This window comes from Dendrobates tinctorius, unplaced genomic scaffold, assembly GCF_039654945.1.
Source record: "Dendrobates tinctorius isolate UK_male_01 unplaced genomic scaffold, ASM3965494v1 ptg000091l, whole genome shotgun sequence".
Taxonomy (NCBI): domain Eukaryota; kingdom Metazoa; phylum Chordata; class Amphibia; order Anura; family Dendrobatidae; genus Dendrobates; species Dendrobates tinctorius.
The window spans coordinates 1,610,493-1,754,671 of NW_027361759.1; the positions used below are offsets into that span (position 1 = coordinate 1,610,493).

The window sequence follows — 144,179 nt, forward strand, 5'->3', positions numbered from 1 at the left end:
CCTGGGGACACGCAAAGGCATCAACAACCCACTAGAGCGAGAACAAGATTTAGACCGGGAGCAAGTCCCACAGGACTGCACAAAATTCCTGACATCATGAGACAAGGTGGGCCACCAAAAAGAGCGACTCACCAGATCTCTAGTACCAAAAATACCTGGATGACCAGCCAATGCAGAGCAATGAACTTCAGACATCACTCTCTTTTTCCACTGGTCAGGAACATACAACTTTCCACTGGGACAACGCTCAGGTTTGTCCTCCTGGAACTCTTGCAGAGCAAGTCTCAAATCGGGCGAGATGGCAGAAAGAACTACCCCTTCGCCTAAGATGGTAGCAGGCTTGGTCACCACAGGAGAATCAGCAAAGAAACTCCTAGAGAGGGCGTCTGCCTTGACATTCTTAGTTCCAGGAAGAAAAGAGACCACAAAATCAAAACGTGTAAAAAACAAGGCCCACCTAGCCTGTCTAGGGTTCAAGCGTTTAGCCGACTCTAGGTAAATCAAATTCTTGTGGTCAGTGAGGACCACAACTTGATGTTTAGCTCCCTCCAACCAATGTCTCCACTCCTCAAATGCCCATTTCATGGCCAACAGTTCCCGATTCCCCACATCATAGTTACGTTCAGATGGAGAGAACTTTCGGGAAAAGAAAGCACAGGGATTCATTTTAGCTGTTACAGGATCCTTTTGGGACAAAACAGCTCCTGCACCAATCTCTGATGCATCCACCTCTACCTGGAACGGGAGTGAGACATCAGGTTGCCGCAAAACCGGGGCGGAGGTAAATCTTCGCTTCAGCTCCTGAAAGGAAGCAACAGCCTCCGGAGACCAATTCAACACATCAGCACCCTTCTTAGTCAGATCAGTCAATGGCTTGGCAATACTAGAAAATTTTGCTATAAATTTCCGATAGAAATTAGCAAAACCAAAAAACTTCTGGAGGGCCTTCAAAGAAGTGGGCTGAACTAAATCATAAATGGCCTGTACCATGGCCGGGTCCATTTCAGTAGTTGACGGACACAAAATAAATCCCAAAAATGAAATCCTCTGTACTCCAAAAAGGCATTTCGATCCTTTGACATACAGGGAATTCTCCCTCAAGATCCGGAACACAGTCCGAATATGTTCCACATGTGAATCCCAATCCTTAGAGAAGATGAAAATATCATCCAGATAGATAATCAAAAATTTATCGACAAAGTCTCGGAAAATATCGTTCATGAAGCACTGGAAGACAGAAGGGGCATTAGTGAGCCCAAAAGGCATCACCAGGTACTCAAAATGTCCCTCCGGAGTATTAAACACCGTCTTCCATTCATCCCCCTGCTTAATGCGGATAAGATTATACGCCCCCCTGAGGTCAAGCTTGGTAAACCAGCAAGCACCTATAACTCTAGAGAATAGATCCGAAATCAGGGGTAACGGATACTGATATTTAATAGTAATTTTATTGAGGGCACGATAATCAATACAAGGCCTTAAAGAACCATCCTTTTTGGCCACAAAAAAAAACCCGGCACCTAAGGGTGAAGAGGATGGTCTAATATGACCCTTCTCCAACGCCTCCTTAATATAGGACCGCATAGCCTCGTGCTCGGGTACAGATAAATTGAAGAGCCGACCCTTGGGAAATTTACACCCCGGGCTTAGTTCAATTGCACAGTCATAACTCCTATGAGGAGGCAAGGACGCAGACTCATTCTCACTAAATACATCATAAAAGTCCGCCAAATAGTCAGGAACATCATGCGACTGAGGAGAGGTGGAAAAAAATGGAGCCTCACTAAAGGTACACCGACAACCCCAACTCACCACACACACAGATTTCCAATCCAAAACTGGATTATGAATTTGCAACCAGGGAAACCCCAGAACAACGGCATCATGCAGACCATGCAACACCAAAAATCTGCAGTTTTCTTGATGGTCTGGGGCGACCCGCATGACCACCTGGGTCCAAAACTGAGGTTTATTTTTAGCCAAAGGAGTAGCATCAATCCCCCTCAAAGGGATAGGCGTCTGCAGAGGTGTCATCGGAAATCCACAACGTTTAGCAAAATCCAAGTCCATTAGGTTTAGAGCTGCTCCCGAATCCACAAAAGCCTTGGCGGAAAATGTGGACAGGGAGCAGATCAGAGTAATTGCCAGAAGAAACTTAGGTTGAACACCACCAACAGAAAACGTGTGTGCAAAGCGTTTCCCTCGTTTAGGACAAACAGAAATAATATGCGAGGCATCTCCACAGAAAAAACACAACTTATTACGCCTTGTGAACTCCTGACGTTGCGCCTTAGGCAAAACTCTATCACATTGCATAGGTTCAGACGTCTGTTCAACCAGTGGCAACACCTCTCGTGCAATCCTGCGTTCACGTAAATGCCGATCAACCTGAATGGCTAATGACATAGAATCATCCAGACCAGAGGGAACAGGAAATCCCACCATAGTATCTTTACGGCTTCTGACAAACCCTTCCGAAAGAGAGCAGCCAAGGCATTATCATTCCAGGTAGTAAGGACCGCCCACTTTCGGAACTTTTGACAGTACAACTCTGCAGAATCTCGACCCTGGTTCAATGCCAACAGGATCTTTTCAGCCTGATCAATAGCATTAGGTTCGTCATACAACAACCCCAAAGCTTGAAAGATGCATTCACATTAGTCAGAATAGGATCATCTGGTTTCAAAGAAAACGCCCAATCCTGGGGATCGCCACGCAGCAAAGAGATGACAATTTTAACCTGCTGCGCGGAGCTCCTTGACGAGTTAGGCTTCAAGGCAAAAAATAATTTACAATTATTTTTGAAACTCAAAAATTTAGATCGATCCCCAAAAAATACATCAGGTGTAGGGATCTTTGGTTCAACAGCATGCGAACGAGCAAGGTAGGCGGTAATTCTCCGCACTTCCGCAGCGAGCTGCTCCACACGATCAGACAATTGCTTTATCTCCATTGAGAGAAAAAAAAAATTCCCCTACGGCCTCAGAGATATAGAGGAAAGAATATACACCACTTTTTTTTTTTTTTTTTTTAAACACAATTCTTTCCTGCTATTGAGTACCCTAGGATCTGCAGTATGGCGGGTGATTCTGTTATGATTGATTCACCGTAGGAGACAAAAACAGAAATGCTAGCTAAGTCCAGAAAACCAGAGAAGTTGGCAGCTATCGGATTGCAGACCCCGGAACCTATCAACACAACTAGCAGTAGCCGTGGGGGGTTCCTACGATGCCCTAGACCCCTCGATCACAGCCGGAGAAATAGCTAGGCCTAAAGAAAGAAAGGGGAAAACTAAACTGCCCCAGAGCAGACCCCAAAGCAATAGGCAGTCCCCAACATATAATGACGGTGAAGCAAGATGAAAACACTAACACAGGCAGAAAGATAGACTGAGCAAAGACGGGGCCCAATCTAGCTAGATAGAAAAGGACAGGAAGGCTGCTGTCTGCAATCCGTGAAAAACCCAATGAAAATAAGAGCCAACAGACTGACAATGAAAAAGGCCCTGAAGACGCTAGGCTTCAAAAAAGCTATGTCAGTACTCAGGAATATTCTGAAGACAGAGCTACAGGCAAAAGGAGATTCAGCTCACCCCAGCAGGGAATGGCAGAATCCAGAAAAGCAAGGAAAACAAAAACAAAACACTAATGCAAACAGGCAAAGCAGAAAAACTTAGCTTAGAGGAGCAGGAATCAGACTGGTGTCCTAGAAGTCCACAGAGAAATCACCCGCAGGGCAGAAGGGCGTCGGCAGCCTTATATCCAGTCCGTGACTCCACTCAGCCAGTCACCCTCATCAGGTTCAGGTGCCTGATAATCTGGCTCATTACCTTCCTTCACCAGAATAGGGAGTTCACCAGACCTCAGTGACGAAGGGGAAAATGAACTCACAACAGATGCCCTATCGGTTGGTGGAAAGCGCAGCTTTCCGCGAACTCATGGCCTATGCAGTACCATGCTATGACCTACCCAGTCGCCACTTCTTCTCTCGCAAAGCCATCCCAGCCCTCCACCATCATGTAAAAGACCGCATTGTCCATGCACTCAAGCAGTCAGTGAGTGGAAAGGTGCACCTCACAAATGATGCATGGTCCAGTCGGCATGGCCAGGGCCGTTACGTGTCCATCACTGCGCACTGAGTTAATGTGGTGGATGCAGGGTCCACAGGGGACAGCGGTGGTGGGACAGTGCTGAATAGCCCACGGTATAGGAAACAGTTGGCTGTAGGCGTTCGACCCTCCTCCTCCTCCTCCAGAAGCGAAAGCTTGTCCACAGAGCGCAGTCGTATGAGCACTCCATCTGCAGCTGCCACTGTTGCACACGAGGTGTCCCCCTATCGAGCAGCTAGTGGAAAGCGTTAGCAGGCTGTGTTGCAGATGATGTGTTTGGGCGACAGACACACCGCCGAGGTGCTGGCCGAGTACTTGAAGCGACAAACTGAGTCATGGCTGGGCAGTGTACATCTTGAGGCAGGCAAGGTAGTTAGTGATAACGGCCGTAATTTTGTGGCAGCCATAGCCCTTTCAAAACTCAGCCACATACCTTGCTTGGCTCAAACCTTGAACCTGGTGGTGCAGTGCTTCCTCAAAAATTATCCGGAGTTAACAGCCCTGCTCCAGAAGGTGCGAAGACTGTGCGCGCACATCCGCCGGTCGCCTGTACATTCCGTTCGTATGCAGAAGCTGCAGCGATTGCTCCACCTTCCCAACCACCGCCTCATTATCGACATTGCAACAAGGTGGAACTCCACCCTGCACATGGTGGAGCGGCTGTGCGAGCAGAGGCAGGCCATAATGCATTTGTGGGAGGATACACGGCCAGGCACTTTGAGAGCAGATATGGAGTTGACAGGTGTGCAATGGTCGAAGCTGAAAGACCTCTGTAAAGTCCTTCAGTGTTTTGAGGAATGCACACGGCTGGTAAGCGCAGACGACGCCATCCTAAGCATGAGCATCCCACTTATGCGTCTGCTCATGCAAACTTTGACGCACCTTAAGGAGCAGGCTTCTGCAGCCAATGTTGATGAGGAGGAAGAGGAGGAGGGAATCCTTGATGACATTCAGCCATTGTCTGCTCAGGGACCTCTCCTGGACGAGGTGGAGGAAGAAGAGGAGGAGGAGGGGGAGGATGATGGGGATGATTACTTAGGGGAGGAGGATGCATCTCGTGGGGCAAGTGAAAATGTTGGCGTGGCAAGGTCTGGTACAGGGTTTGTGCGTGACTGGAGGGATGTGGATGTGCCAGAAAGTGCTCCTCCAACCAGAACTCGCAGTGCATCATTGACACCGGGAACATTGGCCCACATGTCAGATTATGCCTTGCGGATCCTAAGAAGGAACCCCCGCATTGCCAAAATGATGAACGATGACGACTACTGGTTGGCCAGCATCCTGGATCCACGCTATAAAGGCAAATTACAAAACATCATGCCACAGGAGAACCTTGACCTAATATTGGCTAATAAACAAGCAACTCTGGTAAATCGGTTGCTTGAGGCATTCCCAGCACACAGCAGCGGTGATGGTTCTCACACGAGCCGTTCGGGCCGGGGGCAGCTTGGCAGAGGTGTTCATGGTGCACACAGCAGAAGTGGCGTTGGAGACAGGGGTTTCATGACAATGCTGTGGACTGATTTTTCAAGTACCGCTCACACAACTGGTAATACAGCATCGATGGAAAGTGACAGGAGACAGCAGTTGTCAACTATGGTTACAAACTACTTTTCCTCCCATATCGATGTTCTCCCACACAGGTCATTCCCCTTTGACTATTGGGCTGCTAAACTGGACACCTGGCCTGAATTGGCACAATATGCCTTACAGAAGCTCGCTTGTCCAGCTGCAAGTGTGCTATCGGAAAGAGTCTTCAGTGCAGCTGGATCAATCCTGACAGAAAAAAGGACCCGTCTGTCAACCCAAAATGTGGATGATCTAACCTTCATTAAAATGAACCACGCATGGGTTTCCAAGGATTTTGTCCCACCTTCCCCTGATGACACATAGGGTGACAGAAAAATGGCTTGCTTTGGTCCACCTCTTCCTGGGACTTGACCTATTTCGCCTTTTGCATCAGCTGAATGTCCAACATCAACATATGCCACTTTCTAAAACTCCCTAACTGTGCTGCCTCCCCCCCCCCATGGCCGGGGTCACCACCTAGCGCACTACACTGTGCGAGTGCCATTGCCCTGGACAGGTGGGTAGGCCGACTCTCTGGGCGCGGGCACTGGCACAGGGTCCCTCATAGTGCAATCAAGTGTCTCTGATGGTGGTGCTGCACACCCGCCGTCAGACACACCGCCGTACTATGAGGGGCCCAGTGCCAGTACCGACGCCCACGAGTGGGCCCCCCTTGCTTGGGCAGGGCCCCAGCATTTGCAATCTTTACCTCTCCCTGCTCCTCCGCTGTGTAGTCTGGGCCGTCAAATCCATACTGTGCCTGACACCGTCTGAGCCTGCCTCCTGATGTATAGACATATATTTTGAATGTGTACGCTATCCATACATGTTATCCGGGGATACGGTACCCTTTCTCACCTTTGTGCAATCACGTGCAATCCATACTGGGCCTAACACCGTCTGAGCCTGCCTCCTGATGTATAGACATATATTTTGAATGTGTACGCTATCCATACATGTTATCCTGGGATACGGTACCCTTTCTCACCTTTGTGCAATCACGTGCAATCCATACTGGGCCTGACACCGTCTGAGCCTGCCTCCTGATGTATAGACATATATTTTGAATGTGTACGCTATCCATACATGTTATCCTGGGATACGGTACCCTTTCTCACCTTTGTGTCATCACGTGCAATCCATACTGGGCCTAACACCGTCTGAGCCTGCCTCCTGATGTATAGACATATATTTTGAATGTGTACACTATCCATACATGTTATCCGGGGATACGGTACCCTTTCTCACCTTTGTGCAATCACGTGCAAGCCATACTGGGCCTAACACCGTCTGAGCCTGCCTCCTGATGTATAGACATATATTTTGAATGTGTACGCTATCCATACATGTTATCCTGGGATACGGTACCCTTTCTCACCTTTGTGCAATCACGTGCAATCCATACTGGGCCTAACACCGTCTGAGCCTGCCTCCTGATGTATAGACATATATTTTGAATGTGTACGCTATCCATACATGTTATCCGGGGATACGGTACCCTTTCTCACCTTTGTGCAATCACGTGCAAGCCATACTGGGCCTAACACCGTCTGAGCCTGCCTCCTGATGTATAGACATATTTTGAATGTGTACGCTATCCATACATGTTATCCGGGGATACGGTACCCTTTCTCACCTTTGTGCAATCACGTGCAATCCATACTGGGCCTAACACCGTCTGAGCCTGCCTCCTGATGTATAGACATATATTTTGAATGTGTACGCTATCCATACATGTTATCCGGGGATACGGTACCCTTTATCACCTTTGTGCAATCACGTGTAATCCATACTGGGCGTGAGAATGGCTGGCGAGCTGTTAAGCAAGCTACAGCACCTGTGGTTTGCACACGTAAGTTTTTCATTTTTTCAGGAATGACGGTTAGGCCTAATTCCGGAACTGCGGTTGACCTGCACTTACTGGGAAATCATCATTCGCGGGTAATAATTGTAATCAGTGATCCCCATCACTAACGTTGTTCAGCGGGTTATCTGCACCTGTAAGCGACAAACGCTGGCCTTTTCAGTGTAGCGCACATGAGGCCACGGACATGTAAGGGCATGACACACCAGTTATTGGCCAATCTCATGTGCCAGAGCCTCACGTGTCCCTCTAGTAAGCCGGACTCGGACCGCGGGGCATGACGGAGTCTCGTTCGTTAATGGAATTAAGCTTGCAATGTGTGCATCTGTTCTGTAGCTGGCATGGTTGAGGTTTCCCAGGCGGAGTCGAATTTAACCGTAGGCTCCACTCCTGGTGGTGCCCTTCTGGACATTCCTTTAAGGTTCAGCTTTGCAACCATATTGCCCACGTAAAACAAACATTTTGCCTTCATGAACGCTGTTTGGAGGGTCATGACTCGTGGGAATAACGCCGCCCAATCAGTTAACCTGTTAGAGAGATCCTTCGTTGCTCCCAAGCATGACATCACACTCCCTAGGAGGAAGGTAATGCCACTGTGGCGACCGTACTCCTGGGGGCGACACAAGTGCACTGATGCCCAGCCACTGCTCGATGAATCTGCTGGTACATTGCCCCAGACCACTACATTCCCCTCGCACGCTACACGGCCTGAAACTGACCCTGATGAAACTCAGGTTACCCTTCCCATATACAGTTCCATCTTACACGGTGACAAAGAGGAAGCTGCAGATGAAAGTGCAGGTTCGGCCCACCCGCCATCAGACACACCACCGTACTATCAGGGGCCCTGTGCCAGTGCCGTCGCCAACGAGTGGGCCCCCCCTGCTTGCTCAGGATCACAGCACTTGCAAGGTTGAAATACTGTGCAGTGAGATGGAAGATGGGGACGACGAGGAGTCCAGACTAGTAAAGGGATTCCCTAGCGAGGAGACTTATTTGATTGTTTTCAATGTTGGGACAGCAATTTTTGGGGAGCACTATACTCTGGAGAATGATAGGTGGGGCCCACCATACACTGGAACATTCCAAAGGTGGACATCAGACACTGGAGCAGCATTTACAGGGCCCATTATACACTAGAGCATTAGAAATGGGGCCCATTATGTTTGGAGCATTATTTGGGCCCATAAGACAGTGGAGCTTCATCCATGGGGACCAACATATACTGTAGCATTATGTGGAGCTCATCATATACTGTTTCAAACATTATATGGGACCAATGATTCTGTATGGAGAAATAGATGGGCCTCGTCATGAGATGTAAAAAGTGAAGTATTTTTCATTGTACTATACCGCTATTTCTCTGCCGTATCGGAGCATGATGAGTTGTGGTATGTGTTAAAGGGGCGCTCTTTCGCCCAGGGCACATGAAAACCTGGAGCCAGCCCTACCCCCCCACAACTTTAGCCAAATAACCCCCATTTTTCAGTGCGTAACTTGTATTATGAAGTTAATTAAGGTTGACAAGCTTAAGTAAGAAGAATTGATGCTTTTGGCATTCAAATGAGCACTGTAGGTGTGTTTCCTGTCCTCCTCTCACTGCCGACTTTTATTCCCCATTGACTTACATTGGGTTTCGTGTTTCGGGACGACCCCGACTTTTCCCTATAATCGGCCGATCTTGCTCGACCCGACTTTTGGAAAAGTCGGGTTTCACGAAACGAAACTCGACCCTAAAAAAACCAAAAGTCGCTCAACTCTAGTGTTTATCATTTAAACCTGTACCATGTAATTAGGGCAAGGTGATAAGTGATCTTTGTGAAAATTTCACCTTGTAATATGGTTCCCCTACTTTCTTGTCATTTATTGACAGGGAAAGAAGTGTTGGCTATAACCAAGCACAAAGAATGTGTTCTGTGTAAGAACTTGTTATTCCTGTCAGAAGTGACTCTGTCAATCCTGTATAGAGCAGACAGTAACGGAAGACACGCTCAATTTCATCACCGGCTTAAGGGCCATCATAAGAGCAGAAGTTAGAGAGTCCCTTAGATCCCTCTCCCAGAATGAAGTACAGAAAGAGAAGAAGGCTAAAAGGCTTAGGAGGGCCTTCCTGACTTCTGACATTTCTTCTAAATCAGACTATGGGGATGACTCTGGTGCCTCCTCATATTCCTCCTCATCAGATAGTGAGTCAGGGTGCCATTGTTTTCCTCTTGAGAAAGTGGGTAGGCTAGGGAAATCAGTCAAATCCACTATGGGAATTGTGCCCTTGTTTTTACAACAGGTGGTTTGTTTGCACGGTATTCCTGAGAACATTGTGCCGGACCGAGGAGTTCAGTTTGTTTCCCGATTTTGGAGAGCTTTTTGTTCTAAACTGGAAATTCAGTTGTCTTTCTCCTCTGTATTTCATCCTCAGACCAATGGGCAAACTGAGAGAACAAACCAGACTTTGGAAACCTATTTGAGATGTTTTATATCTGCTGATCAAGATGACTTGGTCTCATTTTTGCCCTTGGCCAAATTTGCTCTAAATAATAGGGCTAGTTCTGGCATTTTGATGTCTCCATTTTTCTGCAACTTTGGGTTTCATCCTCGTTTTTCTTCAGGGCAGGTGGAGGCTTTGGCCTGCCCAGGTGTGGATTCTGTGGTAGAGAGAATGAAGCAGATTTGGGATCAAGTAGTGGATAAGTTGTCTCATTCTCAGGAGAAGGCCCAACGGTTTGCCAACTGGCATAGGACCATTGATCCCCGGTTTAAAGTGGGTGACATGGTTTGGTTGTCCTCAAAAAATATTCCTATGAAAGTTGCATCTCCAAAATTCAAGCCAAGGTTCATCGGACCTTATAAAATTTTGGAAGTCCTTAATCCTGTTTCTTACCGTTTGGCTCTTCCAGGAATGTTTAAGATTCACAACGTCTTTCATAAATCTTTGTTGAAAAGGTTTGTGGAGCCAGTGGTTCCCATGGCTGCACCCCCTGATCCTGTATTGGTTAAGGGTAATCTGGAGTATGAGGTAGAGAAGATATTGGATTCTCATATGGCTAGATGGAGACTTCAGTACTTGGTCAAGTGGAAAGTTTATGGCCAGGAGGATAATTCTTTGGTCTCTGCTTCTGACATTCATGCCGAGAGATTGGTTCATGCTTTTCACTGGGCCCATCCTGATCAGCCTGGTGGCGTGGATGAAGGTTCGGTGACCCCTCCTCAAGGGGGGGTACTGTTGTGAACTCTCTTGATCTGACTTCTGAGTCGGGGCTCCCTCTGGTGGTTGCTGCGGGAAGTGGAGGTGGTCGTGTTGACAGAAGTCTATCACCTGAAGACGATGATTGGAAGTCAGGGGTTACAGACTGGGAGGATTTAAGTGAGCAAGCTTTCTTCAGTTGCAGCTGGTGATTTGGTTTCTCTTCCTGTGCATTGTGAAGTCTGCTTTTTCCCCTCTTTGGTCTTGTATCATTCAGATAAGTTGTTTGTTTGCTGGAATCTTTTGCCTTTGATATAGTTTTTGCCTTTCTCTGCTTTCTGCTTTGCTGTGTGGGTTCAGTATTATTCCCTGCTGGGATTTGTGCTGGACCCCGCACATATGTCACAGCTTATGTCATTCTGTTCAGTATTGCTAATTCCCTGTTATATTACTATCTTTTGCTTTGCTTCCAGTTCACACCAGAATGCTGATCTAGTGGGGGAGAGGTTGTGTGGCCTCAGTGTTTTTGTATATCAGACGTGTTGGATTTTTTAGGGTTTTTGCGTGATTGCAGACAGTATCTTTTCTGTCCTGTCCTATCTAGACAGTTTGGGCCCCATCATTTGCTCACTCTGTTTTCTGCCTGCGTTTGTGCCTCATCTTGTCTCACCGACAATATATGTTTGGGGGCTATCTATTCCTTTGGGGTTCTGCTCCGGGGCAGTTTAGCTTTCCCCTTTCTTGCGTTAGGCTTAGTTAACACTTTGGCTGTGCCGAGGCGTCTAGGGCATCGTATGCACGTCCCACGGCTAATGCTAGTTGTGTTGTTAGGTTTAGGGGTCTGCAATCCGCTCAGTTACCAACCTTTCTGGTTTCCTGGTTGCTTAGCTAATTCCCCGGTAATCCTCCTCGGTGACCGAATCATAACACGTTTTGCTTTGAACTGTGCTGGGTCACTGCCTGTCTGTCACACTGTACCAACTCCACTGCACCAAAATATATATATATCTATGTTAAAATCGCATTACAGTCGGATAGCAATCACACTGCATTTGTATGTAAATCGGATGCTAGATGTGAAAAATCGGATTTAACTCACATGAAAAATGCATGACACTCGCATGACACTTGAATTATACTCATGCAACTTTTCAGGAACAAAATCGGACCAATTTTACAATCGCTAGTGTGACACCAGCATAAAACTGAAAATACATCAGATTTGTTTCAGTGGGTTGTTTCTCCATTTTATCCATTCTGAGAAGCCAAGGAAATAAGACTGCACTCAGATGTTATTCAAGTGCAGTCCGATGTTTCTCATGCACTCATTGACTTGCATGGCCAAGTGAGAACTGAATATCGACTCAAACTCACAAAATGCAGTGGTATTTTCCTTGGATCGTTTCGGTCCGAGGAAAAAAATCAGACGTGTGCATTACCCCATAGTCTAACATTTGTCTGAGTGCGATCCGATGTTTTGTCAGACAGCATACAGCAAATATGCTTGTCTACACCTTCCCTATCTCTTACTAATGGATGCCCAATTTCTGCTAAGCCACGCCAACATTTTTGAGCGCAATGCAAAATGTGTCTAAAACATACTGTATAATAATGGTGGCGGAGGGCACATATTTTTGCATCAAGTTGCACAGATTACTATTTTTTGCTTTTATTAACCAATAACCGCACAGAATTAATTTCTTATTGTGCTTTTGAGAAATGAAATCGGATATGGGCAATAAAAACAGCTTTTCTTTTTCATAGTCTCATAAATCTGCCCCATTGTGCCTGATTTACAGTGTTTTAATTATATCTAATATAGGTTGTCACTAAAAGGTATGAGTTAGTAAACTTCCTTTTTCAAACAAATGAAATGTTCAGCAAGTACATAACATCTGTCAGACACGCTACAACTTCCTGTTAAAGTGCAAAGTCGTGAACATGCGATGCTGTTGTTAAACCTTTTTGAGGAAGTATTCATAGTTCCTTCCACCAATGCATGTCATTGTACAGTAGACAGCGCAGAAGTCTTCTTTCTTGAGGCATTCGAAATATTGGTTTGGACTCTACTGCAGCCCAGAGGAGCCTCGGTTATGGTAAGAATGACGTTTCCCTGCTAACCCCTTATACAACTGTGACTATTCTAATTAATGCAAGGAATAATTAATTATGTGTTATATGAGATCTTAAAAATGTTCAATTGTCTGTTAAATGTTACATGAAAGCTCTTCACATACTGTTGTTTCTTATAAATAATAGATTTTTTTTAAGTAATAGCATTTGTTCATTACGCAAAACCCCCCAAGACATTGCCCTTGATTCATCATTGTTTTTTTCCCAGCTTTCTATAGTAATATTCTCCCTTTTCTTGGATTTAACATGTGTACTAGTGATGAGCGAGTAGACTCGTTGCTCGGGTTTTTCCGAGTATGCTAGGGTGTTCTCCGAGTATTTTGGCGTGCTCGGAGATTTAGTTTTAGTCGTCTCATCTGCATGATTTGCGACTTGTAGACAGGCTGAATACATGTGGGAATTCCCTAACAAACAGGCATCCCACACGTGTACTCAGCCTGTCAAGCAGTTGCAAATCATGCAGCTGAGGCGATGAAAACTAAATCTCCGAGCACGCCAAAATACTTGGAGGACACCCGAGCATGCTCAGGAAAACATCAGCAACGAGTATACTCGCTCATCACTAATGTGTTCCTTATTCTGTATACTTTTTAAGCTGTTTTATCTGTCCTTATCCAGACAATAATAATAATAATAATCATCATAATAAAATGTCACAAAATGAAATTTTTACCAAATGTTGCATCTTTTTGGTGCTTCTCATTCCAGAATTACCCCTTGAGTTAGGTTGCTGAAGGAGTTTATAACTTAGTGCATTTTTTACAATTTTTTTTTTAAAGAATTTGCAACTTTTAGTGCTTAAAAGTAGAAAAAACAGGTTAAAGACACAAATAAAGAGCATTTTTGATTTTGGGGCCAATTCATGGACCCTGTGCACTATTTTGGTTAAAATCATCAGCAAATACCAAAATGCAAAAAAAAGAAAGAAGTGTCTTCAAAAAATCACAAATGATTTGGGACCATTTTTTCTTACATAGTTCAGAATATTTTAACATAAAATAATAATGATCTGTCTATTTTTATCAAACTATGATTGCCATAAAAGCAAATCACAAACAGCAATGGCAGATTGGCATTTTGGCATTTTTTTTCACTATCCATTTCAACCTATATGAATTATTAGTTTTCAGTACATTGTATAGTAAAATGAATGGTGACAATGTAAACTACGACTCATTGTGCAAAAAACAAGCTCTCATACATCTATATTTATGGAATAATAAAAAGTTAGAAACACAGCAAGGGTTATAAATAAGCACGCAATAAAAAAGGAATAACGATTGTGCTGCACTGTGTTCTAGTGTCTATTCATCAAAGTTGATCCAAGCCAGCTGTGTTCTGCTCATGCAAATTTAGAGTATGCATAATGGAAAGAACTGTTAGCTAGTGCATGACTTTTAAATATGGGATGGACCCTATTTTATTAGCACATAACCCAAACTTCATAACCCAATAAAATAAAATACACAACAAATTATTTCGGTGTCAAATAGGCTACAGCTTTTATTAAAGATCACAAGAGTATAGTAAGACTATTAAAATGCTAGTCAAGTATATTCTGACATCCACAGACACCATGAGCTGCCTGCCATACTGCAATCGGAAGGCAGCAATCCAGGGGCGGCACCCTCTGACTTTCCACCAGTCCACTTCAAGAGCTCCAATGACCCAACCAAAGATCCTCATTCCTTTGCTTAACAGCTAAGCCGCCCCTGGATGAAAATACCACTATCACATCCTTCAGGCCGGCCATCAAAGCTCAAACTCTTCACCACCATTGTGTAACAGCGTCTATTAATTTAAAAATAATCCACCATAACTTGCCGCTCACTTCCATCTGACTGCCCAACAGCTGTGACAATAATATACCAATCTGATTTGATTTAAATTGTCTTTCATTCTGACTTTTATTTTATTGATTTTTTTTATTTATTAATAAAACCAAGCTGAAATCTATAAAAAGACACTCAACCTCCAACTCACTAAAAGATGTCCTTCAGCACTCACAAGAGAAAAAAAAAAGCACTGTGGAGAAAACTGTAACAGCATGTCCCTCCCTCGAACTGTGTTCCTGGACTGCAATGTAATCAGGCCGGAGTCAACAACCAGTGCGGGAGTCTGTTTTTTTTCTCCTCAGCATAGGAGTTATCTAATACAAGCGTGTAGCTTCTGGAAACTTCTTAAGTTAGCCACATAGTCAAAAGTAGGTGGGTCCCCTTCCCCATGGAGGGGTAGATCCAAGGACACAGAACACTAGACACATGTATGGCCCAGGCAGTTGGTTGTTGACGTGCCAGGGGCTAGGACCTTATGCTGAGGCGAGATCCTAGTGTCCGTGTGTGGATGGTTAAAAGCTGACACATGGAATGGTGTTCTTTCTCTAATCTGTTGGATCTAGTGAACTCATCCCAGGATTATTTTGTCTTCCCTGGCTTTGGATTACCGGGTGGCGCCCCTGTAACTGTTACCCTCTTGGTGTGGACTCATTGTGGTCTCTAAGAGACGCTATTGATATTTTATGTTCTATGCTCCTGGTCTCAATAAATCCCATTGGATTGATCTTGGGCTTGGTGTCCCTTCCTGCTCTGTCACGCACACCGTCACAAACTGGTTGGTAGCAGCAGGATCAGAGCAGAAGGAATGGAGGCCAGCGGCCCATTAACATCTGGAACCAGAACTTGAGGATACAGGAACTGGACTGTGTTGAGCTTACAAACAAAGGCCCGTGACTTAGGAGTCAGCTACAAAGGGCTGTCCAAGAAGCAACTGATTGAGGCTCTGAAAGAAGCTTGCCTGCAAGATGGCATAGAGGAAGGATTTCCACAGCAAGGGGAGGATAGATGGGATCTGGAGGTAAATACCCAAAAAAGTCAGTGGGTTGTGTGGTATGAGGAGGAATCATAGAATCATAGAATCATAGAATCATAGAATCGTAGAGTTGGAAGGGACCTCCTGGGCCATCTGGTCCAACCCCCTGCTCAAAGCAGGATTCGCTAAATCATCCCAGTCAGATGTCTGTCCAGCCTCTGTTTGAAGGCTTCCATTGAAGGAGAACTCACCACTTCTCGTGGCAGCCTGTTCCACTCATTGATCACTCTAACTGTCAAAAAGTTTTTTCTAATATCTAATCTGTGTCTCCTCCCATTCAGTTTCATCCCATTGCTTCTAGTCTTTCCTTGTGCAAATGAGAATAAAATTGATCCTTCTACAATGTGACAGCCCTTTAGATATTTGTAGACAGCTATTAAGTCTCCTCTCAGTCTTCTCTTTTGCAAACTAAACATTCCCAAATCCTGCAACCTTTCCTCATAAGACAGGGTTTGCAGACCGGTCACCATTCTGGTCGCTCTTTTCTGAACTTGCTTCAGTTTGTTGATGTCTTTTTTAAAATGTGGTGCCCAAAACTGGACACAATATTCCAGATGAGGTCTGACCAAAGAGGAGTAGAGGGAAATAATGACTTCACGTGATCTAGACTGTATGCTTCTGTTAATACATCCTAGAATTGCATTTGCCTTTTTTGCTGCTGCATCACACTGTTGACTCATATTCAGTCTGTGATCTATTAGTATACCCAAGTCTTTTTCACATGTGCTGTCACTTAGCCCTATTCCTCCCATTCTATATATGCTTTTTTCATTTTTATTGCCCAGATGTAGTACTTTGCATTTCTCCCTGTTAAAAACCATTCTGTTAGTTGCTGCCCACTTCTCCAGTTTATTTAAATCTTTTTGAATCCTCTCTCTCTCTTCTCTAGTATTAGCTATCCCTCCTAGCTTTGTGTCATCAGCAAATTTAATCAGTTTACCCTCAATTCCTTCATCTAAATCGTTGATAAAGATGTTGAACAATACAGGGCCCAGGACAGAGCCCTGTGGTACCCCACTTGAGACATTCTTCCAACTGGATGTGCAGCCATTTACGACCACTCTTTGGGTCCGATCACTAAGCCAGTTATGAATCCACCTAACAGTTGCCTTGTCCATTCCATACTTAGTCATTTTTTCAATAAGGATTGTATGAGAGACTTTGTCAAATGCTTTGCTGAAGTCAAGATATACTATATCTACAGCATTTCCTTGATCCACCCAATCAGTGATACCGTCATAGAAGGAAATTAAGTTAGTCTGACATGACTTATTAGTTACAAACCCATGCTGACTCTGTTTGATCACTTCATTCTTATCCAGGTATTGACATACATGTTGTTTAATAATTTGTTCAAAGATCTTTCCTGGTATAGAAGTCAGACTCACCGGCCTATAGTTGCCTGGGTCCACCTTCTTCCCCTTTTTGAAGATAGGAACAACATTTGCTCTTCTCCAGTCTTCTGGCACTTCTCCTGTTCTCCAAGAATTTTCAAAGATTGTGGAGAGGGGTTCAAAAATTTCTTCTGCTATCTCCTTCAGTACTCTGGGGTGTAATTCATCTGGACCTGGAGACTTGAATTCATTTAGGTTAGCTAAGTGTTTCCTCACTATCTTTCTGTTTATAGATATCCTGGATTCTTCTATTCCCTTAATAGGACAGTGAATAACAGTTGGTGTTACATTTCCTTTCTGAGAGAAAACAGATGCAAAATAGGAATTTAAAAGTTCAGCCTTCTCAACATCCTGTCTTACCATTTCATCATTTTCATCCTGTAAAAATCCTATAGCATCTTTGACTTTTCTTTTACTTTTGACATATCCCCAAAATCCTTTATTATTGCTTTTGACATCTCTTGCAAGCCTCAATTCATTTTCAGCTTTAGCTAATCTGATTTGTGCCCTGCAGGTTCTGCAGACAGCATTATATTCTTCTTTAGATATGCCTCCCTCTTTCCATTTTATAAACATTTTTTTCTTCCTTTTTAGCATGTGCTTAAGTTCTGTGTTCACCCATCCTGGTTTCCTTAAATGCTTCCTATTCTTCCCTCTTTTCGGAATTGTTAACAACTGTGCTTTGAGAATTTCATTTTTCAAGATTTCCCATCCTTCCTGGACATTTTTGTCTTTAAGGATATCCAGCCATTGGATCCCTCCAATTATCTTTCTGAATCCCTTAAAATCTGCCTTTCTGAAATCTAACCTTGACGTCTGAGTCTTCACAGGTCTTCCGCCTCTAGTTATCCAAAATTCTAAAATAGCATGGTCGCTACCTCCTAGGGTTCCAGCCACTTTTACCTCCTCAACCATTTCCTCCCTGTTTATAAGGATTAGATCCAAGGTAGCAGTTCCCCTTGTTTTCTCCCCTACCTTTTGGAAGATAAAGTTGTCAGCTAGAGAGGATAAGAATTTCCTTGACCTGTTAGTTTTGCCTGAGAGAGATTCCCAACAAATGTCTGGATAGTTGAAATCTCCCATGACAACTATGTCATATTTTTTGGAGAACTTGGCCATTTGATGCATAAAGAGTTCATCCATATCTTCAGCTTGCACAGGCGGCCTGTAGTAAATGACTACAATGGTGTCCTTTCCATTGTTCTGTCCTTGTAATCTTACCCAAACAGTTTCCACAGAACTCCCAGTCTCTGAAGCTTCAATCTCTGTGCAGATATACGCGTTTCTAACATACAATGCAACACCCCCTCCTCGTTTATCAAGTCTGTTTCTTGCAAATAAGTTGTATCCTTCTAGTCTTGTATTCCAATCATGTGTATTGTCCCACCAAGTTTCAGTGATTCCAATGACATCATATTTCTTTTCCTGTGTTAGTAGTTCCAATTCTCCTTGTTTGTTGCCCATGCTTTGTGCATTAGTATAGAAACATTTTAGTTTGTGATTGGTTTCTCTTTCTCCAATATTTTTATTAATTAGATTCTTTCGTCTTTGTTCTTCCTTTCCACTTCTAATAGCAGAGTTCTCAATAGCATTTGTCAGGTGTATGGCTTTTTCTGGTCTTTTGCTTCCCTTCCCATGTTGTTCTAGTTTAAAGCTCTCCTTACAAGTGTAGCAAGGCGACTTCCAAATACATGCTTTCCAGTCTTCGTAAGGTGCACCCCATCTCTAGCAAGTAGTCCATCGTATAAGTAGTTCACTCCGTGATCCAGAAATCCAAATCGTTGCTGACGGCCCATCGACGTAGCCAGTTGTTCACCTGCAGAATCTTATTCCACCTCCTTGTTCCATGGCCATCCACTGGGAGGATGGAAGAGAAGACCACCTGCGCTCCCATTTCTTTCACTTTCTTGCCTAAGTCTTCAAAGTCTCTGCAGATGGTTTCCAGGTCGTTTCTTGCGGTGTCATTTGTCCCCACATGTAGTAGCAGGAATGGGTAGTCATCTGTAGGTCTGAAGAGTCCTGATATCCTGTCAGACACATCTTTAATTTTTGCACCTGGAAGACAGCACATTTCTCTTGAAGTTATATCCGGTCTGCAGATAGCGGCCTCTGTTCCTCTCAACAGGGAATCCCCCATGACCACCACTCTCCGTTTCTTCTTCACAACATTTTTCTTTCTCCATCCAGGAGGACTCTGAAGGCATACAAGGTTGCTGTTTGTTGGCAAAGTCTTATCCTGATGTATTTCTTCATCGTTTTCCTGCGTGAGAGCCTGGTACTGGTTCCTGAGCAGTATGGGTGCTGACTGCCTCCTGATCCTCCTGCTTCTCTGGGTCACATGTCTCCATTCCTCTGTTTCTTCAGGTGCACTTCGAATTTCTTCTCTTTCTGTAACATGAAGAGATAATTCTGCTCTGTCCAAGAACTCTTCACCTTCCTTAATGATCTTCAACGTAGCTAACCTCTCTTCGAGATTTTGCAACTTTTCCTCCAACAGGGACACAAGCTTGCATTTGTGGCATGTGAAGTTTGGCTTTTCCACTGGTAAATCTGTGAACATGTAGCAAGAAATGCAGCTCACCAAATGGCTCCTGGCCTCTTCCATCTTGAGATTTCTTAAAAACGATGAAAGATGAGCCAAAATTCGCGCGCCTATAGGCGCGCGGTTTTTCCGATTTCCTCTTTTCAGCTGCAACGGCCAAACCCCAGTGATCGTTGAGCTCGCGGAGACTCTTCACTTATCCCAGAAGGCACTGGGAATATGCAAATGATCTCCTCAAGATTCTTCCCCTGGTTTTCCGATTTCCTCTTTTCAGCTGCAACGGCCAAACCCCAGTGATCGTTGAGCTCGCGGAGACTCTTCACTTATCCCAGAAGGCACTGGGAATATGCAAATGATCTCCTCAAGATTCTTCCCCTGGTTTTCCGATTTCCTCTTTTCAGCTGCAACGGCCAAACCCCAGTGATCGTTGAGCTCGCGGAGACTCTTCACTTATCCCAGAAGGCACTGGGAATATGCAAATGATCTCCTCAAGATTCTTCCCCTGGTTTTCCGATTTCCTCTTTTCAGCTGCAACGGCCAAACCCCAGTGATCGTTGAGCTCGCGGAGACTCTTCACTTATCCCAGAAGGCACTGGGAATATGCAAATGATCTCCTCAAGATTCTTCCCCTGGATGGCATTGCTTGGGGATGAGGCCACCATAGAGGATAAGAGGGAGGCCATTCGTAGAGCTCAAGAGAGGGCATTGCTGGAGAGACAGCTCACTATGGAAGCAGCTAAAAGCTCCAGACAGACTGTATCCACAGCATCCACCATGAGAGAGGTCCCCAGAGTGACCCGCAAGGACTTCAAGCCATTTAATGAGGCTGCAGGTGACATTGAGGGCTTCTTCCAGGACTTCGAACATCAATATCGATTAATGGAAGACCCGGAAAGGGAGCGAGTCAGACATCTGGTGGGACTCTTAGAGGGTGGAGCTGCTGAAGCCTATAGAGCTATGGACCCTCGGTGGAACTGCGATTATGGGAATATTAAAGAGACCATCTTGCAACATTATGCTGTAACTCCAGACACTTACAGAGCGCAGTTCCGCTCCGTAGCCTGTGGGCGGAAGTGTCTTTCAAGATACATGCCCACAGGCTCAAAAAAGTATGTCACCGCTGGCTGGAGGGAGAGGGGGCCTTAACTTGGGATACTTTCCTCCAGGTCATCCTAAAAGAACAGTTGTACGCTAAATGCCCTGCTGAGATCCGGGAATGGGTGCCTGAGAGGAAACCAGCGACATTGGAATGAGCTGCTGCTCTAGCTGATGAGCCACCTCACCATCAAGCCTCAGTGGAAAAAACTACTAGTTGGTGAGAAAAAAACCTACCAGCTTCCCAATACTGGCGGCCCCTTGTCCTTCGGCCTCTAATGTTCACCATCCCACTAGATTACAAACTCATAGTGAAAGCTGTGTGAATGTGCCTCTCATTACTACTGCCTCATCTTTGGGAATACGATGTGGAGAAAAAAATTGTAGAACGCAGGTGTTATGGATGTGGGCATCCCGGGCATCTGCAAGCCACATGCCCAGCTATCAAGTGGAGAAATCGTTCTCAAACCCAACAACCACCTCCTGCACCTTCACATGGATATCTGCCTCCAGGTTCCCTTACCTTCGTCAGCAGAGTACAAGTGGGAAGTAGTGTGATACAACGCAGATGTTACCGATGTGGGTAGCCTGGGCATCTGCAAGATACCTGTCCTCGGGGACAATTGAGGAGTGACCCTACACTAAATTGGTCTATCAATTATTTACAGCCAAATACAATGCAGGAAGAGGTGCCACCCCTGCAAATTGACTTGCCTAATAGCTCAGAAACCAATGTTCCACCATTAGGGGTTTATGGGGTGTGGGCCACAGCCATCAGTTCCTTTAATCCTCAAAGAAAGCACTTCCAGGAGGTCATGCTGGATGGGCGGAGAGTTCTTGGTTTTTGTGACTCTGGGGAATTTCTCACTATAGCTGATCCCAGAGTGGTTCGGCCAGAGGCAATACAGCATGGACCTGGGATTACCATTGAATTAGCTGGAGGCCAATGGCAGAATATCCCAAAAGCAAGTGTAGAACTGAACTTTGGCCTGCCTTTAGATAATGTCTTAGGAAATGATGTGGGAAAGCTGCAATGTCGATTTGTGGGTGCAGGAAGCAGAGTTTAAGTTAAGTCAAAAAGGATGTAAAATGGGGCTTGGCCTTCAACCCTACAACTTCCCCATACAATAAAGATGAGGCAGTCAACACAAATGCTGATGAATTTTCCAGACAGGAGTCATGAGTCAGGGCAGCCATGACTACCTGTACTTGACAAGAGACATGTAGAGGTCCCTAATATGTACACAATTTGAGGGGGGAAGGGGTTGTGACAGCCTGTCCCTCCCCCGGCCTGTGTCCCTGGACTGCAATGTAATCAGGCCTAAGTCAACAACCAGTGGGGGATTCTGTCTTTGTTCTCCTCAGCATAGGACTTATCCAATACAAGCTTGTAGCTTCTGGAACCTTCTTATGTTAGCCACATAGTCAAAAGTAGGTGGGAGCCCTTCTGCATGGAGGGGTGGATCCCAGGACACAGAACAATAGACACATGTTTGGCCCAGGCAGTTGGATGTTGACATGCCAGGGGCTAGGATCTTATGCTGAGGCGAGATCTTAGTGCCCGTGTGTGGAGGGTTAAAAGCTGACACGGGGAATGATGTTCTTTCTCTAATCTGTTGGATCCAGTGAACTCAATCCAGGATTATTTTGTATTCCCTGGTGTTGGATTACCAGGTGGCGCCCCCGTAACTGTTTCCCTCTTGGTGTGGACTCATTATGGACTCTAAGAAACGCTATTGATATTTTATATTCTATGCTCCCTGTCTCAATAAATCCCATTGGATTGATCTTTGGCCTGGTGTCCCTTCCTGCTCTGTCACACACACCGCCACAAAAACCTCTAGGAAATCATGGCTGAAGGATTGCCCTCCCCTGGACTTAGAAGGTTAATGCCAAAAAGACAATCAACATGTTTTTTTTAATTATATGATAACATGTGCAAAGGACGGTTACAGATCATGAACGCAATAGCACATAAATTAACATAAACAGGGTAAGCAGTCAAGTAATACATAAAATTTACAATTGCATAGTAAAACAAGAAAAAGGGAGCGGGTGGGCAGGAAATGCTTTTGCCATATCTTCTGGTAGGAGAACGAGAAAGAGACAGTGAGAAAGGAAGTTGTTCTTTCATTATCACCTCCCAATAGTAATACAAAACCAGGCACATAAATGTACTGCTGCTTCTAAAATGCAAATGACCCAGCCTAATACTATCAATATCAATATAGATGATAAAAACTCCAGGATTGGAAGGCTCCCCCTTCCTACAATCATATGTCCCCTTTGAGTAGAACTCCAGGGAGGTCAGCACAGAATCATTAGTGCAATTCTTAGGCTTGGGTCACACGGCGGTCTATTCTCTCATGCGAGAGAATCAGGCCAATTACGTATGCTAATGTCTCTTTGATGTCACTCACGTGATAATATTGTATCACAGGTGGGGAGAAGATGGAGAACTTTATTTCTCCATTCTCTGTGTCCACGGTCATCAGACTGCACTAAGGTGACATTCGAATGCAGTCCGATGTTTCACATGCAACCATACAGATGTATTGGGTGCGCTTGATCTGATCATCGGATGCAATTGCAGATCTCCACTGCCCCATAATTTAACATTGGACCAAGTACTATCCAATAAAACATTAGACAGCACTTGGTTATGTTATACAGCAGTGTGAGCGTAAGGAGGTGGCGGGGACCCTCACTTGCTCTCCCCCTTCTTCACATGGAGCCCATGCGACCTCCAACATGTTCCTTTGCATTTACCTGTATGTTAATGTCATGTTTCCTCTGTATAGTGTCTATTGTCCTATGTAATGTGTTGTACATTGTACATTTCCTGTGTATTGCATATGATGACTGTGCAATGTTAGATTAGGGTCAGTAAATGGGTTAATGGAAGGAGGTTGGGCTAATAGCTCCAAAAAGGAACAGGAAGTTCCTGTCTGGAGTCAGTGCTTGGGCAGGCTTGCCCAGGGCAGGTGCTCAGCAGCGTCTGGAGCCAAAACTCCCCTGAAGGGGAGAGGGTGCTGCTCAGACCCCAAGTCAGTGAAGTAAGCACCAGGACTGCGTAAGTGCCCCGCCAAGGACTATAAGCGTCCAGATACTGACTTGTGAGCTACCATTACTACTGCTGCTGTCACTGACACTGCAGTGAGTGTTGTTACGGAAAGTGCAGGAAGTTTATCCAGTTTATTCCCTTTTCTACAATAAAACGTTTTCCCTGTTGGATTACAACTGTGCCTGAGCTGTGTCCCTGGACCCTGGGTGCCCGTGCTGCAGTGACTGGGGGGAAAAGGTAAATTGCCTGGGATTGCATCTGTCCTGTCTGTTTTATGCACAAGGGGCCGGGGTGTTCGTGGACTGTTGCTTTAAATGGACTCGGTCATGATTACCACCCCGTGCCACCTTGTTACATGAGCGTACCCTTAGGCATACAATTGTAATAGAAAAGGTGTGATAGAATACTAATACTCAGAGGTTAGTGAGGACAGGAATTCTATGGAGATCCTTATGGGATGTTTTGTGACTCTGTTTCAATTTTTCTAAGAAAACATGTATAATACAGCTTGATTGTTTGTCCAAGCACCTGCATGTGCTCATGTGAAAAAGTAATAGATTAGGCAGTCAACAATTTGTCCTAATTTAATTTCATCTTGGCATATCTATGTCTGGGATCACTAATGGCACAGTTTCATTTAGGAAATTAGGTTTAAATATGATTTCTGTTGTATAAAGGTACTGTCACACTTAGCAATGCACCAGCGATCCCGACCAGCGATATGACGCGGTCAGGATCGCTGGTGCATCGCTAAGTGGTCGCTAGTGAGCTGCCACACAGGCAGATCTCACCAGCGACATCGCTGGGGACAGGGGTCGCTACTTACCTGTCACACTAGGCGATCCTGCATCCTCCCGCCTGGCTCCACGCTCCTCGCTCGTCTCTCCACAGGAAGCGCCGCAGGACGTCCTGGATGTTCTCGCGCAATCAGCGATATCCAGCGGGGGAACGGGTCGTAGGTAAGTATCAGACACAGCGATATTGCTAGAAATATCGCTATAACGTCACAAGTTGTAGTGATATTGCTAGAGATATCGCTTAGTGTGACAGGCCCTTAAGAGAGGGGTCTTCTCTCAGAGGTGGTCTTATGGAGATATTTCACTTTATAACATTCCCTGCAGAATAAAACAATTTAATGTTACTAAATATGGCAGATACTTTTCATAGAATCATAGAATGGTAGAGTTGGAAGGTACCTCCTGGGCCATCTGGTCCAACCCCCTGCTCAAAGCAGGATTCGCTAAATCATCCCAGACAGATGTCAGTCCAGCCTCTGTTTGAAGACTTCTATTGAAGGAGAACTCACCACCTCTCGTGGCAGCCTGTTCCACTCATTGATTACTCTAGCTGTAAAAAAAAAATTTCTAATATCTAATCTGTGTCTCCTCCCATTCAGTTTCATCCCATTGCTTCTAGTCTTTCCTTGTGCAAATCAGAATAAAGATGATCCTTCTACAAAGTGACAGGCCTTGAGATATTTGTAGACAGCTATTAAGTCTCCTCTCAGTCTTCTCTTCTGCAAGCTAAACATTCCCAAATCCTGCAACCTTTCCTCATAAGACAGGGTTTGCAGACCGGTAACCATTCTGGTCGCTCTTTTCTGAACGTGCTCCAGTTTGTTGATGTCTTTTTTAAAGTGTGGAGCCCAAAACTTGACACAGTATTCCAAATGAGGTCTGACCAAAGAGGAGTAGCGGGCAATAATGACTTCACGTGATCTAGACTGAATGCTTCTTTTTATACATCCTAGAATTGCATTTGCCTTTTTTGCTGCTGCATCACACAGTTGACTCATATTCAGTCTGTGATCAATTAGTATACCCAAGTCTTTTTCACATGTGCTGTTGCTTAGCCTTATTCCTCCCATTTTGTATATGCTTTTTTCATTTTTATTGCCAAGATGTAGTACTTTGCATTTTTCCTTGTTAAAAAACATTCTGTTAGTTGCTGCCCACTGCTCCACTTTATTTATATCTTTTTGAATCCTCTCTCTCTTCTCTAGTATTAGCTATCCCTCCTAGCTTTGTGTCATCAGCAAATTTAATCAGTTTACCCTCAATTCCTTCATCTAAATCATTGATAAAGATGTTGAACAATACAGGGCCCAGGACAGAACCCTGTGGTACCCCACTTTAGACATTCTTCCAACTGGATGTGCAGCCATTTACGACCACTCTTTGGGTCCAATCACTAAGCTAGTTATGAATCCACCTAACAGTTGCCTTGTCCATTCCATACATTTTTTCAATAAGGATTGTGTGGGATATTTTGTCAAATGCTTTGCTGAAGTCAAGATATACTATATCTACAGCATTTCCCTGATCAGTGATTCTGTCATAGAAGGAAATTAAGTTAGTCTCACATGACTTATTAGTTACAAACCCATGCTGACTCTGTTTAATCACTTAATTCTTGTCCAGGTACTTACATACATGTTGTTTAAGAATTTGTTCAAAGATCTTTCCTGGTATAGAAGTCAGACTCACCGGCCTATAGTTGCCTGGGTTCACCTTCTTCCCCTTTTTGAAGATAGGAACAACATTTGCTCTTCTCCAGTCTTCTGGGACTTCTCCTGTTCTCCAAGAATTTTCAAAGATTATGGAGAGGGGTTCAAAAATTTCTTCTGCTAGCTCCTTCATAACTCTGGGGTGTAATTCATCTGGACCTGGAGACTTGAATTCATTTAGGTTAGCTAAGTGTTTCCTCACTAACTTTCTGTTTATAGATATCCTGGATTCTTCTATTCCCTTAATAGGACAGTGAAGAACCATTGATGTTACATTTCCTTTCTGAGAGAAAACAGATGCAAAATAGGAATTTAAAAGTACGGCCTTCTCAACATCCTGTCTTACCATTTCACTGTCATGTATTCTTCATATCAGCTAATATTTTTGTGGAGGGTATTAAAAGGATCATTCACTGCCAGCCACAACTTGATACTCGTAATTCTCTTCTGCCTCGGGTGATGAGTGATGTGACATGTGTATGTGTGCACAAACGTATGTACAGTATGTGTGTGTGTCTGGAATGCAATCAATGTGTGATTTATTATGGTTTATTACTAGTGTGGGAAAATGTGCAATGAAGATATAAGATTCAAGATTTTACAATGTGCAGGAAGAGAACACATCATATGATAGCCGAATAATCAATTTTTCAAACCTTTATTATTATTTAAGATCAATCAAATAAAAATGTAAGGAAAGGTAAAGACATGCAAAGATGATGCTACTGCTTCTAGTAAGTGTTCTCTCTCACCGAAATACTGTCCTCTATAATGTCCTGCTGCTTCAACCTGTGTATTTTAAATCCACGATATGGTTCTAAACGATATGGCCTTTTTATTTAATGCTAATTTTGATGGTCTTTATCCAGGGGTTTTGCTCACAGGGTAATTCTGCACAGCAGCCAAAAGATACACCTCCAGAAAATTCTGTGAGCCATGCCACCTTAAAGACCATTGGAATTAGTACTAAATAAAAAGGTACTAAATAAAAAGGTCCATATCTCTAGTGGATACTCAGGAGGAGCTGGAATAAAATAAGACACAAAACTGGCCACTTTTGAGCTGATGTCAAGTCCTCTTTAACAGGCATTTTCCTTTAGCAGAGAGAGAGCTTGTGATTAAAGTGTTAACATTGGATTCCTATTTTGGTAAAAATGTCTAAAAAAAAAATCTTACTCTTACCCACATTACTTATGGCCTAGAAACCATAAACATTTTTTTTTTATTTCCATGTAGTCCCTTTGAATACCTGCTTATTACATCCTATTCCAACATGGATGGGGCATTTTACTCTTTTAGCAGAATGCTCAGTACCCACCCCCTTCCAACTATCCTTTTATTTTGTAGTTTATAATCTTTTGCTTTCTTGCCTATGGATAAAGGTAGGGCTGGTTTCAGACAAAGTGGGGCCCCAGGCAAAAGTTTCAAGCGGTGCGCCAAATGCTAACATATTGCACCATCACACAGAAACATTTTGGTTGTATTAACATGCACTGAGTTCAGGCCACTAAATGAGCGTGATCAAAAAAATTGAAGTCGCCCGATGCTTGTTTCCCAGCCTCTTTTCACCAGCTAAGGAAGAATGATGGGGACAGAACAATCACTAATAGTTCAATCTGTTCCCATTCAGTATTGTGATATCAGCAGCATATTTTCAGTTTTCACTGAGCGATGTGCTGCTGAGATCAGTGATTTATGTTCTGGCATAAACAATTCAATCACTCGATGAATAGGCATCACATAGTCATCCACATAGTACAGGGTGGACCATTTATATGGATACACCTAAATAAAATGGGAATGGTTGGTGATATTAACTTCCTATTTGTGGCACATAAGTATATGGGAGGGGGGAAACTTTTCAAGATGGGTGGTGACCATGACGGCCATTTTGAAATCGGCCATTTTGGATCCAACTTTATTTTTTCCAATGGGAACAGGGTCATATGACACATCAAACCTATTGAGAATTTCACAAGAAAAACAATGGTGTGCTTGGTTTTAACGTAACTTTATTCTTTCATGAGTTATTTACAAGTTTATGACCATTTATAAAATATGTTCAAAGTGCTGCCCATTGTGTTGGATTGTCAATGCAACCCTCTTCTCCCACTCGTGACACACTGATAGCCCATTCCCCAGACCTGAATCCGATTGAGCACATCTGGGACATCATGTCTCGCTCCATCCACCAAAGTCACATTGCACCACATACTGTCCAGGAGTTGGCGGATGCTTTAGTCTAGGACTGGGAGGAGATCCCTCAGGACACCATCTGCCGCCTCATCAGGAGCATGCCCAGGCGTTGTACAGTAGGGAGGTCATACAGGCACGTGGAGGCCACACACAATACTGAGCCTCATTTTGACTTGTTTTAAGGACATTACATTCCTCTTTAATTTTGTGTGTGACTCCAAATCCAGGCCGCCATTGGTTTCAAATTTGATTTGCATTGATGAATTTTGTGTTATTTTGTTGTCAGCACATTCAACTTTGTACAGAACAAAGTATTCAATGACAATATTTCATTTGTTCAGATCTAGGATGTGTTATTTGATTGTTCCCTTTATTTTTTTGAGCAGGGTGTAATACAGCCCCATAGAGTATAATGCCACCCCATATAGTGCACATAGTATAATGCACTTTCCATAGTCCTCAATAGAGTATAATGAAGCCCACATGAAGTATAATGCAGCCCCCATAGCATATATGCAGCCACAATATAGTATAATGCAGCTCCCATAGAGTACAATGCAGCCCCATAGAGCATAATGCAGGACCACAGAGTACAATGCAGCCCCATCCAGTATTATGGCCACCACATACTAATTTAAAAAACAAAAAAAAACATACTCACCTCTCTTCCTCATTCCCCTCTACTCCAGTCTCTACAGCGCATCTACTCAGCATCTCCACTGCTCGGCACAGGGTGGAGAGCGATAGAGTGATGTAATTGTGCCTGCTGTGTCAAATTCAGAGTGGGAATGATGGAAGAGGGAGCATCACCTGACACTCTCTCCTCCATCATTAATTTGAACTGTTTCGGCATCTCTGGTGCATATTTGTAAATGTAAGGAGATAGAAAGAGCAGTGAGCTAAACATGCTGCACACTGCACAGTACTCAAAAACCTAAAATTTGTTATTAGCTAAACTTTAGAAATGTGTTCTAACCCAGGAGGTTTACCTCTTAGCATATATCTTGTCAGCTAAAAGTTTCCATATGGATTTCTCTAAGGTCCTAGATTTTAAGGACTAGGTGTAACCCAACACTCTGAAGGCCTTACAACATTGTCTTGGGTATGCAGATTATTGAAGATGCATTGCAAAATTTTCCAAGGTCGCTAAACCTTCAACTGATTTGACTAAGTAGGGGGCTAATGTGGTCAACTGGACACCTGAGATTGTTCAAGCCTTCTTGGAGATAAACAAATGGTTTTCATCTGATCCACCATTAGTCCAGCCTGACCTAGAATGTCCTTTTGTGGTAGAGGTAGATGTCTCTGAAACAGTAGCTGGAGCAATGTTGTCACAGTGTACACCATCTCTTACTCTTCTTCGACCATGTGCCTTCTTTTAAAAAAACATTTTCTTCTGCCCCAAAAAATTATGATATTGGCAATTGTGAATTGTTTGCAATCAAAAGGGCCTTTGAGGAATGGTACCATTTCCTTGATGGAGCCAAACATAAAGTGACTGCTATTACAGACCACAAAAACTTTTATATATCTCAAATAAAACACAAGACTATATCCTAGACAAGCTAGGAGGGCCTTATTCTTCTCTAGGTTTGATTTTATAGTTACTTTTTGACTCGGTACTAAAAACATTAAAGTTGATGCTCTGTCCATTTTTTCTGTCCATCCTAAACTGAAGACTCTGAAACCGTTCCTATACTACATGAGGGTAAAGTCATGTCTTCTGTCTTTCTTTTTTTAGTGGAGGAGATTTGTAAATTTAAATAGATAGCCCCAGTCAATACTCCTTCCCAAAGATTATTTGTTCCTCTCCATTTTGTCCTCGAGTCCTACAGGAATTCCACTATTCAGTACTCACAGGCCACTCTGGGATTAAAAGTACCATCTGCTTAATAACCAGGAATTTTTGATGGTCTACCATTGTTAAGGATTGCAAGAAACATGCTGTCACGATCCAGTTTTGGATTCGTGGCAGCTCTGGTTCCACTATGATTTAAATATTGCTTTTGTCATGAGGACCCGTCCTGTGAGACACGACCCGCAGGCTGGCAACTGAAACAACAAGACACGGCACGTGTAACTGTCCTGTGTGACACAACCCGCAGGCCGGTAACTGAAACAACAAGACACGGAGGAAGGGAAAACAGTTACAACGGTGGGCCCTGCGATAGGGAACGGGAACGTGGAGACCTCCTGCACTCCCCTGAGTCAGTGTCCCTCACACTCCTAACGTTCCCTATACAGGCTCCTCACCTGTCGCCGAGCCGGAACCTGTCACCCTAGTACACCCTACACCCATCCCTTGCTAGGGAGCTGGGTGGTACAGGCACTGGCCCCACCGCTGTACTAATACACACCAAGGAAAAATACAAACAGGGAAACACCACTTAGCTTTGCTCTGTTGCTCTTGCTCCCAGCAACAGAGTCCACCACCAGAATGCAGCTTTCCTCCAGAATCGCTGCCACGAAGCTCTGTCAGAGCTGCAAGGAAATCCTCTCTGACTCCTTCCACACCAGGACTCTGACTGAGCTGCCAGGAACTCTCTATCTCTTTCCTTCACCAGTCTTGGTTGAAAATAACCAATATCACCAACAGTGATTGTAACACCTGACACTCTTTTATAGCAGAGCCAGAGCAATCACACCTGCTTTATAATCACATGCAGTAAACAAAAGAAACCAGAGTGCAATGACCCTAATGGCCACCGGGGGCAAAACTAGAGCTGAAACCACCACAGTGCAATGACCCTAATGGCCACCGGGGGCAAAACTATCTTTAAGCACCACAGTTTAAGGAAAAAAAGGTTACTAGTGCATTTTATCTGTCATAATCCAGCATGGATCATGACAGCTTTTTCCTTTCAGAACAGCGGGGAGTTAAAGTCAGTTTACCTTTCTGGTAGCTTGCTGAAACTGCTGAGTTGCTAGGTTAGCTGATGTGAGTAGTTTACCACTTCCACCTTCATCATCAGCATCAGCTGACTGTCGGTGATAGAGCAATCTATATTGACCAAGCCTGGAGTAAGGAGCTCTCTGGCTACTTTGGTGTATCAGCTGGTTTCATGGAGTCCGTGGTCACAGTGCATTACTTCTGTTGTTTATCAAGCTAAGTTTGATGTTTTTTTTCTTGTCTGTCTCGTGTTTGTCACTGTCCCCTGTGTTGTTCCATCTGTAGTAGTGATGCTAGCGCCCTTGACGGCCAGTGTACTAGCTAGGGCAGTGCTCGGTGACAGAGAGGGATGAGTTTCCTGACGGCGGTGGGGGGAAGGACCCACTTAGGGCTTTAGGGTCACACTCAGGGTTGAGCAAGAGGTGTCCACTCCTCATTTCCCTATCAGTAGGGCCTTCCTCTCCCCATTTCTAACCCATTTGTGTTTCATGCCGACCGCCGACCGACCCCCCCGTTGGGTTATTACATATGTGACACATGCTTTATCATGCGAAATCTATGCTTTCCTGAAAATATTCTCACCAACCGTGGAGCACAGTTTGTGTACCAATTCTGAATAGCATTCTGTGAAAAGGTTAAGATACAATTATCCTTTTCTTTGGCTTACCACCCAGAGATCATTGTTCAGACTGAACGTTGCAACCAAATACTCGAACAGTATATTTAGTGTTTTGTGACTGACCATCAGTCTGACTGGGTGAAATATCTCCCTTTAGTCAAATTTACTACCAAATCAGTACCAAGATTCTATTTAGACTTTTTCATTCTTTTGTAACCTTGGGACCGCCCTGATTTTGGTTCTTTCTCATCCTCTGAAGGAAATACTCTAGTAGCTGGTAAATCTATGTATAAGTTGAAACTTTGTCTGAGGTTACTCGTAACCTGCAAAGAGTACAGATGAGACAGATCTCTTCCGCTAATAAATGGATGCAGGGATGGACCACGTTTTAAGGTGGAGGATAAGGTTTGGCTATCCACAAAGGACATCAAGCTCAAGGTCCCATGCACTAAGTTGGGTCCAAAATTTATTGATCCATATAAGGTCACTGAGCGCATTAACGACTTAACCTTTCTTCTAAACCTGTCGCTTTCATTCAGGATACCTAATATGTTCCACAAGTCCCTTCTAAAAAATTATCATTCTCCCGTTCACTCTGTCACACATCTTCCTCCTCCTATTATAATCAATCCTGACAGGCGAGCAGCGCAGTCTGATGCCCCATTCTCTTCACCTAGCAAAGGGGCTTGCAGCAGCCGCCAATGCTAAGTGCAGTGGTTGTGTCTCACACAACCATAATAGGTGAGTGAATTTGATTATCGCTCACGAATATTCTTTTTATCTCGGATAAGACCCTATGTGCGCTGTATTTTCCTTCTAGGTACATTCTTTCTCTCAATGAAGCAGGAGCTGTAGTTTTCACTCAACATTGATAGTATTAAGAAAAGCATATAGCTGACGTGAATAGCAATTATGTAAATCACATATTAGCGGTCACATGGTGACTACTCAGGTTGCTTAAGCTGTGAATAGGTGGGGGAACCAAATTGAATTTTTCACCCTGGTGCAGGAATACCTAGATTTGCCTTTGCATAACTTGCATCTGTCACTAACAGCAGCTGCCAGAGCTGAGCTCTGATCGGTACCGTTAGCCGTCAATCTCTGACACCGGTATTTAAATGACATAATTACCTTTGGAAGTGTGAAAGAGTGCTGAAAGCCAATATCTTGGTCCTCCTGTGAACCTCAGCCACAGGCAAAACTTTATAGGATATTGTGATTTTCACTATATATTGCAATACCGCAGTATCGCAGTATAGAATATAAGCGATCAAATGATCTTAGGTTCAACGAATTCCTGACATATGATGTACGTTTATGTCATATGTCATGCCCCTGACCTTGATGTAGGACCACACTCTGAGCCTGCACTTTTCCAGCTGATGATAACTGATTTAATCAGCCATCATCTGCTTCTAGTGGCTGATAACCTTTTAAATGCTGTTATGAATCTCAGACAGCAGCATTTAACACATGCCGGAAAGGGTCGAGTAATTTCATGTGCCCATCAGCATGCACATAACGTGATCTTGGGGTGCCAATGGGTTGCCATGACATCCAGTGGTCTTCTGAAAGCCTCGATGAGTTTTGCTATACATATAATTTCTAATGCACTACTATGTAGAGTATAAACGATGAGATGACAGCAGCTTCAGGTCCCTTAAGGGGACTAACAAATACATAAAAAAATAACAATATGAAAAAAATACAAAGTTGAAATCACACTCATTTTGTCCCATTAACCCCTTTCTGCCGTCAGACGTAATATTCCGTCCATGTGACCTGGGCCTATTTGACCATGGACAGAATATTCCATCATTTTTTTAATGTGACACTGTGACCGAAGTCCCAGTGATCGCATTAAAATTCCGGCGCCATCTTACCTCTGGGTAGATGGTGCCTTCATCCTGTGAGGTGTCGCCACCCTCCCGCAACCACGATCGCTGTGATTGGCTGTTCAATTCTGAACAGCCAATCACAGCATTTCTCAGTGTTTTAGGCAATCAAATTGCCTGAAATACTGATGTCCCAGCCTAGGATCAGTGCTCCAGGAGCATCGATCCTAGGCTGGTGCCTGGCAATGGCAGGCATCGCCTGAACCAACTCTGGGGCAATCGACGATTACATCGAGCCCTGCTTGTGACCTGCCTATGATTGGATCTGTAAGAGCACTCATCCTAGGCTGGTGCCTATCATAGCCACACATGGAATGGATTTGCTGATTGGCGTGATTGACTATTACATCGATTGCACCAATCACAGGGCACATCCACGCTGTGACTTGACTGTGCCCTTGCCCTGGATGTACTGTGAGTACCGATCCTAGGCTGTTGCCTGGCAATGCCAGGGTCCCCAGGGCCAACTCTGATTGGTGCGATCGATGTCATCATCAATCACACCAATAACGGCACAGCAGCTGTATGACAGCTCTGTGACCTGTCTGTGACTGTGCTGCAGGTCCTCACAATAGCTGAGGATTTCTGCAGAGCAGTCATGCTACAGGATCTGCTACTGTGCTGGGCCTTGTGGTGCCATAGAAGCCTGTGACTCCACAATCCCTGCTGAAGAAAGAAGAACAAAGAACAGAGAAGATAAGACAGAAGAAAGAAGAGAGACAACAAGTGTGTTTTAATTCCTGATCCCTGCCCAATCTCTCCTCATCCACCTCAATCCCCCTCTTCCCCCTTCCTCATCCCCCTCCACCCCTATTTGCACCACCCCCAGCAGCTGCCGGGCATTGATTGGTGACACAGTTCACCGATCAGCACTCGTGCTCACTGTTAACCACTTTTCTTTTTCATCCCCTTTGCACCACCACCACCCCGTGCGCACATTCAGCAGCTGCTGAGCGTTTATTGGAGACACAGTTCACTGGAAAGCACTTGTGCCTGCTTTTTTCCACTTTTATTTTTCACCCCACTTTGCGCCCTCCCCATGCGCACATCCAGCAGCCGCCGAGCTTTGATTAGTGATGCTGTTCATTCATCAGAGCTCGTGCCTGCAGTTATCCGCTTTTTTTCACGCTCCTTTTGTGCCACCCCTGTGCGCACATCCAGCAGCCACCAAGCTTTGATGAGTGATGCATTTCACTCATAAGAGCTCGTGTCTGCTGTTTTAGACACATTTCTTGTTCCCCACCTATGTGCGCACATCCAGCAGCCGCCGAGCTTTAATTAGTGATGCAGTTCACTCATCAGAGCTAGTGCCTGCTGTTTTACACTTTTCTTTTTACTGACATTTTTTCTTCCTGGTTGTTGCTTTTTTCTTTTAGCTTTTTCTTTTCAGACAAGTAAGTTTACACCAAACACTATTTCACACACACACAAACAGTTAAATAAAGTACTGACACAATCACCGTATTCATAAAAATAATGTCTTCCCACTCGTCCCGTTCATCCCAACAATGCTATTCAGTGGCGGAAGCATATGCTTTCTTTGCCGTTGACACTGATAGCGAGGTAGAGGATCCCACATTTCATTATTTTTCAGATTCATCCTCCTCGTCCTCATCCTCATTTTCTTCCTCAGGTCCTGCTGAACTGCCACACAGATGTCCCAGGACAGAAGATGAACCAGTGCCTCCATTCCTGACCCTGTATGGACCTCACCCCCCGAACATTATGAGCCACTGATTCCAGATTTTGTGGCAGAATCAAGAATCAAGTTTGACATCAACGGCCTCACAGAACTAGACTTTTTCAAAGTTTTTTACTCTGAGGATTTTGATAACCTCATGGTGGACCAAACTAATTTGTATGCTCATCAATTTTTGGCACAAAACCTCGGTTCATCATTTTCTTACTGGTCTCCTGTAGATGCAGTTGAAATGATGCAGTTTTGGGGCCTGATCTTTCACATGAGGATCCTGAAGAAGTCAGAATTTCGGCAATATTGGAGTGTTGATGTTTTACACAACACTACAGTGATCCGAATGGTCATGGCTAGTGTTGAGCATTCCGATACTGCAATATCGGGTATCGGCCAATATTCGCTGTATTGGAGTTCCGATACTGAGTTCCGATACTTTTAGAATATTGAATACCGGAATCGGAAGTTCCCATAATGCAATGAGCCAGTTTGATCTTATTCAGCATGCAGTATGCAGTGATGCGCAACAGCTTTGTCTCTCTGAATCTGAAGAGGCGGGTGGGCCAGTGCCTATGGTCAGCACACCTCAGTACGCATCTGATGATGAGACTCAGGTGCCACTTTCTGGTGCGTACTGTGCTGTCGAGACAACCCAGGAGAAGCAGTCATTTGAAGGGGGTAGTGTAGATAATGAGGTCCTTGACCCATCATGGCGTGAGGTACAGGAAGGTGGTGGGAGCAGCTCTGAGGAAGAGATTCCCCAAACGGCCAAAAAAGGAGGGAGAGGGAGGGGGCAGACTCGGTTGCCTGTAGCATCCACTTCGGCACCCATTAGGAGCATGCCTCTTCCAAAACCCAAAACGGGCGCTCCCAAGACTTGCAGTGCCTGGTCATTTTTGACACAGTTGCAGATGACATTTGCTTTGTCAAATGCAAGCTGTGTAATCAGAAAGTGAAAAGAGGGAAAAGTGTCAGCAACCTCAATACCACAAATACTGTATGTGGAAACATGTGCGGACCAAGCACGTGGTGGAGTTACAAAGACGCACTGAAGACCTAGGCCAACCTACAGCGTAACCTACCACCTCTTCAGCTCGTGTTGTAGCCTCTTCCTCCAGCTCACACACAGCTGGTTCGGCTTCCTCACAGGATCGCCATGGAAGAACCTCTGGCACTGTTGTACAGAGACACAGTGTCATTCCACCCACAGCACCACGTTCCCTGTCATCCTCACACTCCCAGGCCAGTCTACAGCAAGCGGTAGCACAGGCATGGGAGAAAAGGCGCCCATACTCGGCAAACCACCCCCGAGCACAGGCTCTGAATGCTGGCATTGCAAAACTACTGTCCCTTGAAATGGTCTCATTCAGGCTGGTGGAGACTGACACTTTCCGTAACTTCATGGCATTGGCAGTCCCACAATACAATGTGCCCAGCCGCTTTTATTTCAGCAGGCAAGCCGTCCCTGCCCTGCAAAAGCATGTGGAGGGAAAAATTAAACATGTGCTACTAAACGCTGTCAGTAGCAAGGTCCACCTGATCACCGATGTGTGGACCAGTAACCATGGACAGGGACGATATCTTTCCCTCACTGCCCATTGGGTAAATGTTGTGGAGCCGGGTACAGATCTTGAGAGTGGCGCTGTACTTGTTCTGCCAGCTCCAAGGATTGCAGGAATCCAGTCTGTACACATTGACGCCTCCTCATACTCCAGTTCCTCTGATTCAGCGCTGCAGGAGCTGTCACAGTCTACCTCCACATGGACCCGTGAAAGCTTACCTGTTACGACCGATATGAGCACAGCCGTGGCCAAACATCAACAGGCCGTATTGAAATTAATTTCTTTGGGGAATCGAAGCCACATAGCGCAGGAGCTATGGAATGTCATCAAGCAGGAGAGCGACGTGTGGTTTGTGCCAGCGAATCTCCAGCCAGACATGGTAGTGTGTGACAATGGCCAAAATCTGGTGGCAGCTCTGGGCCTAGGCAACCTCACTCACGTCCCATGTCTGGCACATGTGCTCAACTTGGTCGTGCAGAGTTTTTTGAGGGACTATCCGGATCTTGATGCTGCACAAGGTCCGCATAGAGTGCGCTCACTTGCGGCGTTCCAGCATGGCAAGATCACGCATTGCAGCTCTGCATTGCCGATTCCGCCTTCCGGAACATCGCATTATATGTGACCTACCCACCAGGTGGAATTCAAGGTTACATATGTTGGAGAGGTTGTGTGAGCAGCAGGCAGCAGTAATGGAGTACCAGCTGCATCAGGCGCAAACAAGTCGCACTGCACGCCGTTCACACTTCACCACCACTGACTGGGCCTATATGAAGGACATCTGCCACGTTTTGCGTGCCTTCGATGATTCCACGCGGATGGCGAGTACAGATGATGCACTAGTCAGCATGACTATCCCTCTTATCTGCCTGCTTGAAAAAACACTGCAAGCACTAAGGGAGGAGGTTGTGGAAGAGGTGGAGGATGAGGAGTCACAAATGCCATCTGCTTCTAGACAGTCTGCGCAACATGGTTCCTCACAAAGGCCTAGGCAGGGGACACTTTGTGAGGAGGATGAGGAGGAGTCAATGGAGGAGGGAGACATCTGTCCAGAGGAGGAAGGTACACAATGCTCTAGTAGTCAGTATGTAGAGCGAGGGTGGAGTGATGCAGAGCAGGCAGAGATGCGTTTCTTGGCCAGTTGGCAGTCTGCAGCACATGGTTGATTTCATGCTGCAGTGCCTGAGAAACGACCGCCGCATTGCCCACATTCTCTACACAGCTGATTATTGGGTGTACACCCTCCTAGATCCTCGCTACCGGGACAACTTGCAAAGCCTCATAACACCGTTGAACCGGGAGCGTAAAATGTGGGAGTATCAAGACACACTGGTGCATTCCATCATGTTCTCCATTCCGCCCGAGAGCAGTGCTGCTAGTGCTTTACAAAGCAGCTCAGTGCGTCGAGGCAATGGAGGAAGCAGAAGCAGCACCTCAGCACAAGGCAAGACCAAATGTGGCAAAGTTTTGTGTCCCCGCCACAAATGTCTACACCATCACAGACGGCCCCAGTCAGCAGGAGGCAATGTTTCCGTCAGATGGTGACAGACTACATGTCTTGCCCTCTCAGTGTTCTCCCACACGGCTCTTGCCCCTTCAAATTTTGGGTCTCTAAGCTAGATACATGGCCAGAGCTTAGCCAGTATGCATTGGAGGTGCTGGCTTGCCCTGCTGCTAGTGTATTATCGGAACGCGTCTTTAGTGCCACAGGTGGTGTACTAACAGACCGTCGCATGCGACTATCCTCCAATAACGTTGACCGGCTTTCTTTTCTGAAAATGAACAAGGCCTGGATCTCGCAGGAATTTGCCAGTTCTCTTCCAGATTAAATAATTGGTTGGCAACAGTATCCAGGTCTCCTGTTGTATTCATGTTTCTACCACCTGAACTGTACTCCCTGGGCTCCAACACCGCCAGTTGCTGCTCAGAAGTGCCGTCTGCACAGTCAACACTTGCTCCTGTGTTATTGGGGTTCAGTAACGTCAGCTGATCCCCTGCTGTGTGTCCGGCAATTTCGCCTACTCTGTCCACATTCACACTACTACAGATATTAAACTTGCTCCAATTAGGCCTCTAGCTACACTCTGTTTCTACTGTAATCCCTGGGCTCCAACACCACCAGTTGCTGCTCAGAAGTGTCTTTGGCACGTGTACTCCCTCCTGCCCATCCTGGTTCCAGCACGCCAGCTGTTTCCGGCTAGTGTCAACGTCACTTTGCCTCCAATACGTTGACCTGTCGTGTTGCGGTCAGGTTAGCCGACTCTATGATGCCTGCAGTTTAAGTGCTTCCTATGTGGGCTGCAGGATCTGGCAATGAAGGCTGGTTCTGTAGTGCCAATAGGACAAGCTCCCCCTGTAGGACTGTGGGTTTCGGTAACTCCGGCCGGCTCGCGGCCTTGCAACTTTTTTTTTCATGTGTACTTTCTGCTGCCTATCTGAGTTCCAGTACCATTAGCTGGCTCTTTGGAAGTCAATCTTGAATAAATGGTTTTTGGTAATGACTCTGGATCTCCCTGACGATGACCCTGAAGACCACCCCAAAGAAGACGACGACCCCGAAAACGACGACCCTGAAGACCACCCCGAAGAATTAAAAAAATTAAAAAAAAAAATTCCTGCTATTCCATTTGATTGGGCTAAACCTCTATGCCTTTAATGTGTCCTCCACCTCCCCCAATACATTCTACATTAGATTAGATTAGATTAGATTAGATAAACTTTATTGATCCCGGAGGAAATTACAGTATTACAGCAGCAGAACAAAGATCAAGAACATTACAAGAACAATACACACTTTACAAAATAAGTCTATATGGACAGCAGATGCGGATAGACTGGTACTTGTAACTCACCAATTCCCCCCCATACACTTTGAACTTCATTTAGTCTTGGGATGCTTTACACTTATACATTTGTTAAACATCCCCACAGCTGTCGGAACAAACGATTTTCTATATCTTTCCTTTTTACACATTAGTTGGAGTAGACGCTTGCTGAATGTGCTCTTTTGCTTCGCAAACAGTTCATAGAGCGGGTGTGTATTGTTGCTCATTATAGCCTTGCATTTCTTAGTAATTCTATCCTCTAATACCTCCTCGAAAGTCCTGAGTTGTAGACCCACCGCCGCACTAGCCTTCTTGATAAGTTTATTCAGCTTATTCGCGTCAGCTGTGCGCACACTACTACCCCAGCATATAATTGCATCAAAGATTGCACTCGCCACAATGGATTGGTAGAACATTTCAAGCATTTTGCTACACACATTAAACGACCTTAACTTCCTTAGGAAGTAAAGTCTACTCATCCCTTTCTTGCAAACCTTCTCCATATGGCACCTCCAATCAAGCTTGCTGTCCAGGTGAACCCCCAAATATTTGAAATTCTCCACCATCTCCACATCCTGACCATCAATAGTGATAGGTAAGCAATCCTTCATGCACCTTCCATAACTCAACACCAGCTCCCTGGTTTTCTTTACGTTGAGTTCTAAATGGTTAGCCTGGCACCAGTCAACAAAGTCCAAAACCACCCTTCTGTATTCCTCCTCCCCCCGGTCTCTCTCAATACCTCCGACTATCACTGAGTCATCAGAGTACTTCTGAAGGTGACAAAGGTCTGATTTATACTGAAAATCAGCTGTGTATAACGTAAAAAGGAATGGCGACAGCACCGTTCCCTGAGGGGCTCCAACACTACTCCGCACACTATCCGATACGGCCGCCCCCAACCTCACAAACTGTGGCCTGTCCGACAGATAATCAATGATCCAATTCACTAGTCCCTCATCAACCGCCATTTCAACCAGCTTTTTACGTAATAATAGTGGCTGTAAGGTGTTGAATGCACTGGAGAAATCGAAGAACATGGCACGCACAGTGGTTCTATCATTGTCCAAAAAGGAATGTACTGTTTGTAGTAGATACGCTACAGCATCGTCCACCCCCAGACTCTGCCGATACGCAAACTGAAGGGGGTCCGTAAAAGCAGACACCCTCGGACACAAGTAGGCAAGTACAATTCTCTCCAAGGACTTCATCACATGCGATGTTAAGGCCACCGGTCTATAGTCATTATGGGAGCTCGGGAAGGTAGTCTTGGGAACCGGCACCAGGCAAGAAGTCTTCCATAGAACTGGTACTCTCTGTGATTGTAACCTCCAGTTAAACAGGTGCTGGAAGACAGTGCACAACTGTTATTATTTGTTTTCCTTCATGTAGAATTAACCTACAAGGAAAGTAAGGTTTTTTTTTCATTCCGATATTTGTGTCCCATTGACTTGCATTGGTTTCCGGTATCGGAATCGGCGATATCCGATATTTTTGGGGTATCGGTCCGATCCAATCCGATATTTCCCGATATCGGAAGGTATCGCTCAACACTAGTCATGGCCCTGACTCGTTTTGGGGCTATCCACAAATTCCTGCATTGTAAAGCCCCCGTTACACATAGCGATATCGCTAGCAATATCGCTGTAAACGTCACCGATTTTGTGACGTAGCAGCGATATTGCTAGCGATATCGCTATGTCTGATACTTACCTACGACCGGCTCCCCCGCTGCTCATCGCTGGTCGCGCGAGAAGGTCCTGGATCATTTCTCGTCGGGCGTTTCCTGTGGCGCCAACGAGCGCGGACGCGGGCGGGAGGACGTCAGGATCGCCGCGTCTGACAGGTAAGTAGCGACCCCCGACCCCTGCGATGTCACTGGTGAGATCGGCCTGTGTGGCAGCTCACTAGCGACCACTTAGCGATGCACCAGCGATCCATATCGTTGTCGGGATCGCTGGTGCATCGCTAAGTGTAATGGTACCCTAATGTTAATGCACAGTGGGTTCCGAGATTACCCCAACTTTGACCGTATGATCAAAGTTCGTCCGGTCATCGAACACTTCAGCAAAAAGTTTACTGAAGTGTTTGTGCCCCAAAGGGACATCTGCGTTGATGAGTCCTTAATTCATTTCAAGGGGAGGCTCAAACTCTGTCAGCACCAGCCCAGTAAGAGGGCCAGGCATGGAAATAAACTCTATAAGCTATGTGGGAGTACCTCAGGGGACACCTACAGGTTTAGAGTTTATGAATGGAATGACATCGGGATTGAACCAACTGAATGCCCCCCTGTCCTGGGAGTCAGTGGGAAAATTGTGTGGGATTTGGTGCACCAACTGCTGGATAAAGGTTATCACCTCTACACAGATAACTTTTTCCACCAGCATCCCACTCTTCACAACCCTCTCTGTGCGAGGTACCAAAGCCTGTGGTACTGTCCGCAAATATCAGAGAGGCCTCCTGAAAATGCTAATTGGGCAGATGCTCAGAAGGGGTGACAGTAGAGCCCAAAGTAGTGACCACCTGAGAGGGATGTCTTTTTCTTGACCACCATTCATGGTGATGGCAGCGCCCTAGGCACTGCACGAGGTACCCCTGCACAAGTGAGCAAACTGGACTGTGTACTGGGGTACAACAAAAACATGGGGAGCGTTGATCTCTCTGATCCACTCCTCCAGCTGTACAGTGCTTTGAGAAAGGCCAAGGTATGGTACAAGAAGCTGGCCATGCACATCGTACAGATGGTAATGCTCAACGCTTTCCTGCTGTCACGAAGTGCAAGCCACACCAATTTGATGCACCTTCAGTTCCAGGAGGTAGTGATCAAGGCTCTGATATTTGGCAGGCAGGAAGGAGCGAGCCCCAGTACTTCCAGAACTGAAGGCGCTCGTATCGTATCAGGTCAATATTTCCCGGGGGAGGTCCGTCAAAGTGGAAAAAAAGGTAAGTCACAAAAAAGGTGCCGAGTGTGTTACAAAAGGGGAATATGCAAGGAAACCATTTATCAATGCGACACCTGCCCCAATTAACCTGGCCTGTGTATGAAAGAATGTTTCAGACTGTACCGCACCTCCATGCACTACTAAATTAATTTCTGATTTACACAACTGATGTAAGACAACCTGACAAACACTACACAACTCACATATGTCACTACATTATAAAATTTACACTCACTGGCCACTTTATTAGGTACACCATGCTAGTAAGGGGTTGGACCCCCTTTTGCCTTCAGAACTGCCTCAATTCTTCGTGGCAGAGATTCAACAAGGTGCTGGAAGCATTCCTCAGAGATTTTGGACCATATTGACATGATGGCATCACACAGTTGGCGCAGATTTGTCGGCTGCACATCCCTGATGCGAATCTCCCGTTCCACCTCATCCCAAAGATGCTCTATTGGATTGAGATCTGGTGACTGAGGAGGCCATTTGAGTACAGTGAACTCATTGTCATGTTCAAGAAACCAATCTGAGATGATTCGAGCTTTATGACATGGCGCATTATCCTGCTGAAAGTAGCCATCAGATGTTGGGTACATTGTGGTCATAAAGGGATGGACATGGTCAGCAACAATACTCAGGTAGGCTGTGGCGTTGCAACGATGCTCAATTGGTACCAAGGGGCCCAAAGAGTGCAAAGAAAAAATTCCCCACACCATGACACCACCACCACCAGCCTGAACCGTTGATACAAGGCAGGATGGATCCATGCTTTCATGTTGTTTACGCCAAATTCTGACCCTACCATCCGAATGTCGCAGCAGAAATCGAGACTCATCAGACCAGGCAACGTTTTTCCCAATCTTCTACTGTCCAATTTCGATGAGCTTGTGCAAATTGTAGCCTCAGTTTCCTGTTCTTAGCTGAGAGGAGTGGTACCCAGTGTGGTCTTCTGCTGCTTTAGCCCATCTGCCTCAAAGTTCGACGCACTGTGCGTTCAGAGATGCTCTTCTGCCTACCTTGGTTGTAACGGGTGGCAATTTGAGTCACTGTTGCCTTTCTATCAGCTCGAACCAGTCTGCCCATTCTCCTCTGACCTCTGGCATCAACAAGGCATTTCCGGCCACAGAACTGCCGCTCACTGGTTTTTTTTTCTTTTTCGGACCATTCTCTGTAAACCCTAGAGATGGTTGTGCGTGAAAATCCCAGTAGATCAGCAGTTTCTGAAATTCTCAGACCAGCCCTTCTGGCACCAACAATCATGCCACGTTCAAAGGCACTCAAATCACCTTTCTTCCCCATACTGATGCTCGGTTTGAACTGCAGGAGATTGTCTTGACCATGTCTACATGCCTAAATGCACTGAGTTGCCGCCATGTGATTGGCTGATTAGAAATTAAGTCTTAACACACAGTTGGACAGGTGTACCTAATAAAGTGGCCAGTGAGTGTATATAACTGGAAACAGTAGATTAGTTCCAAAAAGGGGGCACTTGTTGGGCATTGTCACTGTTTAGGCACATCTAGATAAGTTCCTTGGGGTCTAGTTTCCAAAATGGGGTCACTTGTGTGGGGTTTCCACTGTTTAGGCACATTAGGGGCTCTCCAAATGGCGTCTGATCTCAATTTCAGCCAATTTTGGTTTGAAAAAGTCAAACGGCACTCCATCTTTTCTGAGCTCTGCCGTGCACCCAAACAGTGTTTTTTTCCCCATATATTGGGTATCGGCATGTTCAGGAGATATTGCGTTATAAATTTTGTGGCTCATTTTTTCCTGTTACCTTTGCAAAAATAAAAAAAAATTAGTCTAATGTTACGTTTTAGTGAAAAAAAGTTAAATGTTCATTTTTTCCTTTCACTTTCCATTAATTCCTGTGAAGCACCAGAAGGGTTAATAAACTTCTTGGATGTGGTTTAATAAACTTATTGGATGTGGTTTTGATCAGTTTTAGGAATCCAGTTTTTAGAATGGTGTCACTTTTGGGTATTTTCTGCCATTTAGACTCCTCAAAGTGACTTCAAATGTGAGGTTTTCCTTAAAAAAACAATTTTGTAAATGGTGTTATAAAAATGAGAAATTGCAACTTTTAACCCTTATAGCTTCCTAACGAAAATAATCTTTTTTCAAAAATTGTGTAAAGTAGACATGTGGGAATTGTTATTTAGGAACTATTTTGTGTGACATATTACTCTGATTTAAGGGCATAAAAATTCAAAGTTTGAAAATTGCAAAATTTTCCAATTTTTCGCCAAATTTACATTTTTTACCTAAATAAACGCAAGCTACATTGAAAATTTTTTACCACTAACGTGAAGTACAATATGTCCCAAAAAAACTTTCTAATAATTGCAAAGATCTGTTGAAGTGTTCCAGAGTTATTACCTCATAAATGGACAGTGGTCAGAATTGTAAAGATTGGCCCGGTCATTAACATGCAAACCACCCTCCGGGTAAAGGGGTTAAAATAAAAGCAATTAAAAAATACACATTTTTGGTATCACGGCATTCGTGATCAAAATATAACATAAATTAATCTGATTGGTAAATGGCATAGTGAGGAAATAAAAGTGAAACACCAGAATTGTGTTTTTTCAGCCACTGCAACACTGCAATAACATGCAATAAGAGGTGATCAAAACATCAAATCTACCCCAAAATTGTATCAGCAAAAATGTTTGCTCAGAATGCAAAGAGTATGTGCACACGTTGCGGATTCGTGTGTAGATTTTTCCACCCGGAATCTACAGAATCCGCAGGTCAAAATGCCTGCGTTTTACCTGCAGATTTACTGCGGCTTTCTAGTGGATTTAGTGCAGATTTTGCCTGCGTTTTTACACCTGCAGATTCCTATAATGGTATAGGTGTAAAAACGCTGCGGAATCCGCACAAAGAATTGACATACTGCGGAAAATAAACCGTTGCATTTCCGCAGCATGCACACAGTGGTGTTTGTTTTCCATAGGATAACATGGTACTGTACATCCCTTGGAAAACTGCTGCAGATCCGCAGGGCCAAATCCACTGCGTGTGCACCTACCCAAAAAGTAAGTCCTCACACAGCCTCATATCTTGAAAATTAAAAATGTTATGTGAAATCGTGACAGAGGCAAAATTTTTTTAAACAAATTTCCCAATTTTTTTTCACCACTTAAATAAAAAATATATCTGTACATGTTTGGCATCTGCATAATTGTACTGATCTGGAGAGTCATATTGCTAGGTCAGTTTTATCATATAGTAAATAAAAGACCCAAGAAACGATTATGGAATTGCACTTTTTTTGCAAATTCAATGCAATTATGTTGTTTTCCAGGCCGTCAGTTATGTGGATGGAAAAAGAAAAAAGTTATGACTCTTGGAAGTAGAGAAGGACAAAATGAAAACACAGAAATTGGCTGTGGTGGGAAGGGGTTAAGTCACTTAAGGTGACAAAAAATATAAAGTAAACTTTAAAAAAAGTTTTAAATATTAAAAATTATACAAAAATTATCATCACCTACCTTTACCGCATTAAAAATAAAGAATTAAAATAGTCAGCATGTTTGATCTCAGCATGTCTATAAAAGTTCAGGATATGAAAATATAAAATTGATTTACCTGTGCCATAAGCACTGTACAATTATAACAACCTGTGTTTTTTGGTCACCACACCTTCACAAAAAATAAAATAAAATCAATTATAATGTTAAATGTACCCTAAAATGGTATAAATGATAACGACATCTCATCATTCAAATAAGAAGCCCACACACAGCTTCATTGATGGAATGGTGTTATGCAAACCTACAACTTATTTCATAGAAAACTCTCATATGGCTACATTTGGTTGACATAAAAATAAAAAGTTCTTGAAAGAAGAGGAAAAAAACAAAGGCACAAAAAAATATTTTGGTCTTGAAGAAGTTAAAGGGTGTATATTATTAAAAACATATGTTTTATTTAGGCCACATGCTTGTGTTATACTCTTATAGGAGCAGAGAAGATGGATTGTTTAGGACATTCATGCTGATGGTTGAGTTTTTAATCGTATGAACATATATTTCAACATCATATAACAATAAACAACAAACAATAAACAGTGAACAAAGAACAAATGAGCAAAAATCAGAGTCGAATATCAAGGTTTTCTATATATGCAATAACATTGTCATTTCCAGTGTAGAAATCATTCTTATCACCAGTATAAGATCTGAGGGGACTCTCCTCAACAATGTGCTGAACTGTTTGACAATCAGCTCCACAGTCACAGGCAGGAGAGTCAGATTTTCCCCACTTATGCATAAGGTCTGCGCAGACACCAAAGTTTGTTCTGATTTGATTCAGAGTAACCCAGGTTTTCCTTGGTAAATTGAAGCCTGGTGGTGGATTTTGTAAGTAAGAAAACATTTGAAGCTCACCATCTACTACACTGACCCAAAGTTCTTGCTATTTCTCTTCTAAATTGAAATCATGTTCATACAGGGCAATTGTGGTTCGGATGGGTGGTTGTCTTGATTTCAGTTGCTGTATTTGAACATCTTGGAAATTTTGATGTATTGGGAGATTTTCATTATTCAGTACTTTAGTGTATTCTTTAAGTATGAGCTTTTGTCTTCTCAGGTTTGCAGGTGCAATATGGCTCAAGGCGGGTAACCAGTTGACAGGCGTAGGTATGATGGCACCAGATATTATGCGCATAGAATTGTTCAGCTGGGTGTCGATTGCATTCGCATGACAACTATTCAACCATACTGGAGCACAATATTCTGTGGCAGATTACACCAAGGCAAGGGTAGACGTTCTCACAACAGGTGTTGAAGAACCCCAGGAGGATCTCTAGAGTTTCTGAATAATATTATTCTGTGGTTTCAGTTTCTGTGCTGTCTTATCCAAGTGAGATTTGAAGGTTAGGGTTCTATCTAGGAGTACACCTAAATACTTAGGATTGAAATTATGTTTGACAAGTTGACCTTCAAAATGTACTTTGAGTTCAGTCTTAGCACTTGCGTTGTGTTAATGAAAGCAGCATACTTCCGTTTTTGATGGATTGGGCTTTAGCCTCCATTGTCGAAAATACTTTCCCATTACACTAAGATCTTCTGTTAGATCTTAGATGCTTCCACCATTATTTTGCTCACTCTAGCAAGTGCCCAGTCATCGGCGTATCCAAATTTCCATGATATTGTATCTGGAAGGTCAGATAGGTATAAAGCAAGCAAGAGAGGTGCCAAACCATTGTTTAAGGTTTTCTTACAACTGGTTGAATCATCCAAGTGTAGGGTTCAGCAGGTTCGCAGGATGCAGTGAAGAGACACAAGACTGAGTGTGGTTTGTGGAATAAACTTTTATAAAACTGTAGCCGCTGGGGCTATATTGAGCAAACCAAAAGTGTTAACAACAAACTAGTCCATGCAGGGACTCAACAATCCTAACAACACTTCCTTATTGTAATGCGATTAACCCGGTTTGCCCCGGTGCTATAAGCCATGTATGACAAAACTACGGGTCCTTATCTCCTATATTAAACTTATCCTTCCAGGGGGTCTGTTAGGATCACAAGCGTGGCCGCGTAGGGGTCGCTGATGCGGCTGCCTTGACGCCTCGATATTCCGGGACGGAACTGGGCTCGACAGGGCCCTAAAGAGACGATACCGGTGGGGCGCAACAGGCCCTGAAGAAACAATGCCGGTGGGGCGCAACAGGCCCTGAAGGAATGGTGCCGGTGGGGCGCAACAGGCCCTGAAGAGACGATGCCGGTAGGGCACACCAGGCCCTGAAGAAACTGGGCCGGTGGAGCGCAACAGGCCCTGAAGAGACAATGCCGGTGGGGCGCAACAGGCCCTGAAGAAACGATGCCGGTGGGGCGCAACAGGCCCCGAAGAAACGATGCCGGTGGGGCACAACAGACCCTGAAGAAATGATGCCGGTGGGGCACAACAGGCCCTGAAGAAACTATGCCGGTGGGGCGCAACAGGCCCTGAAGAAACGATGCCGGTGGGGCACAACAGGCCCTGAAGACACGATGCCGGTGGGGCACAACAGGCCCTGAAGAAACAATGCCGGTGGGGCGCAACAGGCGTCTCCTTGCCGCTCTCGTCCCACCGCGGAGTTATGACGCAGTCTCTAAATATAACCGTTCACCAACCTCTGCTTGGGGCCCCTTAGCAAACCGGACGGGGCCTCTCCTGCCACCTGTAGTGAGGCGGCGCCTCCTGGGCCCGGTGATGACAGGGCCGCAGCTGAGGGAGAAGGCAGGGGGGCAGTGTCCTGACCGCTGTAAAGGAATGATCTGTTGTCGCAGCGGTCAGTAGAGGTCGTGGACTTGCCACAACAGGGTGGGAAACAGCGGGGGCGGCTGTATGCGACCTATGAGGGGAGCGACCGCCGGTGACCGGCTCTCAGGTCTCATGTGTCGGTGAGTCCGCAGCTTTCCTTTCACAGGCCCCTGTCAGTCTCTCCACAACACACCGTCCGCTCCCTCGGTTCTCTCTGTCTCACACGTCTCCCAGTCTGTTGTCCAGCTCTCTGTCAACTCCCAGTATCGTTCCCTCAGGAACCCTGATGGTGGTCCCCTGGGTACCTGCCCATTCACTGTCTGGGAGTCCTCCTCCCCACACATGATAAGTTGAAAGGTTCGATTTGCAATCATATTATTCAAGAGGTACATCATTTTCTTACATGGAATCACCTTCAGAAACTTGTGTAGAAGTCCTTCCCTCCACACAGTGTCATATGCAGCAGAAAGATCAATGAATGCCACTGAAACCTTCTTGTTCTTTTGAAATTCAGCCTCAATGAGAGTTGTCAAGGCTAAAATTTGGTCACTGCAGTTTCGAGCATGTCTAAAGCCAGCTTGCTCTATGGGTATTGAGTCAAAAATCTTTGAATTGATCTTATTATAGATTAAGCGTTCTAAAAGCTTATATAGGCAACTCAATAAAGCAATGGGTCTATAGCTTGATGGATTATCTTCAGGCTTCCCAGGTTCTAACATTGCAATGATCTTGGAGTGTTTTAATTTACCAGGGAATTGAGCATTCTCCATGATATCTGAGAAGAACTTTGCCAGCAATTTTTTCACGTAAGGTCCACAGTTTTTAAGAAACAAAGCGCTCCTGCTTTGTTACTTTCAGTATCAACAAGGGCAATTTCAATGTCACAAGTTGTAAAGGGACGGGAGTATTCTTCAGTTCAGATGATTTTAGTAGCTTAAACTTATTTTTAACTTCTATAGTATGAGCTCGGTCTTTAACCCCTTCACCCCCAAGGGTGGTTTGCACGTTCATGACCAGGCCAATTTTTACAATTCTGACCACTGTCCATTTATGAGGTAATCACTCTGAAACGCTTCCATGGATCCTGGTGATTCTGACATTGTTTTCTCAAGACATATTGTACTTCATGTTAGTGGTAAAATTTAATTCATATAACACGTTTATTTGTGAAAACACGGAAATTTGGCGAAAATTTCGCAATTTTCCAACTTTGAATTTTTATGCCCTTAAATCACAGCGATACGGCACACAAAAAACTTAATACGTAACATTTCTCACATTTTTACTTTACATCAGCACAATTTTGGAACCAAAATTTTTTTTGTTAGGAAGTTATAAGGGTTAAAAGTTGACCAGCGATTTCTCATTTTTACAACACCATTTTATTTTTACGGACCACATCACATTTGAAGCCACTTTGAGGAGTCTATATGACAGAAAATACCCAAAAGTGACACCATTCTAAAAACTGCACCCCTCAAGTTGCTCAAAACCACATTCAAGAAGTTAATTAACCATTCAGGTGCTTCACAGGAATTTTTTGAATATTTAAAAAAAAAATGAACATTTAACTTTTTTTCACAAAAAAAATAATTCAGGTTCAATTTTTTTTATTTTACCAAGGGTAAAAATAGAAATTGGACTGGAAAAATTATTGTGCAATTTGTCCTGAGTATGCTGATACCTGATATGTGGGGGGAACCACTGTTTCGGCGCATGGCAGAGCTCAGAAGGGAAGGAGCGCCGTTTGACTTTTAAAATGCAAAATTGGCTGACGCCATGTCACGTTTGGAGAGCCCCTGATGGACCTAAACAGTGGAAATCCCCCACAAGTGACCCCATTTTGGAAACTAGACCCCCCAAGGAACTTATCTAGATATGTGTTGAGAACTTTGAACCCACAAGGGCTTCACAGAAGTTTATAACGTACAGCGGTACAATTAAAAAATCATATTTTTTCCACAAAAATGATCTTTTCACCCCCAATTTTTATTTTACCAAGGGTAACAGGACCCTAAAAGGTATTGTGCAATTTGTCCTGAGTACGCTGATACCCCACATGTGGGGGTAAACCACTATTTGGGTGCATGGCAGAGTTCGGAAGGGAAACAGCGCCATTTGACTTTTTTGGCTGGAATTGAGATCGGACACCATGTTGCGTTTGGAAAGCCCCTGATGTACCTAAACAGTAGAAATCCCCCACAAGTGACCCCGTTTTGGAAACTAGACCCCCCAAGGACCTTATCTAGATATGTGTTGAGAACTTTGAACCCACAAGGTCTTCACAGAAGTTTATAACGTACAGCGGTACAATTAAAAAATCATATTTTTTCCACAAAAATGATCTTTTCACCCCCAATTTTTATTTTCCCAAGGGTAACAGGACCCTAAAAGTTATTGTGCAATTTGTCCTGAGTACGCTGATACCCCACATGAGGGGGTAAACCACTATTTGGGCACATGGCAGAGCTCGGAAGGGAAGCAGCGCCATTTGACTTTTTTGGCTGGAATTGAGATCGGACACCATGTCGCATTTGGAAAGCCCCTGATGTACCTAAACAGTGGAAACCCCCAACAAATGACACCATTTTGGAAACTAGACCCCCCAAGGAACTTATCTAGATGTGTGGTGAGAACTTTGAACCCCCAAGGGCTTCACAGAAGTTTATAACGAACAGACGTACAATTAAAAAATCATATTTTTTCCACAAACATGATCTTTTCACCCTCAATTTTTATTTTTCCAAGGGTAACAGGAGAAATTGGACCCCAAAAGTTGTTGTCCAATTTGTCCTAAGTACGCTGATATCCCATATGTGGGAGATGTGGGAGAAAACTACTGTATGGGCACACGTCGGGGCTCGGAAGGGAAGTAGTGACGTTTTTGAATGCAGACTTTGATGAGATGGTCTGCGGGTGTCATGTTGCCTTTGGAGAGCCCCTAACGTATCTAAACAGTGGAAACCCCCCACAAATGACACCATTTTGGAAACTAGACCCCCTAAGGAACTTATCTAGGTGTGTGGTGAGCACTTTGAACTCCCCCAGTGCTTCACAGAAGTTTATAACGCCCGGGCGTGAAAATAAAAAAATCGTATTTTTTCCACAAACATGATCATTTAGTCCCCATTTTTTTATTTTCCCAAGGGTACCAGGAGAAAATGGACCCCAAAAGTTGTTGTCCAATTTGTCCTGAGTACCCTGATACCCCATATGTGGGAGAAAACTACTGTATGGGCCCACGTCGGGGCTCGGAAGGGAAGTAGTGACGTTTTGGAATGCAGACTTTGATGGAATGCTCTGCGGGTGTCATGTTGCCTTTGGAGAGCCCCTAATGTACCTAAACAGTGGAAACTCCCCACAAATGACATCCTGTTTGAAACTAGACCCCCCATGGAACTTATCTAGATGTGTGGTGAGCACTTTGAACCCCCAAGGGCTTCACAGTAGTTTATAACGCCCGGGCGTGAAAATAAAAAAATCATTTTTTTCCCACAAAAATGATATATTTGCCCCCAATTTTTTATTTTCCTAAGGGCAACAGGAGAAATAGGACCCCAAAAGTTGTTTTGCAATTTGTCCTGAGTAGGCTGATACCCCATATGTGGGGGTAAAACACTGTTTGGGCGCATGGCAGAGTGTTGTGAGTTCATTTTCCCCTTCGTCACTGAGGTCTGGTGAACTCCCTATTCTGGTAAAGGAAGGTAATGAGCCTGATTATCAGGCACCTGAGCCTAATGAGGATGACTGGCTGAGTGGAGTCACGGACTGGATATAAGGCTGCCGACGCCCTTCTGCCCTGCGGGTGATTTCTCTGTGGACTTCTAGGACACCAGTCTGATTCCTGCTCCTCTAAAGCTAAGTTTTCTGCTTTGCCTGTTAGCATTTGTGTTTTGTTTTTGTTTTCCTTGCTTTTCTGTATTCTGCCATTCCCTGCTGGGGTGAGCTGAATCTCCTTTTGCCTGTAGCTCTGTCTTCAGAATATTCCTGAGTACTGACATAGCTTTTTTGAAGCCTAGCGTCTTCAGGGCCTTTTTCACTGTCAGTCTGTTGGCTCTTATTTTCATAGGGTTTTTCACGGATTGCAGACAGCAGCCTTCCTCTCCTTTCCTATCTAGTTAGCTTGGGCCCCGTCTTTGCTCAGTCTATCTTTCTGTCTGTGTTAGTGTTTTCATCTTGCTTCACCGTCATTATATGTTGGGGGCTGCCTATTGCTTTGGGGTCTGCTCTGGGGCAGTTTAGATTTCCCCTTTCTTTCTTTAGGCCTATTTAATTCTCCGGCTGTGATCGAGGGGTCTAGGGCATCGTAGGAACCCCCCACGGCTACTGCTAGTTGTGTTGATAGGTTCAGGGGTCTGCAATCCGATAGCTGCCAACTTCTCTGGTTTTCTGGACTTAGCTTGCATTTCTGTTTTTGCCTCCTACGGTGACTCAATCATAACAGCAGAGCTTGGAAGGGAAGGAACCCCATTTGACTTTTTCAACGCAGAATTGGCTGGAATTGAGATCAGACGCCATGTTGCGTTTGGAGAGCACCTGATGTGCCCAAACAGTGGAAACCCCCCCCCCCAATTTTTACTCCAACCCTAACCTCAACACACCCCTAACCCTAATCTCAGCCCTAACCCTAGACCCAGCCCTAACCCTAGCCCTAGCCCTAGCCCTAACCCTAACCCTAGCCCTAGTCCTAGTCCTAACCCTAATGGGAAAATGGAAATAAATACATTTTTTTAAATTTTATCATTTTTCCCTAACTAAGGGGGTGATAACGGGGGGTTTGATTTACTATTTATGGCGGTTTTTATTTTTGGCAGCTATCACACGCTAAAAGACGCTTTTTTATTGTACAAATAGTTTTCGCATCACCACATATTGAGAGCTATAATTTTTCCTTATTTTGACCCACTGAGTCATGTGAGGTCTTATTTTTTGCGGGACGAGTTAACGTTTTTATTGGTATCATGTTTGGGCACGTGACATTTTTTGATTGCTTTTTATTCCGATTTTTGGGACGCAGAATGAACAAAAACCAGCGTTTCATGAATTTCTTTTGGGGGGGTGCGTTTACACCGTTCCGTGTGCGGTTAAATTGATAAAGCAGTTTTATTCTTCGGGTCAGTACGGTTACAGCGATACCTCATTTATGTCATTTTTTTATGTTTTGGCGCTTTTATGCAATAAAAACAATTTTATATAAAAAATAATTATTTTTGCATCGCTTTATTCTGCGAGCTATAACATTTTATTTTTTCTCTGACGATGCTGTGTGGCAGCTCGTTTTTTGCGGGACAAGATGACGTTTTCAGCGGTACCATGGATATCTATATGCGTCTTTTTGATCGTGCGTTATTCCACTTTTTGTTTGGTGGTATGATAATAAATCATTATTTTTTGCTTCGTTTTTTATTTTTATTTTTTAAGGGGTTTGCTAAAGGTTTAACTAATGGAACAGTTTCATAGGGCAGGTCGTTACGGACGTGGCGATACCAAATATGTGTACTTTTATTGCTTTTTTTTTATTTCCAAAAAATGAATTTATTAGGGAATATTTTTTTTTTTTAATTTATTTAGCGAATTTTTAAAATTATTTTTACACCCTTTTTTTTTCTTTTTTTTTAAGGTTAAGGTTTTAAGGTTTTTTTAGGTTGTTCCAGGGGGGACATCATTGTCCTGTGACAGATCGCTGATCTGTCACATCACAGATCACTGTGAAAGATCATCGATCTGTCACAGGCACTGCTGCAGACTTCCTCATGCATGCGCTTTGCAGCCACTGAGGAAGTCAGCTCCCTGCAGGCCCCTGAAGGTCCCCGTCGCCATCTTGGATTCGGGGACCTGCAGGGAAAGAGCCCCACTGCAGCAGCGCTGCACATTGCGCTGCCGTGGGGGGCTCAGGGAAGCACGGAGGGAGCCCCCTCCCTGCCGATGCTTCCCTTTAACCCCCGGTACACCGCGATCGTGTTTGATCACAGTGTGCAAGGGGTTAATGTGTCGGGGGCGGTCCGTGACTGCCCCCCTGACACATAGTGCCCGGTGTCAGCTGTGATAATCAGCTGACACCCGGCCGCGATTAGCGGCGCTCACCAAGTGGGCGCCGCTGATCGCGCTAGACGTACTATCCCGTCCATGGGCATAGGGGCCCGGGTCCCATGGACGGGATAGTACGTCTGATGTCAGAAAGGGGTTAAGGGCTCTTTAGGTTTTCACAATATGTGCTGCGATTTGGTTTGAAGTTACAGCATTCATTTTCTGCTTTGATTTACTGCTTCCTTCTAGTTTTCCTAAAAGAGTCCACAGTTTTCTACTGGACCTTTTAAAGTCCAAGTTCTCAACTGTTTCCATCCATTTGGCCCGACGTGCTGCATTCAGTTTGTTCAGCAACTCATCACCGATTTCACCATCTCCACTCTCAAGGAATTGTCTGTACAGTTGTTCACATTCAACAGTCCAACCTGGAATGTGTTCTTTGTGAAAGCCATGTGGTATTGATTTCTTTGCAGCTTTGATAACAGCTTTACAGAACCGCTTATAGTTTTTACTGATTGGGGGTATCGAGCCAATACACTCATCAAGATGATCAGCAAAATTTTTCCAGTTGGCTTTGACAAAATTTCATCGAGGCCGTAGGTACGAAATTACAAGAGGAACGGATACTCCAACGGTGATAATGACAGGACGATGCTGACTACGAGGAAAATGTTTAACAACACACCGAGATGTAGATAAAGGTTGATTGTTTCTATTGCATGATACAAAACATAAATCAGGGTTTTATCCTCTCTGCCAAGCTGCAGATTGGAAGGCTGGAAAATTCTTTGCATCAAAAACCAGGATTATGTTGTGCACGTCAGACTAGTTTATCAAGTGCTCACCATTGTCGTCATTGCTAGCATATTGCCAAAGCTCGTGGTGACTGTTGAAATCTCCTATGTACACGGTAGGATGTGTATGGATATGAATAACTTCAGTGGGCCATTGTACTGCAGGAGAATTGTAAATGTTAACAATTGTGATATCACCAACTTTAATCACAGCTTCATGGATCTCATTTTCAACAGCTGTAGATACAAGTATTGCATTTTCAATGTTACCTTTCACATAGTGCGGGTCATATGTAAAACTAATTAAATCAAAACCAGAAATGGAGCCATGAGCTAGAAGTTGGTGTTCAATTTCAACATGAGTTTCCTGAAGAACAAGAACGTCTATTTTTGTTATCAGTGAGAAACTTGTGGAGGATATCACATTTTGAGCGGCTGATACCTTCAATATTGAGTTGGAAGATTTTCACAGTATGTCCAAGATCTTTCATTTGAGGAGTGCCATTTGTGACGGTAACATTATTATTTGTAGACATTAGCAAATTTGATCCTTTGTTGATTATTAAATATGATGTAAAATATATTGGCCCAGAGATCTAGATGTAGTTTGATTGTTAGGTCATCGAGTGTTAGTACTTTAGCGTTACCCACAGTGCACCACGTGGCGGCGGACTAACGTTGAGTTTAATGAGTTTTCCCCTCAGTATTTTTAAGCCAAAACCAGGAGTGGAACATTCCAGGAAGAAAAGTATAGTATTATTATAGAAGGATAGGGAAAATGAAGGGAGGTCAGCTCACCAGTCTCGGTTGCGATCCATAATCCTCCTGCGCACGGAGTCACCTTGATCAGGGGTGTTGACTGAAGCAAAATAAAGGATGGAATCTCCAGCGCTGGACTTCAGTTAAAAATACATCATTTATTGTAAATTCTTAAAATCGAACAGAAAAAATGTGGATAAGGACATACAGGCAGATGGGGTCTCTGGTGGTCTCCAACCAACGCGTTTCGACCTAGAGGGTCTTACTCATGGTTCACACTAGACCAATACTGACGACTACAAATAGTACAAAAACTAGTAAATCACAGGTGTTGGACAAAAGAATTAATGAAATAGGGAGTATCCCTACCAGTTAACTCTTGCAAACACTCAGCCTAATGTGGAGCTGAAACAAAAACTAGTCGGAAAAACAGGAAAAAAAAAAAAAAAAAAAAAAAAAAACCTAATAAAAAGATATCATAAGAATATAATAACAATCACAAAAATTATCAGAATAACCAGAATTGAATAGGACTAAGTAGAATGTAAATATACAGAAGAAAATATCAATCTAATTGCAATATTAAATCAAGTCGTTTGTTCAGACCTAATGGTACTCTTGTATTTAATTTAAAAATCCAAAAGGATTCACGATTTAATAATTTTCTCCTGAAATCACCTCCCCTAGTAGATCTATAGACTTTCTCTATTGCTATAATTTTGAGACTATCAGTTTTACCTCCATGAACAGTTTTACAATGATAAGAAACTGCTGAAATATTATAATTGCTACTAGTAGCTTCTGACAAGTGTTTCCTAATTCTCTTTTTAAGAGGTCCTATTGTGCAGCCTACATATTGTAGGTTACAAAAAACGCATTCAATAACATATATTACTCCTTCTGAATTACAATTTATGTGAGACTGAATAGGGTATGATATGCCAGTAACACTAGAAGTAAATCTGCTGGTTTTAACCACATAGTTGCAGACTTTACAGGGATGATGTCCACATTTGGAAAAGCCTTTATATGACAACCAAGTATTATTTTTAGTTCTCCTATTGCTGATAAAAAGACTGGGGGATAAGATATCGCTCAAAGCAGGAGCTTTCCTGGCTATGTATCGTATCTGGGTATTGTCCAGAATTTGACCAAGTTTATTATCATTGTGTAAAATAGGTAAATATTTTTTGACAATGTCCGTTATCTTATTGAATTGTGGACTGTACATGGTAGAAAAACTAACTATAGGACGGTCATAATTATTACAGGGGGCCCGTGTGCGATTCTTTTTCTTGCTAGCAGTAACTCCAGTGTGTACAAGGCTCAAAGGAGATTCATTCAGCAGGGTGTGTCTATCGATCCTGCTGACAATATTATCAGCTTTCCTTAGCATCCAATTAGCATATCCTCTGTCCTTAAGTCTAGAGAGGGTTTTGTTTGATTCTTTAGCAAATGTTATAGGTGAACTGCAATTTCTTTTTAACCTAATTAATTCTCCCACTGGAATGTTTTTAACCACATGCTTGGGGTGACAAGAATAAGCTTGTAAAATTGAATTTGTATCTGTGGGTTTTCTGAAAGGAAAAACGCAGACCTTTTGGCTGTCAGAATTCACAGACAAAGTCACATCCAGATAACTGATAGAAAAATCCGACACTGTAAATGTAAATGAAAGATTGAAATCATTCATATTAATATAGCTAATGAAATCACTAATCCCTGAGATGTCTCCCTTCCAAATCAAAATCAGGTCATCTATAAAGCGGCCATATAGTTGTATATTTTGTGAAAAGGGATTATTGTTACATAAGATATATTTCTCTTCCCAAACAGCTACTGTAATATTAGCTAAAGCTGGGGAACATTTACCCCCCATACTTACTCCTTGTTTTTGTAAGAAAAAAATTTCATCAAATGAAAAATAATTATGTGAGAGAAGAAAGGAAACTGCATCCACAATGAAGGATTGAATTTCTATCACATATGTGCTATATTTGTCCAAAAAGAATGTGAGACTAGAGATAATCACATTATGTGGTATGGACGGAAGAAAAGTATAGTAGAAACACGTCACCATTTCTAAAATTTTTACCTATTAATCAAATAATGACATATGATAGTGGACTTACTTATAAATGGGCTTCTTCCAACATATTCTGTACTGCTTTATATGCATTATCATCAGTCACTGTCATCAGTGGGACTCCCTATTGGTAAGTTTTTAGACTGTGGGGTAAGTGACAAATCAAATCAGAAGATCTATACTATATTTCTTTTTGGAGGTATTTGCTATTATTATTATTATTATTATTATCATTATTACACCTGCTACATGTTAGAATAGGATCTTGGAGATGGGAATACCCCTTTAAGCGTTACAGCAGCAGAAGAGATGGGTTATTTAGAAACGTCAAGCTTATTGGTGTCGCTGTTAGGCTATGTGCACACGATGCGTTTTTGATGCGTTTTCCCAACATTTTTCAAGTGCGGAAATGCTCCACAAACGCAATGGAATACTAAAGCAAGGTAATTCAATGACATTTCGGAAGTGTTGTGCACATGATCAGTACATTTACGTATGTATTTGCAACATTTTATTTTCTGTAGCATGTCAATTCTTTTTGCGTTTTTGCTGCGTTTTTGACTAATTAACTTCAATTGAGTCAGTCAAATCTACAGCAAAAACTCAGATGTGAAAAGGTCTGCGTATTTGCTGCGTATTTACTGCAGATTTGCAGCCAATACTGCTGCAAATTGTCAAAGGAAATGATGTCAGAAGGAGGAAAAGTGTATGGGTGGAGAATATGTGTATAAGCGGAGAATATGCAGACAGACATGCACACATGTGTCTGTGTCTGTTTGCGGGAGTCTGCGTCTGTCTGTGGGAGTCTGCATCTGTTTGTGGGAGTCTGCATCTGTCTGTGGGAGTCTGCATCTGTCTGTGGGAGTCTGCTTCTGTCTGTGGGTGTCTGTGTCTGTCTGCAGGTGTCTGTGTGTGTACCCATGCAACGAACAGCCCATAGTGATTGTGCTTAGGTGTCGTCTAATGGGACTACTGATATGAATGGGTCACCGAGGAGGAGAGCGCAATAGGCTATGCCACTAGAACACCAGAGAGGTTGGTCGCTCAGTGGATTGCAGACCCCTGCTCTTAACAACACAACTAGCAGTAGCCGTGGAGCGTTCCTACGTTGCCCTAGACGCCTCATCACAGCCGGAGGACTAACTAAGCCTAAAGACAGAAAGGTGAAATCTAAACTGCCCCGGAGCAGATCCCCAAAGGAATAGAGAGCACCCAAACATATATTGTCGGTGAGACAAGATGAAGCACAAACACAGACAGAAAATAGACTGAGCAAATGATGGGACTCACACTGACTAGATAGGACAGGACTTAAAAGGCACTGTCTTCAATCACGCAAAAACCCTAATAATTCCAACATGACTGATGTACAAAAATACTGAGGTTTAAACAACCTCGCCCCCACTATATCAGCACTCAGGTGTGAACTGGCGGCTAGCAATAGGCTAATACAGCAGGGGATTGAGCAAACAAACACAAGATACAAAAATACAGGGCAGGAGCCAGCAGCCCCAGGGGGTGCAAGATGATCCCTGACAGCAAGGCAAGAACAGATGCAAAGGGTTTAGCAAATGATACATAGCTGAAAAAATGCAGGATCAGGCAGGAGACAGAAATCCTCAGCAAGCAAAGAAAGGAGTATCACTGGCAGTCACTGAGAGAAGTCTGCCCGCTTATTTAGTCCCAGTCACTACCACCACTCCTCCAATTATCTTCTGCAGCTGTTGGGTTAACATCATGTTGACTAGCACTACTACCAGCAGTATCCACCAGAGGGAGCCTTACCTCAAAAATTGGATCAAGAGAGCTCACAACAGACTACTACTTCCATCCGGCTATGTCTGCTGTCACATATAAAAGAGACAGCATGAGCAGATGATGGGAGAATAGTCTCATCATCCAGCACCTGTGTTTAATTGTAAAAAAATCAAAAGATTTACATAATTACATACATATTCACATACAAAATACATACTCACCGAACACCTAATCCTGATGCCTGTGTCTCCTACAAATAATCAAAAATAATAAACCAACATATACGCTTTGTCTACCATAGTCCATTTTAATACTGCGTGTTTGATGGTAAGTACTTCCACCAGCTCAGGGGCACTGCGATGGGCAGCCCTTGTGCAATTTTGTGAGAGGTCTCAACAGGAACGACATTGGCCAAAATTTCACTTTTGAGGCTAGTGCACACAGATTATCTTTCCTAGATTTTGTGATCAAACGAGGAGAGAATGGTCAGTTGGTAACAAAGACCTACAGAAAACCTACCTCCTCTAATTCCCTTTTGAGATGGGAAGCTAGCCATCCAGTCCCCCTCAAAAACGGCATTCCCAAAGGACAATACCTACGGATGAAAAGGAATTGCTCTAATCAGAGCGATTTCAAAAAGCAAGCCGATGACTTGAGATCCCGGTTCCAAGAACATGGGTACCTGGACGACATCCTAAAAACAGCCTATAAAGACTCTGTAGCTAGGGACAGAAAGGAACTGTTAATCCCATCACGGAAAGCTACAGATGAAGGGACCATAAGGTTCATAAAAAAATACTCCAATGGAGCCAATGACCTAAGGGAGATCATTAAACGGCACTGGCCCATTTTGTGTATGGACCGTGATATGATGGGGGTCATACCCAGAAGCCCACAAATAACCTACAAGAAAGGCCATTCCATCAAAGATAGATTAGTCCGCAGCCATTTTGTCCCGCATATCACAAGCAATTCAACATGGCTGGGCACCCAACCGAAATGGTGCTTAAAATGTGGTAATTGTAAATACTGTGGATCGATTTTACAAGACAAAGTATTCCAGAGTAATGTCACAGGGAAGATTTATTCCATCCACCAGTTCATCAATTGCAGGTCGGTAGGGGTGGTATACAAGATGACTTGCAGATGTGGTCTAGAATAGATTGGCAAAACAAAGAGAGAGCTTAGAGTAAGAATAGGGGAACACAACAGAGATATCTTGAACAAATGGGACACCCAACGGGAACCATATTAACCAGATCCACAATGGAGATGATAAGGCTGTCAGTTTCATGGGCATTGAAAGAGTCCCTAAGAATCAAAGGGGACGTGATTGGGATAAACAAATTCTTCAAAGAGAAACGTTTTGGATTTTTTCCCTACAAACAGTGCACCCCAAGGGACTCAATGAACTACTTACCTTTTCTTCCTTCTTGTAGGGAGAAATTTAATAGGGTCATTTAACCTAGGGAGAAACACCGTTTAGTGGGGCGCCACTTGCGCAGGATCTTAGGGTGCCAACCTCCGCGTTAGGTAGGTGACAGAGAGAGAGGGGGTAACAGGAAAAGATTTAGTGAGCACCCTTTTCTATTTTTCCACTGATATATTTATGGAAGGTCCTCGGTGTTCAATCATATCATGCAAACATTTTCATCCCAAATGATATCAAATATAAGCATCCTGATTTTTTCTGCATAACCTGTTATTAATACGTCCAAATATCCACCTTTTCCCATTGATATAGTGTATAACGTAGTTGGTACAGGAAATCACTAGAAATGTCCCATACATGGGTTAATCAGCAAGAGATAGAATATCTGTGAGCTGATTTTTTCTTTACTCATATATGCCCCCACACTATTTGGACATGACCGATAGACTTATATATGGGGTGTCTTATTTGATTCTCCTGTGGTACATATACTCTGAGATTGCGCAGATTATGGTGGCGCTTAAATACTTGGGGTAGTAGTAAGGTATCACGGGCACCGTCACACACGTGAGCGCTGTGTATACAACGCTGCGCTGCAGGGACCGGATGTGACGTCACTGGATCAAAGCTGAACCCAGGAAGTGGGGCATACGATTCAGTGATGATTCACATAACGGATGTGACATTATAGGTCCCAGGACAAGCCCAGGAAGTGGGGCAAAGGATGCATCTAGGGACCTAATGCGCTCTGGTAAACCGGAAGTGTCATACCGGTCATCCGGAAATGATGACAGGCCACAGGCTGCTTAAACATATATAAGGCAAGTAAAAGGGGGAATCTGTGCGCTATGTCTCAAGAGAAAATGTCACTACTCCCCTGACGAATCGGTATTATGATGAAACGCGTTGGGAGACATTACCAGGGATGAAGGCCACTAAGTTATACATGAATATCAGGCTATGCTGAGGTTCAAAGCCCCTGATTGTGAGCGCACTACAGGCATCGCTATAGAGACCCACGATACCTAAGATAAGTAGAGTGTAACATTTTGATTATGCACCATGAGAGTATTATGAATGCAGCAATAGTGGAGGAATCTCAGACTCCTTTATACTGCGCTCCATAGGTGCTGTACATGCGACACTGGCTCATTGAGAGACATTTATATAAATGTTTTCGGGCATTTACTAATGTTAGAAAAGTCTGTCCTAAGGACATAATATCTCGCTGAAATTTTGTATCATATTGTGGAGCTTTGTGGTTTATAATTATTCCGTCCTAAGCTAAATGCACAGGGTTCATATAGCTTATACAGGTAGCTAAACTGTTATACCGAGGGTCCAATAAGAAGACTGTAGGTTGAATCTGTTTATTGAACGCGATAGTATATAGATGCACGGTGAAACTACAAATAAGCACATAATAAAAACAATCAGTATAGCTACATAAAAATACATATATACATTACAGATTACCTGCGCTAACAGCTAACCAGGGGAGGGCTGACTAAGGGGGGTGATCTAGGACAGCAATTAGAGGAAAGAAGAGTGATTATGTACCGACGATGCTGACACAAGGGGAGGTAGAGAAATGAGATGTCCACATGAAGCAGGCTTGGTAGAAAATGGCAGACTGGACAGAGAAAGGGGGCAGTCTTAGACCATGATGCCTTGGAACTTACCCAGGATACATTGGGAATTGGAGGTAATGAATCAGGAAGTACAATGTATGACACCATGCAGTTATATCTTTTGGCCACTAGATGGAGCTAAGGAAACAATGAACATTAACTAAGGAAAAACTGAATATCCTGGACATACAGCAATATGGCATGTTTTCAAAACAGGTAATTAAGAGTCATTTCTTTTGTCGGAGACAGAACACTCCCTGTCTGGCATTGAACGGATGCCACATTACTATCCTCTGAAGACAACTATAGGACCTGCTCAGTCACCGGTCTGGAGAATGTTTTAGGTCCATCTCCTTTGGCCATCCTGACTTCAACTTTGCGGACATGGCCATCTTTACTCGGAAATGTAGTAGTCACTAGTCCAAGTGGCAACTGGTTCCGATGGGCCTGACAGTCTTTAACAAGGATGAGGTCACTAATCTGAAGATTAGGCCTGGTAGATTGCCACTTTGTCCGTGGCTGCAAGGTAGACAAATATTGTTTGCGCCGCCTGTCCCAGAATGTATTGGCAAGACTTTGTACCTGCCTCCATTGGCGCTTGTAGAGATCCTTAGCATCGAATCCTCCTGAAGGGGCACTGGATAGTCCTGTTTCTGGGTGAGGAGAGTAGCTGGAGTCTTTGTATGAAGTGTAGACACCTGAGGGCAGATTTCAGCACCTGAGTCCTCTCTCACAAGTTCAAAGGTGTCTGGACAACGTTCCTCAGTGTACATTAGTTTTGGTCCTGAGAGCGTTGTGCTCTGTAGTCAACTTGCTCTAGTTGCATGATCTGCAGGGTTTTGGTCCATGGGGACATAATGCCACTGTTTTGGATGAACTGATCTTCTAATTCGTAGCACTCTGCTGTTGACATAAACGTAGAATCGCCTGGTTTCATTGTGGATGTATCCCAGGACTACCTTGCTGTCTGAGTAGAACTTGGCTTGTGTCAGGTCGATATCCATCTCAGATGTGATGAACTCTGCTAACTCGACGGCTAAGACTGCAGCACAAAGTTCTAACCTTGGTATGGTGTGCTCTGGTTGTGGAGCAAGTTTGGCTTTCCCCATGCTGAATCCAAAGTGGCTTTAACATTTGGAGTCCACAGTTTTGAGATTAGCAAAAGCAGCAATTGCTTTGACAGAAGCATCTGCAAATACATACAGTCTTTGGCTCTGTATCTCTGTAGATGGCACAGGGGTGTATGACCTTGGCACATTTAGGTTGGAGAGAGCTGCTAAAGAGTTCTTCCATACTTCCCACTAGGTTCTCTTATCAGGTGGCAGAGGTGCATCCCAGTCAGAAGTCTCCTTGGTTAAGTCTCTTAGTATGGCTTTGCCTTGTATGGTAACAGGAGCTGCAAAACCTAAGGGATCGTACAGGCTGTTGATGGTAGACAGGACACCTCTGCATGTGAAAGGCTTTTCTTCCTGGCTGACCTGAAAGGTAAAAGTGTCTGACTGTAGATTCCAGAGAAGTCCGAGGCTGCGTTGCATTGGTGTGGGGTCTGACCCCAGGTCCAGGTCTCTGAGACTGTTACACAAGTCTTGTGATGGGAATGCTTTCATGAGTTCTTGGCTGTTTGAGGCTATTTTGTGAATCCTGAGGTTAGAGCAAGCAAGCATCTCTTGGGCTCTCTTGAGAAGACTGATAGCAGTCTCATTTGAAGGCATGGCTTTCAGACAGTCATCAACATAAAAGTCTTTCTCTATGAATTGTCTGACATCTGACCCGTATTCTGTTTCTCCTTCTAGAGCTGACCTTTTGAGTCCATAGATGGCGACTGCAGGAGGGCTATTGCCAAAGATTTGCACTCTCATGCGGTACTCAGTGACTTCTTTAGTAGGATGATTGTCTCTGTACCAGAAGAATCTTAGGAAGTTCCTGTCTCTCTCTCTCACAAGGAAAAAATGGAACATTTGCTGGATGTCATTGATGAAGGCAATGCAATCCTTACAGAAGCGCATAAGTACTCCCAGTAGTTTGTTATTGAGATCTGGTCCTGTCAGTAGAACATCGTTCAGGGAGACATCATCAAACTTAGCACTGGAGTCGAACACCACTCTAATCTGGCCTAGTTTCTTAGGGTGGTATACTCCAAACATGGGTAGGAACCAGCATTCTTCAGAGTCTTTGAGAGTGGGAGCTAGTTCTGCATGGCAGTTCTCAAATATCTTTGACATGAAGGAGAAGAAGTGATCTCTCATCTCTGGCTTCTTTTGCAGATTATGTTTGAAAGAGGAGAAACGTTTGAATGCCTGATCTCTGTTGTTTGGTAGACGTGGTCTGTAGGTTCTGAATGAAAGAGATGAGACCCAGCTGTTGGTCTCATCTTTTATGAGCCCTTTGTCCATTACCTCTAAGAACAGCTTATCCTCTACTGACATTGCTACTTGGTTGTCTTGATAAGTTCTCTGGAAGACTGTGCACCCCAGCTGATCCTCATAGCTTCCTGACAGCATACTGCTGTCATGAGTAAAGTCTATTAAGTGATTGGGTAGTTGGATGCTGTGTGGTAGTTCCTTGACATGAAAATCGTTGTTGCAAGGTTGAAACAGAGATGTATTGTATTTGTATGTATTTGCTAGCATGCTTGTCACAGAAGATGGGGCGTGCAAGCAGGGGCGGACTGGGACTAAAATTCAGCCCTGGCATTTGAAGTTACACAGGCCCACTAGTCACATGGTGACTATATAATATCTTTGTACAGTTGTAGTTTACAAGAAGTGAGAGGAGATTAACACGACTATATAACATGTAGTCACAGCTGTGCCCAGTATTTCAGCTCAGTCCTATTTATTGCTTTTAGGTACAGTACTCCTCCCAAAGCTCTGTCCCCTTTTGTATGCACGGTGACAGAATTCCTGGCAGAACTGCTATCCATTGGGCAACCAGACCCCCTGGTCATAGCCGCCCCTATCATACCTCCCAACTTTTGAAGAAGGGAAAGATGGACAAAGACTGCGGCGCACGTAGCGCGCCGCTGCAAATTTTGGCCACGCCCAGCCACACCCATTTCACAACTAGTCACACCCATGTCCACACCTAATCGCACCCATTTAGCACTGCTGATCACACTGACTGGTACTGAGGGCACAGTGGCTGGCATTATGGGCACACTGACTGGCACCAAGGAAGAGAGAAAACAGAGAGAGAGAGAAAAAAGAAAACAGAGAGAGCGAGAAAGAAAGGGGAAAGAAAGAACAGTGAGAGACAAAGAAAGAACAGTGAGAGACAGAGAAAGAACAGAGAGAGAAAGAAAGAGGGGAAAGAAAGAAAGAACAGAGAGAGACAGAGAAAGAACAGAGAGAGAAAGAAAGAAGTAAAGAAAAGAAAGAAAGAACAGAGAGAAAGAGAGGAAAGAAAAAGAAAGAAAGAGGGGAAGAAAGAACAGAGAGAGAAAAAAGAAAGATTAGAGAGAGAAAGAAAGAACAGAGAGAGAAAGAAAGAACAGAGAGAGAAAGAAAATGAGGGAAAGACAGAACAGAGAATGAAAGAACAGAGAAAGAAAGAAAAAGAGAGAAAGAAATAAAGATTCTACAAAGATACTATTGCAGCCCGGCTCCCATTGTAGTGCCCACCTGAGCCTCCCGATGCAGGACCTATCATGATCCGCTCACATGGCCGGCATCCCCGATTCCAAGGCGATCCTGTTGTCTGCTCTGTCGGAGGAGGACACGGTGATGGATCTGAAGCATTCCTGGTTCCGACACAATCTCTTCAAGACATTCTCATTTCCGGTCAGCTTCCAGCACATCACTTCAGGTGGAACGTCATGTGTGTGTTTTAAAATGCTCCTCGGGGCTCCGCCGTGTACTCCTGTGTCCGTGGGAAAAGCCCGCTTTGTATGTTTCGTACACACTTGGCTCTGCTCCGTACATCCCGTACACATATGGCTCCACTCCATACACACAGCTCCACTCCGTCCACGCGTGACTCCTCTCCGTACACCTCGTACATGCGCGGCTCCGCTCCGTACACCTCGTACACGCACGGCTCCGCTCCGTACACCTCGTACACACGGCTCCTCTCCGTACACCTCGTACACACACGAGACTCCGCTCCGTACATCTCGTACACACGGCTCCTCTCCGTACACCTCGTACACACGGCTCCGCTCCGTACATCTCGTACACACGGCTCCGCTCCGTACACCTCGTACACACGGCTCCGCTCCGTACACCTCGTACACACGGCTCCTCTCCGTACACCTCGTACACACGGCTCCTCTCCGTACACCTCGTGCACGCGCGGCTCCTCTCCGTACACCTCGTGCACGCGCGGCTCCTCTCCGTACACCTCGTGCACGCGCGGCTCCTCTCCGTACACCTCGTGCACGCGCGGCTCCTCTCCGTACACCTCGTGCACGCGCGGCTCCTCTCCGTACACCTCGTGCACGCGCGGCTCCTCTCCGTACACTTCGTGCACGCGCGGCTCCTCTCCGTACACCTCGTGCACGCGCGGCTCCTCTCCGTACACCTCGTGCACGCGCGGCTCCTCTCCGTACACCTTGTGCACGCGCGGCTCCTCTCCGTACACCTCATACACACGGCTCCTCTCCGTACACCTCGTACACACGGCTCCTCTCCGTACACCTCGTACACACGGCTCCTCTCCGTACACCTCGTACACGCGCGGCTCCTCTCCGTACACCTCGAACACGCGCGGCTCCGCTCCGTACACCTCATACACACGGCTCCGCTCCGTACACACACACGGCTCTGCTCCGTACACCTCGTACACACACGGCTCCACCTCGTACACGCGCGGCTCCGCTCCGTACATCTCGTACACGCGGCTCCTCTCTGTACACCTCGTACACACGGCTCCTCTCCGTACACCTCGTACACGCGCGGCTCCTCTCCGTACACCTCGTACACGCGCGGCTCCTCTCCGTACACCTCATGCACACGGCTCCGCTCCGTACACCTCGTACACACGGCTCCGCTCCGTACACCTCGTACACTCACGGCTCCGATCTGTACACCTCGTACACACACAGCTCTGCTTCATCCACACTGTAAATCCTGACCCCACACATACATACCTCAACCAGCACCATGACAACAGCAAAGTAGAGTCTTGCAGACGGTAGAGGCAAGGCTGAGCGCACAGGACCTGTGATGAGGTCACAGGAGGGGCGGAGTCAGGGGTGACATGATCGGGGGTCTGGACAAAGGCTCCTGCTGATCATGTGACCCCCTGACTCCTCCCCTCCTGTGACCTCATCACAGGTCCTGCGAACAGAGCGAGCAGGCAAGCGAGTGCGACGCTGTGAGTGGCTGGGGGGAGGGGGTCTCATGCTAAGGCGAGGATGGGGTGTGTGGGGGGGGCGTGGAAGCTTATCTCCCTGCAGTGCGGGAGGAACTTGAAACTATCACCGCCGTGCCCGCAGAGGGCCGGCGGCAGGAGCAACAGTGGCCGCAGCCGCTGGCAAGCGGCCAGATGATTGGGCGCTGCCGCCCGCGGCCCACGTGACAGCGGCCCAGCGGGAAAATGCCCGGTTAGTAATATTGCCAATCCGGGCCTGCGTGCAAGTGTCCCAAGCATACGTTTCCTATTATGACCCATCCTAGGTCTAGCTTTTGTTCATAGGGAGCATTGTTGAGTCCATTGATATGACTTCTCACTTTATGAACCTGCAGGATGTCTCTTCCCAACAGCAGTATTATCTGTGCCTGAGGGTCGAGTTCCAGTATGAGGTGTGCTATGTGTTTTAAGTGAGCATGGTGGATTGCCACGTCTGGTGTAGGGATTTCAGACCTGTTGTCTGGGATCTGATTACACTCGATGATTGTAGGTAGTGGTAGGCAGAATTGTCTGTCTAAGGACTCAGTTTGGTAGTCAGTGGCTTTCCTGCCCACTGTTGTCACAGTACCTGCACATGTCTTTAATGAGTAAGGAGTGCTTGGTCCTTTAATGTTGAATAGGTCAAAGAATGTTGATCTGGCCAGGGATCGATTACTTTGATCATCCAAGATAGCATACAGTCTCACAGCTTTGTCTCTATGGCCCTTTGGGTACACTCTGACGAGGCATATTTTTGAACAAGACCGACTGTCTATTGTTTCTTTACAGACTTCAGTACATTGTGAAGTGATCTCTGGCGTAGCTGCATCGGTGCTGTTTTCCTCCCCGCCATGCTCACTGTCAGCTGGCGTATTTTACGCACTCCATGGAGCTGGGCCAGGGTGCAGGGCAGTGTTATGATCTGTGGTGCCACATTCTGTGCATTTTACACTGACCTTACAATCCTTGTCGAGATGAGTGATGGATGAGCAGCACTTTTAGCAGATACCGTTCTCTTTCAGGAAGCTTCTGCGATCCGGCAGAGATTTTCTTCTGAAGGCTCTGCATTTCAGGAGAGGATGAGGCTTCTGATGAAGCGGGCACTGCTTGTCAGGTTCTTGTACCTTTGTCTCTGATTGAGAGCAGCCAGCAGACCTGTATTTGGAACTTGGAGAAGAAACATTAAACTTGTGCACTGCTACAGATGTTCTGCGTGGGTTTGCAGCTGGTGGTGATGCGGCATATGACATTGCAAAGTCAAAGCTGGGATCATTTCTGATTGCCGCTTGTTCGTGTATAAAGTCTACCAAAACGGAGAAGGGAGGGAATGAAACACTGTGTTTGTATTTGTACGTGGAGCCATGTGTGAGTCACCTCTCCTGTAGATTGTAGGGCAACTTTTGGACTATAGGGTTAACACCTTTGGCTGTGTCGAGGTATGCAAGTCCCAGTAGGTCACCTTCACATTTGGCAACTAGGACCTCTTGTAGCAGGTCACCTAGCTCTCTAAGTTTTGGGAGACCTTTGTTAGATATTTTAGGAAAGTCATCAACTCTTTTGAAGAAGGCTCTCTTTACTACCTCTGCAGAGCCGTAACACTCATCTAGCCTCTTCCAGATCTCTTTAAGGCCTATTTGAGGGTGGTTTATATTAATGCTTCTGATCCTTACTGTGTGTTTGACTGACTCTTCTCCCAGGTATTTGACTAAGAGGTCTATCTCCTCCCTGTTTTTTAGCCCCAAGTATCTACAGTAGTAACATTTTGGAAGGAAGCATTCCAAGCTCTGTAACCTTCAGCGTGGTCAGTGAATTTCATGAGTCCCTTGGCAACTAGATCACATTGTGTGAAGATCCTAGCAAGTTCTGATGTGAACCGGTTGTCAGCAGAGTATACTGGTGATGGGTCACCCTGATAGTGATGTGAGGTGTGTTCATACCTGTTAGTATCCTCAGGGTGGCGCCAGCCGGTGTCATATTGCTTTGGTCTGACATGTGGTGTGTCAGCAAGGTGATTCACGTTGGTTACCTGGTGAGGGGCAAGGAAGACAGGAGAGTTGCTTTGCTTCACGTATTCCTGGAGCAGCGCCTCATGATTACTCTCACTCGTTTCACTGGATGTGTCGTTATCTTGGTTATAGTTTGGATCAGGAAGTTCATTAACATATTGAGATGTGCGTTGTGGTGAATCTTGCAGCGGCAACTTTAGACTTGACGTACTGCTGCGACTATGCAGCTCAGGGTTGTGTGCGGCTTCCAGTGCTTCTGCCTCGGCCAATGTTGCAGCAGCCTCTTTTTACTGCTAGGCTCTCTAAGGCGGCATCCACACGTGCCTTCTCTAACTGCATCTTTCTCTCTTGTTCATCTCTTTCTAAGCATAACCTTCTCTCTTGCTCCTCTCTTTCTATGCGTGACCTTCTCTCTCGGTCTTCTTTATCTATGCGTGACTTTCTCTCTTGATCTTCTAGGCGCGCTTTCTTTAATTTAAGTTCCATCTGTTCTGCAACAAAGCTTGGTCATATTTTGGCGGCTTCAGAGTTTGCGCCCGCAATGGCAACTGCGCTGCTGATAGATACAGTCTTTGAGGAGACGGATGTAGCAGATTTTGTCCTGTGTGATTTGTGGGACATGGTGTCTTGGAGGGATGCTTGGCTGTGCAGAGATTGCTGTAGCTGTGTTAGTCTCTGTGTAGCCGGTGACTTGAATCTCACTAGATGGATTTCTGCAGCATCACTAGTTCCTGCAAACTGGATGAAAGCTCTTCTCTCTGTACTCCCACTAGCTGGAGAGCCGTCGTTTCACAAGGGTCCTGCAAGATGGAAAGCTCCTCTCTGCATTCCCACTAGCTGGACAGTCGTCGTTTCACTAGGGTCCTGCAAGATGGAAAGCTCCTCTCTGTATTCCCACTAGCTGGAGAGCCATCGCTTCACTAGGGTCCTGCAAGATGGAAAGCTCCTCTCTGTATTCCCACTAGCTGGACAGTCGTCGTTTCACTATTCCGTCCTCAGCTAAATGCACGGGGCTCATATAGCTTATAAGGGTAGCTAAACCGCTATACCGGGGGTCCAGTAAGAAGACTGTAGGTTGAATCTGTGTTTATTGAACGCGATGGTATATAGATGCACGTGAAACTACAAATAAGCACATAAAACAAACAATCAGTATAGCTACATAAAAATACATATATACATTACAGATTACCTGCGATAACAGCTAACCAGGGGAGAGCTGACTAAGGGGGGTGATCTAGGACAGGAATTAGATGAAAGAAGAGTGATTACGTACCGACGATGCTGACACAAGGGGAGGTAGAGAAATGAGATGTCCACATGAAGCAGGCTTGGTAGAAAATGGCAGACTGGGCAGAGAAAGGGGGCAGTCTTAGACCATGATGCCTTGGAACTTACCCAGGATACATTGGGAATTGGAGGGAATGAATCAGGACGTACAATATATGACATCATGCAGTTATATCTTTTGGCCACTAGATGGAGCTAAGGAAACAATAAACATTAGCTAAGGAAAACTGAACATTCTGGACATACAGCAATATGGTATATTTTCAAAACGGTAATTAAGAGTCATTTTTTATGTCGGAGACATAACAATAATATATATAAGCTCACTATGAATGGTATTTAAAGAGGAATGTCCAAGGAAAAGCTGAAACAATTGTATCTGGTGTACTTGGAGGTGAATACCAGGGTGCAGCAATATAGAATCGGATTATTTGCTTGCCATCTGTTGTCCTGTATTAAGGGAAGCAAAGGCGACTTAGCACAGGTTGTTGTTTTTATTTGCACAATGCACGAGCACTTTTGAATGGCACTTTAATGGCACTTTTAATTGTTTTTAAATAATTGATTAAAAGTTAAGTTTTAAATAACCATTATATACCAATTTGTTGCTTAGGGTAATACTGAGTGTGCCACTGCTATCTCACGTTTAGAACAGTCACATCGGGAGATGTGACTGCTCTACCCGGCCTCCGGCGCTACACTGACTTGAGGCGATTTCTCCCGCAATGTATCACTGCGCCGCCTTAAGAGTTCACTGGAGTTAATCACCTGATCAGTTCCGATTCTCACGCAGCGGTGCCGATGTGACTGTTCAACAAGTGAGATCACTGTGGGACACTCGGTATTAAATGGACTACATTGGACAGGATAGTATTATATGTTGGTTTATTATTTTTTGATTGTTTGCAAGAGATGAGGGCCTCGGGGATTAGGCATTCAGTAAGTATGGTAAATTTTGATTCAATAAAGGAGTTTGTGTGATTATTTCAAATAAAGGACTTTATTCTGGCTGTGTCTTTATTTACCATATATGTTATGATTGAGTCACCGTAGGAGGCAAAAACAGAAAAGCTAGCTAAGTCCAGAAAACCAGAGAAGTTGGCAGCTATCGGATTGCAGACCCCTGAACCTATCAACACAACTAGCAGTAGCCGTGGGGGGTTCCTACGATGCCCTAGACCCCTCGATCACAGCCGGAGAATTAAATAGGCCTAAAGAAAGAAAGGGGAAATCTAAACTGCCCCAGAGCAGACCCCAAAGCAATAGGCAGCCCCCAACATATAATGACGGTGAAGCAAGATGAAAATACTAACACAGACAGAAAGATAGACTGAGCAAAGACGGGGCCCAAGCTAACTAGATAGAAAAGGACAGGAAGGCTGCTGTCTGCAATCCGTGAAAAACCCTATGAAAATAAGAGCCAACAGACTGACAGTGAAAAAGGCCCTGAAGACGCTAGGCTTCAAAAAAGCTATGTCAGTACTCAGGAATATTCTGAAGACAGAGCTACAGGCAAAAGGAGATTCAGCTCACCCCAGCAGGGAATGGCAGAATACAGAAAAGCAAGGAAAACAAAAAACAAAACAAAAATGCTAACGGGCAAAACAGAAAACTTAGCTTTAGAGGAAAAGGAATCAGACTGGTGTCCTAGAAGTCCACAGAGAAATCACCCGCTGGGCAGAAGGGCGTCGGCAGCCTTATATCCAGTCCGTAACTCCACTCAGCCAGTCATCCTCATTAGGCTCAGGTGCCTGATAATCAGGCTCATTACCTTCCTTTACCAGAATAAGGAGTTCACCAGACCTCAGTGACGAAGAGGAAAATGAACTCACAACAGTACCTCCCCCTTGAGGAGGGGTCACCGAACCCTCAACCACGCCACCAGGGCGATCAGGGTGAGCCCGATGAAATGCATGCACCAATCTTTTGGCATGAATATCAGAGGCAGAGACCCAGGAATTATCCTCCTGACCATAACCCTTCCACTTAACCAAATACTGGAGTCTCCGTCTAGCCAGACGGGAATCCAGTATTTTCTCTACCTCATATTCCATGTTACCTTCAACCAATACAGGGTCTGGAGGTGCCACCCCAGGAACAACTGGTTCAACAAACCTCTTCAACAAGGACTTATGGAACACATTATGGATTTTAAATGTGACAGGAAGAGCCAAACGAAAAGAGACCGGATTAATAATCTCCAAAATCTTGTAAGGTCCAATAAATCTAGGCTTAAACTTAGGAGAAGCCACCTTCATAGCAATACTTTTTGATGATAACCACACCATATCACCAATCTTAAACAGGGGACCAATGGTCCTATGTCGATTGGAAAACCGCTGGGCCTTTTCCTGGGAGAGAGATAACTTATCCACCACTTGGTCCCAGATCTGGTTCATTCTCTCCACCACAGTGTCAACACCTGGGCAGGCAGAAGGCTCCACCTGCCCTGAAGAAAATCGAGGATGAAACCCAAAGTTACAAAAAAAAGGTGACATCAAAGTGGCAGAACTAGCTCTATTATTTAAAGCAAATTCGGCCAAGGGCAAAAATGAAACCCAATCATCCTGATCAGCGGAAATAAAACATCTCAAATACGACTCCAAGGTCTGGTTTGTTCTCTCTGTCTGCCCATTGGTCTGAGGGTGAAGAGCAGAGGAGAAGGACAACTGAATTCCCAGCTTGGAACAGAAAGTCCTCCAAAATCTAGACACAAACTGAACTCCTCTGTCAGATACAATGTTCTCAGAAATCCCGTGTAAGCGAACCACCTGTTGCAAAAACAGGGGCACCAACTCAGAGGAAGATGGCAACTTAGGGAGTGGTACAAGATGAACCATCTTAGAGAACCTATCACAAATCACCCAAATAACAGTCATTCTTTGAGAGACCGGCATATCAGAGATGAAATCCATTGAAATATGGGTCCATGGCCTCCTGGGCACCGGCAAAGGCATCAACAACCCACTAGAGCGAGAACAAGATTTAGACCGGGAGCAAGTCCCACAGGACTGCACAAAATTCCTGACATCATGAGACAAGGTGGGCCACCAAAAAGAGCGACTCACCAGATCTCTAGTACCAAAAATACCTGGATGACCAGCCAATGCAGAGCAATGAACTTCAGACATCACTCTCTTCTTCCACTGGTCAGGAACATTCAACTTTCCGCTGGGACTACGGTCAGGTTTGTCCTCCTGGAACTCTTGCAGAGCAAATCTCAAATTGGGCGAGATGGCAGAAAGAACTACCCCTTCTCCTAAGATGGTAGCAGGCTAGGTCACCACAGGAGAATCAGCAAAGAAACTCCTAGAGAGGGCGTCTGCCTTGACATTCTTAGTTCCAGGAAGAAAAGAGACCACAAAATCAAAACGTGTAAAAAACAAGGCCCACCTAGCCTGTCTAGGGTTCAAGCGTTTAGCCGACTCTAGGTAAATCAAATTCTTGTGGTCAGTGAGGACCACAACTTGATGTTTAGCTCCCTCCAACCAATGTCTCCACTCCTCAAATGCCCATTTCATGGCCAACAGTTCCCAATTCCCCACATCATAGTTACGTTCAGATGGAGAGAACTTTTGGGAAAAGAAAGCACAGGGATTCATTTTAGATGTTACAGGATCCTTTTGGGACAAAACATCTCCTGCACCAATCTCAGAAGCATCCACCTCTACCTGGAACGGGAGTGAGACATCAGGTTGCCGCAAAATCGGGGCGGAGGTAAATCTTTGCTTCAGCTCCTGAAAGGAAGCAACAGCCTCCGGAGACCAATTCAACACATCAGCACCCTTCTTAGTCAGATCAGTCAATGGCTTGGCAATACTAGAAAATTTTGCTATAAATTTCCGATAAAAATTAGCAAAACCCAAAAACTTCTGGAGGGCCTTCACAGAAGTGGGCTGAACCCAATCATAAATGGCCTGTACCTTGGCCGGGTCCATTTCAATAGTTGACGGAGACAAAATAAATCCCAAAAATGAAATCCTCTGTACTCCAAAAAGGCATTTCGATCCTTTGACATACAGGGAATTCTCCTTCAAGATCCGGAGCACAGTCCGAATATGTTCCACATGAGAACCCCAATCCTTGGAGAAGATCAAAATATCATCCAGATAGATAATCAAAAATTTATCGACAAAGTCTCGGAAAATATCGTTCATGATGCACTGGAAGACAGAAGGGGCATTAGTGAGCCCAAAAGGCATCACCAGGTACTCAAAATGTCCCTCCAGAGTATTAAACGCCGTCTTCCATTCATCCCCCTGCTTAATGCGGATAAGATTATACGCCCCCCTGAGGTCAAGCTTGGTAAACCAGCAAGCACCTCTAACTCTAGAGAATAGATCCGAAATCAGGGGTAACGGATACTGATATTTAATAGTAATTTTATTGAGGGCACGATAATCAATACAAGGCCTTAAAGAACCATCCTTTTTGGCCACAAAAAAAACCCGGCACCTAAGGGTGAAGAGGATGGTCTAATATGACCCTTCTCCAACGCCTCCTTAATATAGGACCGCATAGCCTCGTGCTCGGGTACAAATAAATTGAAGAGCCTTGGCGGAAAATGTGGACAGGGAGCAGATCAGAGTAATTGCCAGAAGAAACTTAGGTTGAACACCACCAACAGAAAATGTGTGTGCAAAGCGTTTCTCTCATTTAGGACAAACAGAAATAATATGCGAGGCATCTCCACAGAAAAAACACAGCTTATTACGCCTTCTGAACTCCTGATGTTGCGCCTTAGACAAAACTCTATCACATTGCATAGGTTCAGACGTCTGTTCAACCGGTGGCAACACCTCTCGTGCAATCCTGCGTTCACGTAAACGCCGATCAACCTGAATGGCTAATGACATAGAATCGTCCAGACCAGAGGGAACAGGAAATCCCACCATAGTATCTTTTATGGCTTCTGACAAACCCTTCCGAAAGAGAGCAGCCAAGGCATTATCATTCCAGGTAGTAAGGACCGCCCACTTTCGGAACTTTTGACAGTACAACTCTGCAGAATCTCGACCCTGGTTCAATGCCAACAGGGTCTTTTCAGCCTGATCAATAGCATTAGGTTCGTCATATAACAACCCCAAAGCTTGAAAGAATGCGTTCACATTAGTCAGAATAGGATCATCTGGTTTCAAAGAAAACCCCCAATCCTGGGGATCGCCATGCAGCAAAGAGATGACAATTTTAACCTGCTGCGCGGAGCTCTCTGACGAGTTAGGCTTCACGGCAAAAAATAATTTACAATTATTTTTGAAACTCAAAAATTTAGATCGATCCCCAAAAAATACATCAGGTGTAGGGATCTTTGGTTCAACAGCATGCGAACGAGCAAGGTAGGCGGAAATTCCCCGCACTTCCGCAGCGAGCTGCTCCACACGATCAGACAATTGCTTTATCTCCATTGAGAGAGAAAAAAAAATTCCCCCTACGGCCTCAGAGATATAGAGGAAAGAATATACACACACCTTTTTTTTTTTTAAACACAATTCTTTCCTGCTATTGAGTACTGTAGGATCTGCGGTATGGTGGGTGATTCTGTTATGATTGAGTCACCGTAGGAGGCAAAAACAGAAATGCTAGCTAAGTCCAGAAAACCAGAGAAGTTGGCAGCTATCGGATTGCAGACCCCTGAACCTATCAACACAACTAGCAGTAGCCGTGGGGGGTTCCTACGATGCCCTAGACCCCTCGATCACAGCCGGAGAATTAAATAGGACTAAAGAAAGAAAGGGGAAATCTAAACTGCCCCAGAGCAGACCCCAAAGCAATAGGCAGCCCCCAACATATAATGACGGTGAAGCAAGATGAAAATACTAACACAGACAGAAAGATAGACTGAGCAAAGACGGGGCCCAAGCTAACTAGATAGAAAAGGACAGGAAGGCTGCTGTCTGCAATCCATGAAAAACCCTATGAAAATAAGAGCCAACAGACTGACGTGAAAAAGGCCCTGAAGACGCTAGGCTTCAAAAAAGCTATGTCAGTACTCAGGAATATTCTGAAGACAGAGCTACAGGCAAAAGGAGATTCAGCTCACCCCAGCAGGGAATGGCAGAATACAGAAAAGCAAGGAAAACAAAAAACAAAACAAAGATGCTAATGGGCAAAACAGAAAACTTAGCTTTAGAGGAGAAGGAATCAGACTGGTGTCCTAGAAGTCCACAGAGAAATCACCCGCAGGGCAGAAGGGCGTCGGCAGCCTTATATCCAGTCCGTGACTCCACTCATCCAGTCATCCTCATTAGGCTCAGGTGCCTGATAATCAGGCTCATTACCTTCCTTTACCAGAATAAGGAGTTCACCAGACCTCAGTGACGAAGGGGAAAATGAACTCACAACACATGTAACTATAGGATTAGTAATGGATAGATGTCTTATAGATGCCTCTCCATTACTAACCTGGGGGCTTGATGTCACCTGACAATACAAAGGTGGCATCAACCAAACACATTTGAACCCCTCTTGCTACCGCTACAGGACAAGTGGGAAGAGTGACGCTAAGTGCAAGAATCTATAACATGCGCCATTTCTGGGACAGATGAGAGCTGATGTCTTTAGCTTTAAGGGGTGCCAATATCCATGGTCCCCTCCCAGGCTATTAATATCAGCCCTCAGCTGTCTGCCTGGCCTTTGCTGGTTTGATTTTTTTAGGGGGACCCCATGTCAACTTTTTTCTGGGGCTCGTCTGTAAACTAGCCAGTAAAGGCTAAGCAAACAGCTGTGAGCTGATATTAATAGCCTGGGAACCTTTTGGCTCCTTACCAGAATATTAATATCAGCCCTCAGCCATCAGCTTTGGCTCTGCTGGTTATGAAAATTATGCGGGAACCCAAGCAATTTTTTAAAAAAGTTTTTGAAATATAAACAGATATTGCGTTTCACATAGATTTCTGACAGTTGCTGTTTTGTTACAGCATATGTAGGTTAATTATGTTAATGCTCCTACATAATCTGGTGAGTGTGTGTGTCTTTATTTAACTCTTTATGTACCGTTTTATTAATGAGAGTATCTGACTGACACCTGTTCATTACTAAACCTCGGGCTTGGTATTACATACATATATAAATATTTGTTTTGTCTGTGTAAACATTATACATTTGAACATGGTATGTAATGATGCTATAGTCTTCAATGGAGAATGAAAAAGAGGTTGAACAAGGAAATGACATCACAATTTATTTTAAAATAAGATATCTTTATTTAGCTCTATGGATTTACAACAACGAATGAAAAAAACATCAAAAACGCACTTGTTTTCCACTGCATTTTTCTGCCAAGAGATACAGAAACCTTGCACAAATTTCTGCAGGCAAATTAGCAACTTGCGCACATAGCCTTAGAGGTAATCTCGAGCTGCTGGGATTGAGTCTAGTGATGTGACATATATTCCTTACCTTCACACTAATACTCTTGCCATAGGTAATGGAAGGGCATGCGCAAAAGAAGGATGCTGACACTGCTCATAAAAGGGTGAATAAGGTAGGAATAATAGCGAGAGTGCAGGGTGAAGGCACGGGATTATGGCACTACAGCTGCACATCACAAGGCAGTGTGACATGTCTGGCAAGGGATGGTATAATAATGAAAACAGGAGGCAGAGATTTGTTCTAGGCACTGCACGCCCCAGAGCCTGGAAGAGATCATTAACATAAAAGATTAAAGCTCAATTTCTCAACAACTAGATCGCAGCAATGATGCATACAGGTAAAGCCCCCGTTACACACTGCGATATCGCTAGCAATGTCGCTGTAAAGTCACCGATTTTGTGACGTAGCAGCGATATTGCTAGCGACATCGCTACATGTGATACTTACCTCTGACCGGCTCCCCCGCTGGTTATCGCTGGTCGCGCGAGAAGGTCCTGGACCATTTCTCGTCGTCAGCTTCCTGCTGTGACGACGAGCGACGCGTGGACGTGGGCGGGAGGATGTCAGGATCGCCGCGTCTGACAGGTAAGTAGTGACCCCCGACCCCTGCGATGTCGCTGGTGAGATCAGCCTATGTGGCAGCTCACTAGCGACCACTTAGCGATGCACCAGCGATCCATATCATTGTCGGGATCGCTGGTGCATCGCTATGTGTAACGGTACCCTAAGACTATTTTAACCATTCTTTTACCTGTATACCAGGGGGGCTACCTGATTGATCCTGCCAGGAGCATATGCTTGTCTCAAAGATTAAGCTATGCACGTGTAAGTACACATGAACAATACAGTGAAACCTCAAATGGCTCATTAAATCAGCTTAAAAGCATCTCAGGGGGAGACAGTGTTCCAAAGCGGACCTGTACAGTTAAATGTCTTGATTTGGTGTAATATGTTTTTAAAGCTTTTTGGTTAAGCAAATTAATTCCTCCTTGCCCAAAAAAGACATCATAACAACAAATGCCAGAAGTTAGGTACACAAATTACAAATGTGGCAGCAGACCACAGAATACTTCTAGGATGTATTGCTGCCAAGTAAAAGAAATATGCAACAAAAACCTTTTTTGTATCTACATATACAGTCATGGCAAAAAGTGTTTATTTCCTTTGTGTGTATTGGAACAACACAAAAAACAGAAAATAGGCAAATTGGACATAATTTAACAAAGAAAAACAAATGGGCTGGATAAAATTATTGGCACCCTCAACTTAATATTTGGTTGCACACACTTTGGACTAAATAACTGCAATCCATCTTTCCTCTGACCATCAGCAAGCTTCTTACACCTCTTAACCCTCAGAAATTTGAAACCCTCTTCCTACACCATTGTTCTTTTGCAAATTTCTCCAGGTCTCTCATATTTGAAGGGTGCCTTCTCCCAACAGCAATTTTAAGATCTCTCTACAGGTGTTCAATGGGATTTATATCCAGATTCATTTCTGGCCACTTCAGAACTCTCCAGCACTTTGTTTCCATCCATTTCTGAGTGCTTCTTAAAGTATGTTTGGGGTCATTGTTCTGCTGGAAGACCCATGACCTAAGACGCAAACATTAAGACACTGAGCACTACCGCTGAACGTAGATGCCGGAGCCTGTTTAGCTCACAGAGCCCGGCCAAAAGAGCGCACAGTGTACGGCCACAGAACTCTACCCCAAGGATACGTGGTTAGAGTCCCTCTAGGCCCACTGAGCACGCGGCATCGCTGCCGTGAGCGCCGCTATAGACGCTGGCCATGGAGTGTGGAGCACGTGCACTGAGGCGTGCCGAGTCCCTGGTGAGGACAGATGCCTGACTCAACCTCGGCCATGCGAACCTTTTATAGCCGTGAGCGTCCAGGACCTTCCTGGCTTCTCGGATGGGCCAATCCAAACAGGAGCAGGACCTGAGCACGTGACCTTCGATCTCCAATGGGAGATCACTCCACGGGCATGCTCAGTAGCCCGACATGGGGACTTAGTCCCTGGAGAATCTCACTGCTGAGCAGCATGAATTGCCATAGCTGTGCTGGGCAGAGCGCCTGGACTGACGAGTTTGCTGAGCAAACTCCTCTGCGGCTGTAGAGGAATGGGAGACCGCTGGAAGTAGGGCTTCGGATTCTCGCTGTGCAGCGACAGAAATCCGACGCCTAACATTACTCCCCCTCCTAGGGCCCCCCCTCTCTGGGCCTCACTCTGCTCAAATTCTGCAATGAGAAGAGGAGTGTGGATGTTCTCCACCGGCTCCCATGTCCGAGCCTCTGGACCATGACCCTTCCAATACACCAAGTAAAACTTTTTGCCCCGCATCACCTTGCATCCCACGATGGCATTGACCTCAAACTCGTCAGATGACAGGTCTGATGTCCCGGCAGATGGCTCAGAAAACCGGGACATGTGAACTGGCTTAAGGAGAGACACATGAAACGTGTCCGAGATAGCCAAGTGTGGTGGAAGGGCCAGGCGGTAGACCACAGGGTTAATCTGCTTGAGGACTTTGAAAGGGCAAATATAGCATGGTGCGAACTTAGCGGATTCCACCCGCAGCCTGATGTTTTGAGCGGAAAGCCACACTAAGTCACCAGGGGCGAAGGTCAGAGCAGGGCGCCGGCGAGTATCAGCGGAGGACCTCATTCTCTCCTTGGAGGCCCGGATAGCATCCTGCATGCGATCCCCAATGTCCAGTCTGCCACCCTAGATTCGGTGGATGACACGGGCATGGGCACGGGGATGCGCGGATGTTGACCATAATTTAAGAGGAATGGGGTCTGACCGGTGGAGTCGGCCACAGCGTTTTTCAAGGCGAACTCCGCCCACGGTAGCAAGGATGCCCAATCATCCTGCCTGGCCGAGACAAAATGTCGCAGGTATGTCACCAGGGTCTGGTTGGCTCTCTCAACCAACCCATTCATCTTGGGATGATAGGCCGAGGAGAGATTTAGCTCAATGCTGAGCAGAGAACAGAGCTCTCTCCAGAACCGAGAAACAAACTGAGGACCCCGGTCACTGACAATCTTATCCGGCATGCCGTGTAGGCAGAAAACATGTTTAATAAACAACGCTGCCAGGCCCCGTGCCGAAGGTAGCCGAGACAATGGTACCAGATGCAGCATCTTGGAGAAATGTTCGGTGACCACCCAAATGACGGTGCTGCCACTGGACTTGGGCAGACCCACCACAAAGTCCATACCGACCATCTCCCAGGGCCTGTCCTCAACCGGCAGAGGGTAGAGTAACCCAGCGGGCATCTGCTGAGAGGACCGATTCTGGGCACAAGAGACGCACGGCTGAATATAGTATAGTCCCTGACGTCACGGGCCATATGCGGCCACCAGTACGTCCTCGCCAGGAGTTCAGAGGTCCGTTTGATCCCGAAATAGCCACCCACTCTGGATGAATGGGCCCAAGAGAGGACCTCCGGTCGCAGATGGGCAGGGACAAAAGTCTTGCCCGGAGGTACAGACTCGAGAGCAACCGGTGCCACGGTTCTCAGGCTCTCCGATGGGACTATCAGTCGAGGCTCCTCCTCCTCCGATGACACCACAGAGCGAGAAAGAGCATCGGCCCGGACGTTCTTCTCCCCGGAGAGAAAATTCAGTGTGAAATGGAATCGGAAGAACAAGGACCATCTGGCCTGGCGAGAATTCAGCCGCTGGGCTGTCAGTAAATAGACCAAATTTTTGTGGTCGGTGAACACCTGGAATGGGTGGCGAGCCCCCTCCAGGAGGTGTCTCCACTCTGAGAAGGCCAGCTTCATTGCTAGCAACTCCCTGTCCCCGATGGAATATTTCCTCTCCGCCGGTGTGAAGGTCTTAGAGAAGAATGAAGGGCTTATCTACATCTGGGCGATGTAGAATGGGAGCGCTAGCGAAGTGGGATTTAATGGAGGCGAAGGCCTTGGAGACAGTCTCCGACCACAGTTTGGGATTTGCACCCTTCTTGGTGAGGGCTACCAAGGGCGCTACCAAAGTTGAGAAATGGGGGATGAATTGGCAATAGTAATTTATGAACCCCATAAAGCGCTGCACCGCTTTGAGAGAATGGGGTTCCTGCCAATCCATCACCGCCTGTAGCTTGGCAGGATCCATGGCCAAACCCTGGGCTGAGATGATGTAGCCCAGGAATGGCAAGGACTCCTGCTCAAACACACATTTCTCCAATCTGGCATAAAGAGAGTTGGCCCGCAGGAGATCGAAAACTTTGCGAACATCTCTCTGGTGGGAGTCAATGTCTGGAGAGTAAATGAGAATATTGTCCAGATAGACTACTACCGAGGTGGTAAGCATATCCCGGAAGATATCGTTCACAAAGTCTTGGAAGACGGCTGGGGTGTTACATAGCCCGAAGGGCATCAACAGGTACTCATAGTGCCCGTCTCTGGTGTTAAAAGCCGTCTTCCATTCATCCCCCTCACAGATGCGAATCAGGTTATAGGCTCCCCGCAGATCAAGCTTAGTAAACACTCTCGCTCCCCGTAGCCTATCAAACAGTTCCGATATCAGGGGCAGAGGATACTTGTAATCAATGCACGGACATAATTCTCCATTCTTCTTTTGGACAAAGAAGAATCCCGCTCCTGCCGGAGACACCGACTTCCTAATGAATCCTCTTGCCAGATATACTGAGACATGGCCTCTGTCTCTGGGAGAGATAGGGGATATACTCAACCCCGGGGAGGCTCAGCACCGGGCAAGAGGTCAATAGGACAGTCGTAAGGGCGGTGCGGCGGAAGGGTCTCTGCCGCCTTCTTGGAGAAAACGTCTGCATACTGCTGATATGGCTTGGGAAGCGAGGAGAAATCTGCAGGAACCTCAGAAGTAGCGACCTGTACGCAGTCCCTCAGACACCTTCCCTTGCAGGATTTGCTCCAACCGAGGATTTTTACCGAAGACCACTCTATGTGGGGAGAGTGGGATCATAACCAGGGAACCCCTAGGAGGACCTGGTCGATACCTTCGGGCATCACAAGGAGAGACAGCATCTCCTGATGAGAAGGAGACAGTGAGAGTCTCAGTGGAGCCGTCTGGTGGGTGATTTGGGACGGAAGTGTCGCCCCATTCACCACCCTGATGGTGACTGGTTGAGGTAGCAAGACCAGGGGGATTGTGTGTTGTTGGGCGAAGGCAGATGACATGAAATTGCCCTCCACCCCAGAGTCCACACAAACCTCCACAATCAGAGTGGAAGAATTGAACTCTAACGCCCCTTTAAACAGGAGCTTGGAGGAGAAAGTCGCGGTGTCTAGTAGGCCCCCTCTGATAACCACTAGACGGGAGCGTTTCCCGACCGCTGTGGGCACTGGTTAGCAAGGTGCCCAGTCTGCCGACAGCGGAAGCAGACTGGAGGTACCCGCGTGGACCGGACCCTGGACCCCGTGCGGGACACCTCCATGGCCTCTGGAGGCTCGGGTGGCTGACCGGGCGGGTTCCAGCGTTCCAGCAAAATTCGGCGCCAACTTATATCGTTGGCGGGACCTGAAGCACTCCAACCCTCGCTCAATGAAGCGAATGTCAATTAGGGTGGAAACCGTAATGAGCTCCTCTAAAGTGATGGGCACCTCCCTGGTGGCCAGGGTGTCTATGACATGACCAGCCAGGCCTCTCCAGAATATAGGTATGAGAACCTTATCTGGCCAGTCCAGCTCTGAGGCCAGAGTTCTGAAGCGGATGGCATACTGGCTGACTAGAGAAGAACCCTGGGTTAGGGCCAGCAACTGAAGTGCGGTATCGTGCGTGACCCGAGGTCCCAGGAACACCTGCTTCAGAGTGACCAGAAAATGGGTGGCATTCTGTACCAGGGGATCCCCGCGCTCCCACTGCGGGGTGGCCCACTCCAAGGCCCTGCCTGACAGGAGGGAGATGATAAATCCCCTTGGCCCGCTCAGAGGGAAATCGTGTAGCCAGCAACTCCAGGTGAATGGAGCACTGACTCACAAAACCCCTGCAAGAAGCACTATCACCCGAGAACTTCTCGGGCAGTGGGAGGTGGGACAAGGTCGGGGCAGGACTGGCCGTGGAGACACGGGCAACAGCCTCTGTAGCTGCTTGAACAGCGATCAAGGTAACATCCGCAGCTGAGGTGGAACGCTCTAGCGCTGCCAACCTACCCTCCAGCTGCTGGATGTACCTATGCAATCGTTGTTCGTCCACCATTACTAGCCAGACCCTGGCGCTAGGATAATGATAGGGCTGGCGGAACGCACCAGATTATAAAATAGTAGTAGGTGCGTTCGCAGCCCGGGATCCTCCGTGCAGAGGTGGTACACTGCTCCTAGATAATGGCGGAAGAATTAAGTGGTGTGAAAACAGTCACACGTGGGTTACGTCACCCAATGTGAACAGGAGCGAACTCTGTTAATGCACAGAGCCGCACAACCGCTGAACGTAGATGCCGGAGCCTGTTTAGCTCACAGAGCCTGGCCAAAAGAGCGCACAGTGTACGGCCACAGAACTCTACCCCAAGGACATGGGTTAGAGTCCCTCTAGGCCCACTGAGCGCACGGCGTTGCTGCCGTGAGCGCTGCTATAGACGCTGGCTATGGAGTGTGGAGCACGTGCACTGAGGCATGCCGAGTCCCTGGTGAGGACAGATGCCTGACTCAACCTCTGACCTACCTACGCCTAAGCCTGGGCGCTAGCATGCTAGGCTGCACAACACATGCGTACCAAGGGTAGGGGTTTCTTAATGAGTCATTCACCAGAGACATTCATACGTGCATACATCACTCACTCCACATAGTCTGCAAATACAGTCTATCCTAGTGCATGGCCGAGTGGCCATGCGAACCTTTTATAGCCGCGAGTGTCCGGGACCTTCCTGGCTTCTCCGATGGGCCAATACGAACAGGAGCAGGACCTGAGCACGTGACCTTCGATCTCCAATGGGAGATCACTCCACGGGCATGCTCATTGGCCCGACATGGGGACTTAGTCCCTGGAGAATCTCGCTGAATGAATGAAATAAAAATGGTGTTATTAAGGTGTGGAATTGAAGCGTGTCATGGATTAATCAATTCCCATTCCCATAGATTCTGCAGGTACAGCACCTTCCTAGCATTTGAACTTCACTACTTTTATTTGGGGACTGAAATTACTAGTTCCATTTTCTAAGTTCTTTAATCCTTGAATTATTACACTACACTTGAAATTAGACCTTACTAACATTATCTTGAATAAGGATATGTGCTCCCAGACCTTCTATCCCTAGGCTTGAAAATGGCCCCTGCTTTCTCTGACTACATCTGTTCTAATGTCTATGACAGTCCCACCTGATTGTCTGTGCTTGACCGTAGATGTGATGGCTGAAAGGCATTATGAGGAAGCCCACATGGCTGCTTCTGAAGTCATGTGAGCCTGCAATCTTCAGCAATGTGTGAAATGGTTCAGGGCATTTTTTTTTGCCGTCAATGCAAAATCAAACATTTTTTGAATATGCTGGGGCCTGAAAGTTTCAAGTAATTTGAATCTAAGTCAATTTGCAAAAGATTTATTCAGTCATCTCTAGCTACTAATGTAAAACCAAAGTCTTAAATATACTATTAGTTTTTGCAAAGCTATTTTGAAAGTAACAACACACATGACTATTATCGCTTTTACAAATGTGCTATTGCTAGCGGGTACAGGGATGCAGTAATGCAGGGAAAGCAAGGGTTAACAAAAATGCGATTTAATTTATAACAATAATGAACTCCTCGCAGGGAGGTAACCGGTGATTAACAATAGAATTATGGTATAACACAACAGTCTTGCTATTAAACTCCACTTATTGTGGCTTCTCTGTTCCTCAATAACATGCAGTCTGATGAGATTGTAATGCCAGACGTAACCCGCCAACACACTATCTAGAGTCTAGCGGCAACGGGCGGTCACCGGTTTTGCCCGTTGAGCCCCCAGTCCATTTTTATGTAAATCCAAAGTGGGTAATGCCGTAGAAATCTCTACCTGTTGTGTGCTCCACCTCACATCTGTCAGCAAGGGGGAATACACCTCACGATCCTGGACCTCACACTAGCTTCTCGATGTGAGCACCACACACTATCTGTCCGAGCGCTCGAAGCTTTGCGCGCTCACTGGTTCTGCAGGGTCCTCAAGTAACCTCTGCCAGGTCTCAGCTTTTCTCTATCTCTCTCTCACATAGGCTATCACTCGTTCTTTCCCTTCCTGCATTTGTGATATAAAAGTCCCCAGACCATGTAGGCTTCCATCAGTATGAAGGATGAAGGGCTGTGAGAAATCCGCATAAGTGAGTACTGGGGCCTCTGTCAAGGTAATTTTCAAGGCTCTGAAGGCATATTCCTGGCTGCTTCCCCATTGGATAGCTCAAGTCTTTGAACCAGATGGCACTCCCTTTTGTAGTTCCAGCAGCGGAATAGTGAGATGGGTGAAATTCTTTACAAACCTTTGGTAGTACCCGGTAAGTCCCAGAAAGGCCTGAACGTCTTTCACTGTTTTCAGGGTGGGACATTTTTGCACAACTGCTATCTTTTCAATCAAAACAGAATCACAGGGTCCCATCTTTCTTCCAAACTAGAACAATAAGAGCTGCCCCGGGCTCTGACTCTCCCTTATGACTCCGCTTTGCAACATGTGAGCCAGCATCTCCTTCACTTCCTTGTACATCTGAGGTGGTATCTGTCGATATCTTTCCTGGACTGGTGCAGCATTTCCTGTGGAAATCTCGTGAGCAATAGCCTGGGTGCACCCGAAGTCATCTTCATGGCGAGTGAAGACCTGGTAGTGCTCCAGTACAGCATCCACCTGTTGTACCTGCTGTGGTAACAGTCCCGTAAATTCAGCCCGCATCTGCTCCAAGATTCGATGACCCTCCTTCAAGCTCCCAGGCGGATGCTCCAGTGTCATTGTAACAGCTAGGGTCCATGGATCTCCTTGCGTTACTGCCAACTGTACGGCCTCTGGTTGCATCAATTCCTGCAGCATCCCCAGTATCTGCGTCACTTCACGCTTCAGTGTGAGGGTGAGATTATCTTCTCCCAAGTTGACGCACCGCACTACAACATTACCATCATGGACTGTGGCTAATGTTCGAGCGACAAGGAGTCCTGGGGGTACCTGATCCACCAAAGTTGGCTATACCTGGACTTCAGTAGAATGAGTTTAGCAGCTGCAGGAACCATGACCTATCCTAGAACTTTCCTTTCCTGGGCATAAGCAGCCCGTATCAGTTGCTGAAATACCTTTCTCTGGGGGATTCGCGGGCTCTAACGGTCCAGAAAGGCCTCTTGCGGCTCACTGAATCATAGAATCATAGAATCGTAGAGTTGGAAGGGACCTCCTGGGCCATCTGGTCCAACCCCCTGCTCAAAGCAGGATTCGCTAAATCATCCCAGTCAGATGTCTGTCCAGCCTCTGTTTGAAGACTTCCATTGAAGGAGAACTCACCACTTCTCGTGGCAGCCTGTTCCACTCATTGATCACTCTAACTGTCAAAAAGTTTTTTCTAATATCTAATCTGTGTCTCCTCCCATTCAGTTTCATCCCATTGCTTCTAGTCTTTCCTTGTGCAAATGAACTGGAACTGATCTGGAACTGGAACTGGAACTGATCAGGAGAGTTCCAATTTCTTTCAGTACATTCACCATTAGAGTCACCACAGGACCATTGCCAGCCTCTCCAGCGACCAATATGACTCACTTTTGGCCCACATCTTTGCTGCACACTTTAATCTCCATCCAGACCCCCCTGTGACCGGGATGGGCAGCTGATTGGCTGCCGTCAGCCTGATCACCAGGCCCCACTCTGGCCACGTCACTTTGGGAAAATAACATCTAAAATACGCTTCTGGCATGGTGGTCACTTGTGATCCAGTATCGATCAAGCAGCGGACAGCTCGCCCATTCACCTCAGCCCAGACAGGAGGACTCATAGAAACTAAACTTATGGGACTACCCTGTCTCCTCCTTGAACTCTCAGGCTCCGGGTGGCATCCCCCAGCCATGGAGCCCACTAGTTTAATAGCTGCCTTAGGTAGGGACTGCCCCATCTCGCACACCCTTGGGCATAGTGTCTGGGATTACCATACTTGAAGCAAGTCGGATTCCATTCTATGTGGGATTGTCCCATTCCCTGGCAATATTCAATGAGCAAGCGGGACTTGTAGTCACTCAAGTCTCTGTGCATAGTTTGAGCTACAGTGGGAGCTCTTCTGAGGCTGGACCACTCTTCCCGCATTTCCCTTATTTCCTTCCGGTTCTCTCAGGCCCATTCTGGTTTAGCCATGGGCAAGGTGGGTGCCTCATTGCTCCTAACCAACCTTGCCAAGGCTGCTGTCTCCTGTTGTCTCGTGCGTGCTTCCACCCCAATTTTTAAGAAGGTCATACGCAGTTTGGCATGCAGGTGCTTCTGCAAGGCTTGGTAAAGCGTCCCTGAGGCCCGATACAAACTGATCCCTCAATATCACATCAGGAGGTCCCAGTCCTATTGCCCCCACATCATCCTGTTTGGCGATATGAGCGTGTACCTCTTGCAGCTCATTAACGTATTGAGTCACTGACTCCCCCTCTCACTGACACGGCGAGACAATTGCAGCCGCAATTCCCTGACATTGGTAGGATCCCCATGCATCTCTTCCAAAATCAGGAACACCTTGCTCAGAGTGTCCCGGTCATGAAGGGGGGCGAAACATCTAGCCTGCTTGTCCAGGGCCATCACAGCAATCTCTGCTTGCATAGTAGGGGCCATAAGATCCATCCTCAAAATGCTTATAACCAGCTCAGTCCAGTCCCACAGTATTAAATTAGTCCTCGTGAATTTTGGGAGATTGCTGAGAATGGCCCCCAGTGGCAAGCTGGACCTCGGGGCACTCTAGACCGATTGGTCTGCTGCCTCTGCATTCGTAGACTGCATCCTGCTGACTACACCAAATGTAAGCAGGTACAGGGATGTAGTAATGTGGGGAATGCAGAGCAAGGGTTAACAACAATGCAGTTTACTTTATAACAATAATGAACTCCTGGCAGGGAGGCAACAGGTGATTAACAAAAGAATTTTGGTATAACACAACAGTCTTGTTATTAAACTCCACTTGTTGTGACTTCTCTTTTCCTCCATTGCATGCAGTCTGATGAGAGTTGTAATACCAGCTACGGCTGGCACGGCGTCTTCAGGTGTAACCCGCCAACACACGATCTAGCTCCTGGTGGCAACGGACGGTCACCAGTTTTGTCCATTGAGCCCCTAGATGCAGCACGCTTGTCAGCAAGGGGGAATAGACTTCACGGTCGTGCACCTAGCACTCGCTTCTCGATGTGAGCACCGCACTCTGTCTTCCAGAGCACCTGAAGCTCTGCGCGCTCACTTATTCTGCGGGACCCTCACGTAACCTCTACCAGGTCTCAGCTCCACTCTCTCTCCCCACAGAGCACGGCACACACCTGCTTCCTCTCCCTGCTCTTTTCCCACGCTTCCTGCTCTCTCCTGGGTCTCGCCACGCCCCCTCTCACCAGGTCATGGGTCCTGTCGGGTTCCCCATTCTTTCCCCCTGGCAATACTGGATGCAGCCCTGACAGTTCCAGACCTGGCTTTGCGCAGGTACCCGCTGTCCGGTCTTCCTCCTTACACTATCAAAACTAAATGAAAATATATCAATAATCATCTCAAAAATTTGTATTATTGTTAAACCACCACTAATCATGATTGGATTTTGAAAGTGCAATAATGTGCCTGACTAAAATAAAGGTGTACTTGTTATTACTGACAATTGATGGCACTATATGACTACCAATAAACAACTTGTTTTCTGATCGGTAGTTTGTAATTGCCTGTTCACTTAGGCAGGCCATACTTGATCCATATGGAATGATATGTAATAAATTGTTCAGTGTGCACAGGTTCTTGGCACTGCAAGTCCTGTTTACACAGGACAATGAGCAGCCAAGAATGATGATCATTTTTGCAGCTTACGAGATAATTTTACCCAATGAACACAAGTTTTTCTTGGTCACCTTGAAATCAGCGATGTGTTTAGACTACATGGATATTGTAAAATAATGCTTCTTAGGAACTCTCATTCATGATAATCCTGCAGTGTAAGTGGACCTTAAGTCTCATCTTCTTTGCTTATGTAAACTGTTTTAGGGGTCCTGAGACCTTTGTATAATAAGATTACTCACAAAAATCTTATTGTAATTTATGTAATTAACATGATTAATGAAGACTTTAACAACAATAATAATAATAATATTTATTTGTTACCCAGGTTTTAATGCAGATTACTCATGACTAAATCAACAATGCCACTGCCATAAAGTCTTGTAATGGAAGATTAAACTCAATGTGATCATTCACTGAAGACTAACTTCTTGCGTGGAATTCTAAAGCACAAGCACTGGACACAGGAGCTTTATCACCTTAATTTGGACTTTTCTCTATGTATAGTGAAAGATTTTAGTGATATATTTCATTGTAAGTATTTTTTGTCCTTTTGAACCATAAAATAATTCACATACCAATCATCACCAATAGTCCTCCATCCTAATATTGTGCAGTCACCCTTGTTTCTCCAAAACAGCTTTAATTCATTGTTAAATAGAAGACGTCCACAACACCACTGAAGGTGTTCTCTGGTATCTAGCATTAACACTTAGCAGCACATCTTTCAATTCCTGGAATTTATGAGGTGGGACATTCATGTATCAGAGCATCCCACATATGCTGTTAGATTAAAATCTGGGACTTAATTTTGAGCTGTTTGGAAGTTCTATAATGCCACATAAAAGCATACAGAACCTCTCTACAAGCATGAAAACATAAAATGGTACAGTAGTTAGTAGCGATGAGCAGATAAGGTAAAATTTGAATTTACCAGATGCAGCATATTTTCCTGGGAACTGTAATTTGTATCAAAGTTATTCTCTGTGAATTGAATGTTACTTACTATGCTCTGGGTTTTCTGAAGATTCCAGAGCATAATAAACATATGTCAAAAAAAAAAAATTAAAGTTCTTATACTCATCTTAACGTTCAACTCTCCCATCCCAGCGCTTGTCACCACCCCCCATCTCAACATCATCACATCTTCTTATCATTTCCGTCAGCGCTGAAATTCCAGGCCACTGGGCTGGAACTTCCAGATTTGATGTGGCCAAGGTAGCACATACGCTATTTACAGTAATGTGCTGCTGATAATAATGAGTTATAGGCCTACATATACCGCGTAATTGCTGGCATGTGTAAGCCGATGAGTGCTCATTTGCTGATTGTTGGCTAATTTGAATTCATTTTTTGTAAATGAAAAGAATCATTAAGTTTCGGTTTACACTAACCAATGATGACTGTCCATCAGCTACATGTTTGTCAACTGGCAAAAGCCTATCTAGACAGGCTGACATCACTTTCCATAGACACAGAATGATTGGTAATCATTCTGTGGGCATAGTCTCACATTGTTATCGGACACCTGTCCTGTTAATACCAGACAATATGCTGCCAAGATCGATATTTTTAAGCAAACTTAAAATCACTTCACCTGACGAAGAAGCATTTTGCTTGTTTCTCAGATGATAGCAGCCTGCTTTCATAAGGACACTCATTCATAGTAATCATCATATCTGAATGGATTATAAGAAGTACTATAATTAGCAGATAGAAATTAAGACCCTTGTTATAGATTTTGCATTGGGATGTAGGTGGTAAAAAATAATCTTGCTAATCTTTTTTCATATGTTTGATTTTTGTCTTTTAAGTACCGTAATCTAAACATTTTATGTTTAACTATTTTTACTACCTTAGTCTAACATAAATCAATGATTTTTTTTTCAGGATAAAATGTTAAGCCATCTGTCTAATGCATGCTTCATATTGGGGATAATGTCCTTTTTCCTTGGATTCTCAAATGCAATGGTAACCAACAAGACCATTCCATGTTCCATTACAGAACAGAACAACAGTGTTGTCTTTGACTGCAGTGCACGTAGTCTGAAAACAGTGCCATCTCCTAGTGACTATGCATCATTTTCTGTTGAATTTTTATTGAAACAAAACCTAATACAGACCATAGATAAATCATCTTTTCAACAATGGCAGAATCTTACAATAATAGACATGAGCTTCAATCACTATCCAAAGTCAAGACTTGACAATCCAAATATCTGCAAAAGAGGCCTTGAAATAAGGGAGGGGACATTTTCCAACCTGACAAAACTGGAGAAGTTAATCATAGACCATAATTACTTGTGCGAAATTCCCCCTGGATTGCCAGACAGTATAACAATCTTGAGTTTTCAGTATAATAGCATTTTCTCAGTCAACAGGACAAGTTTCTCCAGCATCAAGTATCTGAGAAAACTATTTTTGGGACATAACTGCTATTATGGTAATAAGTGTACTGGTGCATTGGAGATTAAAAATGGATCATTTTTGGACTTGACAGAACTGAATGTGCTTAATCTGTCATTTAATAATTTAACCACTGTGCCACCAGATTTGCCTTCATCTCTGAAGCAACTTTACTTAAGCAATAATAGGATAAAAGTAATTAACAAAGATGACTTTAAAAATCTAGTTAACTTGGAAATTCTTTTTCTGAGTGGGAACTGCCCACGATGTTATAATGCTGCATATCCATGTGAACCATGCCCCGGAAAATCTTCTATTGAAATACATGAGCTTGCTTTTCAACATCTTGCAAACCTTAGTATGCTTCATTTAGGTAGCACATCTCTGAGCTCCATTCCAAAAGCATGGTTTCAGAACACAACCAAGTTGAAAGTCTTAGACCTTGCGTTAAATTACTTAGTGACTGAAATTTCAACAGGGCAATTCTTTAGTTATTTACCTTCTTTAGAAATACTTGACTTATCCTTTAATTACAACTTCAGATCTTATCCAAATAATATTAACATTTCTGAGAACTTTTCAAAATTAGTATCTCTTAGAGAATTGTATATAAGAGGTTATGTATTTAAAGATATTACTGCTAAGAACATTGCCCCACTCACACAGCTAAAAAACTTGATCATCCTAGACTTTGGAGTGAATTTCATTAGGAATGTTTATTTTAAAGTATTTACGAAGCTCTCCAATCTATCAATCATTTATTTATCTGAGAATCGAATATCTCCGTTTTCTGAAACCAGTAACAGAAGCAATGTCCAGGAGAAATTTTCCAATAGTCTGTCCAAACCAATACAGTCACAATTGTCTCTTAGTTTAGGATATGACACCAGAATTTCTCCAGAATTTCTTACTCCATTATATAGACTTGTTAAACCCCAGTGTAGTGAATATGGTAAAGCATTAGATTTAAGCTTAAATAGCATTTTCTTCATTGACCCGGAAGAATTTAATTCATTTTCAGATATTGCTTGTTTAAATTTGTCTTCCAATGGAATTGGCCAGGATTTAAATGGAACAGAATTTATTTATTTTCCAAACCTAGCATATTTAGATTTGTCATACAATAAGCTAGATTTTGCTTCCTACAATGCTTTTAAAGAACTAGAACAGTTGGAAGTCTTGGATGTGAGTTACAACAGGCACTATTTTATTGTAGAAGGTGTAACTCATCATCTGAATTTCATTGAAAATCTTCACAAGCTTACAATTCTAAACTTAAGCTGGAATGAGATCTCTACTTTGACTGAGGGTGAAATTAAAAGCAATTCTTTGAAAGAATTGAGGTTTGCAGGAAATCGCTTGGATGTCTTATGGAAACAGGGAGATTTACGCTACTTGGATATTTTTAAGCAATTTACCAATCTATCATTGCTTGACATTTCTTACAATAGACTTCGGGTAATGCCTAATGACGCCCTTCTAAGCCTACCTACAAACCTTTCAGAGCTGTATTTACACCATAATGGCTTAGAGTTTTTTCCTTGGAAGAAATTGAGGTATTTTAATAACTTGAAGTTTCTTGACCTAAGTTACAATAAGCTAACAATGATAATGGGACATTTAAATAATTATACAAATTCCTTACAAATGCTTATAATCAATCACAACTCAATCCAAACTCTAGCAGAAAGCTTTCTTGTCAAAGCGATAAGTCTTACTCATCTCGATTTGGGTTTCAATCTTATTCAGTCCATTAATAAGTCAATATTTTTGTCTGGAAATGATAATTATCTGAAGGTTTTAAATCTGAAAGGCAACCCGTTTGATTGTACTTGTGAAATAATTGACCTTGTGCAGTGGATCATTAAAAATAACGTCACCATCCCACGGCTGGCCACTGATGTTACTTGTGCCACACCTAATAACTGGAAGAAAAGGGGAATAGTATATTTTGACATGCATACCTGTAATCTGGACTTGCTAGAAATGCTACTCTTTTTAATGTCATCACTGTTAATTATTCCAATAACTACATTACCAATTATGAAACATTTGTTTTATTGGGATGTGTGGCATATATTCCTCTGGTGCAAGGCAAGGCTCAAACTTTCCAAAGTCTGCTCTCCAGAAAACGTGTATGATGCTTTCATCACATATGATGAGACTGATTCAGCTGTTACTGACTGGGTTTATAATGAATTATGTGAAGAGATTGAGGAGAAGGGAAGCAAGAACATACTTCTCTGCCTAGAAGAAAGAGACTGGGAGCCAGGAAAGGCCGTCATTGACAACATTGCTCAAAGTATTAACCAAAGTAAAAAGACAATATTTGTTCTCACAAAAAAATATGTAAGAAGTGGAAAGTTCCGGACAGCTTTTTATTTGGCCATGCAAAAGCTGATGGATGAGAATATGGATGTAATTATCCTTGTGCTTTTACAGCCTGTTCTACAAAACTCTCAGTACCTGAGACTCAGAAAGAAAATCTGTAAGAGTTCCATCTTGGAATGGCCCAAAAATCCTAAAGCAAAACCTTTATTTTGGCAAAAAATGAAAAGTGTATTATTGACAGAAAACTATACCAGATACAATAATATGTATACTGAATATATTGCTATGTAAGCTTTAAATATCAATAAAATGTGCTATGTTGGAGTATGAAATGTCCTGGCCATATGAAATATCAGCTGATATTGGAGGAGACAGACCTGCACTGAACAACTGAAAGACAGAAATGGTTATTTTAGTGAAAGAATGCTCTTAATTTAACCAAATCTATTGATTTCCTTTTCAAATACTAATTTAATGAGACACTATTAATATTTTTGTATATGTTTGCTGTTAAGCCTGATAATATTGGATGGTTTTTAAAATAAGTACATTATTGTAAGTGTTGTTCTTTTTGTTTTACATGCTTCTACCATTACAAACTTCCTCAAACAGCAAAACTTACTGTATATAAGCTTTGCATGTCAGGTTGAGATTCATGTTCACCCGCTGGTCGAATAAAACCTCAAGTGTGGAAGCAGCAACACTAACATACTTCCTTATAGCCTTGCATCTTCTCCTTTCTTTATGTACTGTAATTTGTAAGTGTATGTACTGTAGACATAGCTCTATCTCAAAATATCCTGTTTAAATGACTTCCTTACTTGTTTGCTATGAAACATTATTTCTTTGTTCTTTTTAGAAATGTATAACCTGATAATCTTTTGTAATGGACATCACTATGGAAAACTATGGGACAATAATATAAATAAACTACTAGTGGTTAAATTACAGTGACTGAACAGTTTATATGATCTGTACTTTCTGTAAATTTTCATTGTTGGGCAGGAGAACACACTGTTTATCAGGCAACTGATACAGTCTGCAGGCCTTTTCAAAGCCCCTCAAAAATGTGTCCAGATCCACATCCTTGTACATGACAGGAAACTGCTCAGGATTGGGTTAAAAAGGTGTGAATATTATTAGACTCACAGTTCAGTGGGGTAGATTGCTCTTTCTAGAGTTGGGCTAATGCCTGCTGGTGGTCTAGCTCGGTTTGGACCTTTTGCTCTGCTCTCTCAACTTGACACTCACTAAACTCACACTCTGCGTTCTGGGTATTGTTAAATAAGCCTCAACCACCCCTCACGATCATCTGCGCTGAATTGCAGTAAGGCCATCTGCAGATGCGGGTTCATGATACACTAGTTGCTGCTGTGGCTTGCATCCATAGTTGGGACCCCTGTAGCAATCAGCATTGTCCAGGCCTCGGCTCACCCCCCCTTCATCAGGGCTCGGGTGAAGGGCTTGCACTGAGTGAGATTGCAACAGTTCCATCATCATTTGCTGCCTGTTTTTGCCAGTGGGGTCAATCTGCTTCATCCTACAGATGGCAGCAAGAACCTCTTTGGTCTGCTGTTTGTTCCAGGCCTCCCCAACTGCACCCATAGTTGCCAAACAATAAATACTACAGAAAAACAAGTGTGGGAGGGGTGTAACTGCTACATGTTTAGTAATGTCCCAGGTATTATTACTTACTGAGTTCAATCCTCAGATGTCTGCACAGAATCATTGCAGGGAACGTGCAAGTTTTTAGTGATCGCAATGATTGCTCAACCAAATCACTATGCTCTATAGTCACACCACTGTCACCATTTTGTCAAGGGAACAGCACTGCACTCTTGTAATCATCGGGATAATAGGAAATTGACCAACAAATTGAAGGATGAAGTGATGGTTGCTTTCACTACTAGGCCAATTATTGGGAAACCCACAGTGACTGTACACTAAATACACCACTGATTCCAACACATGGAATATATATTCCCTGGTACAGTCACTACCAGCTTCACAATAACCCAAGAAAACTACTAGCTACCACCACCAATCGCTTTACAGTCCAATTGGACACAATTACAGAGAGCATATGGCTTTGGGGATGTGGTTTCTTGAGCAAGAGGATCAAAGCTATTAAGTTTAATATGTTTAATCCTAAAATTATAAGAAAAGACTGACCATCACTTCCTAAACAGAAAACAGGTCTATACAGGTGCTTACAAAGAGTAGCCTTCTTCACATATAACCAACAAATAAATTAGTACTTTGTAGCACTATAGCATGCAAACATGAAATACCATATTTCTTGGACTGTAAGACGCACTTTTTTCTTCCAAAATTGTGGAGGAAAATGAGGGGTGCGTCTTATAGTCTGGATGTACCGGCTCTGGCTGTGGTGTGGAGGTAGGGGAGTGGCATCGGCGGAGGCTGGTGTGGCATCACAGGAGGCTGGAGCTAACTCTTGCTCCCGCTGCTAAATAGAAATAAATATTCACTGTATTGCACGCCCATGGAGGGCAATGAATATTCATTTATTTTTAATAATAGTATCTTGGTATGATTGGCTCCCAACCCCGATCCTGGTATGCATGGCTCCATACTTAGAATTGGCCCCCACCCCCATCATGGTATGCATGACCCCATCAGAAAACATTTACAAGTATAAAGCAGTTGCCTGCACCAGAGCAGGATGCTGTGAGGGAGCGCAGGAAGGCAAGTGTAATGGCTTGCTTTTTAATGTTTTCTGATGTTGCCATGCATACCAGGATGGGACCAATTATCAGGATGGGGCCATGCATACCAGAATAGGGTTGGAGCCATGCATACCAGGATGAGACGGGGGCCATACATACCAGGATAAGGATGGGGGCCATGCATACTAGTATGAGATGGCGGCCCTGCATACCAGGATAGGGATGGGGAAATGCATACTAGGACAAGATGAGGGTCCTGCATACTGGATAGGGATGGGGTCATGCATACTAGGATGAGATGGGGGGGCCCTGCATACTAGGATGGGGATGAAGCCATGCATACTAGGACGAGATGGGGGCCTTGAATACCAGGATAGGGATGGGGCCATGCATACTAGGATGAGATGGGGGCCCTGCATATCAGGTTAGGGATGGGGCATGCATACTAGGATGAGATGGGGGACTCCTGCTGACGTCACTGAGGCTGCAGGGAGTCCCCGTAATTTAATACAACGAATTAACCCCTTAAATTAACCCCTACAAGTCCAAAATTTTACCCACAAACCCTCATCTAATTAATAGTGATAGACATACCAAAAAAATCATGAAATGGTTAACTATATGTACACCATGTGTCATTTCATGTCGGGCAGGAGAGTAATTATACAAAAGCCGGCAAATGTTTCTGCGGCTATTCTGCTATGATGAACTGTATGAATTTGTAATATATATATTAATGTGTCTCTATGACATGTATGTATATATATATATACAGTGGGGCAAAAAAGTATTTAGTCAGTCAGCAATAGTGCAAGTTCCACCACTTAAAAAGATGAGAGGCGTCTGTAATTTACATCATAGGTAGACCTCAACTATGGGAGACAAACTGAGAAAAAAAAATCCAGAAAATCACATTGTCTGTTTTTTTTCATTTTATTTGCATATTATGGTGGAAAATAAGTATTTGGTCAGAAACAAGCAATCAAGATTTCTGGCTCTCACAGACCTGTAACTTCTTCTTTAAGAGTCTCCTCTTTCCTCCACTCATTACCTGTAGTAATGGCACCTGTTTAAACTTGTTATCAGTATAAAAAGACACCTGTGCACACCCTCAAACAGTCTGACTCCAAACTCCACTATGGTGAAGACCAAAGAGCTGTCAAAGGACACCAGAAACAAAATTGTAGCCCTGCACCAGGCTGGGAAGACGGAATCTGCAATAGCCAACCAGCTTGGAGTGAAGAAATCAACTGTGGGAGCAATAATTAGAAAATGGAAGACATACAAGACCACTGATAATCTCCCTCGATCTGGTGCTCCACGCAAAATCCCACCCCGTGGGGTCAGAATGATCACAAGAACGGTGAGCAAAAATCCCAGAACCACGCGGGGGGACCTAGTGAATGAACTGCAGAGAGCTGGGACCAATGTAACAAGGCCTACCATAAGTAACACACTACGCCACCATGGACTCAGATCCTGCAGTGCCAGACGTGTCCCACTGCTTAAGCCTGTACATGTCCGGGCCCGTCTGAAGTTTGCTAGAGAGCATTTGGATGATCCAGAGGAGTTTTGGGAGAATGTCCTATGGTCTGATGAAACCAAACTGGAACTGTTTGGTAGAAATACAACTTGTCGTGTTTGGAGGAAAAAGAATACTGAGTTGCATCCATCAAACACCATACCTACTGTAAAGCATGGTGGTGGAAACATCATGCTTTGGGGCTGTTTCTCTGCAAAGGGGCCAGGACGACTGATCCGGGTACATGAAAGAATGAATGGGGCCATGTATCGTGAGATTTTGAGTGCAAACCTCCTTCCATCAGCAAGGGCATTGAAGATGAAACGTGGCTGGGTCTTTCAACATGACAATGATCCAAAGCACATCGCCAGGGCAACGAAGGAGTGGCTTCGTAAGAAGCATTTCAAGGTCCTGGAGTGGCCTAGCCAGTCTCCAGATCTCAACCCTATAGAAAACCTTTGGAGGGAGTTGAAAGTCCGTGTTGCCAAGCGAAAAGCCAAAAACATCACTGCTCTAGAGGAAATCTGCATGGAGGAATGGGCCAACATACCAACAACAGTGTGTGGCAACCTTGTGAAGACTTACAGAAAACGTTTGACCTCTGTCATTGCCAACAAAGGATATATCACAAAGTATTGAGATTAAATTTTGTTTCTGACCAAATACTTATTTTCCACCATAATATGCAAATAAAATGAAAAAAAAAACAGACAATGTGATTTTCTGGATTTTTTTTTCTCAGTTTGTCTCCCATAGTTGAGGTCTACCTATGATGTAAATTACAGACGCCTCTCATCTTTTTAAGTGGTGGAACTTGCACTATTGCTGACTGACTAAATACTTTTTTTCCCCACTGTATATATATATATATATATATATATATATGTGTCTAGATCTATTCATTCTTTATTTAACCGGTCTCTGTGATTTTACTGTATTGGAAGAATTGCCGGCTTTTGCTAAAGGACACTGGGTGCGATTTTATCGCAAGTCACACATCTGGTCCGTTTTTAGTCCCATTTTTTCTCGCCCCCATAGACTTGTATTGTCGAATCCGAGGATCGGATCCGATCAAAAATCGCATGATGGTAGCTGCCCCATAGAATAACATTGGGACGAATGCAATGCGATTTTATATTGCATTGCATTCGTCCGATATAATCGCCAGTGTGACCCCGGCCTTAGACCTGTGACGGGGACAAGGGGGCATCCTCTACGTCTGGAGGAAAGAAGGTTTAAGCATAATCACAGATGCAGATTCTTTACTATAAGAACAGTGAGACTATGGAACTCTCTGCCATATAATGTTGTAATGAGTGATTCCCTAATAAAATTTAAGAAGGGACTGGATGCCTTTCTTGAAAAGTATAATATTACAGGGTATATACACTAGTTTTCTTAATATTGCGTTGATCCAGGAAGCTAGTCTGATTGCCGTATGTGGAGTCGGGAAGGAATTTTTTTCCCCAATGTGAGGCTTACTGTTTGCCACATGGGTTTTTTTTGCCTTCCTCTGGATCAACATGTTAGGGAAAGTTAGGATAGGATATGGGTTGAACTAGATGGACTTAAAGTCTACCTTCAACCTTAATAACTATGTTATTATGTTACTATGTTATATTCTGTCAGAATAAATCCCTAGATCTACATCCTTCTAAAGAATCTAATAACTGTAAGATACAATATTGTTATGCTTCAGGAAGACATCCAGGCCTCGCTTGAACCCCTCGACTGAGTTGGCCATCACCACCTCCTCAGACAAGGAATTCCAGATTCTCACTGCCCTAACAGTAAAGAATCCTCTTCTATGTTGGTGAAAAAACCTTCTCCCCACCCACTGTAACTGTATAGCAGATCAGGGAGAATCAATCTCTCTTCTGCGTGCACAGGACCTGTGATGAGGTTTTGAGAGAGAGGGTCCCCGTCGAGTGTCCGGGTCGGAACCAAGGGGACCGTCACCTGGGTTCCGGGGGAAACTGTTTCCGGGGGACAGAGTTCAGGGATGGACCGTGGAGACTGACAGGTGGACTGGGGGAGGAGCCAATATAAAAGGGCGGGGAACGCGAGTCACAGTAAGTCAGCAGAACGAGACAGAAGGAACAGGAGATCGTGGGAGCGACTGAGAGCCAGAGCGACTCACCAGAGCCAGGAAGGAGGCCAGAGACAGGAAAGATGCTTCCCCTGGACATCAGTGGGACGGCGCCAAGACGACCGTCCGAGAACCGCTGCCCCGCGTCGGCCAGCAGCCGCCGCCGCCTTCCTCCAGCCCGCGGCTGCGGCCTGCCCGCGGTCACTCGCGGCCGTTGCAGCCTCGCTCCTGCCCGCGGCTGCGGCCTGCCTGCGGTCACCAGTGGCCATTGCCGCCTTGCTCCTGCCCGCGGCTGCGGTCTGCCCGCGGACACCAGTGGCCTCTGCCGCCTCACTCCAGCCCGCGGCTGCGGCCTGTCTCCCGCCACCCGCAGCCGCTCTGCCCTCACCCGTGGTCGTGGTAAGTCCAGTGCCGTCGGCGGCCACCACTGTCCCGCTCCGATCTGTGGCAGGGGCTGAGCCTCTGCTTGCTGTGGATTCCCCGTTGCAGCTGCTAGCTGCACAGGTGGCCTACCACTCGCCACCTCGCACTGCTACCGCTTACCCCAGCCCGGGGTCCACGGCCCACTCATCCAAGGACTCCTCCGGGGCTGGGGTGCCCCAGAATCACAGGAGCGTCGGAACGCTCGAAGACTATGTCGACTCTTCAGCAGCTGGGCCCAGCGGCTGCTCCGCCAAAGAACCACCATCCAGGACGCTGAGGGACGTCAGGACGGCTAAGTTGACTATATAGTTAAGGACCCGTAGTCGGCCATACCGCGACCCTATAGTGACCAGTGTTGTGAGTTCATTTTCCCCTTCACCAGTGAGGTCTGATGAACTCCCTCTTCTGGTGAAGGAAGGTAGTGAGGCTGATTACCAAGCACCTGGGCAGGATTATGATGACTGGGTGACGGGAATTACTGACTGGATATAAGGCAGCCGACGCCCTTCTGCCTTGCTGGTGATCTCTCTGAGGGATTCTAGGAGACCAGTCTGATTCCTGCTCCTCAAAAGTTAAGTTTTCTGCTCTACTTTTTGCATTTGTGTTTTGGTTTTGTTTTGCATTGTTTTCCTTGATTTCTGCCATTCCCTGCTGGGGTGGCAACTCCGGACCCTGTATTGGTTGAAGGTAACATGGAATATGAGGTAGAGAAGATACTGGATTCCCGTCTGGCTAGACGGAGACTCCAGTATTTGGTTAAGTGTAAGGGTTATGGTCAGGAGGATAATTCCTGGGTCTCTGCCTCTGATATTCATGCCAAAAGATTGGTGCGTGCCTTTCATCGGGCTCACCCTGATCGCCCTGGTGGCGTGGATGAGGGTTCGGTGACCCCTCCTCAAGGGGGAGGTACTGTTGTGAGTTCATTTTCCCCATCGCCAGTGAGGTCTGATGAACTCCCTCTTCTGGTGAAGGAAGGTAGTGAGGCTGATTACCAAGCACCTGGGCAGGATGATGATGACTGGGTGACGGGAATTACTGACTGGATATAAGGCAGCGAAGCCCTTCTGCCTTGCTGGTGATCTCTCTGAGGGATTCTAGGAGACCAGTCTGATTCCTGCTCCTCAAAAGCTAAGTTTTCTGCTCTACTTTTTGCATTTGTGTTTTGGTTTTATTTTACATTGTTTTCCTTGATTTCTGCCATTCCCTGCTGGGGTGAGCTGAATTCCTTTTTACTCTGTCTTCAGAAAATACCTGAGTACTGATATAGTCTTTTTGAAGCCTAGCGTCTTCAGGGCTTTTTTCCCTATCAGCTGTTGGCTCTTGTTTTGATAGGGTTTTGGCGGATTACAAACAGCAGCTTTTCTATCCTGTCCTATCTAGTTAGCTTGGGCCCCATCATTTGCTCAGCCTATCTTTCTATCTGTGTGATTGTTTTTTCATCTTGCTTCACCGTCATTTTATGTTGGGGGCTGCCTATTGCTTTGGGGTCTGCTCTGGGGCAGTTTAGATTTCCCTTTCTGTCTTTAGGCTATGTAGTTCTCCGGCTGTGATCGAGGGGTCTAGGGCACCGTAGGAACCCCCCACGGCTACTGCTAGTTGTTGTTGATAGATTCAGGGGTCTGCAATCCGATAGCTGCCAACTTCTCTGGTTTTCTGGACTTAGCTAGTATTTCTGTTTTTGCCTCCTACGGTGACTCATTCATAACAGACTGGCTTTCGCCGGACGTAGTCGTGTTCTACTCTGGTTGTGTTTGCTTGTATTGAGCCCCTACGAGGGCAACCCTTGTAACACCTTTTGTTGGTCAGGCTGTTACTGAGGATAGTTACCTGTAGGCCTATAAATGTTATTATAAAAAGTACCAAACTGTCTCGTGACTCGTCACTGCATCATGCGTACCTGCAAGTAAATAATAATAATAATAAATAATCTTTATTTTTATATAGCGCTAACATATTCCGCAGCGCTTTACAGTTTGCACACATCATCATCATCACTGTCCCCGATGGGGCTCACAATCTAAATTCCCTATCAGTATGTCTTTGGAATGTGGGAGGAAACCGGAGTGCCTGGAGGAAACCCACGCAAACACGGGGAGAACATACAAACTCCTTGCAGATGTTGTCCTTGGGCGGCACGGTGGCTCAGTGGTTAGGGTCCTGGGTTCAAATCCCACCAAGTACCACAAGGTCACAGGAGGGGAGGAGTCAGGGGGTCACATGATCAGGGGCCTCAGTGTGCTGGTTGTCATAGTGCTGGATGAGGGGAAGTTTCAGTGTGGGGACAGGAGGGGTTTACAGTGTGGATGTAGCAGAGCCGTGTGTGTACAAGGTATACAGAGCAGAGCTGTGTGTGTACGAGGTGTACGGAGCGGAGCCGTGTGTGTACGAACGAAGTGTATGGAGTGGAGCCGTGTGTGTATGAGCGAGGTGTACAGAGCAGAGCCGTGTGTGTGCGAAGTGTACGGAGCGGAGCCATGTGTATACGAGGTGTACAGAGTGAAGCTGTGTGTACGAAGCATACGGAGCAGAGCCATGTGTGTACGAGGTGTATGGAGCAGAGCAGTGTGTGTACAAGGTGTACGAAGCAGAGCCGTGTGTGTACGAAGCGTACCGAGCGGAGCTGTGTGTGTGTGTACAGAGCAGAGTCATGTGTGTACGAGGTGTATGGAGTGGAGCCGTGTGTGTACAAGGTGTACGGAGCAGAGCCATGTGTGTACGAGGTGTACGGAGCAGAGCCGTGTGTGTACGAAGCATACGGAGCGGAGCCATGTGTGTGCGAGGTGTACGGAGCAGAGCCATGTGTGTACGAAGTGTACGGAGTGGAGCTATGTGTGTACGAGGTGTACGGAGCAGAGATGTGTACAAGGTGTACATAGTGGAGCCGTGTGTTTACAAGGTGTATGCAGCGGAGCCGTGTGTGTACGAGGTGTACAGAATGGAGCCCTGTGTGTACAAAGTGTACAGAATGGAGCCCTGTGTGTACAAAGTGTACAGAGCTGAGCTGTGTGTGTACGGAGTGGAGCCACATGTGTATGGAGCGGAGCCATGTGTGTACGGGGTGTACGGAGCGGAGCCATGTGTATGGGGTGTATGGAGCGGAGCCGCGTGTGTACGGGGCGTATGAAAAGGAGCCCTGTGTGTACGAAGTGTACAGAGCTGAGCAGAGCCATGTGTGTACGGGGTGTACGGAGTGGAGTCGCATGTGTCTGGAGCGGAGCCGCATGTGTACGAGGTGTACAGAGCGTAACCACATGTGTACGAGGTGTATGGAGCAAAGTCATATGTGTACAATGTTTACGGTGTGGAGCCATGTGTGTACAAGGTGTACAGAGCGTGGCCGTGTGTGTACAAGGTGTACGGAGCAGAGCCACATGTGTACGAGGTTTACGGAGTGAAGCCATGTGTGTACTGAGTGGAGTCATGTGTGTGCTAGGTGGACGTAGCAGAGCCGTGTGTGTACGAGGCATAGAAAGCTGAACCGTGTGTGTATGAGGTGTGCAGAGCCATGCGTGTACAAGGTTTATGGTGGGGAGCATTCATACCTCCCAACCATTCTGGATCCAGCGGGACAGTCCCGATTTTGAGAGAGAGTGTACCCCACTGCCCCGGGCGGGAGCTTAATTTTTCAACGGACACAGGAGTACACGGTGGAGCCCCGAGGAGCACTTTAAAATTCACATGTGACGGTCCACCGGAAGTGACGTGCTAGAAGCTGACCAGAAAGGAGGTAATTTCAGGAGGAGATTGTGACGGCACTTCAGGGAATGCTTCAGATCAATCACCATGTCCTCCTCCACCAGCGTGGACAGCGGGATTGCCTTGGACTCGAGGATGTTGGCCATGTGAGCGGATCATGATATGTCCTGCATCGGGAGGCTCATGTGGGCATTACAATGGGAGCCGGGCTGCTATAGTATCTTTATAGAATCTTTCTTTCTTTCTTTCTTTCTTTCTTTCTTTCTTTCTTTCTTTCTTTCTTTCTTTCTTTCTTTCTTTCTTTCTCTCTCTGTTCTTTCTTTCTCTCTAATCTTTTTCTTTCTCTCTGATATTTCTTTCTCTCTTCTTTCTTTCCCTTCTTCCTTCCTTTCTCTCTCTCTCACTCTGTTCTTTTTTTCACTCTGCTCTTTCTTTCCCCTCTTTCTTTCTCACGCTAATCTTTCTTTCTTTCTCTCTCTAATCTTTCTTTCTCTCTCTGTCCTTTCTTTCTCTCTCTGTTCTTCCTTTCTCTCTCTGTTCTTTCTCTCTCTCGCTGTTCTTTCTCTCTCTGTTCTCTTTCTTTCCCCTCTTTCTTTCTCTCCTCTCTTTCTTTATAATTGGAAACAACAGACACAGGAGCAAAAAACTTCAATAGAGTAATATCCAAGTATAATATTTTATTATTCCAATCATAAAATTATTTTTATATAAGATTATAAAAATTCATTTGTGGACAAAGATTATATAGAATTACACAAACAATTATATTATTATTTGTGTCCTTCTATATAATCTTTGTCCACAAAGGAATTTTTATAATCTTATATATAAATTATTTTATGATTGGAATAATAAAATATTATACTTGGATATTACTCTATTGAGGTTTTTTGCTCATTGTGTCTGTAGTTTCCAATTGGTACGGGAGTTTACCTTGTTCATTAATCAGTATTGTGGTACTGGTGTATTTGTATTCAGTGTTTTTTGTATTTACTTTCTTTATAATGTAGCCCAATTCTTATAGTATAATACAGCTCCCCCCAAAGAATATAATGTAGCCCCTTCAGAAAATAATGCAGCCCCCCCTCATGGGGTATCATGCTGCCCCCCTTATATGGGGTATCATGCTGCCCCCCATCATACTGGGTATCATGCGGCCCTCTCCTCATACAAGGTATATCATGCTGCCCCCTCATACGGGTATCATCCTGCCGCCCCCTTCCCATACGGGGTATCATAGTTATGCAACCAGGACTCACTATATAAATTTAAAAAAACCCACTATACTCACCTCTCCTCCTTGCTCCCACGCTGATTTCGGCGGCGACTCTGCTCCGATGTCAGGAGCTGCGCTGCAGTCAGACCGGCATGCAACGGGGACGTAATATCAATATTAGTCTTTTTATATATAGATTATTTTTGGCAACAGCGCGGTCATCTGCTTAGGTTCTCTGGTTAGGGGCCCACTCAGAAGTTTCACCCCCCCGAACCAAAACCCTAGCTACGCCTCTGAACCTTACATTTATTATTGTCAAACCGCATGTGCCACCTTTCGGACCAAGTTTCCAATCTATCCAGATCCATCTGTAGCAGAATACTATCTTCTCTTTTATTGACTGCTTTACATAGTTTGGTATCATCTGCAAATATCGATATTTTACTGTGTAAACCTTCTTCCAGATCGTTAATAAAAATGTTGCAGAGAATAGGTCCCAACGCCGACCCCTGCAGTACCCCACTGGTCACAGCAACCCAGTTGCAGAATATACCATTTATAACCACCCTCTGTTTTCTATCACTAAGCCAGTTACTTACCCATTAACACACATTTTCCCCCAAACCCAGCATTCTCATTTTGTGTACCAACGTCTTGTGTGGCACGGTATCAAATGCTTTGGAACAATCACGATATACCACATCCAATGACTCACCTTGGTCCAGTCTATAGCTTACCTCTTCATAAAAACTGATTAGCTTGTCTTGACAGGAGCGATTCCTCATAAATCCATGCTGATATGGAGTTAAACAGTTATTCTCTTTGAGATAATCCAGAATAACATCCCTCAGAAGCCCTTCAAATATTTTACCAACAATAGAGGTTTTACTTACTGGCTTATAATTTCCAGGTTCACTTTTAGGCCTCTTTCACACATCAGGTTTTCGGCGTCAGGCGCGATCCGGCGCTTTTGACTAAAACCGGATCCGGCGAAATGCAATGCCGGATCCGTTTTCCCCCCCCATTGACTTGCATTAGAGCCGGATCGAGCCGGATGGCCATGCGTTTCATCCGATTTTCGCCGGATCCGGCAATGTGACGCGATCCGGCGTCTGGAAAAAACGGCTACTGTAACATTTTTTGTCTCCGGCGAAAAAGCCGGACATGCCAGATCCGGCGTGTCCGGCTTTTTCATACAATGAAAGCCTATGAGCGCCGCAATGCGCCTGATCCGGCGACAGCCGGATCCGGCGGCCGGATCCGGTTTCTTTGGTCTGAGCATGCTCAGTAGCTCTGCCCACAGGACATATATAAAAGCAAGACAATGGGACCCTCAGCCACACCCAACATGCCACCCAAGCCAAGAACCAGGAGCAGGAGAAGGCAGCAGACATCTGCAGCAGCAGCACCATCAGCACCACCCCAAATGGAGCAGCATGCTGAACAACGGGAGGGGAGTCCAGCAGCAGATGAGAGAGGGTAATTATCAAATCCCCCATTCCTCCAAACTAGGGCTATGGAATATCAAGATATTCATTGGCCCTTTGTTTCTCTTTATTCAACAGCCGCCCAATAGATGCAGCAGCAGCAGCAGCAGCAATGGCAGCAGCAGAAACACCACCCACAGCCATGGAGTCTGGCCATGAGGAAGACAGCACATCTTCTGGGAGCCCTCCCTCGCATCGTCAGCGTTTGACGGTAAGTTTTTATTTCCAAAATCCATCATCTCTGTAATATATGTGTATTCATTGCCTTTTATTTCAAAACAGGAATCACAAGATGAAGAGGAGCTCCCAGAAGAAGAAGGAAGGGGTGGACAGACACTTGGAGTGGGCTCACAATTGGTAAGTTTTTTGCATCAAACGCAGAAACACAACATCACACTACACACAACACATAGAAAACAATGTTCTGCAGACCACACACAGCAAACAAATGCCAACATCCAAAGACATAACATTTTTTGTTTTCTTCTCTAGTCTTCCCAATCTGGTGCTCGGCCAAGAGGTCCTCGCAGTGCCTCCCAGGGTCGTCGGCGACAGCAACGCGGCGGTCACCAGCGTGTAAGTATAAATATTTTTGCTTTGTTTTTTTTGCACTTTTTATTTCATTTCTTTTGTGGAGGCTAATTATGTTATTTTTCTCTTTTTCTTTAACAGCCTTCACAGTGTGCTCCCGACTCTGACGGTGAGGATGGAGGGATTGATGTGGACCGCCTCATCGATCTCGTCAGAGAAAGGGAGCCGCTCTGGAATATGGCTGACCGCCGCCACGCTGACCTGATCGTTACCCGACGACTCTGGGAGGAAATCTGTTCGCTCCTTGTGGACCGCTGGGAGGACCTCGAAGCTCGGGCCCAGATTAAAGAGCGTAAGTATATACAGTACCGGTTGCTTGATTTAAACCAGTGTTTCCCGAACTCCAGTCCTCGTGGTCCCCACGGATCATGTGTTCAGGATTTCTATTTACTTTGGAAATCCTGAAAACATGACCCCTGGGGACCATGAGGACTGGAGTTTGGGAAACACTGATGTTGTATACTAACCACTTTGTCCTTTCTCGTTTCAGGGGAGAGAATTGTGAAGCGGTGGCGGTCTGTGAGGGATCGTTTCAAGAAGGAGTTCAATAAAGAGATGCGGGCCCCGAGTGGATCTGGAGGACGCAGGAGCAAGTACAAGTACGCACGAGCCCTGTCGTTCCTCCGGGAGACAATGCTCACCAGAAGGTAAATATTACACACCACATGTGACAAAAAAATGTTTAGATGTAACTTTTTTTTTCAGCCAGGGCCATACCATGTCACTATTTTAATTGTTTTTTTTTCTCTTTATTCCACAGCACGGTGAGCAGCACTCGGGAGCCTGCACGATTGGACCCTTCTGAGGCGATCCCTGAGGAGACCGGCACCGAGGGACACTTCGACCGCCCCGGTACATCTGCATCTTCCCAGCCTTCCCACACATTCGACCCATCTGTCCCATCCACCAGCACAGGAGCATCGTGGCCGCCTACATTACATGAAGCTGCTGGTGAGGAGATCGCTTTCCCTTTACCCCACCCTTCTGCCCCTGCCACCTCTAGTACACCTGCGGGTACTGGGCGGCAGCGGCAGAGGGGTCAGGAAAAGACTTATGCGCCAGAGTTCTTGCATCTGAATGCATCTTTCCAGAACTGTCTAAAAGTCTTGTCAGAGCAAATCTCCGCAGGCTATCAGCAGATCAACTCCAGCATTCTGGAGGTGAAGACACTTCTGCAAACCATGCATTCAGAAGCAAGATCTTCGCCAAACCACACCTTTTTCAGGTCTGTTGTGGAGCGCATGGAAACGCTCTCTCCTGCCCAGCAGATGCATGTAATGCATTCATGCCACGCTGCTCTCCAGCAAGTTACCTCCCAACCTCCTCCTCCCACCACAGTAGTTCCTCCACCTGCACCCCCTCCAGCCACTTTCCATCCTCCCCCTCCTATTACATCTACACCCCCTCCAGCCACTTTCCATCCTCCCCCTCCTATTACATACCATCCACCTCCCCAGCACCAGCAACCTCCCCAGCACCAGCAACCTCCCCAGCACCAGCAACCTCCCCAGTACCAGCAACCTCCCCAGTACCAGCAACCTCCCCAGTACCTGCAAACTCCCCAGTACCAGCAACCTCCCCAGTACCAGACATCTCCCCACTTCCAGCAACCTGCCCCGTACCAGACATCTCCCCACTTCCAGCAACCTGCCCCGTACCAGACATCTCCCCACTTCCAGCAACCTGCCCCGTACCAGACATCTCCCCACTTCCAGCAACCTGCCCCGTACCAAACTCCTTCCCCATACAACTTGCCATCAACATCATCTGCTCCTACAGTCCCTGCCCAACCCTCCACTCCACCACCCACCACCTCTTCTGCTTCCCACATGTCCACCCATTCTGTAGTTTTTTCCACACCTTCACCTCTAACTGTTCCTTCCCCACCACGATCCCAGTCCTCTCTCCACACTCCCAGTGTCGAAGTGTCCCGCAGCCCCTCCAGCAGTATTTCCACCACACACTACACAGATTTATAATGTGTGTATTTAAATAAAAATGACCAGTTTTATGGTTTCAAAGCTTTATTAAACAAGTTTATTAAAATTTTAAAAAAGTTTACTAAAAAAAACATTTTTCAATAAAAGTTAAATTATTTTACACTGGTTGTCTGTCATTTCTTTCTGCGGCGAAAAAGGTTAAATACAGGGTATTTAAAAGGTGAAATGGTATTCAAAACTAGGTATATAACTGTGGGTAAATTTTAGCTTTTTGCCACAGTTGTGTTCCTGGTTGTGTTTGAAGCAAAGTATTTCACCTAAAAAGTTGTGTTTATTGTTGGTGATTTCCTAACAATGTACACAACTTTTGTTAAAAGGTGAAATACTTTGCATAAAACACAACCAGGTACACACCTGTGGCCTAAAGCTAAAAATAGAGACCATGACAAGATAGCCAACTTTGGTTGGCAAAGGTATATACTGTTGGTACAGAAGGTACACAAGTTTGGTTAGGGCTAGTGTTGAGCATTCCGATACCGCAAGTATCAGGTATCGGCCGATACTTGCTGTATCGGAATTCCGATACCGACTTCCGATATTTTTTCAATATCGGAATTCGGCATCGGAATCGGAAGTTCAGTTGATTGACGGCCTGACGTCATCATGATGCGCGGTGTGTGCGCATCATGATGCGCCGTCATTTCGGGCCTTCCGGGGGTCTCTGCCGGCCTGCCGGGGGGCTGTGTGGACTGCCCGGGGTCTGTACCGGCCTGCCGGGGGGCTGTGCCGGCCTGCCGGTGGTCTGTGCACCCTGTGGGGGTCTGTACCGGCCTGCCGGGGGGCTGTGCCGGCCTGCCGGGGGGCTGTGCTGATGTCCGGGGGTCTGTGCAAGCATCGTCCGATGGGACTACAAGTCCCATCGGGCGATGCCTGCTACCATGACAGTGATTGACACATTAGCCAATGATGGGACAGTAGTAGTCCCATCATCCGGCTAATGTGTTAAATGTTAAAAAAAAAAAAAAAAAATACTACATACATACTACATGCATGCTATATACATACTACATGCTACATACATACTACATATATACTACATACATACTACATACATGCTACATACATACTACATGCATGCTACATACATACTACATATATACTACATACATACTACATACATACTGCATGCTACATACATACTACATACATACTACATACATACTACATGCATGCTACATACATACTGCATGCTACATACATACCACATACATACTACATATATACTACATGCATGCTACATACATACTACATGCTACATACATACCACATATATACTACATACATACTACATATATACTGCATGCTACATACATACTACATATATACTACATGCATGCTACATACATACTACATGCTACATACATACTACATATATACTACATGCATGCTACATACATACTACATATATACTACATGCATGCTACATACATACTACATGCTACATACATACTGCATATATACTACATGCATGCTACATACATACTACATATATACTACATGCATGCTACATACATACTACATGCTACATGCATGCTGCATACATACTACATACATACTACATGCTACATACATACCACATATATACTACATACATACAATACATTCATACAATACATACATAGACATACAGTACATATAACATAGAGTAACATACTTACCAATACTTGTCACATTGTTCCCCGAAGCCATTGTCGTCTACGGAATAAATATTAACATAACAAACCACAAAAATACTCACCCACGATCCGAAGCAGTCCACGAGTGTGTCCCACGACGATCTTGGGTAGAGAACTGCAGCATCAGATGATGCTGCCGTTCTCTACGGGCTGCAGGAATCCAATGACGGAAGGTAGGTATCCTTCCGCACTGTATTCCTCCGCCACTTAAAAAAAAAAGTCCCTAGTCTCACTTTATGCCATTGCTGTGTGGGAAATTCCCACACAGCAATGGCATAAAGTGAGACTAGGGACTTTTTTTTTTTAAGTGGCGGAGGAATACAGTGCGGAAGGATACCTACCTTCCGTCATTGGATTCCTGCAGCCCGTAGAGAACGGCAGCATCATCTGATGCTGCAGTTCTCTACCCAAGATCGTCGTGGGACACACTCGTGGACTGCTTCGGATCGTGGGTGAGTATTTTTGTGGTTTGTTATGTTAATATTTATTCCGTAGACGACAATGGCTTCGGGGAACAATGTGACAAGTATTGGTAAGTATGTTACTCTATGTTATATGTACTGTATGTCTATGTATGTATTGTATGAATGTATTGTATGTATGTAGTATATATGTGGTATGTATGTAGCATGTAGTATGTATGTAGTATGTATGTAGCATGCATGTAGCATGTAGTATGTATGTAGCATGCATGTAGTATATATGTAGTATGTATGTAGCATGCATGTAGTATATATGTAGTATGTATGTAGCATGTAGTATGTATGTAGCATGTAGTATGTATGTAGTATGTATGTAGTATGTATGTGGTATGTATGTGGTATGTATGTAGCATGCAGTATGTATGTAGCATGCATGTAGTATATATGTAGTATGTATGTAGCATGCATGTAGTATATATGTAGTATGTATGTAGCATGCAGTATATATGTAGTATGTATGTAGTATATATGTGGTATGTATGTAGCATGTAGTATGTATGTAGTATGTATGTAGCATGCATGTAGCATGTAGTATGTATGTAGCATGCATGTAGTATATATGTAGTATGTATGTAGCATGCATGTAGTATATATGTAGTATGTATGTAGCATGTAGTATGTATGTAGCATGTAGTATGTATGTAGTATGTATGTAGTATGTATGTGGTATGTATGTGGTATGTATGTAGCATGCAGTATGTATGTAGCATGCATGTAGTATATATGTAGTATGTATGTAGCATGCATGTAGTATATATGTAGTATGTATGTAGCATGCAGTATATATGTAGTATGTATGTAGTATATATGTGGTATGTATGTAGCATGCATGTAGTATATATGTAGTATGTATGTAGCATGCAGTATATATGTAGTATGTATGTAGTATATATGTGGTATGTATGTAGCATGTAGTATGTATGTAGCATGCATGTAGTATATATGTAGTATGTATGTGGTATGTATGTAGCATGTAGTATGTATGTAGCATGCATGTAGTATATATGTAGTATGTATGTAGTATGTATGTGGTATGTATGTAGCATGCAGTATGTATGTAGCATGCATGTAGTATATATGTAGTATGTATGTAGCATGTATGTAGTATGCATGTTGTATGTATGTAGCATGTAATTTTTTTTTTTTTTTTTTTTTTTACATTTAACACATTAGCCGGATGATGGGACTACTACTGTCCCATCATTGGCTAATGTGTCAATCACTGTCATGGTAGCAGGCATCGCCCGATGGGACTTGTAGTCCCATCGGACGATGCCTGCACAGACCCCCGGAGCCTGCACAGCCCCCCGGCAGGCCGGCACAGCCCCCCGGTGCCGGCACAGCCCCCCGGCAGGCCGGCACAGCCCCCCGGCAGGCCGGCACAGCCCCCCGGAGCCTGCACAGACCACCGGCAGGCCGGCACAGCCCCCCGGCAGGCCGGCACAGCCCCCCGGAGCCTGCACAGACCACCGGCAGGCCGGCACAGACCACCGGAGCCTGCACAGACCCCCTGGCAGGCCGGCACAGCCCCCCGAAAGGCCCGTACAGACCCCAGAGAGGCTGTACAAGGGCAGGAAAGGGTTTTTCTTATTCCGATACCGGAAGTCCCATAGACTTGAATGGGACTTCCGGTATCGGAATCGGCGATACCGATACTTTTTTTAAAGATCGGCCGATACCATCCGATACGATACTTTGAAGTATCGGACGGTATCGCTCAACTCTAGTTAGGGCACAAATCTTTCACACTCTGTCATCCTGCCAGTGTACTCTGCCTTGAGGTGACATAAAGTATAGTGCAAAATTGTCCCTCATTACTGAAACCGTCACAGAACTTCTAGTGGTAATGTCATGGTAATCTTGCAAGGTGGTTTCTTCAGAGGTGTCCTCAATGGAAATGGGTTCCTTGCAGATAACAAAATTGTGGAGTACCACGCACGCTTTGATCACCTCGTCCACAGTTTCTGTCTTGAGGTTGATCGCAGTCAATAGGACCCGCCATTTGGCTGTCAGAATACCAAAGGTACATTCAACCATTCTTCTTGCTCTTGTGAGGCGGTAATTAAAAATGCGTTTTGGTCTTGTCAATCCTCTGCTAGAGTACGGTTTCAAAAGGTGTTCTGAAAGCTGGAAGGCTTCATCCCCTACACAGACAAATGGCATAGGTGGACCAGATGTTTGCGGCAGCGGTCTAGGTGGTGGGAACTGGAAGGTGTTTCCATACAGTTTACGCCCCATGGCAGACAGTTTGAAAACTTGAGAGTCATTGGAGCGGCCATAGGCCCCAATATCAACCACAATAAATTTGTATTCCGCGTCAGCGATGGCCATGAGGACAATTGAAAAATATTTCTTGTAATTGAAATATTCCGATCCCGATCCAGCTGGCTTTACAATGCGGATATGTTTCCCGTCCACAGCGCCCAAGCAGTTGGGAAACTGACATATCTGTTGAAACTTGTCAGCAATTTCAATCCACCTCTCTGTTGTGGGCTCTGGTAAAAACTCTTCAGCTAAGGAGTCCCACAGTGCACGGCATGTGTACTTCACAATTCCCAATATGGTGGAAATCCCGAGTCTGTACTGGAAATGCAGTGACGAAAGGGATTCTCCAGTTGCAAGAAATCTGTGGGGAATTAAAAAAAAATAAATTAGTTTTAAATCACAGCATTACATACCAAAACTGAGCTATAACACTTGGAGATACAAACTACCACCAACAAGATTGCAGTGAAAGTGTGCTCTGATGCGATCACATCCAATAAATGTGGCTTACCTTAAAGTCACCATCAGACGCTCTGCGGGTGAAACAGAGAAGCGGCAATAGGTGTCCGCTTTTCTTATGAGGTGTGCAATGCGCTCCACCAAGTAATCAAAATTCTCCATTTTCATCCGAACATATCCAAAAAATTTATCCGGGTTTCGTCGAAGGTCCATGCAGAGTGTAGAATAGACCCCACGCGTCATTCTCTTGGCTGTGATGGGGTGGATCCACAAACGTCGTCTACGATGCCTGATGCGCTGCTGTCTCGCTCTCTCCTTCTCCAGAACAATCACCCTCAAACGATTCGCCTCCGCTATAAAATCCGCCAAATTCTTCAAAATATTTCCAATGACAACATCCATCTTCGCCAGTAACTTGCTCTTCTCTCCAACCTGCACTTTCTCCTCTACAACCTGTCAAAGAAGGGCTGTAGGAACATGCTATATATAGTTTTCCAGTAGCCAATCCCGTTCGGAAGGCCACAAGGGTCAATTTTAAAAACCGGATCCGGCGTAATCCGTCGAAAAACGGATGAACCGGATGAGACGGATCCGGTTTTGTCTGTCAAGAAAAAGACGGATCCGGCAGAAAACCGGATCCGTCACATCCGGTTTTACTAAACATTTGCCGGATCCGGCGTTCCGGCACGACGCCGGATCGCGCCTGACGCCAAAAACCTGATGTGTGAAAGTAGCCTTAGAGCCCTTTTTGAATATTGGTACCACAATTGCTATGCACCAGTCCTGTGGAACAGACCCCATCACTATAGAGTCCCTAAATATAAGAAATAATGGTTTGTCTGTTACATTACTTAGTTATCTTAGTACTAGTGGGTGTATGCCATCTGGACAAGGAGATTTATCTATATTAATCTTATTTGGCCGGTTTCGCATCTCTTCTTGGGTTAGATTGGTGACCCTTAATATAGGGTTTTCTTTGTCTCTCGGCGTTTCACCTAGGATTTCATTTTACACCGTGAATACCTTGGAAAAGGAGGTGTGTAATATACACTGCATTCAGAATTATTAGGCAAATTAGTATTATCATCACATCATCCATTTTATACATGTTTTCCTACTCCAAGCTGTACAGGCTTGAAAGTCAACTGCCAATTATGTAAATCAGGTGATTTGCACCTCTGTAATGAGGAGGGGTGTGGTCTAATGACATCAACAACCTATATTAGGTGTGCTTAAATATTAGGCAACTTCCTTTCCTTTGGCAAAATGGGTCAGAAGAGAGATTTGACAGACTCTGATAAGTCAAAAATTGTGAGATGTCTTGCAGAGGGATGCAGCAGACTTGAAATTGCCAAACTTTTGAAGCGAGATCACCGAACAATCAAGCGTTTCATGGCAACTAAAAAAACCAGGGGAAGAGTCTTGAGGAGATCATTTGCATATTCCCAGTGCCTTCTGGGATAAGTGAAGAGTCTCCGCGAGCTCAACGATCACTGGGTTTTGGCGGTTGCAGCTGAAAAGAGGAAATCGGAAAAACCGCGCGCCGATAATTTGGCTCATCTTTCATCGTTTTTAAGAAATCTCAAGATGGAAGAGGCCAGGAGCCATTTGGTGAGCTGCATTTCTTGCTACATGTTCACAGATTTACCAGTGGAAAAGCCAAACTTCACATGCCACAAATGCAAGCTTGTGTCCCTGTTGGAGGAAAAGTTGCAAAATCTCGAAGAGAGGTTAGCTACGTTGAAGATCATTAAGGAAGGTGAAGAGTTCTTGGACAGAGCAGAATTATCTCTTCATGTTACAGAAAGAGAAGAAATTCGAAGTACACCTGAAGAAACAGAGGAATGGAGACATGTGACCCAGAGAAGCAGGAGGATCAGGAGGCAGTCAGCACCCATACTGCTCAGAAACCAGTACCAGGCTCTCACGCAGGAAAACGATGAAGAAATACATCAGGATAAGACTTTGCCAACAAACAGCAACCTTGTACGCCTTCAGAGTCCTCCTGGATGGAGAAAGAAAAATGTTGTGAAGAAGAAACGGAGAGTGGTGGTCATGGGGGATTCCCTGCTGAGAGGAACAGAGGCCGCTATCTGCAGACCGGATATAACTACAAGAGAAATGTGCTGTCTTCCAGGTGCAAAAATTAAAGATGTGTCTGACAGGATATCAGGACTCTTCAGACCTACAGATGACTACCCATTCCTGCTACTACATGTGGGGACAAATGACACCGCAAGAAACGACCTGGAAATCATCTGCAGAGACTTTGAAGACTTAGGCAAGAAAGTGAAAGAACTGGGAGCGCAGGTGGTCTTCTCTTCCATCCTCCCAGTGGATGGCCATGGAACAAGGAGGTGGAATAAGATTCTGCAGGTGAACAACTGGCTACGTCGATGGTGCCGTCAGCAAGGATTTGGATTTCTGGATCACGGAGTGAACTACTTATACGATGGACTACTTGCTAGAGATGGGGTGCACCTTACGAAGACTGGAAAGCATGTATTTGGAAGTCGCCTTGCTACACTTGTAAGGAGAGCTTTAAACTAGAACAACATGGGAAGGGAAGCAAAAGACCAGAAAAAGCCATACACCTGACAAATGCTATTGAGAACTCTGCTATTAGAAGTGGAAAGGAAGAACAAAGACGAAAGAATCTAATTAATAAAAATATTGGAGAAAGAGAAACCAATCACAAACTAAAATGTTTCTATACTAATGCACAAAGCATGGGCAACAAACAAGGAGAATTGGAACTACTAACACAGGAACAGAAATATGATGTAATTGGAATCACTGAAACTTGGTGGGACAATACACATGATTGGAATACAAGACTAGAAGGATACAACTTATTTGCAAGAAACAGACTTGATAAACGAGGAGGGGGTGTCGCATTGTATGTTCGAAATGCGTATATCTGCACAGAGATTGAAGCTTCAGAGACTGGGAGTTCTGTGGAAACTGTTTGGGTAAGAATACAAGGACAGAACAATGGAAAGGACACCATTGTAGGCATTTACTACAGGCCGCCTGTGCAAGCCGAATATATAGATGAACTCTTTATGCATCAGATGGCCAAGTTCTCCAAAAAATATGACATAGTTGTCATGGGAGATTTCAACTATCCAGACATTTGTTGGGAATCTCTCTCAGGCAAAACTAACAGGTCAAGGAAATTCTTATCCTCTCTTGCTGACAACTTTATCCTCCAAAAGGTAAGGGAGAAAACAAGGGGAACTGCTACCTTGGATCTAATCCTTATAAACAGGGAGGAAATGGTTGAGGAGGTAAAAGTGGCTGGGACCCTAGGAGGTAGCGACCATGCTATTTTAGAATTTTGGATTACTAGAGGTGGAAGACCTGTGAAGACTCAGACGTCAAGGTTAGATTTCAGAAAGGCAGATTTTAAGGGATTCAGAAAGAGAATTGGAGGGATCCAATGGCTGGATATCCTTAAAGACAAAAATGTCCAGGAAGGATGGGAAATCTTGAAAAATGAAATTCTCAAAGCACAGTTGTTAACAATTCCGAAAAGAGGGAAGAATAGGAAGCATTTAAGGAAACCAGGATGGATGAACACAGAACTTAAGCACATGCTAAAAAGGAAGAAAAAAATGTTTATAAAATGGAAAGAGGGAGGCATATCTAAAGAAGAATATAATGCTGTCTGCAGAACCTGCAGGGCACAAATCAGATTAGCTAAAGCTGAAAATGAACTGAGGCTTGCAAGAGATGTCAAAAGCAATAATAAAGGATTTTGGGGATATGTCAAAAGTAAAAGAAAAGTCAAAGATGCTATAGGATTTTTACAGGATGAAAATGATGAAATGGTAAGACAGGATGTTGAGAAGGCTGAACTTTTAAATTCCTATTTTGCATCTGTTTTCTCTCAGAAAGGAAATGCAACATCAACTGTTATTCACTGTCCTATTAAGGGAATAGAAGAATCCAGGATATCTATAAACAGAAAGATAGTGAGGAAACACTTAGCTAACCTAAATGAATTCAAGTCTCCAGGTCCAGATGAATTACACCCCAGAGTACTGAAGGAGATAGCAGAAGAAATTTTTGAACCCCTCTCCATAATCTTTGAAAATTCTTGGAGAACAGGAGAAGTGCCAGAAGACTGGAGAAGAGCAAATGTTGTTCCTATCTTCAAAAAGGGGAAGAAGGTGGACCCAGGCAACTATAGGCTGGTGAGTCTGACTTCTATACCAGGAAAGATCTTTGAACAAATTATTAAACAACATGTATGTCAATACCTGGATAAGAATGAAGTGATTAAACAGAGTCAGCATGGGTTTCTAACTAATAAGTCATGTCAGACTAACTTAATTTCCTTCTATGACGGTATCACTGATTGGGTGGATCAAGGAAATGCTGTAGATATAGTATATCTTGACTTCAGCAAAGCATTTGACAAAGTCTCTCATACAATCCTTATTGAAAAAATGACTAAGTATGGAATGGACAAGGCAACTGTTAGGTGGATTCATAACTGGCTTAGTGATCGGACCCAAAGAGTGGTCGTAAATGGCTGTATATCCAGTTGGAAGAATGTCTCAAGTGGGGTACCACAGGGCTCTGTCCTGGGCCCTGTATTGTTCAACATCTTTATCAACGATTTAGATGAAGGAATTGAGGGTAAACTGATTAAATTTGCTGATGACACAAAGCTAGGAGGGATAGCTAATACTAGAGAAGAGAGAGAGAGGATTCAAAAAGATTTAAATAAACTGGAGAAGTGGGCAGCAACTAACAGAATGGTTTTTAACAGGGAGAAATGCAAAGTACTACATCTGGGCAATAAAAATGAAAAAAGCATATATAGAATGGGAGGAATAGGGCTAAGTGACAGCACATGTGAAAAAGACTTGGGTATACTAATAGATCACAGACTGAATATGAGTCAACAGTGTGATGCAGCAGCAAAAAAGGCAAATGCAATTCTAGGATGTATTAACAGAAGCATACAGTCTAGATCACGTGAAGTCATTATTTCCCTCTACTCCTCTTTGGTCAGACCTCATCTGGAATATTGTGTCCAGTTTTGGGCACCACATTTTAAAAAAGACATCAACAAACTGGAGCAAGTTCAGAAAAGAGCGACCAGAATGGTGACCGGTCTGCAAACCCTGTCTTATGAGGAAAGGTTGCAGGATTTGGGAATGTTTAGTTTGCAAAAGAGAAGACTGAGAGGAGACTTAATAGCTGTCTACAAATATCTAAAGGGCTGTCACATTGTAGAAGGATCAACTTTATTCTCATTTGCACAAGGAAAGACTAGAAGCAATGGGATGAAACTGAATGGGAAGAGACACAGATTAGATATTAGAAAAAACTTTTTGACAGTTAGAGTGATCAATGAGTGGAACAGGCTGCCACGAGAAGTGGTGAGTTCTCCTTCAATGGAAGTCTTCAAACAGAGGCTGGACAGACATCTGACTGGGATGATTTAGCGAATCCTGCTTTGAGCAGGGGGTTGGACCAGATGGCCCAGGAGGTCCCTTCCAACTCTACGATTCTATGATTCTATGATTCTATGATTCTATGATTCTAACTATCCAACAGGGTTGCAAGAAGCGTGTTGATAAAAAAAAGGTGCAAAATAACTGCCCAAGAATTGAGGAAAATCAAGTGTGAAGTTGCCAAGATGCCATTTGCCACCAGTTTTGCCATATTTCAGAGCTGTAACGTTACTGGAGTATCAAAAAGCACAAGGTGTGCCATACTCAGGGACATGGCCAAGATAAGATAGGCTGAAAAACGACCACCTTTGAACAAGAAACATAAGATAAAACGTCAAAACTGGGCCAAGAAAAATCTTAAGACTGATTTTTCTAAGGTTTTATGGACTGATGAAATGACAGTGACTCTTGATGGGCCAGATGGATGGTCCCGAGGCTGGATCAGTAAATGGCAGAGAGCTCCACTCTGACTCAGACACCAGCAAGGTGGAGGTGGGGAACTGGTATGGGCTGGTATCATCAAAGATGAACTTGTTTGACCTTTTCGGGTTGATGATGGAGTGAAGCTCAACTCCCAGACCTACTGCCAGTTTCTGGAAAACACCTTCTTCAAGCAGTGGTACAGGAAGAAGTCAGTATCGTTCAAGAAAAACATGATTTTCATGCAGGACAATGCTCCATCACATGCATCCAAATACTCCACAGCGTGGCTGGCCAGTAAAGGTCTAAAAGAAGAAAAAATAATGACATGGCCCCCTTGTTCACCTGATCTGAACCCCATAGAGAACCTGTGGTCCCTCATAAAATGTGAGATCTACAGGGAGGGAAAACAGTACACCTCTCGGAACAGTGTCTGGGAGGCTGTGGTGGCTGCTGCACGCAATGTTGATCCTAAACAGATCAAGCAACTGACAGAATCTATGGATGCAAGGGTTTTGAATGTCATCGTAAAGAAAGGTGGCTATATTGGTCACTGATTTTTTTTTTTTTTGAATGTCAGAAATGTTTATTTCTAAATTTTGTGTTGTTATATTGGTTTACCTGGTGAAAATAAACAGGTGAGTTGGGTATATATTTTGTTTTTATTAAGTTGCTTAATAAATCTGCACAGTAATAGTTACCTGCACAAACAGATATCCTCCTAAGATAGCCAAATCTAAAAAAAAAAACACTCCAACTTCCAAAAATATTAAGCTTTGATATTTATGAGTCTTTTGGGTTGATTGAGAACATAGTTGTTGCTCAATAATAAAAAGAATCCTCTCAAATACAACTTGCCTAATAATTCTGCACACAGTGTATCAGCTTTTCCTCATCTTCTACAACCATTCTTTCCTCACAATTTTTTGAGGGGCCTACACTTTCACTTTTGAGTCTTTTGCTATTGATTTAGTTGAAGAACAGTTTGGGACCAGTTTTACTCTCCTTAGCAATGTACTTCTCTGTTTCCTATTTGGCGGCTTTAATTAGTTTTTTAGATAAATTATTTTTCTCCCTATAGTTTTTTAGAGCTTCAACAGTGCTATCCTGCTTTAGTAGTTTAAATGCTTTCTTTTTACTGATAATTGCCCCTCTTACTTCATTGTTTAGCCACATTGGGTTTTTCCTATTTCTTGTCCTTTTATTCCCATAAGGTATAAACCGCTTACAGTGCCTATTTAGGATGTTCTTAAACATTTCCCATTTATTATCCGCATTCTTATTTCTGAGGACATTGTCCCAGTCAACCAGAATAAGGGCATCTCTAATCTGGTCAAATTTTGCCTTCCTAAAGTTCAGTGTTTCTGTGACTCCCTGACAAATTCCCCTAGCGAAAGATGAGTGAAACTGTACAATATTGTAGTTGCTATTTCCTAGATCCCCGACAACCTGAAGATTTGTTATTCTGTCAGGTTTATTAGATAGTAATAGGTCTAAAAGTGCTGCTCCTCTGGTTGGATTCTGCACCAATTGTGAAAGATAATATTTCTTGGTTATTAGCAGAAACCTGATGCCTTTATTGGTTTCGCAGGTCTCTGTTTCCCAGTTAATATCCGGGTAGTTAAAGTCGCTCATAACAAGGACCTCATTATGGGTTGAAGCTTCATCTATCTGCCTTATTAGCAGACTTTCCATGATTTCTGTTATATTTGGGGGTTTGTAACAGGTCCCAATGAGAATTTTGTAACTATTTTTCCCTCCATGTATTTCGACCTATATGGACTTGACATCCTCATTCCCTTCACTAATATCTTCCCTTAAAGTGGACTTTAGACAAGACTTTACATAAAGACAAACCCCTTCTCCTCTCCGATTTTTACGATCCTTTCTAAACAGACTGTAACCCTGTAAGTTAACTGCCCAGTCATAGCTTTCATCTAACCATGCCTTGGTTATTCCCACTATGTCATAGTTACGTGCAGATATTTCTTCTTCTAGTTCTTCCATCTTGTTGTCAGGCTCCTGGCATTTGCAAGCATGCAGTTTAGAGGATTTTGTTTTGTTCCAATCTCCTCCCTGTGGATTGTTTTAGAAATTTTCTTACCTCCCTTCTGAGTATGTTGTTTGTGTCTTCTTTGCCGCACCTCATATCCTTCATCAGTATATTTTCTGGCTTCCTGTTCCTGTCTAATGTTTTTCTTCCCTTCCCCTCTTCTTCTAGTTTAACGCTCTCCTGATGAGTGTAGTGAGTATTCTGGCGAATGTGTGTTTCCCAGGTTTGTTGAGGTGTAGTCCAGGAGTCTGTCATACAGGTAATTCACATGCTGGTCCAGGAATCCAAATCCTTGTTGACTGCACCATCGTCTTAGCCAGTTGTTCGCATTAAGGATCCTGTTCCATCTCCTGGTGCCATGCCCGTCTACTGGAAGGATGGAAGAAAAAACTACTTTACTTTCTTCCCCAATTCTTCAAAGTCCTTGCAGATTGTCAGTAGGTCCTTCCTTGCTGTGTCATTGGTGCGAACACCCTTGCAAAAAACTATAGTGGCTGTTGCATCACGAAACATGTTCACCCTGGCATTTTAGTGGTGGTGTCTGAAGAGACGTGGAGGATGTCCTCCTATTATTCTTTTACCAATTTAAAGGAGTGTGTTTCCTATATTTGTAATGTCCATACACTAAGCGTATGGGCTGATAAACATTTCCCCCTGGGGGTACACATCAACAAATATTTTTTAAAATGTTTTTATGGGCATCATAAACACCCTTGGAAAAAACTATAGTGGCTGTTGCTTCACGGAATACAACACGTTCACCCTAGTGTTCTAATGGTGGTGTCTGAAGAGACGTGGAGGATGTCCTCCTATTAATCTTTTCCCAATTTAAAGGAGCGGGTCTCCTATACTTGTAATGCCTATACACTAAATGTATGGGCTGGAAAAAATTTCCTCATGGGGGGTACACAACAACCTACTGTGTAAAAAATTTTTTTTAAAAGGCATCAAAAACACCCTTTTACTAGTGTTGAGCATTCAGATACTGCAAATATCGGGTATCGGCCGGTATCGGAATTCCAATACTGAGTTCCGATACTTTTTGCATATCGAATACCGGAATCGGAAGTTCCCATAATGCTATGAGCCAGTTTGATTTGATTCAGCCAATGAGGAATCCTAAGAAGTGTGGGCACATCCTGTTAGGCACGTAGGCATGTTAACTAATGGCATGGCTGTGATTGGCTGCGAATAGACCACCCAGCTGCTCCTCCCCCAGACACACGCTGAACAGTGATCTATGGAAAATGAAACTAGTGAGGGAGGAGGAAACGACAAGTTCTCATTTCAATGCCAGAACACACCCCCTCTGGACGTTTATCTTAGAAGCAAGAGATCATACCTTGGAAACTGTGCAGACTAGCCACAGAAGGTAAATTACGTATTGTCAGCATTCTGCAGCCTAAATATGCACTGAGATTATGTGAAAAGCCCGGACAACCTGTTCTGTTATGTATTTCCGCCAAGTTGTATCGCCCGACCAGGGCTGGCGGGGTACTCGGTATCGGGCCCGTTGGTTTCAATGGGAGATGTCACAGTAGCTGTGACCCGGTCCGTGGCCCTGGGCATCCATTGTAAAAGGGAAATGTTGAACATGTGGATGATGATTAAAGTTTATGAGTGAATGATTCGTGACGCCACCTGTGGTGTTCGGCAATGAAGATGTTAAGCCGACGCTGCAGACAGATCCTCTGGGACAGATGGTGTGGTGCAGCAATGATGTTGTGGCCCTCCACAGGTAGGGCTGTAGTCCCAGGGCAGTGTAGATGGAGAGGTTGTGAAAAGACGTAGATGGTGCAGTGCCAGGCACAGAGATGTAGCAGTGCTGAGTGTGTTGGCGCAGGAATAACTGGAGGACACCAGGGCATGTAGTTCCATAGATTTACTCACAGTCTGTTGTGCATACAGGTGCCCGCATCCGTGCCGTGTCCTCCGGGTCAGGGGCTCAGTCAACCTCCAAGCTAGATGAAGCACTCCATTTCAACACTCCGCCAACATGTGCCTTTTCCGACAACCCCTTTAACATAGTCAATATCTTTGTAACTCCGAACGTCTTAAAAAAATTTAATTCCTGCTATTCCATTTGATTGGGCTAAACCTCTATGCCTTTAATGTCTACTCCACCTCCCCCAATACATTCTACATTATTCTTAGTTGTTTTACTTCATGTAGAATTAACATACAAGGAAAGAAAGGGTTTATTTTAACTCCGATATTTCTGTCCCATTGACTTGCATTGGTTTCCGGTATCGAAATCGGCGATATCCGATACCTTTTGGGTATCGGTCCGATTCAATCCGATCTGATATTTCCCGATATCGGAAGGTATCGCTCAACACTACCTTTTACACAATAAGTTGGCGGTTGCATTATGGAACACGTTCACCCTGGTGTTCTAGTGGTGGTGTCTGAAGAGACAGGGAGGATGTCCTCCTATTAATCTTTTCCCAATTTAAAGGAGCTGGTCTCCTATACTTGTAATGACCATACACTAAGAGTATGGGCTGAAAAACATTCCCCCATGGAGGGTACACAACAACATACTGTGTAAAAAATTTTTTTAAAGGGCATCAAAAACACCCTTTTACACATTAAGTTGGCTCTTTCATCACGGACCACAGTCACCATGGTGATCTAGTGCTGATGAGGATGAGGAGAATGAGCAGGATAACACAAAATAACCAAATTCATGAAACGTATACCCATGTGTGGGTGTGAAGAGCTGCATGGGAATACACCTCCAAAAAAGACACTGTATTGGAGGTTATGTTTCGCTGTTATCATTCAGTGGTGTAGAGAAATCTGCCCCAATCCAGCCCTTGTTCATTTTTATAATAGTCAGCCTGTCAGATTTTTCAGTTGACAGGTGGATGCGCTTATTAGTTATAATTTGACCAGCGGCACTAAAAACAGGCTCTGACAAAACGCTAGTGTGGCACCCCTGGAGTTCGGTTGCCACAATGGCCTTGCCTCCCTCCAGGGGGGAGTAATGTCATGCCTGGAAGCAAGGAAGGGATCCCCTTAACAGGTAGTTTCAGCATACAACACAGTTCCTGCTCCAGGCCAGCAGAGGGAGCTCTAAACCCGACTTCTAGGGAGCCACTCTCTCGTCAGAAGCAGGAAGTTAGTGAGAGTTAGTGTCTGAACAGGGAAGAGAGAGGACATGCGGAGAGAAGCTGGGGACAGGAGCCATAGCTGAGCTCACCCCCAGGCCTGAGCGCCTTATACTGGACCCTGGAGTTCGAGGCTGTGTGGGTACTAAAGCCCCAGCAGCAGAATCCGGAGGACAGAAGACTGCAGATCCTCTGTCCCCACCTGAGACTCGACGACAAAGCAGGACATGTGAGCCAGAGATGCCAGCAAGGAGCGATCCCTGAAGCAGGCTACAGCTGCCTGTCTAATGAGTGGAGTTATATCTAAGTAGCAGACAGAGAGAGGAACTTGAATAGAGTTTACAGCAGCAAGTACCTCAGAGAATAGCACTAGAGAGGAGGCCTCACAACCCACCGGAATAAGGAGATTCCCAATTTGCTTATAGGCTGACCGTCTCCATAACCATCTGTAAACTGAGCCCTGGACGGTACCTACACAGCTCAGTAATAGGTAAAGGAAACTTCACTCTGTTGTGTCCTCTAATTATTCCTGCATCACCTATCCAACTCTGCTACATCTATCATCATCAAACACAACATTTTCACTACCACAACTGCCCTGGGACAAAGCTCTGCCTGTGGAGAGCTATACCGACTCTGCTGCATCACCATCAGTCCCAGAGGATCGGCCCTGCAGTGCTGGTCGCCTCTGATCAGACACCACAGGTGGCATTATGAACACTTTGCAAACTCTTTATTTTTCCTTTGTAAATATCCCCTTTTATTGGATGCCCAGGGCCACGGATCAGGCCACCGCTGCCGTGACACTGCCCCTTTAAGAAGCAGCCTGGTACAGAGTACCTCACGGCCCTTGCGGGCGCTCCACTAGCAGCAGTGAAGACCAGGACCTCCAAGGCGTAGGGAGCCAGTTCATGCCACGTGTCCAGCTTGGATACTCAACAATTAAAAGGCACAGAGGAATCACGGAGGACATTGGTACGGTCAGCAAGGTACTCCTTCAACTTCAGCATTCTCCCAAACTTTGCACTCCTTGTGCCTCAGGGACAGTGCGATGGGAGGGTCTGAGAAAACTTTCCCAGAACTTTGCCAGGGTTCCCCGGCCTCTGCTGGTTTGGAGTTGTGTCTCTCTCGCCTGTACTCCTTGGTTGTACAAGGAATTGTGACCTCTGCCACCAGGGTTTTCAGATGGGAATTTTTTTAATAATTCTGCAACAATGGCCCTCTGGTACCGCACCATTTTTATACATCTGTCTGCCTCTGGAAGAAGAGATTGAAACTTCTCCTTGTAGTGTGGGTCTAAAAGTGTCACCAACCAGTAATGAGTGTCACCGAAAATTTTGATAATGCAAGGTTCACGGGAAATGCAGTGCAACATAAAGTCAGCCATGCATGCCAGACTGGTAACAGGCAAGACTTCCGTATCCTCACCAAGAGGATGACTGACCATACTGTCCACCTCCTCCTCCTCCCTGTCCTCAGGCCACCCATGCTGAACATACGGTATGAAAGTTGTGCTTGTAGTACCGTTTATAACGCAAGAAAGTAGCTCCTGTTCTTCCTTCTCCACCTCTTCCTCATTATCAACCAATCCACATTGGGATGACATGAGGCTGGGCTGTGTGTAATCATCCTGTATGGTTACTTGCTCCTTGTCCTCATGCTCCGCCTGCAATGCATCCTCTTTCATTGTGAGCAGAGAGCTTTTCAGAATGGAGAGAAGCGGGATGGTGGTGCTAATTATGGTGTCATCGCCGCTCACCATCTTGGTGGAGTACCTATGTCTGACATCCAGGTGTCATGCTACTGCAGTGCAGTATAGCACAACCTCCACCAGTGGGTGCTGGTGAGTGAAGAGAGGTGGCACACACAGTGTAGCAACACTGGTGAAAGAGTGGTCAGACGAGCTAAGTCAGAAACAGTCAGGAGAAGAAGTACCAGAGGTCACAGCAGTACCCGTAATCAGAAACAAGCCAGGGGATCAGCAGAAATCAGAAGAGGATAAGAAGAAGACAAAAGACAGAAGCAGGTCCGAATGCAAGCCAAGTCAAAACCAGGGAGTCAACAAACTTACAGGGAAACACTGACTCAGGACAGACAGTGGGAATAAACAGACATGGGGCAACTCAGGGATCACAGCAGGACAAATCGGGATATACCAGAGTCAGAAGCACACATCGAAAGCAGAACTATAGCTGACACCGCCTGCAGGATGCAGCGGAGCTAAATAGCAAACCTGAAACCAAACTGAGGTTGAGAAAAGTTAACCCCTGAAATGACCAGACCAAGAACATGGAAAGACAAGACTCAAAACCTGGTCTGGATCATGACACCAGGTCCAATCCTGAGGTCTTATGTGTGGAGTCTGAATTGAATAACGACAGGCTTGTTGATGCTGGTAGTCAACAACTGCCTTCTTCTGCTCACAAATCCTTTCCAACATCTGCAGTGTAGAGTTACAACGTGTGGGGACATCACACACCAGTCGGTGAGCCGGAAGCTGCAAACGCTGCTGAAGCACGGCAAGAGTGGCTGAAGCTGTAGCTGACTTTCAAAAATGGGCACACAGGCGACGTACATTCACAAGCAGATCCGGCAGCTCTGGGTAGCTTTTGAGAAACCATTGATCAATGAGGTTAAGCTCATGGACCAGGCATGGAATATGTGTGAACTCACCTCACCTTAGTGCCACCACCAGGTTACGGCCATTGTCACACATGACCATGCCTGGCTGTAGGTTCAGTGGTGCCAGCTCTTTCAGTGCTGTCCACAACTCTTCAGCATTGTATGGTTTGTCACCTAAGCATATTACCTTCAGAACAGCCAGTTGCAGGAGCTGTAGACTGTGAGAGCAACCCTGACTGATGTAAGACCTGCAATCCTCTGCATCGTAAGGAGGTGAGCCATCCCAAGGTCCCACTGGATCCCGGTTTCCACTACTTTAACCCAATGTGCCGTTAGTGAGATATACCATCCCAGCCCAGAAGCACTTGTCCATGTGTCTGTGTTTAGGTGGACTTTCCCAGTAACAGCATTTTTGAGGGCACGGCAAATGTTGTGGGACACGTGCTTATGTAATGCCAGAACGGCACACCGGAAGAAAAAGTGGCGGTTGGGGACCTAGTACCTTGGGACTGCTGCTTCCATCAGATTGTGGAAAGCATCAGTCTACACAAGCCTAAGAGGCAACATTTCAAGTGCAAGCAGATGAGAAATGTGTGAATTTAGTAGTGTGGCCTGTGTGGCGTTGGCTGCGTATTTCCGCTTGCGTTCCAATGACTGGGATATGGACAACTGAATGCTGCACTGGGACAATGACGTGAACGTGCTTGATGATGGTGCTAGCTGAGTGTGGGCAACGACAGGTGCAGTGCAGGAGGCATCTTCGCATGCACCGTGGACAGGGGATTGGCATGCACGCACAACAGTGGAAGAAGCAGTGGTGTCAACTAGAGTTGAGCGACTTTTGTTTTTTTAGGGTCGAGTTTCGTTTCATGAAACCCGACTTTTCCAAAAGTCGAGTCGAGCAAAATCGTCCGACTATAGGGAAAAGTCGGGGGTCCGACCGAAACACGAAACCCAATGTAAGTCAATGGGGAATTAAAGTCGGCAGTGAGAGGAGGACAGGAAACACACCTACAGTGCCCATTTGAATGCCAAAAGCATCAATTCTTATTACTTAAGCTTGTCAACCTTAATTTACTTCATAATACTAGTTACGCACTGAAAAATGGGGGTTATTTGGCTACAGTTGTGGGAGGGTAGGGCTGGCTCCAGGTTTTCGTGGGCCCAGGACCAAAGAGCGCCCCTTTAACACATACCACAACTCATGATGCTCCGATACGGCAGAGAAATAGCAGTATAGTACAATGAAAAATACTTCACTTCTTACATCTCATGACTGATATCCATTTTAAATTCTCCAATACCTCCAAAAACGGACAGTATATAACTCCATACAGTATTATGGCCAGCGCTTAGTGCGCTATACAGAGTAATGAGGCCCATATATTTCTCCATATGGAATCATTGATCCCATATAATGTTTCAAACCGTATATGATGAGCTCCACATAATGCTATAGTATATGTTGGTCCCAATGGATGAAGCTCCACTGTCTTATGGGCCCAAATAATGCTCCATATATAATGGGCCCCATTTCTACTGCTCTAGTGTATAATGGGCCCTGTAAATGCTGCTCCAGTGTCTGATGTCCACCTTTGGAATGCTCCAGTGTATGGTGGGCCCCATATATCATTCACCAGAGTATAGTGCTCCCCAAAAATTGCTGTCCCAACATTGAAAACAATTACATAAGTCTCCTTGCTAGGGAATCCCTGCACTACTCTGAACTCCTTGTCGTCCCCATCTTCCATCTCACTGCACTTGGATGTTTAGGCCCTCCCACCGGCAGAGACACTTTTGCGTACTATGCGGTGCCCTGTGCCAGTGCCATCGCCCATGAGTATGCCCCCCCACCTGCTCAAGGAACCTGCACTTTCATCTGCACCTTCCTCTTTGTCACCGTGTAAGGTGATATAGTATGTGGGAAGGGGAACCTGAGTTTCCACTGGGTCAGATTCTGGCAGTGTAGAGTGCGAGGGGAATGTAGTGGTCTGGGTCAATGTACCAGCAGCATCATCCAGCAGTGGCTGGGGCTCAGTGCACTTGTGGCGTCCCCAAGAGTACGGTCGCCACTGTGGCATTACCTTCCTCCTAGGGAGTGTGTTGTCAAGCTTGGGAGCAACGAAGGATCTCTCTAGCAGTGAAACCAACACACAACACATTTCCCACTCCAGGCTAGCAGGGAGACCTCTGAACCTGACTGCTGAGGAGCTGCTCTCTGTGGTCGGGAGGAGGTAAGTTAGGGCACTCTGTGCAGGGAAGGGGAAGTGTGTGGACGTGAGAAGGGGAGCTGGAGGATGAGCAGAGTTAAGGCTCACTCCTAGCTGGAGCGCATGATCCCGATTCCGGTCTCCGAGTTTGTAGGGACACTGACGTTCCTGCAGCAGAAACCAGAGGAAGTAGCAGCTATAAATGCTCTGTACCCAACTAAGGCTCGGAGGCCCCAGCATCGACGTGTGGGAGCCAGAAGGAAAAGGCTACAGCAGTCTGACATACAAGTAAAGTCTGAGGAACATCTGTTAGACAGGAGGCGCTTCTGTGAACCACGGTCCTGTGAGTGCTTCCCCCACAAGCGCTAGAAAGGAGACGTTCAGGAAGGTACATGTTGGCGGATTGTTGGAAGGGAGCTTTCCATTTTGGTCCCGGAGGTTGGCTGAGGTCCTGACCCGGAGGACACAGCACGGAGGCAGGCATCTGTGTAACCTGCAGACTGTGAGTAAAGCTTTGGAACTGCACGCTCTGGTGTCCTACAGTTATTCCAGCACCGCTACATCTGGGTACCAGCACCTACACCGCCTGTGCCTTTCCCCCATCACTACATCTACACTTCCCTGGGACTTCAGCTCCACCTGTGGGGAGCTTCACCATCTTTGCTGCACAACACCATCAGTCCCAGAGGATCTGCATGCAGCGTCGGCCTAATATCTATGTTGCAGAACACCACAGGTGGCGTCAAACTATCTATATAAACTCTTTACCATTATACCACGCCATTTACATGGGCACCCAGGGCCACCGTCCGGGTCACCGCTGCTGTGACACATCCCACTGAAACCGGCCTGGTACCAAGTACCCCACAGCCCTGGGAGGGCGACCCATATGCTGACTGCTGATCGGGCGGCGCTATTCCCACGAACCTCCAAACAGCGTCCACGAAGGCAAAGTTTTTGGTTTCCGGGGGCAGTATGATTGCAAAGCTGAACCTTAAAGGAATGTCCAAAAGGGCACCACCAGGAGTGGAGCCTGTGGCTTAATTGGACTCCACCCGGGAAACCACAACCATGCCACCTAAAGAAAAGATGCACACTTTGAAAGCTTTGTCGATTCTGTGTGTGGTGTGGTATGTGTGTTTGTAGTTGTGCTAGCGATTTCTCAGCTTTATTCCGTTAACAACTGAGACTCCGGCATGCCCCCGCAGTACGCGTCAAGCTTACTAGAGGGATTAGCGAGGCTCTGGCACGTGAGATCGAGCAATACCAGGTCTAGCATTCCCGTACATGTCCAGGGCTGCATGCACGCTATACTGAAAGGACCAGCTTTTGTCGCTTACAGGTGCAGATAACCTGCCGAACTCCGTTAGTGATGGGGATCTGGGATTCAGATTATTCCCCGCGAACGATGATTTCCCAGTAAGTTCAGGTCAACCGCAATTCCGGAGTTAGGCCTAACCGTCATTCCTGAAAACATTACGTGTCCAAACCACAGGTGCTGTAGCTTGCTTAACAGCTCGGCAGCCGTTCTCAGGTCCAGTATGGATTCAACAACATTGTAGAAAGTTGATAAAGGGTACAGTTTCACCGGATAACACGTACTGTATATATGTAGCCTAGTTTACACATTAAAAATATATGTCTATAGATCAGGAGGCAGACTCAGATGTTCTCAGGCCCAGTATGGATTCGACCAGATTGTACAAAGTTGAGAAAGGGTACTTTATCACTGGATAGCAGGTATATATAGCATAGTTTAAACATGTAAAATCTCCGTGTTCTCAGTATGGATTACACAGCAATCTAAAAAGTGGAAAAAAGGAAATGCATTTGAGGCGTACACAACTATATACTTTTGGTGTTATTTTTAAATCTTCATATATATTTCTGTCTCAGTAATACAGTCCAGCCTCTCCACAATAGGAAATGAGATGCATACAATTACTGACATAAAGGCTAGTGATTGCAGAAATCTAGGAATTACTATTCACGGGAAAAACTTCTGTCACAATTCTCATAGGCGATGCTGACGCTCAATTAATTTGTGTGTTGAGACAGTGAAAACATTTTTTTGTGAATAAAGTCTTGCTGTATCGCACTTCCGTTGATTCCATCACTGTTACTCATCTCAATCCAATTTTTATCACAGGGAGCGATGTAAACATGGTGCTCACTGGCTATCATGATCTGTCACGTAACTTTGGAGTGCAAAAGACAGAAGCCACAGGCCGTAGGCGATTCTATTTGATTGACATGAGAGGGCACATTTTAAAGTGTGCGCCGGAATGTCACACGTTTGTGAGTAGGAAAACTGTGAAAGCTGATGATAAACCACCACTGCATGTCATTGTGAGTCGACGTCCATAAGAAATGGAAGCCATTGATCATCTGGAGCTAGAGCCCGGCCAGCAGGACAGGGCATAGCTACATCTTAACCATCATCTTTCAGTTCAATCAATTTGTAGTGGCACTCCCAGTGAAGGATTTGACAGCCCAGATTACACAGCGGAGGAGCAGGGAGAGGTAAACATTGCAAATGCTGGGGCCCTGCCCAAGCAAGGGGGGCACACTCGTGGGTGTCGGTACTGGCACTGGGCCCCTCAGTACGGCGGTGTGTCTGACGGTGGGTGTGCACCACCACCGTCAGAGACACTTCATTGCACTATGAGGGACCCTGTGCTAGTGCCCGCGCCCAAGAGTCGGCCAACCCACCTGTCCAGGGCAACGGCACTCGCACGGTTTCGTGCGCTAGGTGGTGACCCCGGCCATGGGGGGGCAGCCCAGTTAGGGCGGTTTACAAAGTGGCATATGTTGATGTGGGACATTCAGCTGCTGCAAAAGGCGAAATAGGTCAAGTTCGCAGAATAGGAGGAGGACCAAAGCAAGCCATTTTTCTGGCAACCTATGTGTCATCAAGGGAAGGTGGGACAAAATCCTTGGAAACCCATGCATGGTTCATTTTATTGAAGGTTAGATCATCCACATTTTGGGTTGACAGACGGGTCCTTTTTTCTGTCAGGATTGATCCAGCTGCACTGAAGACTCTTTCCGATAGCATACTTGCAGCTGGGCAAGCGAGCTCCTGTAAGGCATATTGTGCCAATTCAGGGCAGGTGTCCAGTTTAGTGGCCCAATAGTCAAAGGGGAATGACCTGTGCGGGAGAATATCGATATGGGAGGAAAAGTAGTTTGTAACCATAGTTGACAACTGCTGTCTCCTGTCACTTTCCATCGATGCAGTATTACCAGTTATGAGAGCGGTACTTGAAAAATCAGTCCGCAACATTGTCATGAAACCCCTGTCTCCAAAGCCACTTCTGCTGTGTGCACCACGAACACCTCTGCCAAGCTGCCCCCGGCCCGTACGGCTCGTGTCGAACCATCACAGCTGCTGTGTGCTGGGAATGCTTCAACCAACCGGTTTACCAGAGTTGATTGTTTATTAGCCAATATTAGGTGAAGGTTCTCCTGTGGCATGATGTTTTGTAATTTGCCTTTACAGCGTGGATCCAGGATGCTGGCCAACCAGTAGTCATCATTAGAGTTGAGCGAAACGGGTCGAAAAATTTAAAAGGCGCCGACTTTTGGCAAAGTCGGGTTTCATGAAACGAAACCCGACCCTAGGATGAGGTCGGCCACGAGGTCGGCGACTTACGCGCCAAAGTCGCGTTTCAAAAGTTTGTTTTGCGCTCTTTTTCAGTCAATCAGGATCCACGGACACTGTGGGCAACGTGATGACATAGGCAGGGGTCACCACCATCTTTCAGAAGGGCATGCAAGTGATTGGCTTGCTTTGGTGGGCGTCACAGGGGGTATAAAAGGGCGTGCACGCCGACCGCCATCTTACTTCTGCCGATCTTAGCATAGGGAGAGGTTGCTGCTGATTCTGTAGGGAGAGCGTTAGGCAGGGAAGAAGACAAAAAAACTGCTTCTGCTGCTAGCGATTTGGCCTGCACAACACACCAGTCACTGTGTGTGCAGTGCAAGGGGAGGCTATATAGTGGTGTATCAGTGGGGTTGGTTGTTGGGCTGCCTTCTAAGGCTTCCTGACAGGCTGGCATTGCTGTTTACCCACTACTCCGCAAACTGCTTTTTTAAAAGCAATCCAATCTCCCTTATCCTCTAGTCACTTTGGTCACAGCTGTGCCATCGAGCCTGTCACATAGCGCTCAGATATTCATTGGGCCTCAAACTGCTTTTTTAAAAGCAATCCCAATTTTTTTTTTTGTCCTGCTGAGAAGAAAAAAAAACCGCTTCTGCTGCTGATAGCAATTTGGCCTGCACAACACACCAGTCACTGTGTGTGCAGTGCAAGGGGAGGCTATATTGTGGTGTATCAGTGGTGTTGGTTGTTGGGCTGCCTTTTAAGGCTTCCTGACAGGCTGGCATTGCTGTTAACCCACTGCTCCGCAAACTGCTTTTTTAAAAGCAATCCAATCTCCCTTATCCTCTAGTCACTTTGGTCACAGCTGTGCCATCGAGCCTGTCACATAGCGCTCAGATATTCATTGGGCCTCACACAATCCAAAAGTGTCCAGTGTCCAAAAGTGTGTGCAGAGATTCAAAATCTCCCTTATCCTCTAGTCACTTAGGTCACAGCTGTGCCATCGAGCCTGTCACATAGCGCTCAGATATCAGTGGGCCTCACACAATCCAAAAGTGTCCAGTGTCCAAAAGTGTGTGCAGAGATTCAAAATCTCCCTTATCCTCTAGTCACTTTTGTCACAGCTGTGCCATCGAGCCTGTCACATAGCGCTCAGATATTCATTGGGCCTCACACAATCCAAAAGTGTCCAGTGTCCAAAAGTGTGTGCAGAGATTCAAAATCTCCCTTATCCTCTAGTCACTTTTGTCACAGCTGTGCCATCGAGCCTGTCACATAGCGCTCAGATATTCATTGGGCCTCACACAATCCAAAAGTGTCCAGTGTCCAAAAGTGTGTGCAGAGATTCAAAATCTCCCTTATCCTCTAGTCACTTTTGTCACAGCTGTGCCATCGAGCCTGTCACATAGCGCTCAGATATTCATTGGACCTCACACAATCCAAAAGTGTCCAGTGTCCAAAAGTGTGGGCAGAGATTCAAAATCTCCCTTATCCTCTAGTCACTTAGGTCACAGCTGCGCCATCGAGCCTGTCACATAGCGCTCAGATATCAGTGGGCCTCACACAATCCAAAAGTGTCCAGTGTCCAAAAGTGTGTGCAGAGATTCAAAATCTCCCTTATCCTCTAGTCACTTTTGTCACAGCTGTGCCATCGAGCCTGTCACATACCGCTCAGATATTCATTGGGCCTCACACAATCCAAAAGTGTCCAGTGTCCAAAAGTGTGTGCAGAGATTCAAAATCTCTCTTATCCTCTAGTCACTTTTGTCACAGCTGTGCCATCGAGCCTGTCACATAGCGCTCAGATATTCATTGGGCCTCACACAATCCAAAAGTGTCCAGTGTCCAAAAGTGTGTGCAGAGATTCAAAATCTCCCTTATCCTCTAGTCACTTAGGTCACAGCTGTGACATCGAGCCTGTCACATAGCGCTCAGATATCAGTGGGCCTCACACAATCCAAAAGTGTCCAGTGTCCAAAAGTGTGTGCAGAGATTCAAAATCTCCCTTATCCTCTAGTCACTTTTGTCACAGCTGTGCCATCGAGCCTGTCACATAGCGCTCAGATATTCATTGGGCCTCACACAATCCAAAAGTGTCCAGTGTCCAAAAGTGTGTGCAGAGATTCAAAATCTCCCTTATCCTCTAGTCACTTTTGTCACAGCTGTGCCATCGAGCCTGTCACATAGCGCTCAGATATTCATTGGGCCTCACACAATCCAAAAGTGTCCAGTGTCCAAAAGTGTGTGCAGAGATTCAAAATCTCCCTTATCCTCTAGTCACTTTTGTCACAGCTGTGCCATCGAGCCTGTCACATAGCGCTCAGATATTCATTGGGCCTCACACAATCCAAAAGTGTCCAGTGTCCAAAAGTGTGTGCAGAGATTCAAAATCTCCCTTATCCTCTAGTCACTTTTGTCACAGCTGTGCCATCGAGCCTGTCACATAGCGCTCAGATATTCATTGGGCCTCACACAATCCAAAAGTGTCCAGTGTCCAAAAGTGTGTGCAGAGATTCAAAATCTCCCTTATCCTCTAGTCACTTAGGTCACAGCTGTGCCATCGAGCCTGTCACATAGCGCTCAGATATTCATTGGGCCTCACACAATCCAAAAGTGTCCATTGTCCAAAAGTGTGTGCAGAGATTCAAAATCTCCCTTATCCTCTAGTCACTTTTGTCACAGCTGTGCCACCGAGCCTGTCACATAGCGCTCAGATATTCATTGGGCCTCACACAATCCAAAAGTGTCCAGTGTCCAAAAGTGTGTGCAGAGATTCAAAATCTCCCTTATCCTCTAGTCACTTTTGTCACAGCTGTGCCATCGAGCCTGTCACATAGCGCTCAGATATTCATTGGGCCTCACACAATCCAAAAGTGTCCAGTGTCCAAAAGTGTGTGCAGAGATTCAAAATCTCCCTTATCCTCTAGTCACTTTTGTCACAGCTGTGCCATCGAGCCTGTCACATAGCGCTCAGATATTCATTGGGCCTCACACAATCCAAAAGTGTCCAGTGTCCAAAAGTGTGTGCAGAGATTCAAAATCTCCCTTATCCTCTAGTCACTTAGGTCACAGCTGTGCCATCGAGCCTGTCACATAGCGCTCAGATATTCATTGGGCCTCACACAATCCAAAAGTGTCCAGTGTCCAAAAGTGTGTGCAGAGATTCAAAATCTCCCTTATCCTCTAGTCACTTATGTCACAGCTGTGCCATGGAGCCTGTCACATAGCGCTCAGATATCAGTGGGCCTCACACAATCCAAAAGTGTCCAGTGTCCAAAAGTGTGTGCAGAGATTCAATATCTCCCTTATCCTCTAGTCACTTTTGTCACAGCTGTGCCATCGAGCCTGTGACATAGCGCTCAGATATTCATTGGGCCTCACACAATCCAAAAGTGTCCAGTGTCCAAAAGTGTGTGCAGAGATTCAAAATCTCCCTTATCCTCTAGTCACTTAGGTCACAGCTGTGCCATCGAGCCTGTCACATAGCGCTCAGATATTCATTTGGCCTCACACAATCCAAAAGTGTCCAGTGTCCAAAAGTGTGTGCAGAGATTCAAAATCTCCCTTATCCTCTAGTCACTTTTGTCACAGCTGTGCCATCGAGCCTGTCACATAGCGCTCAGATATTCATTGGGCCTCACACAATCCAAAAGTGTCCAGTGTCCAAAAGTGTGTGCAGAGATTCAAAATCTCCCTTATCCTCTAGTCACTTTTGTCACAGCTGTGCCATCGAGCCTATCACATAGCGCTCAGATATTCATTGGGCCTCACACAATCCAAAAGTGTCCAGTGTCCAAAAGTGTGTGGAGAGATTCAAAATCTCCCTTATCCTCTAGTCAATTAGGTCACAGCAGTGCCATCGAGCCTGTCACATAGCGCTCAGATATTCAGTGGGCCTCACACAATCCAAAAGTGTCCAGTGTCCAAAAGTGTGTGGAGAGATTCAAAATCTCACTTATCCTCTAGTCACTTTTGTCACAGCTGTGCCATCGAGCCTGTCACATAGCGCTCAGATATTCATTGGGCCTCACACAATCCAAAAGTGTCCAGTGTCCAAAAGTGTGTGCAGAGATTCAAAATCTCCCTTATCCTCTAGTCACTTTTGTCACAGCTGTGCCATCGAGCCTGTCACATAGCGCTCAGATATTCATTGGGCCTCACACAATCCAAAAGTGTCCAGTGTCCAAAAGTGTGTGCAGAGATTCAAAATCTCCCTTATCCTCTAGTCACTTTTGTCACAGCTGTGCCATCGAGCCTGTCACATAGCGCTCAGATATTCATTGGGCCTCACACAATCCAAAAGTGTCCAGTGTCCAAAAGTGTGTGCAGAGATTCAAAATCTCCCTTATCCTCTAGTCACTTAGGTCACAGCTGTGCCATCGAGCCTGTCACATAGCGCTCAGATATTCATTGGGCCTCACACAATCCAAAAGTGTCCAGTGTCCAAAAGTGTGTGCAGAGATTCAAAATCTCCCTTATCCTCTAGTCACTTTTGTCACAGCTGTGCCATCGAGCCTGTCACATAGCGCTCAGCTATTCATTGGGCCTCACACAATCCAAAAGTGTCCAGTGTCCAAAAGTGTGTGCAGAGATTCAAAATCTCCCTTATCCTCTAGTCACTTTTGTCACAGCTGTGCCATCGAGCCTGTCACATAGCGCTCAGATATTCATTGGGCCTCACACAATCCAAAAGTGTCCAGTGTCCAAAAGTGTGTGCAGAGATTCAAAATCTCCCTTATCCTCTAGTCACTTTTGTCACAGCTGTGCCATCGAGCCTGTCACATAGCGCTCAGATATTCATTGGGCCTCACACAATCCAAAAGTGTCCAGTGTCCAAAAGTGTGTGCAGAGATTCAAAATCTCCCTTATCCTCTAGTCACTTTTGTCACAGCTGTGCCATCGAGCCTGTCACATAGCGCTCAGATATTCATTGGGCCTCACACAATCCAAAAGTGTCCAGTGTCCAAAAGTGTGTGCAGAGATTCAAAATCTCCCTTATCCTCTAGTCACTTTTGTCACAGCTGTGCAATCGAGCCTGTCACATAGCGCTCAGATATTCATTGGGCCTCACACAATCCAAAAGTGTCCAGTGTCCAAAAGTGTGTGCAGAGATTCAAAATCTCCCTTATCCTCTAGTCACTTAGGTCACAGCTGTGCCATCGAGCCTGTCACATAGCGCTCAGATATCAGTGGGCCTCACACAATCCAAAAGTGTCCAGTGTCCAAAAGTGTGTGGAGAGATTCAAAATCTCACTTATCCTCTAGTCACTTAGGTCACAGCTGTGCCATCGAGCCTGTCACATAGCGCTCAGATATTCATTGGGCCTCACACAATCCAAAAGTGTCCAGTGTCCAAAAGTGTGTGCAGAGATTCAAAATCTCCCTTATCCTCTAGTCACTTAGGTCACAGCTGTGCCATCGAGCCTGTCACATAGCGCTCAGATATTCATTGGGCCTCACACAATCCAAAAGTGTCCAGTGTCCAAAAGTGTGTGCAGAGATTCAAAATCTCCCTTATCCTCTAGTCACTTTTTGTCACAGCTGTGCCATCGAGCCTGTCACATAGCGCTCAGATATTCATTGGGCCTCACACAATCCAAAAGTGTCCAGTGTCCAAAAGTGTGTGCAGAGATTCAAAATCTCCCTTATCCTCTAGTCACTTTTGTCACAGCTGTGCCATCGAGCCTGTCACATAGCGCTCAGATATTCATTGGGCCTCACACAATCCAAAAGTGTCCAGTGTCCAAAAGTGTGTGCAGAGATTCAAAATCTCCCTTATCCTCTAGTCACTTTTGTCACAGCTGTGCAATCGAGCCTGTCACATAGCGCTCAGATATTCATTGGGCCTCACACAATCCAAAAGTGTCCAGTGTCCAAAAGTGTGTGGAGAGATTCAAAATCTCCCTTATCCTCTAGTCACTTAGGTCACAGCTGTGCCATCGAGCCTGTCACATAGCGCTCAGATATCAGTGGGCCTCACACAATCCAAAAGTGTCCAAAAGTGTGTGGAGAGATTCAAAATCTCACTTATCCTCTAGTCACTTTTGTCACAGCTGTGCCATCGAGCCTGTCACATAGCGCTCAGATATTCATTGGGCATCACACAATTCAAAAGTGTCCAGTGTCCAAAAGTGTGTGCAGAGATTCAAAATCTCCCTTATCCTCTAGTCACTTAGGTCACAGCTGTGCTATCGAGCCTGTCACATAGCGCTCAGATATTCATTGGGCCTCACACAATCCAAAAGTGTCCAGTGTCCAAAAGTGTGTGCAGAGATTCAAAATCTCCCTTTTCCTCTAGTCACTTTTGTCACAGCTGTGCCATCGAGCCTGTCACATAGCGCTCAGATATTCATTGGGCCTCACACAATCCAAAAGTGTCCAGTGTCCAAAAGTGTGTGCAGAGATTCAAAATCTCCCTTATCCTCTAGTCACTTTTGTCACAGCTGTGCCATCGAGCCTGTCACATAGCGCTCAGATATTCATTGGGCCTCACGCAATCCAAAAGTGTCCAGTGTCCAAAAGTGTGTGCAGAGATTCAAAATCTCCCTTATCCTCTAGTCACTTTTGTCACAGCTGTGCAATCGAGCCTGTCACATAGCGCTCAGATATTCATTGGGCCTCACACAATCCAAAAGTGTCCAGTGTCCAAAAGTGTGTGCAGAGATTCAAAATCTCCCTTATCCTCTAGTCACTTAGGTCACAGCTGTGCCATCGAGCCTGTCACATAGCGCTCAGATATCAGTGGGCCTCACACAATCCAAAAGTGTCCAGTGTCCAAAAGTGTGTGCAGAGATTCAAAATCTCCCTTATCCTCTAGTCACTTTTGTCACAGCTGTGCCATCGAGCCTGTCACATAGCGCTCAGATATTCATTGGGCCTCACACAATCCAAAAGTGTCCAGTGTCCAAAAGTGTGTGCAGAGATTCAAAATCTCCCTTATCCTCTAGTCACTTAGGTCACAGCTGTGCCATCGAGCCTGTCACATAGCGCTCAGATATCAGTGGGCCTCACACAATCCAAAAGTGTCCAGTGTCCAAAAGTGTGTGGAGAGATTCAAAATCTCACTTATCCTCTATTCACTTAGGTCACAGCTGTGCCATCGAGCCTGTCACATAGCGCTCAGATATTCATTGGGCCTCACACAATCCAAAAGTGTCCAGTGTCCAAAAGTGTGTGCAGAGATTCAAAATCTCCCTTATCTTCTAGTCACTTAGGTCACAGCTGTGCCATCGAGCCTGTCACATAGCGCTCAGATATTCATTGGGCCTCACACAATCCAAAAGTGTCCAGTGTCCAAAAGTGTGTGCAGAGATTCAAAATCTCCCTTATCCTCTAGTCACTTTTTGTCACAGCTGTGCCATCGAGCCTGTCACATAGCGCTCAGATATTCATTGGGCCTCACACAATCCAAAAGTGTCCAGTGTCCAAAAGTGTGTGCAGAGATTCAAAATCTCCCTTATCCTCTAGTCACTTTTGTCACAGCTGTGCCATCGAGCCTGTCACATAGCGCTCAGATATTCATTGGGCCTCACACAATCCAAAAGTGTCCAGTGTCCAAAAGTGTGTGCAGAGATTCAAAATCTCCCTTATCCTCTAGTCACTTTTGTCACAGCTGTGCAATCGAGCCTGTCACATAGCGCTCAGATATTCATTGGGCCTCACACAATCCAAAAGTGTCCAGTGTCCAAAAGTGTGTGGAGAGATTCAAAATCTCCCTTATCCTCTAGTCACTTAGGTCACAGCTGTGCCATCGAGCCT

General features: G+C 45.0%; 1 protein-coding gene across 1 annotated transcript; it reads left to right on the plus strand.

Annotated features, from left to right (window-relative positions):
• Positions 1-12,727: 12,727 nt before the first annotated feature.
• On the plus strand, positions 12,728-97,283 carry LOC141098402 (toll-like receptor 8). The gene is made up of 3 exons (XM_073586159.1): positions 12,728-12,818; positions 91,927-92,132; positions 93,489-97,283. Exon 3 carries the CDS (start codon positions 93,495-93,497, stop codon positions 96,624-96,626), a length of 3,132 nt encoding a protein of 1,043 aa, XP_073442260.1. The 5' UTR covers positions 12,728-12,818; positions 91,927-92,132; positions 93,489-93,494; the 3' UTR covers positions 96,627-97,283.
• The last annotated feature ends 46,896 nt before the right edge of the window (positions 97,284-144,179 follow it).

Excerpts from the sequence above, each read along its gene's own strand:
- LOC141098402 (XM_073586159.1), top strand. The coding sequence starts at position 93,495 with ATGTTAAGCCATCTGTCTAATGCATGCTTCATATTGGGGATAATGTCC.